We start from the raw sequence: 144,179 nt of genomic DNA, 5'->3' as shown, positions 1-144,179 counted from the left end.
TAGGTCTAGAAGGATGAGAGCAGAGGAGAGAGAGTTAGCTTTAGCAGTGCGGAGCGCCTCCGTGATACAGAGAAGAGCAGTCTCAGTTGAATGACTAGTCTTGAAACCTGACTGATTTGGATCAAGAAGGTCATTCTGAGAGAGATAGCGGGAGAGCTGGCCAAGGACGGCACGTTCAAGAGTTTTGGAGAGAAAAGAAAGAAGGGATACTGGTCTGTAGTTGTTGACATCGGAGGGATCGAGTGTAGGTTTTTTCAGAAGGGGTGCAACTCTCGCTCTCTTGAAGACGGGAGGGACGTAGCCAGCGGTCAGGGATGAGTTGATGAGCGAGGTGAGGTAGGGGAGGTCACCGGAGATGGTCTGGAGAAGAGAGGAGGGGATAGGGTCAAGCGGGCAGGTTGTTGGGCGGCCGGCCGTCACAAGACGCGAGATGTCATCTGGAGAGAGAGGGAGAAAGAGGTCAGAGCACAGGGTAGGGCAGTGTGAGCAGAATCAGCGGTGTCGTTTGACTTAGCAAACGAGGATCGGATGTCGTCGACCTTCTTTTCAAAATGGTTGACGAAGTCATCTGCAGAGAGGGAGGAGGGGGAGGGGGAGGAGGATTCAAGAGGGAGGAGAAGGTGGCAAAGAGCTTCCTAGGGTTAGAGGCAGATGCTTGGAATTTAGAGTGGTAGAAAGTGGCTTTAGCAGCAGAGACAGAGGAGGAAAATGTAGAGAGGAGGGAGTGAAAGGATGCCAGGTCCGCAGGGAGGCGAGTTTTCCTCCATTTCCGTTCGGCTGCCCGGAGCCCTGTTCTGTGAGCTCGCAATGAGTCGTCGAGCCACGGAGCGGGAGGGGAGGACCGAGCCGGCCTGGAGGATAGGGGACATAGAGAGTCAAAGGATGCAGAAAGGGAGGAGAGGAGGGTTGAGGAGGCAGAATCAGGAGATAGGTTGGAGAAGGTTTGAGCAGAGGGAAGAGATGATAGGATGGAAGAGGAGAGAGTAGCGGGGGAGAGAGAGCGAAGGTTGGGACGGCGCGATACCATCCGAGTAGGGGCAGTGTGGGAAGTGTTGGATGAGAGCGAGAGAGAAAAGGATACAAGGTAGTGGTCGGAGACTTGGAGGGGAGTTGCAATGAGGTTAGTGGAGGAACAGCATCTAGTAAAGATGAGGTCGAGCGTATTGCCTGCCTTGTGAGTAGGGGGGGAAGGTGAGAGGGTGAGGTCAAAAGAGGAGAGGAGTGGAAAGAAGGAGGCAGAGAGGAATGAGTCAAAGGTAGACGTGGGGAGGTTAAAGTCGCCCAGAACTGTGAGAGGTGAGCCGTCCTCAGGAAAGGAGCTTATCAAGGCGTCAAGCTCATTGATGAACTCTCCGAGGGAACCTGGAGGGCGATAAATGATAAGGATGTTAAGCTTGAAAGGGCTGGTAACTGTGACAGCATGGAATTCAAAGGAGGCGATAGACAGATGGGTAAGGGGAGAAAGAGAGAATGACCACTTGGGAGAGATGAGGATCCCGGTGCCACCACCCCGCTGACCAGAAGCTCTCGGGGTGTGCGAGAGCACGTGGGCGGACGAAGAGAGAGCAGTAGGAGTAGCGGTGCTGTCTGTGGTGATCCATGTTTCCGTCAGTGCCAAGAAGTCGAGGGACTGGAGGGAGGCATAGGCTGAGATGAACTCTGCCTTGTTGGCCGCAGATCGGCAGTTCCAGAGGCTACCGGAGACCTGGAACTCCACGTGGGTCGTGCGCGCTGGGACCACCAGATTAGGGTGGCCGCGGCCATGCGGTGTGGAGCGTTTGTATGGTCTGTGCAGAGAGGAGAGAACAGGGATAGACAGACACATAGTTGACAGGCTAGAGAAGAGGCTATGCTAATGCAGAGGAGATTGGAATGACAAGTGGACTACACGTCTCGAATGTTCAGAAAATTAAGCTTACGTAGCAAGAATCTAATTGACTAAAATGATTAAAATGATACAGTACTGCTGAGGTAGGCTAGCTGCGTTGTTGACACTACCCTAATCAAGTCGTTCCGTGGATGCTAGTCATGTGGGGGCAGGTGCAGTTTTGCTGCAAGCAGATGTGTCTGGGATAGAGAGGCCTGTTAGTTTTTTTTCCAAAAAGTTTAACGATTATCAGTTGAACGATGTGTCCAAACCGGAGGATAATGCGATGGTGTTTATTTTTACAATCATTCCATCTCGATGTGAGGCACATCCGGGGGACTGAAAACGTGATTGCTGATGCGCTCTCTCGTGCGCCCTGTTCCTAATGTTTACGTGACTGACCATTGTTTCGTATTGTCATGTTCTCTCTGTCCTGTCTGCTCCCTCCTGGTCTTGTTTTCTTCTTTCCTCTTAAATGTTGCTTCCTGTGCGAAGGTCGCTGAGGTCTGGGGAGGAGGTTGGCTGGGGCAAATTGTAAGTGTGAACACGTAAACCCTCATCAATTTGTGGCGCAGAAGCTGTGTCAATTTGGAACTTAGAGGCTGGTATTTTGTTCCGGGGTCCTTGTTGGTCCCCGGTTTTATGGGGGGGTATGTGACGACCCTCCCACTCTGTCTGCCGTATTCTCTCTGTTATTTCCTTATTAGGATGCTGGTGGGCGGAGTTGGGAGGGTCGTCAGCTACATGGGAAACACCTGGGCCCGGTGTCTCCCAGGATAAATACACCACTTCCCCATTCATGGAGGAGACTCTCTCCATGCAGACACCCTCTGTAGATTGTGTTGTGGTTCTTGGTGGCCGTTTGTTTGTTTGTTTGCTTTGGCACCTTTCATCACCCTGCATTATCACATTCATGCATGCAAAACACTCACTTACACTACTGATTACTGATTACACACACCATTGTCTATTATACTTAGTTGCTTTAGGTAATAAATACATATTTTGCTACTCATTATCTCCACGTTGTCTCCCTTTGTTACGGGCTTTGAGCCGGTTCGTGACACTAGTTTGAGAAACAGATGCCTCACAAGTCCTCAAATGTCAGCTTCATTAAATAGTACCCGCAAAACAACAGTCTCAACGTCAAAAATGAAGAGGCAACTCCGGGATGCTGGCCTTCTAGACAGAGTTCCTCTGCCCAGTGTCTGTGTTCTTTTGCCCATCTTAATCTTTTCTTTTTATTGGCAAGTAAAAAAATTGCTTTTTCTTTGCAACTCTGCCTAGAGAGAGCTTTTTATTATCTATTTTGGTTAGGTCGAGGTGTGACTAGGGTGGGTAATCTAGGTTGTTTATTTCTATGTTGGCCTGGTATGGTTCCCAATCAGAGGCAGCTGTTCATCGTTGTCTCTGATTGGGGATCATATTTAGGCAGCCATTTCCCCACTGTGTTTCGTGGGATCTTGTTTTGGTGTAGTTGCCTGTGAGCACTCCATAGCTTCAAGTGTTGTTTGCTCTTTATTGTTTTTTGTGTGTTTCAAGAATTAAAAGATGTGGAACCCATATCATGCTGCGCCTTGGTCTGTCTCTCCTCAAGAACGTGACACTACATCATGATCAAATAGCCAACGTATAAGACCAAAGACCAAATAGACCACTGTTAAAACTGTAAGCGGGTACAGGCTCATTGTTCCCAGTAAATGTGCGCTGGAAGTTGTGCAGAATTTTCACAAAGTTCAAGTTTGTGCTCAGCACACCTGAAATTTGCTGAGTGCGCACATTTTTTCTCATTCATGGTTGAGCTACGCAATTACTGGTACCCTAGAGGAGCATCATACTGCATGTTGGTTGGGTTTGAGTAATGCATGTTCAATTATTATCGGTAAACTTGTCTGATTACTTAGGTTAGATTTAGGTTGTTTGTCTACTATTTGTAAGTCTCAAAACTAAAACATTGTTTGAAAATATTTTTTCTTCTGAAAAGCATAAACATTTTAAAAATAAGATAATAATAAAATATTTTTATTAATTATTCATGTCTATGTTTATATATTTGTGTAAATATTTATATACACATTTATAGTACTTTTTTCATCAGCAGTTGTCTTTAAAGTACTTCTTCACATTAAACTCTCTGTGTGTGTCAGATCCAGAATGCAGGTGTTCCAGGTGCTAGTTGTGACCCTGCTCTCCCTCCAGACGGCCCAGGCTCAGAGTCTCCATATAGGCCCCTGCTCCATGTCGCCCATTCAACAGGAATTTGTTGTCCCCAGGTCAATAACAGTCTGTCGAGTCATTGGGATCAGGGCTTGCTATGAAAATAATGTTCTTTCTCGCTTGATCAAAAACTAGGCCTAGGTCCTATTACTGCAACATTTAAATCTGAAATGCAGCCATACACATCAACAATCATTGTTTTTTATAGCTTAATAACACAATATAGATATTGGGCTCCACTAGACTACAACATACAAGTGTCTAGTGTATCCTAAGGTTATAAATGAACTGTACAAATGAGTTCAATCGTGGTCTAGCGGTTAGGGCATTCAGCGTGCACATACAGTGCTTTCAGAAAGTATGCATAACCCTTAACTTATTGCACATTTTTGTTGTGTTACAGTCTGAATTGAAAATGGATTACATTTTTTTCTCTCACCCATATACACACAATACCACATAATGATAAAGTGAAAATATCTTTGGAGACATTTTTGCTAATTTATTGAAAATGAAATACAGAAATGTCTGATTTACATCATTATTCATACCCCCGAGTCAATATATGTTAGAATCATCTTTGGCAGCAATTACAGCTGGGAGTCTTTCTGGGTGAGTTTCTAAGAGCTTTGTACAATGTTTGCACATTCAGATTATTTTTCTATTTTTCAAGCTCTGTCAAGTCGAACAGCCATAGATTTTCAAGACGATTTAAGTCAAAACTGTGACTTGGGCCACTCTGGAACATTCAATCTCGTTTTGGTAAGCAACAGTGTATATTTGGCCTTGTTGTTTCAGGTTATTTTCCTGCTGAAGGGTGTATTTGTCTCCCAGTGTCTTTTGGAAAGCAGACTGAACCAGGTTTTCCGCTAGTATTTTGCCTGTGCTTAGCTCTATTCCATCTCTTTTTATTCTAAAAACAAGCATACCCATAACATGAAGCAGCCATAATTTCAAGGCAATTTGTATTTTAGGACATATAACGTTAATTTCTTTGACAATTCTTTTGCAGTTTTACTTTCGTGCCTCGTTGGAAACAGGATGCAAGTTTCGGATTATTTATATTCTCTACAGGCTTCATTCCTTTCACTCTGTCATTTAGATTTGTATTGTGGAGAAACTACTATGTTGTTGGTCCATCTTCAGATTTCTCCTATCACAGCCATTCAATTCTGTAACTGTTTGAAAGTCACCATTGGCCTCATGGTGAAGTCCCTAAACGGTTTCCTTCCTCTCTGTCAACAGAGTTAGGAAGGGCGCCTGTATCGCTGTATCGTATTGATACACCATCCAACGTGTAATTAATAACTTCACAATGCTCAAAGTTATATTCCGTGTCTGCTTTTTACATGTTTTATATTATTGTACACAGAATGAGTCCATGCATCTTATTACGTGATTTGTTAAGCACCAATAGGTGCCCTTCTTTGCGAGGCATTGGAAAACTCCCTGGTCTTTTGGGTTGAATCTGTGTGTGAAATTCACTGCTCGACTGAGGGACCTTACAGATAATTGTATGTGTGGGGTACAGAGATAAGGTGGTCATTCAAAAATCATGTCAAACAATATTATTGTACACAGAATGAGTCCATGCATTTTATTACGTGATTGGTTAAGCACATTTTTACTCCTGAAATGATTTAGGCTTGCCATAACAAAGGGATTGAATACTTATAATCAATTTCAGCTTTTAATTTTGTATTAATTTGTAAACATGTTTGTATGTGAAAACTACTTCCAAGGAGCATACATTCAGTTGTTCCAAACTCACTTCACTCGCACTAAAGAGGGAGGCTCGCTCGGCTGGTGCTAGCACCTGCGCAGATCAAATCCACAGCTGAAACGCAGATGAAGGTGCTCACATGTCCTAATAATTTGGACTCTATGTGCATGCCATGTGATGAATGTAAAACATATGCATTTTCTAGACTGAATCAGGTAGTCTCTTAGGCCCACAGAGGCATGTCAACGCACAGCTCTTGGCTCTGGTCGGTGACGGTCATCACGTCGATGTTGATGCCGTTGGAGGTGAACACGTTGTACAGCTCCCCAAGTTTCTCCTTAGAGAGGGTTGGCTCTCTGCTCAGGATCCAGGCAAAGTCCACGTGGAAGGCGTCCAGGTATTCAGTGCAGCTGTAGACCACAGAGTGGCCCTCGTAGTCAGTGGACAACACCCAGTAGGGGCCAGGGGAAGAGTCTGCAGGAGAGGAAAACACATATTCAAAAACATACAGTATACATAGACATATACGCCTCAATGTCAAATGGACTTATATAGGTCAACCTCACAAGAATGTTGAGACAAATATATTAGAGGTATGTATGTTTACCCTCGAAGAAGGTGACTTCCAGCTTGGCGGGCTCAGAGGGGTCCTTGACCTTAGCATAGCCAGTAATAGCATTGACAGTGTTGTTAGACCTGAGAGAAAAAGGGAGAGAGAGAGGTTAAACACATTTAACAATGGCGTTTTGTGAGGCCTACTTACTCATGGGCCCCTATTCAATCAATAGTAGATAAAGGAAAGCAGCACTTGCACGTTCACTCTGAAAGTTCATGCTGTATCTGAGGTGATAACCTTGTTAACCGAGTCACCCCCATGCAAGCTGTGAACATTTTCATTGGATATTGACATCCCACCTTTTTTAAGTTACCATTCTGAGTAAACCCACAGTGCGTTTTTTTCTTTAACTGTAGTTGATTGAATAGGAGCCTCGGGCGTGGGTTATTAAAGGACAGTCTGCTTTCATGTAAAATTAGTTACATTTTGCTAAACTATTCCTTTAAAGTTAGAGTCAGCGCTTCATGAAGTAAACAGCAATGTCGGATCGATTTCCACAACAACTAACAGCATTGAAGCGCAATAATAAACTTCTCTTGCTGTTTCAGATTCAGAAACTGTCACATTGTAGCTATTGAAGCGAACCTGTGCACAGGCGCAGATACTCTGAGATTCTCTGGGTGCATCATCTTGCGTTGTGCTCATCTGGTTCTATGGTGCTGCTCGTGGCAACGTCATATCTCTGATTCTCAGTTTAATGTACAAACGTTTTATTTTGTTGAACAATCTCTTAAGTGTACATACAGCAGCTCCCTGTTGAGCACACCAACTACTCCAGGGCTCTTCAAGGAGTAGGTGGCAGTGCTGCACTCGCCCTTCTGGAAGATGGCAGGGAGCTTCTGGATCTCATACCACTTGCCCAGATACTGTACCAAAGACAAAGATAAAAGTTTACATGACAATTTTATGACATGGAATGGCTTAGTGCTCTGGGGTTAGGTTCCCCCCCAGGAATATATCTAAGTTAGGGTTAGGATAAGGGTTAAGGTTAGGGTTGGAGCTAGGGTTCGTAAGATAGATAGTTGAAATGTTACTGATAGCCTGTAGATAGTCTAGAGCATCTACAGATGAACTATCCAAATTACTTACAAATGCATAGAAGCAACCTCAGGGACACTTTGTTTGGATAGTCCATCTGTAGATGGTCTACAGATATTTAGTAACAGTTCAACTATCTACTAACCCTAGCTCCAACCCTAATCTTAACCCTTACCCTAGCACTTACCTTAACCCTTATTCTAATACGAATCCTAACTGTAACCTTAGTAAGCAGTTGCTTATCAACAGATTTGTTGATAGTATAACCATCTGTAGAGCATCTACAGATGGAAAATCCAGACTATCCAAGTAAAGTGTGTCCGCAACTTAATATACGGTAATAAGTGTTTGGTATAGTCACCCTGGCGGTGTCAAAGTCTGCCTGGACGGGGGGTTGGGGGCATTTTCCAGGGCGGAAGGTCTGGGCGTTAGCTGCCAGAACGGACAGCAGAGTCAGAGACAAAACCTGTAGAGCCTGCATCTTGGGGTCTGTAGAGCAAAAGAAAGAAGAGTAGAGACAATGTCAGCAACTCCACTGGAGGACAATGAAAATTGACTTCAAATATTCAGTACTTCATTCAAAATCGAAACATTTTGAATCAAATCACATTTTATTGGTCGCGTACACATATTTGGCAGATGTAATCACGGGTGTAGTGTAATGCTTATGTTCCTAGCTCCAACGGTGCAGTAATACCTAACAATACAAAACAATACACACAAAAATGAAAAGAAAGGAATTAGGAAATATATGAAAAGGTAGGAAACAGAAACGCATACTGTACAAGAAATTCTCATAGACTGACCAAGCAATGTACATTTTATGTCAGAATGGTGTTACAAATAACAACTTGCACATCATCATTCATCAGGCAAAGTGAATTCGCAGAGCTTAGAGCATCATACAGAGAAAGAGTGGAAGGAATGGGTACAAGTCCCACTTACCTTGTTCAGATGCTCAACCTGGTTATAAAAATGTTCAGTGGGTTACAGATACCTATTTAAATGTATTAGAGTGGGGGTGGCATGGTGGTGGGGTGCGTGAGAGCTTGGCACCTGTTCAAATGGCTGTTATAGAAACAAACTCCTTGCTGACTCTGCTAATGACTGACATGTTTGTGCTTTTGGTTGTTACACGAGTGGAATAATATGCCATTTAGAAGATGCTTTAATCCAAACCGATTTACAGTAGTGAGTGCATGCATTTTCTTGTGTGTGACTGACAATGGGAATCAAACCCAAAATGCTGCCATTGAAAGCGCAATGCTCTAGCAAAGTATTAAGTAATAACAGTAATAATAGTACAATGTTGTTAATAGTGTGATTACGGTGTTTCTACACAAGTATAAGAATATCTTAACTTCCTACTACTTTCTTAGATATTGTACCATTGCACGACATTGCCAGCATTCAAGCTAAGACTTGAGTAAATGGGCAGTAAAATGTCTAATTTGAGCACCTCATCCATTTGAACACCATTATTGTATTTTTTTTTTTACTGGGGTTACAAATGAACTTAGAGTATATTGTGGTTCATTTTGTCTACTGTGAGGACCATTTTAGGGGAAATAGAAGCACAAGCTCTCCCTCGCCCTCCATTTGGCAAATCTGACCATAATTCTATCCTCCTCATTCCGGCTTACAAGCAAAAATTTAAGCAGGAAGCACCAGTGACTCGGGTCAATAAAAAAGTGGTCAGATGAAGCAGATGCTAAGCTACAGGACTGTTTTGCTAGCACAGACTGGAACATGATCCGGGATTCTTCCGATGGCATTGAGGAGTACACCACATCAGTCACTGGCTTCATCAATAAGTGCGTAGATGACGTCGTCCCTAAAGTGACTGTAAGTACATACCCCAACCAGAAGCTATGGATTACAGGCAACATCCGCACTGAGCTAAAGGGTAGAGCTGTCGGTTTCAAGGAGCGGGACTCTAACCCGGACGCTTATCAGAAATCCCGCTATACCCTCTGACGAACCATCAAACAGTAAAGCGTCAATACAGGACTAAGATGGAATCGTACTACACCAGCTCCGGCGCTCGTTGGGGGGCTTGCAAACTATTACAGACGACAAAGGGAAGCACAGCCGAGAGCTGCCCAGTGACACGAGCCTACCAGAAGAGCTTCTATGCTTCTATGCTTCTACTTCTATGCTTTCTACGAGGGAAATAACACTGAAACATGCATGAGAGCATCGGCAGTTCCGGACAGGTGTGCGATCACGCTCTCCGAAGCCAATGTGAGTAAGACCTTTAAACAGGTCAACATTCACAAGGCCGCAAGGCCAGACGGATTACCAGGACGTGTACTCCGAGCATGCGCTGACCAACTGGCAAGTGTCTTCACTGACATTTTCAACCTCCCTATCTGAGTCTGTAATACCAACATGTTTCAAGCAGACCCCCATAGTCCCTGTGCCCAAGAACACTAAGGTAACCTGCCTAAATGACTACTGACCCATAGCACTCACATCTGTAGCCATGAAGTGTTTTGAAAGGCTGGTCATGGCTCACATCAACGCCATTATCCCAGAAACCCTAAACCCATTCCAATTTGCATACCGCCCCTACAGATCCACAGATGATGCAATCTCTATTGCGCTCCACACTGCCCTTTCCCACCTGGACAAAAGGAACACCTATGTGAGAAAGCTATTCATTGACTACAGCTCAGCGTTCAACACCATAGTGCCCTCAAAGCTCATCACTAAGCTAAGGACCCTGGGACTGAACACCTCCCTTTGCAACTGGATCCTGGACTTCCTGACGGGCCGGCCCCAGGTGGTAGGAGTAGGTAGCAACACATCTGCCACGCTGATCCTCAGCACCCCCGGTCCCCTCAGGGGTGCGTGCTCAGTCCTCTCCTGTACTCCCTGTTCACTTATGACTGCACGGCCAGGCACGACTCCAACACCATCATTAAGTTTGCAGATGACACAACAGTGGTAGGCCTGATCACCAACAACGACGAGACAGCCTATAGGGAGGAGGTCAGAGACCTGGCCGTGTGGTGCAAGGACAACAACCTCTCCCTCAACGTGATCAAGACAAAGGAGATGATTGTGGAGTATAGGAAAAGGAGGACAGAGCATGCCCCCATTCTCATCGACAGGGCTGTAGTGGAGCAGGCTGAGAGCTTCAAGTTCCTTGGCATCCTCATCAACAACAAACTAACATGGTCCAAGCACACCAAGACAGTCGTTAAGATGGCACAACAAAACCTATTCCCCCTCAGGAGATTGAAAAGATTTGACATGGGTCCTCAGATCCTCAAAAGGTTCAACAACTGCACCATCGAGAGCATCCTGACTGGTTGCATCACTGCCTGGTATGGCAACTGCTCAGCCTCCGACGACAAGGCACTACAGATGATAGGGCGTACGGCCCAGTACATCACTGGGGCCAAGCTTCCTGCAGTGAATGGCTGGAATGGAGTGAATGGAATGCTATCAAACATGTTTTTTTCTTCATGTGTTTGATACCATGTCATTCACTCCATTCCAGCCATTCACTCCATTCCAGCCATTCCACTCCATTCCAGCCATTCACTCCATTCCAGCCATTCCACTCCATTCCAGCCATTCCACTCCATTCCAGCCATTCCACTCCATTCCAGCCATTCCACTCCATTCCAGCCATTCCACTCCATTCCAGCCATTCACTCCATTCCAGCCATTCCACTCCATTCCAGCCACTTGTTTGAGCCGTCCTGCCTTCAGCAACCTCCACAGACATACAGGTACTGTAAGGTCGACTAGGGCCGTGTTATATTGGTTTCTCTTGATCGATATCTTTTATCAGAAATCTGAAAGATCTCAGTTTGGATCATTCCAAGATATTGAGTTGTTACAAATCCTCAGATATCTTGTCAGTATTTGCAGCAGCAAAAGACGCAATCATCTACTTGTGTACTCCAGGCCTCCTCGAAGAGCTTGTCAATTCCCTGTGTCCCTGTGTCTGTTCATAATGAATCCTCGGGGAAGGTTTTGCTTATCATGACATGGAGGTTGGTGGCTAAGGAAAATCATATTCTTCTGATGTGACCACCTTTACAAACCCAACGGATCGTATTTATCATAACTCAACCCAATTGGTTACTACCTGCCTGGTACCAAATGGTGCCATGTGGACCTTGTTCGAATGATCCGCAGGTTATTGTGTGATTACCATTTTATCATGTAATATCACATTGCTTTTATGTCATGACAGGATGAATAAAAAACTAATCGCAGTAAATAACATCTTAGGTGTTTAGAAATTGCATGGTTATATGGTAAATACACTATTATAACCCATGCATGACTTTATTTCTTGAGTACTGTAAAAGAGAATGTGTTCTCATTGACTTACCCGCTTAAGTAAACGCAAATACAAAAGCAGTGAAAGTCATTGGATTATCGACTATTTACGTAAAAGGTAAGGACGGGACAGCCAGAGCCACTCAACAGGAGGTAGAGTCCCAGGAGAGGGGTACTTTCCCCCCTTCATCAAACACGTTCACATAGCAGACCCCCTGAGTGTGTACACAGGTGCCTTATACACAGGGTTTTGGCACACTAGGGTAACACGTCAATCATAATTATGCAAGTTCTACATCCATGTAACTACTGACACCTGTTTCAAATACAGTACATGTAACACTCTCATTCAATGTTCCCTCTAAGCTGCGTGCAGTATCTGAGACTGCCGTGCAGAAGAAATATCAGAGATTTTGTTGAAGGCAGAACGCATTGACACACATGACTCAGCCCATACTCGCTACACAGACCAGTGGGGCATAACCAATCAGAGCTGCAATAGGCCTATATGCAAATAGACCATTGCCATATATGGATCTGTGCCATTTACCTTTAACTAAACTGTGTTTACAGAATGAGTGGTCCTGAGTAGATGAGCTTGTTTTGTGATCAAAGCAAGAGCTGCATGTAGCCACACGTGCACGTTTTGCTCATCTCCTTTGCTAGGTAGTGAGTTATTAACCCAGTTACAGATCATTTGTAGACAGCAATAGGGGAGTGATTGCTTCCAGCAAGACGTGTACATTTCTAGACATCTTTGAAAAGCAAGTCAGATATACAGCTTTTTTTGTCTTAAAGGGGCAGTGTTGTATTTTGAGGCAGGCCTGAATAAGCTAAGTAGCCAATAGGCAGAGGGTAGCACAACAACATTTTCAGTCACCTTCTTGTCTGAGTGGATAAAGGTTAATGTCTGTAATAATGGTACGGGAATAATAATGCATTTTATTTTACAAAGTGGTGTCTTACATCAAACAGCACAACAACATTTTCAGTCACCTCCTTGTCTGAGTGGATAAAGGTTAATGTCAAGCCCTGCATGTTTTTTTTCAAAAGTCTCATCGAATGTAGGCCTACATTGAACACCACACATTGGCTGCTACTAATTACTGATGAGACAGCCTATAGGGAGAAAGTCAGAGACCTGGCCGTGTGGTGCCAGGAATACAACTTCTCCCTCATTGTTATCAAGACAAAGGAGATGATTGTGGACTACAGGAAAAGGAGGCCCGAGCATGCCTCCATTCTCGTCGACGGGGCTGTAGTGGAACAGGTTGAGAGCTTCAAGTTCCTTGGTGTCCCATCACCAACAAACTATCATGGTCCACACATACTAAGACAGTCGTGAAGAGGGCACGACCAAGCCTATTCCTCCTCGGGAGACTGAAAAGATTTTGCATGGGTCCTCAGATCCTTAAAAGCTTCTACAGCTGCACCATCAAGAGCATAGTTGCATCATTGCGTTGTATGGCGACTGCTCGGCCTCCAACTGCAAGGCACTACAGAGGGTAGTGTGTACGGCCTAGTACATCACTGGGGCCAAGCTTTCTGCCATCCAGGACCTCTATACCAGGCGGTGTCAGAGGAAGGCCCTAAAAATTATCAAAGACTCCAGCAACCCTAGTCATAGTCATAGACTGTTCTTAACAGCTAATCTATAGGCTACCCAGACCCCTCTTTTACGCCGCTGCAACGCTCTGTTTATAATCTATGCATAGTCACTTTAACTCTACCTACATGTACATATTACCTCAACTTCCTCGACTAACTGGTGCCCCCACACATTGACTTTGTACCGGTACCCCCTGTATATAGTCTCCACATTGACTTTGTAAGTCAAGACTTTGTCCAAATAGTCTCCACATTGACTTTGTACCGGTTGTATATAGTCAGACTTTGTACTACCCCCATAGCCACAAGACTCCCCTTAATAGTCTCCAATTGACTCTAGGCTACCCAGACCTGTACCGGTCTGTTATAGTCTCCACATTGACTTTGTACCGGTAACTCCACATTGACTCTGTTTATAATCTCCACATGACTTTGTATAGTCACTTTAACTCTGTACCTCCACATGACTCTGTACATATATAGCCTCAACTCTGTACCTCGACTAACTGGTGCCCCATTGACTTTGTACACCCCTGTATATGACTTTTTGTACCGGTACCCCCTGTATATAGCCTCACTTGTTATTTTACTGCTTCTGTTTAAATATTTGTTACTTTTTATTTTCTATTTTCTATTTTTTACTTAACACTTTTTTCTCTTAAAACTTCTTAAAGTATTGTTGGTTAAAGGCTTGTAAAGTAAGCATTTCACTGTAAGGTTGTATTCGGTGCATTTGATTTGATTTGATTTACTGTAGGCTGAATGGTGGAACAGCTATTTCCACGTTAAAATGTTATGGGATGCATTTTCTCCATTGTTTTTGAAGGTAGCACTCTGGTAGGTCGACATTATGATCAAATAGCCACAGTAGCCTACTTGACTACTGTTAAAACTGTCACTTAAAGCGAGTACAGGCTCAGTGTTCACAGTAAATGTGCGCTGGAAGTTGTACCGAACCTTCAAGTTTGCACTCAGCAGACCTGAAATTTGCTCAGAGGGAACATTGCTCTCATTCATGGTTGAGCTGCGCAATTACTGGTACCATATAGGAGCGTCATACTGCATGCTGGTTGTTCAATTATTATCGGTCAAATAGTCTGATTACTTGGGTTAGATTTAGGTTGTTCTTATGTCTCAACTAATACTTCATATTAAAATGTTTGTTTTTTTCTTCTGAAAAAAAATAAATAAAATAAGAGACAATCATAACATAATTTCATTAGGAACAGACATAGAACAAGACAGAAACAGCATCAGCACACGGGTAACAGAGCTGGGGAACTGACAAATATAGGGGAGGTACTAAACAGGTGATTGAGTGAGTTCAATATCGCTGATGCGCGTGACAAGGGAAGACAGGTGTGCGTAATGATGGTGGCAGGAGTGCGTAATGATGGTGGCAGGAGTGCGTAATGCAGGGCAGCCTGGCGCCCTCGAGCGCCAGGTGGGAAGAGCGGGAGCAGGCGTGACAACAATAAAATAAACTATAACACGTGACTAATTATAATTGTCCAATCTGATATGAATCAACAGACGTTTTTACTTGTTAGTTATGGGCAGATTCAATTCAGTTCACCATTGATTGCCCCCCATCTAGCTTCAGAGTTTGTTCTGTTAGGTGACCTAAACTGGGATATGCTTAACACCCCGGCAGTCCTACAATCTAAGCTAGATGCCCTCAATCTCACACAAATCATCAAGGAACCCACCAGGTACAACCCTAACTCTGTAAGCAAGGGCACCCTCATAGACGTCATCCTGACCAACTGGCCCTCCAAATACACCTCCGCTGTCTTCAACCAGGATCTCAGCGACCACTGCCTCATTGCCTGTATCCGCTACGGTGCCGCAGTCAAACGACCACCCCTCATCACTGTCAAACGCTCCCTTAAACACTTCTGTGGGCAGGCCTTTCTAATCGACCTGGCCCGGGTATCCTGGAAGGATATTGACCTCATCCCGTCAGTTGAGGATGCCTGGTCATTCTTTAAGAGTAACTTCCTCACCATTTTAGATAAGCATGCTCCGTTCAAAAAATGCAGAACTAAGAACAGATACAGCCCTTGGTTCACCCCAGACCTGACTGCCCTTGACCAGCACAAAAACATCCTGTGGCGGACTGCAATAGCATCGAACAGTCCCCGCGATATGCAACTGTTCGGGGAAGTCAGGAACCAATACACGCAGTCAGTCAGGAAAGCTAAGGCCAGCTTCTTCAGGCAGAAGTTTGCATCCTGTAGCTCCAACTCCAAAAAAGTTCTGGGACACTGTGAAGTCCATGGAGAACAAGAGCACCTCCTCCCAGCTGCCCACTGCACTGAGGCTAGGGAACACGGTCACCACCGACAAATCCATGATTATCGAAAACTTCAACAAGCATTTCTCAACGGCTGGCCATGCCTTCCGCCTGGCTACTCCTACCTCGGCCAACAGCTCCGGCCCCCCCGCAGCTCCTCGCCCAAGCCTCTCCAGGTTCTCCTTTACCCAAATCCAGATAGCAGATGTTCTGAAAGAGCTGCAAAACCTGGACCCGTATAAATCAGCTGGGCTTGACAATCTGGACCCTCTATTTCTGAAACTATCCGCCGCCATTGTGGCAACCCCTATTACCAGCCTGTTCAACCTCTCTTTCATATCGTCTGAGATCCCCAATGATTGGAAAGCTGCCGCAGTCATCCCCCTCTTCAAAGGGGGAGACACCCTGGACCCAAACTGTTACAGACCTATATCCATTCTGCCCTGCCTATCTAAGGTCTTCGAAAGCCAAGTCAACAAACAGGTCACTGACCATCTCGAATCCCACCGTACCTTCTCCGCTATGCAATCTGGTTTCCGAGCCGGTCACGGGTGCACCTCAGCCACACTCAAGGTACTAAACGACATCATAACCGCCATCGATAAAAGACAGTACTGTGCAGCCGTCTTCATCGACCTTGCCAAGGCTTTCGACTCTGTCAATCACCATATTCTTATCGGCAGACTCAGTAGCCTCGGTTTTTCGGATGACTGCCTTGCCTGGTTCACCAATTACTTTGCAGACAGAGTTCAGTGTGTCAAATCGGAGGGCATGTTGTCCGGTCCTCTGGCAGTCTCTATGGGGGGTGCCACAGGGTTCAATTCTCGGGCCGACTCTTTTCTCTGTATATATCAATGATGTTGCTCTTGCTGCGGGCGATTCCCTGATCCACCTCCACATCATTCTATACACTTTCGGCCCGTCATTGGACACTGTGTTATCTAACCTCCAATCGAGCTTCAATGCCATACAACACTCCTTCCGTGGCCTCCAACTGTTCTTAAACGCTAGTAAAACCAAATGCATGCTTTTCAACCGATCGCTGCCTTACACTCGCATGCCCGACTAGCATCACCACACTGGATGGTTCCGACCTTGAATATGTGGACACCTATAAGTACCTAGGTGTCTGGCTAGACTGCAAACTCTCCTTCCAGACCCATATCAAACATCTCCAATCGAAAATCAAATCAAGAGTCGGCTTTCTATTCCGCAACAAAGCCTCCTTCACTCACGCTGCCAAGCTTACCCTAGTAAAACTGACTATCCTACCGATCCTCGACTTCGGCGATGTCATCTACAAAATTGCTTCCAACACTCTTCTCAGCAAACTGGATGCAGTTTATCACAGTGCCATCCGTTTTGTCACTAAAGCACCTTATACTACCCACCACTGCGACTTGTATGCTCTAGTCGGCTGGCCCTCGCTACATATTCGTCGCCAGACCCACTGGCTCCAGGTCATCTACAAGGCCATGCTAGGCAAAGCTCCGCCTTATCTCAGCTCACTGGTCACGATGGCAACACCCACCCGTAGCACGCGCTCCAGCAGGTGTATCTCATTGATCATCCCTAAAGCCAACACCTCATTCGGCCGCCTTTCGTTCCAGTACTCTGCTGCCTGTGACTGGAACGAATTGCAAAAATCGCTGAAGTTGGAGAATTTTATCTCCCTCACCAACTTTAAGCATCAGCTATCTGAGCAGCTAACCGATCGCTGCAGCTGTACATAATCTATTGGTAAATAGCCCACCCATTTTCACCTACCTCATCCCCACAGTTTTTATTTATTTACTTTTCTGCTCTTTTGCACACCAATATCTCTACCTGTACATGATCATCTGATCATTTACCACTCCAGTGTTAATCTGCAATATTGTAATTATTCGCCTAGCTCCTCATGCCTTTTGCACACATTGTATATAGGCTCCCCTTTTTTTCTCTACTGTGTTATTGACTTGTTAATTGTTTACTCCATGTGTAACTCTGTGTTGTCTGTTCACACTGCTATGCTTTATCTTGGCCAGGTCGCAGTTGCAAATGAGAACCTGTTCTCAACTAGCCTACCTGGTTAAATAAAGGTGAAATAAAATTTAAAAAATCAATAACCCAAAATGTAATTTTCATGACTGCATTATAACGCATTATTCATGTCTATGTTTATATATTTATGTTTAAATATTTATATACACATTTATAGCCCGTTTTACATCAACAGTTGTCTTTAAAGTATACTGCTTAAGATTAAACTCATTAAACACAAGATAGATATTGGTCTTCACTTGGCTAACGTCTAGGCTATGTCTAGTGTATCGTAAGGTTATGAATGAACGGTCAAAATTGAGTTATGCATACCCCTTGAGTTATTCCACATTTTGTTGTGTTACAGCCTGAATTCAAAATGAATTAAATCACCCATCTTCACACATTACCCCATAAAGATAAAGTGAAAACATGTTTTTAGAGATTTTTGCAAATGTTTTGAAAATTAAATAAAGAAATTGTTTTAGTGAGGAGAGAGTGGGATTAAGGGAGAGAGAAATGCTTGGAGATGTACTGTGTGACTTTCACCACTGATTCCTAGCCTTAATGATTCCCAGTCTATACTCAGGGAGTAAACAAGCAACAGAAAAAAATATGTCTGGAGCTTTTGGATTTGGCTTTTGATGTTTCTTATGTCTATATAGAGATGTTACATATCTTCTTGGCCGGCTCAGTTTCAAGTTTTATTGTCACATGCACAAAGTACAGTGAAATGTTTTTCTTGCAAGCTCTTTCCCAACAATGCAGTAACTAATATCAGTAGTAAAAATATAATGCTATATAGTAAAGTAGAACAAAAACACAAATGAAATAGAAATAGGAAAAACACGAGAAAGTAAGTAAGCGAAGTACAGGGTCAAATCAAATTTTATTTGTCACATGCTTTTTAAACAACAAGTGTAGACTAACAGTGTAATGGTAACCCAATCTTATTTACATAAAAATTCTAAACCCTGAGTCAATACATGTTAAAATCACCTTTGGCAGCAATTACAGCTGTGAGTCTTTCTGGGTAAGTCTCTAAGAGCTTTGCACACCTGGATTATACAATATTTGCACATTCAGATTCTTTTAAAATTCCTCAAGCTAAGTCAAAACTGTAACTAAGCCACTCGGGAACCTTCTAATATCATCTTGGTATGCAACTCCAGTGTATATTTGGCCTTGTATTTTAGGTTATTGTCCTGCTGAATTTGTCTCCCAGTGTCTGTTGGAAAGCACACTGAACCAGGTTTTCCTCTAGGATTTGTCCTGTGCCATTCCATTTCTTTTTATCGTAACAAACTCCCTTGCCATCCAGAAAATCACATTGTAGGATTTTTTATGAATTTATTTGCAAATTATGGTGGAAAATAAGTATTTGGTCGCCTACAAACAAGCAAGATTTCTGGCTCTCACAGACCTGTAACTTCTTCTTTAAGAGGCTCCTCTGTCCTCCACTCGTTACCTGTATTAATGTCACCTGTTTGAACTTGTTATCAGTATAAAAGACACCTGTCCACAACCTCAAACAGTCACACTCCAAACTCCACTATGGCCAAGACCAAAGAGCTGTCTTATCAATCACTCAACATATTTAACAATGATCTCTTACCTAGCTTGATGACTGGGGGCCTTTTTGCTTACTTTTTGTAGTTCTAAATAGAGACGGCTAGAAGGCCCATGGGCCATATTGGATTGTCTACAAATGCAGGAAATTAGCTTTAGATGCCCCCAAAAATCGTGGGGAGGACCCCCAGGCCCTCCGCTGGGTTATGTCCCCCGCACTTCTAAAACCAAAGTTGCACACCTGGTAGGGGTTGTCATTCATAATATTGATGGAGGGGAGTTGGAATGATACTTTAAGTTATGGAATCTCTGTTATTAAATGTCTGCATGCAAAGTGTGTGTTTATTATTGTCTTGACATTTTGACCTGAATATCATAGCTTACTTCTTATATTTGAGTTTGACATCATCCAAAGTGTTGGTTATATTACACATATAACTGTGGAATGGCCATGTTGTAACAAATTGCTTAGTAAACACCTAGTAATGTCTGCACTGCTAAATAAACTGCTATTCAAAAATGTCCCAGTAAACTATATAAAAAAAAGAGCAGGACTATCGAGGCCGGTTGAGAGCCTTTAAAGCCCTGGATAATATCCTTTCACATGTCACATGACAGAGAGGGCTATCCATGCCCTCCTGTCCCATCCTACCATATTGTTTTAGAACATTTATCCTGTTATGTCCCCCATAACTCCAATTTGCTAATCATTTACATTATGACAGATATAAGCACCGGAATGCTACAAAGACATTCATTCAAGACACAGAGACTTCAGTGTGGCGTGACCCAGGAGAGAGAACATCCTTGTGAGACCAGATATCCTGACCAGAGAGACAACAGAGGTAAGAGGTGCTTTTCACTGTTCTATGGGATTTTATATAAAGATAAATTAACTTTACCAATGTTTAAATGAGAACTAGTTTGGGGGGGTCAAATTAATGGTTGAATTTGGTTGGTGTGATAACAAGGTAATATTTCTGTAATAAGTTATCTGAATACCTTCGTCATTTGAGGCAAAGAGAGCAATACCAACAAAGCTGATCTCTACATAGTCATAAATAGTGATAAATAGCAGTTAACTTAAAATAACCCAATGATTTATTTATGTTACATAGGTAATGGTGAAACACATTTAAATTGATTTCGTTTTTTTTTTTTATGAAGCTTTTTTGTCCTGAACATGTAACCATTTTGTGTGACCATGTTTTTCATTTATGACAGATATTACAGTTATTGAATGTTTATATTTGACATTTGATGAGGTAATGGCCGATGAGTCATCCGTCCTCCTGTTCTTCTCTCACCATGTTTATATATATATATATATTTTCTTTGACTATGAAAAGAATTGTCACAATGTGATTTCCTAGGGCCAGTTCCCAGACCCTAATTATGCCTAATCCTGGACTTACTTATTGTGCCTCTGAAAGGGAAACAATTTCTCTTTTTGAAGCTTTGTTTTTTGACTTGAACTCTCCGCTGATTGATTGTAATTATTTTCAGGTGATGGCTGCCTCTGTGACCATGAAGCCATCATTTGCCCTCGTCTTGCCTCTCCTCCTCATACCCCTCATCAGTGCCCAGGTACCCCACTGGGGGCCTTGTCCGGAACCAGCCGTCCAGCCTGCCTTCAGCATGAAAAAGGTATCACTCCCCTGCCTGACCTGTCGGCACAGACAATGTACCTATACAGATATAGGATCTTAATTTGACCAGTATTGTCGCAGCAAAATAATCCTGCAGCAACAGTATTTGAACATTTAGTCTATAATCAGGCCTGGCGCCAGGAAAAGTGACTAAGAGGGCATTTGAAATCGGCGATGTGGGATTTGTTACATATTTATTTGGACAGTGAAGCTAAAACTTTTAATTTGGCTCTATACTCAGCATTTTGGATTTGAGATGACTATGACTACACAATGACTACGTCAAGCTTGAGATGAGAAACTTGTTGGATGCATTTGCAGTTTGTTTTGATTGTGTTTTGGATGATGCTGTGCCTAATAGAAACTAATGGAAAATATTGTGTATGGTGTCATTATATGTATTATGTCATTTTGGAGTCACCTTTATTGTAAATAAGAATATAATATGTTTCTGAACACTTCTACATTAATGTGGATGCCATGCTACCATGATTACAGAAAACCTTGAATGAATGGTATTATCTTTGTGCATCTGTTCTCCTAAAACTGAGGGTGCACAATGCCCCCTTTAGCCTACTTCTGGCACTGGCCCGTCCATAATGCTGCTTGATCTGTAGTTAGACTATTAGCTGGCTAAAATTAGACTACATTAGCAGTGAAATACTGTTAATATGATGGTGTGTTAGTGTGGGTTTTCAGTGAATTCATGTAAATCGCAAAGCTCATCTGCATTTGCTGCGGTGCAGGAAAATTCTCCGCAAAAAAAAGAGTGATCAAATTAAGATCCAACATCTCTACCTGCCAATTACTGCATTTCTATACAATTTAAACACTCAAAAATGCTATTTGGAAAACAGCAGAAGCACGCAAAGATTACCCCTTATCACATTGGTTGCTGAATCTTCATTCACCTCAGTCGATCTACCAGCACATATAGCCTAGTAGCTACATAATTAACCGCTACACACTAGATTTAGATTTTATGTCTAGAGTTTAATAGTCACATGTACAGGGTTACAGATGTAATTACAGGATAAAATGAAATTCTTGAGCTCCGAGCCCGAACCCAGCCTGGTTCCTCCGGAAGTCCACAATCAGCCAATTTGTTTTGCTGATGTTGAGGGGAGGTTGTTTACCTGGTACCATGCAGTCAGAGTGCCTACCTCCTTCCTATAGGCTGTCTCATCGATGTTGGTAATCATGGCCTACTACTCTGTCATGTCGGCAGCGAACTTCATGATGGAGTTGGAACTGTGTGAGGCCATGCAGTCGTGGGTATACAGGGAGTACAGGTGGGGACTGAGGAGTCACCCTTGTTGAGAATCAGTGTGGGGTGAGGTAACGTTGCCTACCTTCACCACCTGGGGGCGGCCCGTCAGGAAGTCCAGGACCCAGTTGCATAGGAGGAGTTCAGTCCCAGGGCCATGAGCTTTGTGGTGAATTTGGAATTGAAAGCAGAGCTGTAGTCAATAAACAGCATTCTCACATATGCATTTTCGCATTGCACTGCACACTGCCCTCGTGCACTCCAGGTGGGTGAGGGCAGTGTGTAGTGCAATGGTGATTGTGTATTCCGTGGATCTGTTAGGGCGTTAAAGCATTTGAAAGGGTCTAGTGACTTACATGCCATGGTAATATAATATCTGAGTGAGACTGACAAACAAAATCAATAGGGGCCCTCTGGAGGTCAGGGTCCCTGAGCATTTGCCCTGCGTGCCCAGTCGGTAATTTGGCCATGATGATTACTACAAGTTTAGATATCTGGCTAGACTAATTTAACAATGTCATTTATTTTTACTGAGATGGGCTTATTGAGTGACTGTCAGTGAGTGGCATAACAAGAGGAAAACTGCTGATGCACAACCAAGTTTCGAAATTGCACCTTGTGCATTCTACTTTTCTAATTTCCAACATTAAGTTGACACCAGATTGTTTAATTTCTGTATTTATTTGATTTATATTATTACTGAGGTCTAGACCTTGGTGTCCTCATATGTAGCTACGGGCCTGGTAGTATGTGACATTTGCTGTGATATTTTCATGATAATAATCATTTATTTAACTTCATTACAGAAAGAAACTTAAAGTGCACAAAAGCAAAACAAACTAAAGGTAAAGATGGAGATTTAAAGAATTTTGAGTGTGTATGTTTATTTACCCAATGTTCTAGTTCATGGGAAGATGGTTTGAAATCAGCAAACTGCCAGCCCAGTTTGAGAAGGGGAGATGAATCGAAACCAACTTCTCAATGAAGGCTGATCAGACTATTCGAGTGGTCAGCTCTGAAATATTGTGAGTTTCTTAAATACACCACTTGCTTACATACACTTTTATCCATCAGACAAGTGATTGTGTCACAGACAACCTGAACAATGTGGTTTGCACTTTCATACTAGTCGGCCTACGAATGCAATTCATTTCAATTGACATGCAGTTAATTTCAGTTGACATCCTCTGACGTTAATCTGATCCTTTTTATCTTTGACATGTGACAGAAAGGAAGAGCTAAGGATTATTGAGGGGAGTCACCAAGGACTTGAAGAACCCAGCCAAGTTGGGCATCAGCTACTCTTACGGTGAGGTCCTACACCACAGCATTTTCACAATATTGTACCAACCTTAACCTAAAGCTCTTTTCAGCATGGTTCCAGCAACTATGGTCAATGTGTATGTAGCACATGTGAATGTGTGAAACGTCTTCCTCAGCCTGAAGTGTCCCCATTTGCTGCAGTGAATAGTTATCTTTTCGCGTGGCACAGACAGGTAAGACATTTCTGGAGGGCAGTCACGTGCTAGCAAGGCCGAGGTCCTGGATTATAGCTTCTGTGTGTGCCAAATATGGAGGAAGTGGTACTCAGTAAGCAAGCAGTGTGAGGTCCTTTACAGGGGTGCCTACCCAGCTAACAACAAACGTTCCCACAACTTTAGATAATGTTCCTTTGGGAGTCTCATTAGGTCATTAACTAGCCTTGTTGAAAACCAGGCCCTGGAGAAAAATAGCTACATAAGGGTGGGAACCAGAATTGGCAATTAAAACCTCATCAAAATATGTTGCCGATGTTGTGCATAGAGCACACTTCTGGCAAAACAGAATTCAGCTTTCCACCAGGTTTTCTTCCAAAATGGCATACGGAAGGAACAAGTCTCTGCAAAATTTGTCCTACCCAGTCTGAAAACAGTGACGAACAAAACACGTAACACCAGTGGGCATGTGTGGGAGGGTTCTTGAAATGTAACATCCAATAACTGTTTTGGTAATACAAAGTTATCTAGACCACCAAGGGAGGCATGACAACAATGTGATCTTGGAGGTATGGCTACCTGAGACTAGGTCATTAAATAACGTTTTCATAGGAATGTTCCAGTGAAATGTGAGGACTGTGTCCAAGAGACCAGAACTTCCCAGAACATGGTTACCTTGTTCTCAGAATATTCAACATTAACGTTCTAGACACGTTTCATGGGAACGTTGCAACAACATTCATGTGTCCAGTTTCTGAGGGTTAGGAGAATATTCTATCAACGTCCCAACAGAATTGGAGTACAGAGCCAAAACAACAACAACAATTGTCACCGTCTCAATACTTTTGGAGCTCACTGTATCGCAGTGCTTCTCAATTATTTTCTGTTACACCCGCCCTTAGGAAGAAGTAAACATTTTGCACCTCCCAACTCTCTGCCGCGACTGTAAATAGTATCATTTGTCTTATAAAATTGTTATAAGTACACCTCTGCATAACATTTTATCCTTATTAACATTAAAGAAAACAAAAAAAGAAAATAGAAAGAAATATAGATCAACTTACAACAAAAAACAACTTTATTAACATTGTTTTTTAGTCTGTAACAGAAAATACTTAAAGTGCATCAATTTGCCTGAAATTTAAATTTAAAAAATGTAATCCTTATTTAAACTGTAATTTTTTGGACCATTTGATACTGAAAAATAAAAATAATTATAATCAATAAATAATAATAAAATTCAAATTGATCAGCAACATTAACTCAGGAGCACAATATATGAAACACTTTGACATATAAAACAAAAATGAATAAAACAAGTACTGCTGGTCTGTTCTGACAGATAATGAATTGCTCCCACTTCGTGTCCTACATCTAAATCAGTCCTAGATCTGAGGAGAATAATTAAAACCAGCAGTGGAACCGGCTTCGAGGTCCACGTTTTAGTGAGGTTGTTTGATACCCCGGAGCTCCTGAGCATGCGTCGAAATCGATAAGCAGTTTACTTCGAAACAGTGTGCGGATGCCTGTATCACTTTATCAGAAGCATGTGATCAATGACGTTTGAAGCTTCGTTTCTTCAAACAACCACCTGATTGGTTTGGTATTGGTTTCGGTAGAAGACAAAAAGGCTACTCTGTGCACGCTGCGCAGTGTGTGGGACGCCATCTACAATAATTTGGCTGCTCTAAATTCTTTTGACCAGCAGGTGCCACTAGTCTACACCGTGTTGATCAAAGCCTCATAATGAACCTATTTTCGACATAATTGGCTGGAAAGCCTCAATGCTTCAGGTAATTCCTGTCAGATTAGAATTTTACTGATCTATATATCCTACTACCAGAGAAAGTGATGCTGCTGCATCCTTGTTTTTTTTACTTTTTTGTTCAACTGTCTGCTTATTGGTCAAGTATTGGATCAGGGCCATAGTCGCCTTTCACCTGATAGGGTTTCCACTCCGAAGAAAATTTGCATGATTCATAAATGTACACTACATAGCCTTCATCCCAGCGAGCAAAACTGTTTGCAATGATGTCTTTTGTGTGTGACGTCATGGACAAGTTGTGTACTGACTATAAAAGTATGCTTTCCATATGTATTTTTAGTGATCAGAAAAAGGTATTTAATTGACCAGTTAAGAACCAAAATAAGACATCTGAGAAAGGTACGTATGTATATACTGTATTCTAGTGAAGACCTATCCTATTTAACTATTGCTGTACATATACACATTGTGTATATTCTTCAAATACTACATATTCTATTTTTATTTCATTTCATTTAATAACAAATTCTTATTTTCAATGACAGCCTAGGAACAGTGGGTTAACTGGCTTGTTCAGGGGCAGAATGACAGATTGGTAACTTGACAGGTCAGGGATTTGATCTTGCAAACTTTTGGTTAATAGTCCAATGCTCTAACCACAAGGCTACGCTCCTGTCCCATTCTATCCATATACTGTCCATATTGTCTACACATCCCATCACACATATACCCCGGACGCCGACATTGCTTGTCCTAATATTTCTTAATTCCATTATTTTACTTTTTGGATTTGTGTGTATTGTTAGATATTAATGCACTGTTGGAGATAGGAACACAAGCATTTCACTAAACCTGCAATAACATTGCTAAATATGTGTAAACGACAAAATAACGATTTGAGTGACGTGTCACATTTTCTGACCAATCTAGACAAATAATTGATTTCCTCTCACTCTGAGCTGAGGAGAAGGCATATTTAAAAGGGACAGTCTAGCAATTTCAATTTTAGAATTGAAGCACGACTACTTTCTCTTGACACAGAGGGACGAAATCACGTTGTGCTGGAAAGTAAAGTTGTAACGAGTCTGCAGTAGGGCTGGGCGGCAAAGTACCCTCAAAACTGTGCGCGGTCGCCAGAAATATCAGCTCACAGAGAGAAAGAAGCATGAGATTGAATTTCACTCAACTTTCTAGAGCGGTGGTCACCAACCGGTTGATTGGGATCGATCCCCAACGCATTTCTAGTGGATTGTATTGATCCGAGATACCTGCCAAAAGGTTGATCGTACGTATCATTAGGATGGTAAGAAAATTAATATGTAAATTGTTATGATTGTAAGAAAAGCCATGTGTGAAACATGAAACGTAAACGTGAAATTTAATCTGTGAACATACAAACACCATGTTATGATTACAGACCAGGATTTTAGGCTTGAACAAATCTGGTGTTGCAATTCTGATGTGCAATAATACCTTTTTGGAGTTTTGGCAGTTTTATCTCACCAACAAACAAAAAGTACACCAAATGGCCTGTGAGGAGTGCTACACGAAAAAGTATAACACAGTATAAAAAAACGTAAATCAGGGAAAACAGAAATAGGTATCCTGCGCATTAGCTCACGGGCCTCTATTTATAGCCTCAAATACATTTTTCCCATAATAGTTGAAGAAGCCTGTGCAGTGGCTGATAGAGAAAATGATTGTACAATGGAAATAACAAGCCTGCATACAGAATGGATTTCACTAATGCAACTGTCAAAATCCCTAATGTAAGGCTTACAGTCATGCTCCCAAATACTGGAAAAAGTGTGATAATTTACGTTACATAATCACCACAGTAGCCCCACGCAGTTATAAAAATTAATTCTGCAATTATATCTCCATTAAATAACACACAACAGCATGGCATATTCTGTGAGATTTCAAAACGTTTAAAACCATGACTAGAGAGAGACTGTCAACGAATACAGCAAAGGGATTGTGTTTTTACGAGTGAGTTCATGTTTCTTACTCAGCCCTGTCAACACCTTGTATTCAACACTTGTATAAGCTATAAAAATCACTTTCTTCCTATTTCCACTCTACAACAAGCACTGCAGCAGTAATGAATGAGTAGGAACGTGTATCTATAGGCTTGTGCTGTTATTATCAGCAGATTGGGTCGTTTTCAATATTGAGGAATATTTCACTTTCTCTGTTCATAGGAGTAACAACATGTTTTGTGCATGAGGCAGAAATAATGCGGTGCGACTCGAGTTTCGCCAGCTGGAAGACGTATCCCTTTTTGGTCAATGTCAGCGGAGGAAAGGGCGAGCGGAGGGATGTTGAGAGGCGGACCCTCAGTCTGCTGCTCTCTCCCTCCACTGACACAGGCCATCAGATGCAGGCACCATTAACACAGTCAAATAAAAAATAAAAATGTATGTTCACTCAGCTGTGCTTCACAAGTAATGCAACAATGGATCTATTACTGGTGTGATGATATAGCCTATCTCAACCTTTGAAATATAATATTTTTTTAAATGGCCCGAACAACAGTGAATTGGCAGGGCAATTCAGGCAAAGACAATATGCGTTGATAATGTATTGGGTCTATAGCTTACTACACAAACCTCATTGCTACAGTACTGTTTTTAATTGGTTCATGTTGCTTAGGCTTATATTTTTTTTAAGTCACGTTAAACCAAATCTGAGTGGTAGATCTCGGGTTGCATTTTGACTCAAAGGGATCTTCAAAAGGTTAGTGACCACCGTTCTAGAGTTTTCCCTGTTAAAACTATCAACGTTTCCCTTTACTGTGGCAATTGTCTATAGTGGATAAACAGGTTCATGTCAAGTCCGGTATGTTTTTTCTCTCCAAAGGTCTCACGGAATGTAGGCCTACATTGAACACCACACACTGGCTGCTACTGTAGGCTGAATGATAGAACAGCTATTTCCATGTTAAAATGTTATGTGATGCATTTTCTCTATTGTTTTTGATGGTATGCCACTCTGCTAGGCCTACATTATGATCAAATAGCCACAGTAGCCTACATGGCCACTGTTAAAACTGTAACTTAAAGCAGGCACTTACAGTGTTCAGAGTAAACGCATGCTGGAAGTTGCACACAATTTTCACAAGGTTCTAGTTTGCTTTCAGCAGACCTGAAATTTGCTCAGTCCTGAATGTTTTTTGAGAGAACATTGCTGGGCGGTATACCGTATTTGACTATATACCAGTATTGATGCATGGACTGGTTTGAGTTTTTACTTGACCTTGCAGGGTTTAGATGGTGGGTCTGGCAATAAGCACAGTCGTCCCGTCAGGCCCCCATCTTGGCAGTGTAGAAAAGTGTTAGCATTTAAGCCAATTTGCGAATTCTACAACTTTCTCCATGCAGCTAATAGTTTGCGTTTGAGTAAAATATAAATTTTGTTATTATGTTTGAGTAAAAGAACAGAGCATAAGCCATGGCAAAATGCATAGAATTGCAGGATATCAGCTTAAAAACCACAAAGTTCTCTCAGCGCCATGGCAGAAAATGTAGAATAGCAGGAAATTTGCTTTAAAACTAACATTTTGTTAGCTGAGAGAACTTTGTGGTTTTTAAGCTGATATCCTGCAATTCTATGCATTTTGCCATGGCTTATGCTCTGTTCTTTTACGCAAACATAATAACAAAATTAATACTGCTAAATTGGTTGTTTTTCAAATTTTCTATTCTCCCTGACCGTCTAGCTTTTATTTTGATGATTGAGAACTAACAATGATTATATTATTTAAAAAATATATAGGTCCATTATATATTTTCTACATACTTTACATCTGGTTTAAGTTTACACTGAAAGAGTTTTTCCATCTCGAAAATGTATTATAAAAACACTGGACATTGGCGACCCGAAAAAAATGCGTAGGCGGACGAGTAACAGCCCAGTGCACTACTTTTGTGAAAGCATATTTTCATGCTCGAAAACACACAAATGTTGCTGAGTTAAAGCAGTTTTGCATGGAAGAGTGCGCCAAAATTCCTCCACAGCCATGTAAGAGACTGATCAACAACTACAGGAAGCGTTTGCTTGCAGTCATTGCAACTGAAAGTGGCATAACCAATTATTGAGTTAAAGGAAAGGTTCACCCATTTTTGATCTGGTATTGTTTTTGTGCACCTCTAAGGTGCTAATCCAGGCATTTGTCATCTCCCGTCTGGATTACTGCAACTCACTGTTGGCTGGGCTCCCTGCCTGTGCCATTAAACCCCTACAACTCATCCAGAACGCCGCAGCCCGTCTGGTGTTCAACCTTCCCAAGTTCTCTCACGTCACCCCGCTCCTCCGCTCTCTCCACTGGCTTCCAGTTGAAGCTCGCATCCGCTACAAGACCATGGTGCTTGCCTACGGAGCTGTGAGGGGAACGGCACCTCAGTACCTCCAGGCTCTGATCAGGCCCTACACCCAAACAAGGGCACTGCGTTCATCCACCTCTGGCCTGCTCGCCTCCCTACCACTGAGGAAGTACAGTTCCCGCTCAGCCCAGTCAAAACTGTTCGCTGCTCTGGCCCCCCAATGGTGGAACAAACTCCCTCACGACGCCAGGACAGCGGAGTCAATCACCACCTTCCGGAGACACCTGAAACCCCACCTCTTTAAGGAATACCTAGGATAGGATAAAGTAATCCTTCTCCCCCCTTAAAAGACCTAGATGCACTATTGTAAAGTGGCTGTTCCACTGGATGTCATAAGGTGAAAGCACCAATTTGTAAGTCGCTCTGGATAAGAGCGTCTGCTAAATGACTTAAATGTAAATGTAAGTGATGTCTATTGATCTATTGATTCCCTGGGTCATTTCATGTTTTCATGTCTATCTGAGTTATTGGCGTTCAAGCAGGCAGAAATCCGGCCGGTATAACGCAGCACTGTGATAAAGTCGCTCTCACTACACTGGAAGTACAATTATGACTTTTAGATCACGAAAACGTTATCATACATGTCAGATTTCAATACTGTCCGATGCCATAACTCAGGAGGATGTCTTCTCTCAAATGAGCCATTGATAATATCTTTGTGATAGTCCTACCTTGAGAAATGTGTCATTTAATGAAGGGTCTAGCACGTTTCTTATTTGTCTGCATCTTTAGTCCAAGGCAGTGTTGCCAACTCCTCAGTAAGGAAAGTAGCTATTGGCTGTCCTAAAAGTCGCTCGAAGTCGCTAAATGACGTCATCGCCTAATTTGCATACCTGGCCATGTGCATGTAATTGTGATGGACGCTGTAGGAGAGAGGAATAACGTCGTGGGAGAGACAAAACGTGAGTAAAAAACACCCTAAATATGTTTAGAACTACAAATGAGCAAGCTGCAGAGAGTGGCATCACACACAGCGAATAAGAACCAGATGTTTGAGGCCATACTCCTCCTTCAGCACTTTATGGACCCCATTGTTAATCCCCATCATAACAGAGGCATTGTCCGTCCCTATCCCCAGGAGTTTCTCTTTGGTAAGACAACACTTAGAGGAAAGCCACAACAGCACGGGCTATAGATTTGACATCTCCTCCCTCCAACTCAACAAGCCCCAGAAATGTTGATACAATTGTCTGCTTGGTGTCACTAAAGTACCTTATCACAACCCCCAGGTACTTAGAAACACTTACATCCGTGGACTCATTGAGGAGGAGGCTGAAACGCTGGTCACCCACATCTGTGACCAATTTTTCAGAAGGTAGGGTGCTAGCACGTGGGCTTGTGTTTGCGCGATTATGCGACCTGTGTTAATTTTCTATATCTGCTACAAGAAGTTAGTTATTATTAGTGAATGTGCGTTATGCATGGTTCTTGTTAAAGTTGTAACAAAATTTGCGTTTTCATAGACAGACTTGAAAGCCATATCAGTGATTATTGCAAAAAAATAAGGTTAAACTGTTTTGATAAAATAATGTAATTTATTATTGGTTCTTATGGTTGCAGAAGGCTTCAGAACAGGCTCAGTTCGTTGGGGCATGGACTCCATAAGGATACTTGCCCATGTTGACTCCAATGCCTCCCAGAGTTGTTTCAAGTTGGCTGGATGTCCTTGGGGTGGTGGACCATTCTTGATAGGGCTCCCGAGTGGCGCAGCGGTCTACGACACTGCATCTCAGTGCAAGAGGTGTCACTACAGTCCCTGGTTTGAATCCAGGCTGTATCACATCTGGCTGTTATTGGGAGTCCCATAGGGCAGTGCACAATTGGCCCAGTGTCGTCTGGGGTTTGGCCAAGGTAGGCCGTCATTGTAAATATGAATTTGTTCTTAACTGACTTGCCTAGTTAAATAAAGGTTAAATAAAAATGTACAAGGGAAATGGTTGAGCATGAAAAACCCAGCAGTGTTGCAGTTCTTGACATGCTCAAACCGGTGTGCCTGTCACCAACTACCATACCCCACTCAAAGGCACTTAAATCTTTTGTCTTTCCCATTCACCCTCTGAATGGCACCCATACACAAACCATGTCGGATAATGTTTGTATGGATTGAGCCTATGCATGTTTGTACAGAGCTATACGATCAACCTCTGACCTCACAAACCGTACACAGACGCACAGGAAGGGCACGCAAACATCCCAGAATGTCCTTCACTTTTTACCAGGGTGCATTTCTCTGACCCACTCCTCTCTGAGAAAATGTCTGTTAGAACTGATCATTTGTGTCAATTAAATATAAACTGGATTCTTCTAAATGTTTTTTTTTTCTTCCACAGATTTTGAAGACCTTTTTGATGACGATGATATCCAGTGAGGAAGATTATGGATGTATTTATTTTCGTAGAATTTGTGAATAAGTTGATTGAATGAACAAGTGGATGAGCAAATATACTGTACTGGACATGTAAATCTTTTTTTCCCTTCATTTTTCCGGACTATCTGGCAAACTAGCTATTTCAGCTCTAATGACATATAATTTCCATTCAGCCAAATAGAGGTGCTAGTTCTAGTTTTTTTTCCCGTTGCTACTGCTGGCACCAGATGTTGCAAGATTCGTAAAAAATTCCAGGCATTCTACTATATGTTGGAATGTTAAAATAATGAGTTGCTGTCATGCTCATGTAGCTTCAATGGACTTCCATGCTGGATTGTAAATGACTGTCTGTCTCAGAACACCTGTTCGTCGGGCATTCAGAGCTTAATTATATACGAGATGATCCCCGAGACTTGGATGCAGTCGCCCCCTAAAACATACTGCAGATGATGAATGGGGCTTAGCAAAGAATCACTTAAATTATTTGTAATGACACAAATAAGTCTGTTAATAATAGCTTATACTGTATAGGGGCACAGTGGGGCTTGATGGTATAGTAGATTTAGGATGGATATCCTGTGTGATTTTGGTCTCCGGAGTTTACATAAATGTTAAGAAGAAAAATGTGTATATACACTATATATACAAGAGTATGTGGACACCCCTTCAAATTAGTGGATTCGACTACTTCAGCCACACCCATTGCTGACAGGTGTATAAAATCAAGCACACAGCCATGCAATCTCCATAGACAAACATTGGCAGTAGAATGGCCTTACTGAAGAGCTCAGTGACTTTCATCATGGCACCGTCATAGGATGCCACCTTTCCATGTCAGTTCATCCAATTTCTTCTCTGCTGGAGCTGCTCCGGTCAACTGTAAGTGTTGCTATTGTGAAGTGGAAACATCTAGGAGCAACAACGGCTCAGCCGTTGTGGTAGGCCACACAAGCTCACAGAACGGGACAGCCGAGTGCTGAAGTGCGTCAAAATAGTCTGTCGGTTACAACACTCACTACCGAGTTTCAAACTGCCGCTGGAAGTAACGTCAGTACAATAACTGTTTGTCGGGACCTGAAATGGATTTGCATGGCCGAGCAGCCACACGCAAACCTAAGATCACCATGCGCAATGCCAAGCGTCGACGGGAATGGTGTAAAGTTAGCCGCAATTGGACTGGAGCAGTGGAAACGCACTCTCTGGAGTGATGAATCACACTTCAACATCTGGCAGTCTGACGGACAAATCTGGGTTTGGCGGATGCCAGGAGAACGCTACCTGCCCGTATGCGTAGTGCCAACTGTAAAGTTTGGTTTATGCGGAATAATGATCTTGTTCAGGCTCCTTAGTTCCTTCCAGTGAAGGGAAATCTTAACGCTACAACATTCTAGACAATTCTGTGTTGGGGGAGTCCTTTCCTGTTTCAGCATAACAATGCCCCCTTGCACAAAGCGAGGTCCATACAGAAATGGTTTGTCGAGATTGGTGAGGAAGAACTTGACTGGCCTACACAGAGCCCTGACCTCAAACCCAACAAACACCTTTGGGATGAATTGGAATGCTGACTGCGAGCCAGGCCTAATCACCCGACCTCACTAATGCTCTTGTGGCTGAATGGAAGCAAGTTCCCGCAGCAATGTTCCGTTGTCTAGTGGAAAGCCTTCCCAGAAGAGTGGAGGCTGTTATAGCACCAACTTAATATTAATGCCCATGATTTTGGAATGAGATGTTCGACGAGCAGATGTTCACATACTTTTGGTCATATAGTGTGTATATATACTGTTGTCAGGTCCATTATTATTGGCAACCTTGATAGAGATGAACAAAAAAGATGATACTGAACTATAAAAATGGGGAAAGTATAACATGTTATACAAATACATTAGAGGAAAAAGATTTTGTTCAACAAGTAATAAAAATACATCTAAACAACAGGGGTCAAAATAATTGGCACCCCTGTTTTCAATATATTTGACTCACTTAGCACAGTAGTGAGTGCATACATTTTTGTACTGGTCCCTGTTGGTAACTGAACCCACAATCATGGCACTGCAAGCGACAAGATCTACCAGCTGAGCCACACACCGTGCGAAGATAACAGCACTGAGCCTTATTGAAAATCATTTTATGAGATTGGAGTACATTATGGGGATGGTTCTTGGCCCATTCCTCCATACAGGAGGAATACAGAATCTCTCCAGATCCTTCTTTGTGGATTTTGATGTATGCTTGGGTTTATTGTCTTGACGGAAGATCCACTTCCGGCCAAGTTTCCACCTCCTGGCAGAAGGCAACCAGGTTCTTGGCTAAAATGTCCTGATACTGGGTAAAGTTTATGATGCTGTTGACCTTAACAAGGGCCCCAGAAGCAGTGGAAGCAAAATATCCCATGAGCTTCAAAGATCCACCACCATAGTTTAGAATAGGTATAGGGTTCTTTTCTGCATATGACCCCTATCTTTTTGAGAGAAAAAAAGTATTACTTGTTAAACAAAATCTAGATTACATTTTTTTTGTATTAGTATAAAATAATATAGTTAACTTTTTTTAGCATGCACTATAGCTCAGTGTTTGTATTTATTGTATATTATTTTTTGCTCATCTTTTTCAAGGGTGCCAATCCTTTTTGACCTGACTGTATGTATTATATATATATATATATATATATATATATATATATATATATATACAGTACGAGTCAAAAGTTTGGACACACCTACTCAATTCAAGATTTTTTTCTTAAAAATCAAACATTTTCTACATTGTAGAATAATAGTGAAGACATCAAACCTATAAAATAACACATATGGAATCATGTAGTTAACAAGAAAAGTGTTTATTTTATTATTATTATTTATTATATTTTATATTTGAGATTCTTCAAAGTAGCCACCCTTTGCCTTGATGACAGCTTTGCACACACTTGGCATTATCTCAACCAGCATCATGAGGTAATCACCTGGAATGCATTTCAATTAACAGGTGTGCCTTGTTAAAAGTTAATTTGGGGAATTTGTGTCCTTCTTAATGCGTTTCAGCCAATCAGTTGTATTGTGACAAGGTAGGGGTGACATACAGAAGATAGCCCTATATGGTAAAAGACCAAGTCCATATCATGGCAAGAACAGCTCAATAAGCAAAGAGAAACTACAGTCCATCATTACTTTAAGACAAGAAGGTCAGTCAATGCGGAAAATGTCAAGAACTTCAAAAGTTTATTCAAGTGCAGTCGCAACAACCATCAAGTGCTATGATGAAACTGGCTCTCATGAGGACTGCCACAGGAAAGGAAGACCCAGAGTTACCTCTGCTGCAGAGGACAAGTTTATTAGAGTTACCACCCTCAGAAATTGCAGCCCAGATAAATGCTTCACAGTGTTTAAGTAACAGAAACATCTCAACATCAACTGTTCAGAGACTGCATGAATCAGGCATTCATGGTCAAATTGCTGCAAAGAAACCATTGCTAAAGGACACCAATAAAAAGAAGAGACTGGCTTGGGCCAGGAAACACGAGCAATGGACATAAGACCGTTGGAAATCTGTGCTTGGTCTGATGAGTCCAAATGTGAGATTTTTGATTCCAACCTCTGTATCTTTGTGAGACGCAGAGTAGGTGAACGGATGATCTCTGCATGTGTGGTTCCCACCGTGAAGCATGGAGGAGGAGGTGCTTTGCTGGTGACACTGTCAGTGATTTATTTAGAATCCAAGGCACACTTAACCAGCATGGCTACCACAGCATTCTGCAGCAATACGCCATCCCATCTGGTTTGCACTTAGTCCCACTATCATTTGTTTTTCAACAGGACAATGACCCAACACACCTCCAGGCTGTGTAAGGGCTATTTGACCAATAAGGTGTGATGGAGTGATCCTACTGTACTGTGATTTATTGCATAGGACACATTTAGATGTTCCAGATCCAGGAATGGAATCTTTCCTGACCTTAGAATGAACTGTTTTCCTGTCCACAAATATACTTTTTTTTAATCAAGTGTGGATTACGATGGGTCTGTTCAGGAGGGTGCAGAACACAGAACATTATAGAACATTCAATGTATTGGGTAGAACAGATGATTGTCTGCCATGTAATTCTAGATAATCATGACGCCTCTATTCATTACATTTCTAGCTGCACATTTCAGAATGTTTCACCTCATTGATTAGACCCCAATGTATGTATGACTCTCCTGTTGGTGGTATGTAGTTCAACATACCAACATGCAAGAGAACACAGATGAAAAACTGCTTACTGTACATGAAAGTGGAGGTAGGGCCTCATCATTTTTACAGCAAGGGTCTGGTTTTTTATGATTTGTTTTTCTCCACAAGTGGTATGAAACCGCTTTATGGGCTTTGCACACACATCACTTGCCATGAATTTTCCAAGAATATAAAGTGTTGACATATTTATATTATGGTACTATTAACTTATAGTTATTTTCAAGGCAACGGGTTCATTGACCTATGCAAAATGCACCCTTTATGGGGAATATTGAGCATGTAATGTTTTCACTTAGCTGATTATCCATATTCTATACTATATACTATGCAAATGTAGATTTGCCCTTTTTAGGCACTCTTATGTAGAAAAACATTTGCTTATGAATGGAGCGTCTATGAAGGCCTTCTGTAGGGTCATTATAGGCTTCATAAAGCCTTTCAAGTTGATTCCAATGAGACCAGCGGAACTGACCTGGTTCTACGTGGCCTTTTTCCAGGCACCAGTCAGAGCTGAGTTGGCAGTGTGCTAATAAAGGCCTCTACTTCATTAGTGTTTCCAGGAAATACAGTGTAAGAGGAAAGATGGTGCAGTGGGATATATAGGACTGGCTAATGACTAGGGCTGTCTTTACAAACCTGCTGGAGACACAGAACATAGAGATATATACTAGTAGAAAGTATGCTAGATGTAAGGCTGAGTGAGGGACCTTTTCGTTTGTTTTATTCCAGACTCAACACAGAGATAAGTTGACTGGTTTTAGGGTTTTCTGAGAGAATCATGCTGCCCGAATCAGCTGCAAGATCCATAATAATGGCCATTCTATCCAAAGACATTGTTGGTTGATTGTTATTGGGAGCAATTCAGATGCCCCACATCTTAACCCTAAATTCCAAATCGGTGTCAATAAATAAGCTATACATCAAAACTTACACCTCGTTTATCCGTTGTTTTTTTTTTTTAATCCAGGGGTCTTGCTGTTCAGTGCGGTTAATTACAGGCCCCCTATTGGTCAGTCAGCCAGCGGTGAAAGAGCCAATCCTGGAGTGCGTAACAGCATGCTCGAGCCGTACAACATGCCTTTTGTTTTTAATGATCAAGAGGCTCTTTAAAAATGTTACCCTGCGCTCCTCTCCCATACAGGGGAGCAGTGAGGTAGGGTGTACACACAGCTCGGTTAGCAACACCCACTAAACCAATCAACCCAGAGAGCCACTGGCTCCTTGAGGCCGTCCCAGGAGGGCAGAACTTCAGTTGAACAACAGGTAAGTCATGGATTACAACGCTTGATGATGTGATGATTGCAACACAATGATGTGCTTATAAATGTATACTTTATTTAAAAAAAAGTTCATCTAAATGGTTTACATCACCATGGTTAAAGCTAGGCTTATTTTGTACCAAGTTATTTGTGTGATATGTTAGTGTCAGTCAGTAACAACATGCAAAGTTTACTTTTGAGAATCTTCAATGATTCAGTTGTTGGTTTGGGAGGGAAGCTGAAGATGTATTTTCATGATAACAGATAAATAAGTAAAGTTATATTCTGTCAAGTCAATCCCTCCATCAGTGGTAAAGCCAATAGCTGGAATACATACATAGGATATAGGATATCAGTACATTTACATGTTCTAAGTTTCAAATCCGTTGAAGACTTTAAAAATAAGAGAAACTATGGTCTAGTCTGACCTCGCTGAGAAGTTACTGGCCATTGGTGCTCTATGATTAGTGCAATGCTCCAAGTTCAGCTGTCGTCAACGTTCAACCTTGATAGAACAACCAAATTAAAATGATACTTCTAATTATTGACCCTTGACAGGACCACTACTTGGGCCTGAATAAACAAGTTTATGAATTTACATGACCGTACACAAGCAGACATTTGGTGCGGTAGGGGAGGCGTTCGGTACTTGCAAATCATTGTTAAATGGTGCAGGACGTGCTGAAAGGAGAACACCATTGTTACATTTGATAATAACTTTTGAATAAGCCATTATAAATGCTTATAAATCGTTGTACAAATGTTTAATATAAATTGCATATATGGCGTTCTAAATGAATTGTAACGCTTACATGCTTATACATGTTTATAAATGTTCACAAATGAGGAAATATTCATTTATTATCATTATTATCATGAAAATGTGTATAAAGCTTCACCCATTTTTAGCATGGTCAGGAATAACTTCCACCCTCCCAATTGTTCCTTATAAAGATGGAATATTCCCAACTTTGCCCTCAGGAAACAGATAAAGCAGAATATGGCGCGGACAGGAAGGCTAATGTTTTCCCTCATATCCACTGGAATTATTCTAGTGTTATTGCCAGGTGAGTGAGACTTCTGCGCTCTTGCACTTTCTGTTTGTATTTGATTTTATTAGGATCCGGATTAGCCAACGCCCATGGCAACAGCTAGTCTTACTGGGGGTCCGACATAATGAAAGATATGACAATTTACACACATTTAATAAACATGAACGTGCGGGTGTGCGAGGGTGTGCATCTATCAGCTACACGTACGTGTCAGTAAATGCACACAACAAGTAGGTCAACTTGGGGGAGAGGCGTTGTACTATGAGGTATTGCTTTATACATGGGAGATGAGAGTTCCACGCAGTCATGGCTCTGTACATTATTGAACTGTTTCTGAAAGACATGCTTGACTGATTGTCTGACCGAAAGAAAAAATAAATCACTTTATATCAGTCACTTTACTGTTGACCAAAGGCATTGTACAAGTAGATTGTAATTCATACCACACATGGATGTTAGTACACAATCATTTATTTTCAATGTCACTAAAATGACGGGCTGTTCCTACACACTAGATACAACCAATGCATGTACTGTAGATGACAACTTGCCAGCCATAGGGGCATAACATACAACTTCTTATGTATATCAGAACCTTTTCACAACCCCACCATAAAAATGCATACAGTACACCTCTGATGCCTCGGAGCGGCACTTTAGCATCATTAGTAAAGGTGAGGCCCGGCAGACGTCTCACCACACCTGAACTAGCTGACGGGGCGTTTTTCCCAATCTGCCAGTAAACATCTGAAAGGAAACCCCTGGTGCTTTTAATGTATGGAGACACGGTGTACAGAACCTCGGAACATGTTCCACTCCTAAACATCTTAGTTTACAGTTGAGGTTTAATTGGGTGGGATGGAGTGAGGGGGGGGGGGGGCTTTTGGGCATGCTGCCCAATGCTCTTTGTAGTTTTACCGTTTCCACTGACTTCCAGTGGAACCCCGTGCAGTAGCACACAAACTCAAGCCCTTCAATCCTGTTCAAAGTGACTGGAGTGTGGGTGTGTGTGTGTGTGGGGGGGTGTGTCTAGGTGTGTGTACGTGTGAATATGTATGTATGTTGTGATGTGTCTGTGCGCTTGCATGCATTAGCGTGTGTGCGTATGTGTGCCTGCCGCCGTGTGTTTTTAGGTTAATCGGAAAAATGCGGCCTGGGCTGTACCTCTAAGGGTCGTCTCCTGCCGTGCACTCCCAGGGGTCGAGCAGAGCCAGCATTTTACCTCATCTGGGGGACACAACATCTGGTTCCTGTCGACTCATCTCCCTACTGTTGTTTTACAGAGTTTCTGGGGGCCGGCCCGGTGAGGCAGAATGCGAAGAAGGAGGGTGAGTGAGGGGGACTGGTTTGTAGGGGACAACAAGGGGAACATGGATATTAGCATGCATACTACTGGACAGTATGTCATATCAAAATATTTTCAGACATTACCAGCAAACTCACTTACTGTGATAATTATATGCATGTACTCACACATACACATGTATGCATGCATCCTTACAGTACATACACAAATACTAAGTCATGTACTCACACATACTTGTGTACTGGTGTACTGGTGTTTCTTTACTCTAATATGGCACTTTTTGAGTCCACATTCTCTTAATATGTGCTGTCTTTCTCTCTCTTGTTCCAGCATCTGCAGTATCCAGTGATGTCCGCAGCAAGAGGAGTCTTACCGTTCCCATTCCTGTCCTCAAGCGTCTTCCTGACTTCTGGGGATGGTACAAGTTCTTCATGGATACTGGTAACCAGGAAGGAGTGAGTGGCAAACATTCCACAATCATTTTTGTTTTTAGTGAATGTACTTTTGGTTTGACACTTACCTTTTGTATTCATCCTGCACATACACTTCACTTCGTTCACTTGTAGATAAAGCGGCACTTTGTACGGCACCTGCCTCCCGTACCATCTTCATTGGCCTGTATTAACAGTCTTGATTGAGCTTTTCTTGCACAATGTAATAGTCATAAAAGTGAACTTCAACCATCTGGCATTCCAGGCAGGCTCAATCAAACATACCATTTGAACCAAGGTCTGGATCTGATGGGAATCTTGTCTTTCCCCTGTCTTCACCTTATAGTTAGAGCACCTGGACAAGATGTACCTGACCTACCTGCAGAACAAGCACCGTTCCGAGGAGGGTCCCACCTTCACCCATTACCTCACCCACCTCAGTGCTATCTACAAGACTTGCGCCGACTCCGACGACCCAGAGTGCATCGCCGAGTCCACCAGCAAGCCCAAGGCCAAGGTGGTGATGCCCGTGCCTGTCAAGACCCCCACAGTCAAAGTATGTAACCCTTATATCGACCCCTACTGCCCCTTCCCCATGATCCCTAAGATTGCCGCCCCAGCCACAGTCAAGGCCGCCACAGTGCCTGTCCTGACACCCCTCCCGCCGCACCCTCAGAAGACCCCCACAGGGTTCTACTACTATGCCCCAGTCCTGGAGCCCTTCCTCACCGCAGAGCAGAAGATGGAGCTGCTGCGCATCTGCAACCCCGACGACACCGAGTGTCTGCAGTACCACTTGCGTGCCACCTATGGCTATAGGCCCGCTCCTGGACCCGCCCCGTCCCTGGGCTGCGATCCCACCGAGGACCCCTACTGCCGGCCAAAGCTAGTGAAAAAAGCCCCCTCCAGCTTCTACCACATGTACCCCACCTGCGACCCGGCCACCGATCCCCTGTGCATGGCTAGCATGGCGGCCCCATCTCCCGCTGCCAAGGAAGCCCCCAAGGAGCAGCAATGCAACCCCCTCTTCGACAAGGGCTGCAACCCCCTCACTGCCACCAAGTTTGCCGGCCTCGCCAAGCCCGTCCTGGAGAACACACCCAAAGACAAGCCGGCGCCCGGTCCTCTGGCGTGTGACCCGCGCTATGACCCATTCTGCCTGCTAGGTGCCGCCGCTGCCCTCCGTAAGGCTCCCCCCATGCTGCCCCAGTACCGGATCCACTCCCGCCTGGGCGTCCTTGGAAAGACCAAGGAGGGCCATGACTGCTACGTGCACTACGATAAGGGCTGCACGCCCTTGGAGGCCAGTGATGAACCCAACGCCCCCGTCGCACCCCAATGCCACCCCTATGACTTTACCTGCAATGGAATGTCTGCCCCTTCTCCCTTCACCGCTGAGGCCGACAAGCCCAAGAGTGGCGTGATCCTGCCCGATCCTGACTGTGACCCCGAGTACGACTACAGCTGCCGCCTGCGTCGTGCTGAGGATGACTCCGCCACAGCAGAACCAGCGGCCAAGGAGCCCAAGGATGAGCCAGTGCAGCAGGATGCTGCCCCCGAGTATGCCGTCCCACAGTTTGAAGACTTCCTCAGAAGCTACATGGCCATGGATCAGTACAGGAAGAAGTAAACACAAACACAAATCTCAACTAGATGCTATATCTAAATAGCTAGAACCGGAGGAAAGTGATACAAGTTCATATGTTATACATACACACACTCGGTCCTCCCAAGGTGCTAACACATCTCTAATGGTCAAATACTGCTAAAGCAGGACGACTAGGGTCTTATCATCAGAAAAATCCATACCTGCAATAGTGAATCAGATTCGCTCAGTTACAGTGCCTGAAGGTGTATTATTTTACCGTCTGTGATATATGTGGGGAACCCAACATGAGTCCCTCTAAGTTGTATGGTCCCATAGAAGACTATGTGAAAGGTGTGCATTAAATACTATGCTTGTCTCTAGAAAATGTATGTGTTTGCAGAATAGGGGAAGCTAGCATACTTGAAGACTGTCTTAGGCAAATCTGTGCCTATGTATGTTTTCTATGGTTGTACATTGTCTATTTCTAGTGTATTGTGAACATAGTGTCTCTTGAGTGTATTTAATGTTGTTTTCATAGCTTTTCTAAAAACCTATTAACCTCAAACCCTTCCTCTGGTTAGATTTTTTTTTAAAGTTCCAAATAAAAAGTTTTAAAACAAGCTCCCATTTTTCTATGGAAACAGTTAATACCCCCAGTACACAATGATATATCACAGTGGTATCTGAGAGCGTGTGACAACCCACATGAAAACAGAAAAGGTCATTGCTGGCTGAAATGTTGTACTAGCAAACATGTTCAGCATTTTAGCGATAAGAACAATCACTGTTGGTCATCCCCTGAATTCAAATCAAATCAAATCAAATGTATTTATATAGCCCTTCGTACATCAGCTGATATCTCAAAGTGCTGTACAGAAACCCAGCCTAAAACCCCAAACAGCAAGCAATGCAGATGTAGAAGCACGGTGGCTAGGAAAAACTCCCGAGAAAGGCCAAAACCTAGGAAGAAACCTAGAGAGGAACCAGGCTATGTGGGGTGGCCAGTCCTCTTCTGGCTGTGCCGGGTGGAGATTCAACAGTGGTGTTAGAAGTGGGATCCAGCGGCGTGGTAAGGTCATTGTTGGCGTGCCCAGGTAGTTAGAATACATTTCAATATCATGACAAGGCTTCTTTCTATGTGATGACTGAAACAGAGCCATATAAAGATTCAGATCTTTATCAACGCAACATGCAACAATTTAAAATATTTTACTGAGCTAAAGTTCATATTAGGAAATCAGTCAATTGAAATAAATTAATTAGGCCCTAATCTATGGATTTGACATCACTGGGAATACAGATCTGTTGGTCACAGATACCTTTTAAGTAAACGGTAGGGGCGTGGATCAGAAATCCAGACACCTCCTTCGCATAGAGCTGATCAGGCTGTTGATTGTGGCCTGTGGAATGGTGTCCCAATCGTCTACAATGGCTGTTCAATGTTGCTGGATATTGGTGGGACCTGGAATTCGACGTCGATCTAGAGCTTCCCAAACATGCTCAATGGGTGACGTCTGGTGAGTATGCAGGCCTTAGAAGAACTGGGACAGGGTCAGCTTCCAGAAATTATGTACAGATCCTTGCAACATGGGGCCGTGCATTACCATAGTGAAACATGAGGTAATGGCAGCGGATGAATGGCACGACAGGATCTTGTCACAGTATCTCTGCATTCAAATTGCCATCGATACAAGGCAATAGTGTTAGTTGTCCGTAGCTTATGCCTGCCCATACCATAACGCCACTGCCACCAAATTTGAGATAAATACACATGTTGTGCTTATGGAACATGTCTGGGATCTTTTATTTCATCTTATGAAACATGGAACCAATGCTTTACATGTTGCGTTTATATTTTTGTTCAGTGTAGAACACATAACATTTATTTACACTCAGACATGAACTCTGCACATATGGGTTTTCTTATTCCTTGCACTGGAAGGACTGACATATTACAAACCTATGCTTCTGACTGAGAAGCATAGAAGGAAATGCTACAACTGTATGCGTTTTACAGGTATCAATTTGCTTTACCCGCAGCTGTCGGCAATGGGAGGCTACCCCAGGTTTTTCAACTGTCACCAGATGTAGCAAACATTCTGGCCTCAAGGTGTATGCTGCTGCTGACATTTTAAAACCAGGACGCAGTGGAAGACTGTAATAACTACCTGAATCCAAATTGTGCTCCTGGAGGTCTGTGGAAATATGCCCTAAATTGCAGGTGTGGTCTTGTAAATGTTTTGTTTCTGGTGTGTTTCTGCTGGTTGAAGGGAGTTAGCAAGGAACATCTCCGCCAGGGGATGCTATACTGAGGCTACCTTCGATTTCCTGCCAACTAAGTGTCTATTTTCTCAGAAGGTTTGAAAACCACAGCTCATTAGTGAAAGTATAATATCTGTCACACCCTGATCTGTTTCACCTGCTGTATTGTCCAATTGGAATTCATATTATCAAATCAAATCAAATTTTATTTGTCACATACACATGGTTAGCAGATGTTAATGCGAGTGTAGCGAAATGCTTGTGCTTCTAGCTTGTGCTTCTAGTTCCGACAATGCAGTATTATACTAGTGGTATACTATTATATGAAATGATATGAATATACTAACGTTATATAATTAATATTATACTAACATTATGCTATTATATTAGCGTTATACTTTTTGTTTCATGTTATACTCATATATTCATTTAGAATAATTACTCATCCAGGTTGAGGATAGTGCATCTGCAGTGGACAGATGTAGATTGAGCCAGAGCCAGGTTGAGCCAGAGCCCAATTTTTAATAATTTTAAGAGGCCGAAGTCAGGGGACCTAGATATGTTTTTTAGTTGCCACCTCCAACAAAAGTGAAACGTCTGTGGTGCAGAAGGTTTTCTTTTGTAAAGATGGGACCAACAGGAAGTAGCTGTCATACAGTGAAGAGAACCATGCTTTATTCTGCTTCGTTTGTGTGGCATTTGCAAGGCCCACAGAGAACAGCCCTTTCATGAACGGAATGGCAGACTGGAAGCGTATCCATCAGAGAGTGGAAGAGCATGAGAAGAGCATTATGCTTTGAGGTCATGCTGAGGCCTGCTTTCTAAGGTCCTCCAAAGGTAACATTGAGAGCCTGCTCATCGGCAGTCAGATGTCTGCTCATAGAGAGCAAGTGTGCAGAAGAAGGCAAGTGCTAGAGCGCATTATAGATGTTGTTAAAGTCATAGGCAAGAGGGGTCTGAGCCACAGAGGCATGCAGTCTGAAGCAGCTTATACGCTAGAAGGCAGCAGCATTGACCATGGCAACTTTTTAGAGATGATCATTCTGCTGGGAAAGTATGACATGTGTATGAAAGAGCATCTCACTGCCTGCATGAGTCTGGGTCAAGAGGGGGCAGAGGCTCTCTAATCACTCTATTATCAAAGACTGCCATGGATAACGTCATTACCTCCATCATACACACAATGCAGGCCACCATAGCAAATGAAATCCAGGAAGCTGGTATGTTTTCAGTTCAGGTTGACGGGACATTACAACACAAGATCAATGCACACTCACAGCTCAGGTATTCCTCCGGATATTTCAGGTCACCTCGTCACAGTCTCAAGATATCTTCAAACAAGTGGAATGGACATTCTGTCTGCACATCGTAAGGTTGTGTCCACAGAGGAGCAGCTGAAAGGAATGGCAAGAGATATTGAAAAAGTCAAGTATGCTGTAGACATTTGTTCAGTGGAGCTCGAGACCACTCTGCCTACGAAAAGGTCTCGAAAGAAGAAAAACCATGCCTGGAGAGATGGCACAAGATGAGACTTTTACTGGGGCAGAGAGTGCACACCGGATTGGTGTCCTTAATCAAATTCTGGATACAGTTATAGATGGCATCCATCTGCGATTTCTGAGTAATGGCACTTTGTATGCCGACATGGCTCTTCTGGACCCTAAACACTTTAGTCAGCTAACATCCAGTGCCAGTGGCCTTCCACAGACAGCACTTCAACAACTAAGCAAATGTTTCATCAAATTTGACAGCAGAGCAACGGTGGACAATTTACAGAGTGAAGCTCATGAGACTTGGCAGAACAGTGGACTAGGTTAAAAACAATCGGGATTTGAAGAATACACAACCAGGACTACGGAGGATCATGTACCTGAAGGAAATGAAAACGAGGTGGAGATGGTGAACAAGAGCTTTTCATCTTGCAAGGACTGTCCAGTATGTTGCAACAGTATTCTTAGTCAGTACAACCTATTTATTGACTGACGCGTACCACATCCCGGGTCTTATTTACAAGTTCCTACTTACCTTGTCAGTAAGCCATTTAGCTTCCGAGCGGAGCTTCTCTACTCTGAAATTCCTCAAGAGTAGGCTCTATCTCAACAGCACCTGGAGGCTTTTATGCTCATGGCTACTGAGCGAGATGTTTTAATGGCCCTGGACAGTGACCTGGTTATAGATGGCATTGCTGAGAGAAGTGAACTGCTGCAGAAATGGCTAATTTAAGGAGGTAGGAAATATTTGTATTTGTATTTTATTCCATGACTTGCCTGCTGCTCACCAATCTTTTCACCAACACATTTCTTCCTGTATTATTCACTTTTCTGCTCAGATGGTTCCAGAGATTCTTGCCGCCTTGCTGACACATTGTGCCAATATGTGTTCCTTCTAGCCAGCCTCCTCCTAAGAGCAACACGTTGCCCTTGTTTTATTTTACATCTATTTTACTAAAGTTATTGCCATTCCGTCCCTGTCTAACACCGCCTGATATAGAGGTTCTGGATGGCAGGGAGCTCAGCCCCAGTGATGTACTGGGCGCACTAGTTGTGGAGAATTTTCCGAAAACGATTACGCAAGTTTTTTGGGGTAAATATCATCCATCAGGAAAAGGTCATTTCCAGCAGCCAGCACACATAACTGTGTGCTCTAAACAACTATTGGCTATAGTTCTTCTGTCTGTAAAGAAACAGGCGGGGGGAATAGGTTGAGCCTGCTGCAATGATTAGATTATAACAAGCCGCTCTCATTTCCCCATCTTCCAGTCGCAAGTCTCCCCTTCTCCAAACATTATGTATGAATCAGAACCTGTAGCTAGTCATTTGTTGTTAAATCGAGTTATTTCCTGTCGACTTCACTGATGCCACAGTTGTTTTTGTTTGTCTACGTGGCATTGTTTAGTAGGCCTGCTTTGTCCGTCCGTATAATTACTCCATTGCTGGCGACATTTGTCTTTATGTCGTAATCCAAGCCAATGTTTGCCTGCTATTACAATTTATTCTCGCCCAGGCAAGTTTACAGAGCAACAGATCATCATAAATTAAAATGACAAATGTAGATAGTTTATTTTGATTGTACAAATGTTGCATCAGTATCAGGAGAGAGACATTTTGCACCTCTCAAAAATGAAACAATATATGGGGCAAGCGAATTAGCCTGCTTTCATCTAAATCTGCCTGGAATAAATGCAGACAGTGGTAGTCAGCCATGCATTAGCCTATTTATTAGCCTATTCCGTTGATATTTTAATAGGACTAAGTAAGTAACTCATGTGCATTTTCATCTGTCGGGATCGTTTACCTTTGAACAATGTGTGTGAATGAGTGAAGGAAAATAACGATACGCTCTGAGTGATAGTACAGTAATGCATACTTGAAGTATAGGCTTTACCTACATTTAAAGTGCACTTCCGGGTAAATCCGATTACGAGTATGATGAGATCGGCACACCCCTAGTCCGCACCATCCTCTGTGGCGATTTGCGGTCGAGTGTGGTGCGTTTGCCATACCAAATGGTGATGCTGCCAGTGAAGATGCTCTCGATGGTGCAGCTGTAGGACTTTTTGAGGATCCTCTTCACGACTGTTCAGGTGTGGGGAACGTGTTAAGTCCTTAGTGATGCGGAGGCCAAGGAACTTGGAGCTTTCAACCCGCTCAACTACAGCACCGTTGATGTGGATGGGGGCGTGCTCTCCCCCTTTTCCCTCTATTCCACAGTAAGCTCCTTGGTCTTACTGATGTTGAGGAAGAGGCTGTTGTCCTGGCACCACACTGCCAAATCTTTGACTTCCTCCCTGTAGGCTGTCACATTGCCTTTCGTGATTAGACCTAACACCGTCATGTCGTCAGCAAACTTGTGTTGCTGTTGGAGTCATGTGTAGCCATGCAGCCGTGAGTGAACAGGGAGTACACGAGGGGACAATGCCACCAATGGGACTTATAAAACTGTAATATCTTACGTTTCACCGAGTCGTGGCTGAATTACGACACGGATAATATACAGTTGGCGAGGGGTGGGGGTGTGTGTCTATCTGTCAATAACAGCTGGTGCGCGATGTTTAATATTAAAGAGGTCTCGAGGTATTACTTGCCTGAAGTAGGGCTTGCAAACTATTACGGACTACAAAGGGAAACCCAGACACGAGCTGCCCATTGACACGAGCCTACCAGATGAGCTAAATATCTGTTATACTCGTTAGAGGCAAGCAACACTGACACATGCATGAGAGCACCAGCTGTTCCGGATGACTGTGTGATCACGCTCTCCGTAGCCAATGTGAGCAAGACCTTTAAACTGGTATACATTCACAAGGCCGTGGGGCCAGACGGATTACCAGGACGTGTACTCAGAGCATGCACGGACCAACTGGAAAGTGTCTTCACTGACATTTTCAACCTCTCCCTGACCAAGTCTGTAATACCTACATGTTTCAAGCAGACCACCATTGTCCCTGTGCCCAAGGAAGCGAAGGTAACCTGCCTAAGTGACTGCTGCCCCGTAGCACTCACGTCAGTAGCCATGAAATCCTTTTAAAGGCTGTCCATGGCTCACATCAACACTATCACCCCTGAAAACCCTACACCCCACTAATTTGCATACCGCCCCAACAGATCCACAGATGACGCAATCTCAATATGAAGTTTTTAGAATTATTACATTTTTATTTAACTTTTAATCTACTTTCTCTTTTGTTATTTAAATTATTTGCACATCAAACTAGCTAATTAAAAAAGATATATAAATATATTGGAAAATTCCTCCTCCCCAATTCCTTTGCCCCTGTGTGGGCGCACACTGCACATCGCCCTGCAGCCGAACGGTAATGTAGTAGTCCCTAGTGGCTCCCTTTTAAGTTGCATATGTCTTCTCACGGTCAGGTACAGGTTAAAGGCTTCAATTCAACCTTTTGTTATTAGGCCTAAGAGATAAAGACTAGTTTGATTGCTTCAACAGCATGGTGAATGAGCTGATTTACATCTTCTACATTCACTGTCATCAGCTGATAGCCCACCCCTCCTCTCTTTGAGCAGTAGACTTGCTTAGAATGGGATGAGTGATTTTGCAGAAAATAAAGCCTATGCTAATTAATATATGATGACTTTATTTCCAAAATGCTTTATCCACCAATTGTTTTATATTTTGTTTACAATAACTGATTGATTATGGGTACCTCCATGTGTGTGTACAATATTACTGTTCTCAGATGTTTTCTTTGTGCATTTGAGATGTGTATTAAATGTATTTTATTTATTTCAAATTCTTAAAATAAAGTGGTGATCCTAACTGACCTAAAACAGGGATTTTTTTTGCTAGGATTAAATGTCAGGAATTGTGAAAAACTGAGTTTGTAAACTTCCGACTTCAACTGTCTATACAGGCCTGTGTTTAGTTTATGGTTGTGTTCTCAACCCTTGTTCTCTTATTCCTCTACACACTACACTGAAGTTTTAAATAGTCCTTTAGGTGCTTGTGAGCCTGAGGACATCTGTCACCTGAACTTCCTTCTGCCCCCCTGAACTACATCATCTGCTGGACATGGGTCTATGCTCATGGTCCCCTGTTCTTTCGTACCTCTGTGTTAGTTATACTTATAATGTTATACTGCCACCTAGTGGGATATATATGTTTTAACAACTGTGCAACATCTGGCTGAGGTCCTAAGGGATGTGAGAATAAGGAAGTTGGAAGAGGGAGGGGAAAGGTATAGGCTTTATTCATAGGACCACCAAGAGAGGAGTGTTGACTCTACTGGGACCAGAGACGAGGTAGGGAGAGAAGTGGTATAGGGGAAGAGAAACGACAGAAAGAGGGGAGAAGCCTAGATAGAAAGGGGAAGGAGAACAGAACAGAGGGGAGGAGGCATAAATATTTGAGGCCCCCAGAAGTAGACTTATGTTATAGCTGTTGGTGGTCTAGGTTTGGCTGTTTATTGGCATACATGGGTACATTAGTGTACCGCACAAGTCTGCTCAACGCTACGGGGTCTTTCTATAAACTAGGGTACCAGTGAAGATTTCCTAGACTGGACAACTTGTTACAGCTGTTGATAAGTCATTGATAATAATTGGCAATGTTTTTTTTATGTCAATACATGAAGATAAACAGGGGGGATCATAGCTATATCTAATCAAATTAACGAGTTGATTTAACCCTTTATCGCGGTTGGTGTCTTGATGGATTTGTCCAAAGTAGTGTGACATAAAACCTTTATTTTCTCTCCATGTATTTATGGAAGTGTAAGTTGTCATATCATATATTAAGCATTAATCAGTTCAATTAGACATTGTACTGTAAGAATCCTGGATCTAGATTTTGGGACAGTTTTTTTGTATAACTACGTAGCATTTTGTGTCTCCTTATGTTACGGCGTGAAAATAGTTTTCATGTATGCAAGATCGAATGCTTCAAACCGAAAGAGTCACCTTACCTTGATACTTAAAACCTAAATTGATACTGTTATCAAGACGGTTCTTCAAAATTAGGCATACTACTTGTTGGATGCGCATTTGGTGTTGAGCTGTTTAATTACAGCGTAATATTTTCACACGTCATCTGATCCAATAAGGAATTTTCTGAATGACAGTCAAGTGATGAACAGCTACTGTGATAGCTCATGCGATGCCACAACAGCCCAACTGCTGGGGGAAAAAAAGGTGTTCACGAGTAATGTCCAGAATATTTTGATGTTTCATTCGATACACCGGTGAAGACAGTTGTGCTTGGATCCACATTGGATCTAATATCTCTAGCGAATTGATGTTGATCATCTGTTGTCTGCTTAATTTACAACAGGGTCTCGTTAGATTTAACAGAGACATTATTAAGGTAATGAGTTCATGCTTTCATATGTTTTTGCGCCTCGGATTAGACACAGTCTTCTGTGCGCTATTGTGTAGGATATACTTTTGCGCAACAGCCAAAACTATTCCTATGAATTATTCTGGATATGGTGGGTTTCATCACAATATGACCTGGTAATGAAATAACATGACAAATACATTTTGGTTTCCATGTTACACCTGCAATGTTAAACAATTCAAGGATCTTGATGTCGACTACCTGAACTTGAATTTGAAGCTCAGAAATGAAATGACTGAAATAGACCTACCTTGAAAATCAGACATACCCTTACTTTGGTGGTTAAAAAGTCCTTGTAATTATTGTAGGCAATTTATATGTTCTCCTGCTCACTTAAAATGATATGTGATTACATTTTGTATCCGTTTTGTGAGAAATTTGGCCACTTTTGTTTGTTTCCCGCCTTATTTAAGCAACTCTGTTGAGGTAAAACCATGTGCGGTTATTATAAGCACGACACATTTGATGGCTTCAACTTGGCTTTCCATACAAATCCTTCGATTAAAAGGAACCTGGTTTTTGGTCACTTTCTCATAAAAATAGCAATAGTGAGATTCAAATGGTAAGATTAATGCTACCCCTATTCACGATTTATATCCAATCTATTTAGTCAGGCAATGTCCACATTATTTCTCACATATTTTAGAATGTAATAATCATTTGAATATTAATGCATTGGCAAGGCCTAAAAAAATGTGACAATGGCTTACTTTTTTGACACTTATTGCATGCTTTGTCTTGGGGGGGGGGGGGGGGTTATGTACAATTATACTTGTATAACATTGAGGCCCTTGAAAATTAAAATTAAGTGTTTGAAAAAGTCCTTGAATTTGACATGCCAATGTATTTATGAACCCTGCTTAAATGATGTATAGTCCTAGGCCTATGCTGTTGTATAGGTGGAGTTACAGTATTGGACAATTTGCATGTGTTAACTTTTTTTCCTCTGTGCATGTGGAACTGCATGACAAATGTTTCAAACCATTTTACATTTTTTATCCCAATGTCACACAATGGCCCCATTATTTATAGAAATAACCTAAAGCACTGCAACAGTAAAACACACAGACACGCATGCACACAAATACCATGTGCACACACACATTCTTTCTGTCTCCATCTCTCCCCCCTGTAGAGGACTTTGGGTTCCTCCCTGATCGATACAGTGCATTTTTCACAACAGTGGTCTGGTGTCTTCTTTCAGGTCCTCTCATCGATCTGCCATGAACAGACGCCAGCCAGGGTCCTCTTCTGTCTGCAAAAGGGTGGCAATGGCATCAGTCATGTGACATGGTGTGTTGGTGTGGACGGGTACAAACTGTCACCCATTCGTTCTCTGTCTTCTTTCTCTCCCAATAACTAACCCCCCACAATGGTAGACAGCCCCAAGTGTGCTCTAACAAACCCCTAGTGTAACTAGATGGCCAATTGGAGGGAAAGGGAGGTGGTATGACTCCCTTCTTTTTCTGACTGACAGACTGATCCCAGCCCCTCCCACCACCAGCTGGTGGCAGAGTTCCATATAAGGCTTTGTGTCCCGTGAGGCCAGTCTGTTTGGCGTAAGAATGATGATAACAGTTGCCAAGACAGCACAAACAGATCTGGAACTGGGCAACTATCCCCTACACTGTTATTTTTTTTATTGTGAGGCAACCAGAGTTTGCTCAACGTTTGGGTATGTAGCTGAACCAACATACAGTGGGGCAAAAAAGTATTTAGTCAGCCACCAATTGTGCAAGTTCTCCCACTTAAAAAGATGAGAGTGGCCTGTAATTCTCATCATAGGTACACTTCAACTATGACAGACAAAATGAGAAAAAAATACAGAAAATCACATTGTAGGATTTTTAATGAATTTATTTGCAAATTATGGTGGAAAATAAGTATTTGGTCACCTACAAACAAGCAAGATTTCTGGCTCTCACAGACCTGTAACTTCTTCTTTAGGAGGCTCCTCTGTCCTCCACTCGTTACCTGTATTAATGGCACCTGTTTGAACTTGTTATCAGTATAAAAGACACCTGTCCACAACCTCAAACAGTCACACTCCAAACTCCAGGAAATGGAAGACATACAAGACCACTGATAATCTCCCTCGATCTGGGGCTCCACGCAAGATCTCATCCCGTTGGGTCAAAATGATCACAAGAACGGTGAGCAAAAATCCCAGAACCACACGGGGGGACCTAGTGAATGACCTGCAGAGAGCTGGGACCAAAGTAACAAAGCCTACCATCAGTAACACACTACGCCGCCAGGGACTCAAATCCTGCAGTGCCAGACGTGTCCCCCTGCTTAAGCCAGTACATGTCCAGGCCCGTCTGAAGTTTGCTAGAGAGCATTTGGATGATCCAGAAGAAGATTGGGAGAATGTCATATGGTCAGATGAAACCAAAATATAACTTTTTGGTAAAAACTCAACTCGTCGTGTTTGGAGGACAAAGAATGCTGAGTTGCATCCAAAGAACACCATACCTACTGAAGCATGGGGGTGGAAACATCATGCTTTGGGGCTGTTTTTCTGCAAAGGGATCAGGACGACTGATCCGTGTAAAGGAAAGAATGAATGGGGCCATGTATCGTGAGATTTTCAGTGAAAACCTCCTTCCATCAGCAAGGGCATTGAAGATTTTTTTATTTTATTTTTTATTTCACCTTTATTTAACCAGGTAGGCTAGTTGAGAACAAGTTCTCATTTACAACTGCGACCTGGCCAAGATAAAGCATAGCAGTGTGAACAGACAACAACACAAAGTTACACATGGAGTAAACAATAAACAAGTCAATAACACAGTAGAAAAAATAAAAAAAACAGTCTATATACATTGTGTGCAAAAGGCATGAGGAGGTAGGCGAATAATTACAATTTAGCAGATTAACACTGGAGTGATAAATGATCAAATGGTCATGTGCAGGTAGAGATACTGGTGTGCAAAAGAGCAGAAAAGTAAATAAATAAAAACAGTATGGGGATGAGGTAGGTAAATTGGGTGGGCTATTTACCGATGGACTATGTACAGCTGCAGCGATCGGTTAGCTGCTCAGATAGATGAAACGTGAGTGGGTCTTTCAGCATGACAATGATCCCAAACACACTCTTATGCGGCAACGAAGGAGTAAGAAGCATTTCAAGGTCCTGGAGTGGCCTAGCCAGTCTCCAGATCTCAACCCCATAGAAAATCTTTGGAGGGAGTTGAAAGTCTGTGTTGCCCAGCAACAGCCCCAAAACATCACTGCTCTAGAGGAGATCTGCATGGAGGAATGGGCCAAAATACCAGCAACAATTCAACTTGAGAATATATTCTACCTTATTTGTGTATTTCTCAGTGTAAATGTAACTCTTTATGACAATACATTGCATACTGTGTATCATAAGGCCTTTGTTTGAGGGCCTAGTTACACCCTGACGCAGTGGTCTGAAACCCCTGGTTTACAAGCCAAATCAAGCCTGTAAGTCACGTTATGCTGGCTTGCGAAGTGATGTGTATATTCCTATTGAAATCCAGCCAGAGTGAGGATATCCAACAATTGGAACTTTTAATCACTGCAACCTGCATTGAGAATGACTGCCAGGATAGGGAAGATGGATCATTGAGACTAGGGAAAATAATTTAAACTAGAACAGCCATCTCAGTAATGGGTGCAAAAAGTCCAACTACTAAGAGATTGGTTTAGTTTAGAAAAAGGTAGCTAACACTTTACTTGACACCCAGTGTCATAACATATTATCAGCTGACATAACTTGTCATAACCTGTCATAATATGGTCATAACACTGTCATGACTTATATATTTACGCCTGTTGTGACATATATTGCGTTATTTTGCAGCTGGTTGTGACACCTCCATAGGAGTGTTAAACGCACATTTATTCAAATGACTTTTTTCCAGCCAAGAAGTTTCCTTTCCTTTTGAAAGCTTGTTTCTTCAATCTTTTGTTGTTGTAATAAATTCTTTACAGTCATGTTTTTTTTCCATCACATTTTAAATCACTTGTAGAAAATACACTTCACGATCCTGTCATTGAAGCATTATGGCCATCCTGTGTCACTTTACTTGGACTAAGAAAATACACTTCACGATTCTGTCATTGAAGCATTATGGCCATCCTGTGTCACTTTACTTGGACTAAGAAAATACACTTTATGACACTCTCTTGAGGCATTATGACCATCATCATCATATAAGCCAGATAGGCCTACCACGTACATGCCCTTATGTCAGTCATCAGTCAAAAAGAGGGTGTCTTGTCCTGCTCCTGAAATCTGCTCCTGTATTCATCCCAGTCATCAGAAACAGAGCATTTGGGGTAGGTGCACAGTCTGATATCAATGCGTGCGCAATTATAAATATAATTAAATATGGTCAATTTTTAAAAAGCAAGTATATATCATAAACATACTGCTGACATGTGGCCTATGGTCTAATTGAATGTTTTGCATTGTGTGGTAGGTTTTGACACTCTTATGTAGGTGCCATAACCAGCCATAAAATAACTACCATAGTAGGTTTTGTGGGTTTTTACACTCTTATGTAGGTGCCATAACCAGCCATAAAATAACTACCATGGTAGGTTTTGTGGGTTTTTACACTCTTATGTAGTTGTCATAACCAGCCATAAAATAACTACCATGGTAGGTTTTGTGGGTTTTTACACTCTTATGCATAACCAGCCATAATGCATATAATATAATGCAATATATGTCACAACAGTTCTAAATATATGTGTCATGACAGCTATTATGACACGATTATGTCCGTGCCATAACGTGTTATAACGCTAGGTGTCAAGTAAAATGTTACTGTTATTTTTGTTTGTGTAGCATAAAATGAATTAACCAATCAATGTACATGCAAAAACACAGGTATTGAAACAAACAATTCTGAAAATCAACCTGCAATAGAGCATGCTGGGAAATATGATAATGATGGGTGTGGTTTTGAGCAAACATATATTTGTAATTCTACTCAACAAGCTTGTTTAAATTCAGCTCACTTTGAGCAGAGTTTGTTGATTCAAAGTACAACTGTAAGGCAACCAGCTGCCATAGGATTGTGTCAACATTTGGGCATATAGTTGAACCGACATACAGTGTTGCCTTAAGGCAAACAGGAATTTTTTGTTTTTATTACATTCAGCTAGCTCACTGTGAACAAAGTGTGTAGAGTGAACAAATGCTTACACATTAGCTAAATGTTTTGACTTTCTGAAGTCCACCCAACTCACCGAATAACGTTGAATAAACAATTGGGTAAGTTGTCTTTTTTTTGTGTGGAGTTTGTCATTAGAAGTGATGATGACCAGGAACACATTGTTGGTGTTAGTCATTTGTGGGCTTTGGTAACTCCTCTGCACCAACCTGGACCTATTTACACCATACAACATTATTCATCCATATCCTCCTGAACCTTTCTGCTTCGGATCAGGCTCTTTAGCATTATCCTGGACCAATTTACGAACTAAACCAATAGCTTTCATGCAAATAATATGTATATTTTATATAAATGAGGGACTATAGCCAAAGGCAGATGCCCTGTGAGTTTGATTTGGCCATGGGGATCTATTTCAGCAGAGTCTGGAAACAAACATATTTTTTTATACCATCAGGAAACACAATCTGTTATCATAGTGTCCTAACAGAGTGCTGACTAGAAACCAAATAGTATACCGAAATGTATTTTCAAAAAAAAACTTGGGTTAAATGCATGGGAGTGAATTTGAGTTCAGTGTATTTGAGTATTTTAATATACGTCAAAATATTCAAATAAAATATATCTGAATACTTACTTTGAATGTATATGAAAGTAAGTTAGATATTTGAAATTGTATTTGAATCCAGGTCTGCAATGCACACACATTACGCTTGTTCTTTCAGGGTGAAAGTGGCGTCAAGGGCTGAGTTAAAGTTGAAACATTTAAACTGAAGTTCGTTGATAAAATGTGTGGTACCTTTTATCTGCTAATAGTATTTCATTTCAATGCTATATTAGATACAGTTAAGTAATGGGGCCCATTTACTTGAGACAATATCATTGATCCTCATTCATCAAATATTGATATCATTCTGCAAAACATCCTCTTTCGCTAGACTATTAATGGACTTACTGTACATTGTCATACACACGTCATCTGCACGCGTCATAACTAAAGACTGCCTGTCACAAATGATCCTGACAGATGACTATACCGAGTCAGCGTTCTGACAGGATAGGGAAAGGGTCAAGGCCAAATGAGGTGCAGATTAACAGAGGAATTGGTTTAGGTGATGACTGAATACACTGTAGGTAAATAAATCACCTTACACCTTGGCCAAACCGTCCCCACTCGTACGCCATGCTGCGCATGTTGATTTGGTCTATCCCCACCAGACATTCATGACACCCAGGTTAAAATACCAAAACTAATACTTAACTAACTATATTAATATGGGGACAGGTCGAAACACACATTCAAAATCAACGGACATTTAGCAGACGCTGTTAGGTTTTATTAGGTTTTAGTGCCTTGCTCAAGGGCACATTGACAGAAGGTAATGTTCACCAAGCCTTTTTTAAATCTGGATCTTCGTAGAAATGTTACCCATTTGAATCATACTCAATCACACTCATACTCAATCATACTCATACTCAATCATAATCATATACGAAAATTAATCCACAGATTAAAGGAGAAACCTAGTTAGTTTTTAGGTAGTTTTCTTTGATGAATCTCTCCTCGTTCATCTTTCAATCTCCCACGTGGGTTAGTATACTCATGAAAACCAATGAGTAGATGGGAGAGGTGGGACTTGTAGGGCATCAAGCGTCTCAAATAAAACCAAGTTCTATTTTAGTGCCTGGCTACGGAGACGACCGTGAGCAGTTTGAATAAAATGATTGAATAACGTGTGTGTACATTTATTTTTGCAACACTTGCACACGCAGCGTGGCCGGTCTAGTCAGTTTGTTTGTAAGGGGTGTTTAACTGGTGGCAGAGAAGTCAGACGCAGGAGAGAAATAACTGTGTTTCCAACGGCGCAGTTTATTACAAAAAAACCACCGGATAAACATAATAATAAAAATCAATGGGTAAACATAACCCGACGCTCAGCAGTACAGACGTAAACAAACACTTACCATAAACAATCTCCGACAAGGACATGACGGGAAGCATAGGGTTAAATACACAACATGTAATTGATGGGATTGGAACCAGGTGTGAAGGAAGACAAGATAAAACCAATGGAAAATGAAAAATGGAAAAGTGATGGCTAGAAGGTCAGTGAGGTCGACCGCCGAACACCGCCCGAAAAAGGAGAGGAACCGACTTCGGCGGAAGTCGTGATACTGTTAGGCTATTTTAGGCTTACTGTAATTATTTGGGATTTATAGTATTATTTATTCCATTTTCCATGTAGCAATATTCTTGCAATGTGAAAAATGTAATTCCTTCTACTGATATAAAGTCATATTCGGCAACAAAATCAGGCAGGAATATTTATTACATTGTTTGTTGTAAATTTTAGACCATCTGAACGAAGAAAAGTGCCACTGCATGAGTACATTTACATGCACACTAATAATTAGGTTATAAACTGTTTATGGTAGTAGGCTGAGTGTGGCAATAGTCATGAAAAAAACGTTACTCTGCTTATCGTAATCGGCATAAGGTCAAAATCAAAGTATGCATACGCAGATTAAAACACCTGGTTTTCCGAGCAATCTTTTGACATGTAAACAGCTTAATTGGCGTTTCAGCTAAGTTTTCATAACTGTGACCTTAATTGCCTATCGTTTGTAAGCTGTTAGTGTCTTAACGACTGTTCCACAGGTGCATGTTCATTCATTGTTTATGGTTAATTGAACAAGCATGGGAAACAGTGTTTAAACCCGTTACAATGAAGGTTTGGATTTTTACGAATTATCTTTGAAAGACAGGGTCCTGAAAAAGGGATGTTATTATGGGCTCCCGAGTGGCGCAGTGGTCTAAAGCACTGTATCTCAGTGCAAGAGGTGTCAATGTAGTCCCTGGTTTGAATCCAGGCTGCATCACATCCGGCTGTGTTTGGGAGTCCCATGGGGCAGCACACAATTGGCCCAGCGTCGTCCAGGTTTGGACAGGGTAGGCTGTCATTGTAATTAAGAATTTGTTCTTACCTGACTGGCCTAGTTAAATAAAAAAAGTATTTTAAATGGTCGAAAGATCAGCCATGTTGGTCAGGGAGATGGTCACCCATGGTTTTCCAGTGCTGTGATAAGATTTAAAACAATGAATGTGAACAATTTATCTACACTATAGGCCTACAGTATATGTGTTAGCTAACTAGCCTGACAGTTTTAGAGGAATGATTCCATGAATTTTCCAAATTAACTGCCAATAGTCATCCATCCAAGATGGCGTAAGAGGTAGATGTCTTTGTTTTTGGCTTGTCTTGTCCCATGTATATATATTTTTATATATTTTCTTCGCATTCTTTTTTTTGTTGTGAATTCTTACCCCCTTTTCTCCCCAATTTCGTAGTATCCAATTGTTAGTAGTTACTATCTTGTCTCATCGCTACAACTCCCGTACGGGCTCAGGAGAGATGAAGGTCGAAAGCCATGCGTCCTAAAAAAAACAACCCAACCAAGCTGCACTGCTTCTTAACACAGCGTGCATCCAACCCGGAAGCCACGGCCAAACCCTCCCTAACCTGGACGACGCTAGGCCAATTGTGCGTCGCCCCATGGACCTCTCGGTCGCGGCCGGCTGCAACAGAGCCTGGGCGCGAACCCAGAGACTCTGGTGGCACAGCTAGTAATTCGTATTCTTTTCATATTTTTCCTATACCGCAACTTCAAAATACTCTCCTAAAACCCGCCTCACCCAATGTAGTGTGGATCTGTTTATTTTCTAAAGTATTTCTATTTACCTGGAATACCTCAACTGAAGCTAGCTAACTAGCTACCAGCTATAAGTTATCAGTCAGCTAACCCCTGCTAGCGGTCATCAGCTAACCTTTAGCTCAGAAAGCTCTCGCCAGTTCGTACAACGTGTTTCAAACCAGAGCATACTGGACCTATTTCTCTCTCCATATCCCCACCTTCCTACTGCAAAATCTGAACCTTTTCATCTGGATCATCGCAGCTAGCTAACCGCAACCCGGGTTGACTACTCCTGGCTAATATTTCTGTCCCGGAGCTAGCACCAACTAGCCTGGAGCTAGCCCATGCTAGACCCATCTCCCGGCTAGGGCTCCTGGGCTACTCCTGAAGCCCATTCCTCGGCTACAATATCCGGACCCCTTCTACTGCCGGTACGGTGCACGGAACTCTGCCGATCCTTCACGACTGGAATACCGACATAATCTGCCCGAGGATCCCCTGAAGGCCCATTCTGCTAACCGCGGCCTGCTAGCTATCTAGAGCATATTGGACTGTTAGCTGATCCATCGGACAGTTTCTTGGAACACTATACCCACTTTGCCAATTGGACTTGGACCCCTCTGCTACTTGGAACCCTACTAATTCCACGACTGGTCTATCAACGTCACCGCACGAGAAGGCAAAAACAAACTTTCCCCCATTGCGACATCCATCTAAGGCTCTTATGCTTGCTTGCTAGCCCCGGCCTGCTAACTGCTAGCTTGCTAGCCCCAGCCTGCTAACTTTCTGAATCGCCGTGTCCCCAGCCAACCCAACCACTCACTGGGCCCATATGATCACTTGGCTACGCATGCCTCTCCCTAATATCAATATGCCTTGTCCATTACTGTCCTGGTTAGTGATTACTGTCTTATTTCACCGTAGAGCCTCCTAGCCCTGCTCAATATGCCTTAACCAACCATGTTGTTCCACCTCCCACATATGCGATGACATCACCTGGTTTAAAAGTCTCTAGAGACTATATCTCTCTCATCATTACTCAATGCCTAGGTTTACCTCCAATGTACTCTCTTACTACCATACCTTTGTCTATACATTATGCCTTGAATCTATGCTATCGTGCCCAGAAACCTGCTCCATTTACTCTCTGTTCTGAACGTGCTTGATGGCCAGTTCTTATAGCCTTTAGCAGTACCCTTATCCTACTTCTCCTCTGTTCCTCTGGTGATGTAGAGATTAATCCAGGACCTGCAGTGCCTAGCTCCACTCCTAGTCCCCAGGTGGTCTCATTTGTTGACTTCTGTAACCGTAAAAGCCTTGGTTTCACACATATTAACATTAGAAGCCTACTCCCTAAATTTGCTTTATTCACTGCTTTAGCACATTCTGCCATCCCGGATGTCTTAGCCGTGTCTGAATCCTGGCTTAGGAACCACCAAAAACCCTGAAATTTCCATCCCTAACTATAACATTTTCCGCCAAGATAGAACTGCCAAAGGGGGCGGTGTTGCAATCTACTGCAGAGAGCCTGCAGAGTTCTATTTTACTGTCCAGGTCTGCACCAAAACAATTCGAGCTTCTACTTCTAAAAATTCACCATTCCAGAAACAAGTCTCTCACCGTTGCCGCTTGCTATAGACCACCGTCTGCCCCCAGCTGTGCCCTGGACACCATATGTGAATTGATTGCTCCCCATATATCTTCTGAGCTAGTGCTGCTAGGTGACCTAAACTGGGACATGCGTAACACCCCGGCCATCCTACAATCTAAGCTTGATGCCCTCAATCTCACACAAATTGTCTATGAACCTACCAGGTACAACCCCAAATCCGTAAACACGGGCATCCTCATAGATATCATCCTAACTAACTCGCCCTCCAAATACACCTCTGCTGTTTTCAAAATTCTCCAGACCAGCATAAAAATATCCTGTGGCATTCTGCATTAGCATCGAATAGCCTCCGTGATGTGCAGCTTTTCAGGGAAGTTAGGAACCAATAAACACAGGCAGTTAGGAAAGCAAAGGCTAGCTTTTTCAAACAGACATTTGCATCCTGTAGTACAAACTCAAAAAAGTTCTGGGACACTGTAAAGTCCATGGAGAATAAGAGCACCTCCTCCCAGCTGCCCACTGCACTGAGTCTAGGAAACACTGTCACTACCGATTAATCCACAATAATTGAGAATTTCAACAAGCATTTTTCTACGGCTGGCCATGCTTTCCACCTGGCTACCCCTACCCCGGTCAACAGCCCTGCGCTCCTCACAGCAACTTACCCAAACCTCCCCCACTTCTACTTCACCCAAATCCAGATAGCTGATGTTCTGAAAGAGCTGCAAAATCTGGAGCCCTACAAATCAGCCAGGCTAGACAATCTGGACCCTCTCTTTCTAAAATGATCTGCCGAAATTGCTGCAACCCCTATTACTAGCCTGTTCAACCTCTCTTTCGTATCATCTGAGATTCCCATAGATTGGAAAGCTGCTGCGGTCATCCCCCTCTGCAAAGGGGGAGACACTCTAGACCCAAACTGCTAAATACCTATATAAATTCTATCCTGCTTTTCTAAGGTCTTTGAAAGCCAAGTTAACAAACAGATTACCGACCATTTAGAATCTCACCATACCTTCTCTGCTATGCAATCTGGTTTCAGAGCTGGTCATGTCAGATTTTCAAAATATGCTTTTCAACCATAGCTACACAAGCATTTGTGTAAGAGTATTGATAGCTAGCATAGCATTAAGCCTAGCATTCAGCAGGCAACATTTTCACAAAAACAAGAAAAGCATTCAAATAAAATCATTTACCTTTGAAGAACTTTGGATGTTTTCAATGAGGAGACTCTCAGTTAGATAGCAAATGTTCAGTTTTTCCAAAAATATTATTTATGTAGGAGAAATCGCTCCGTTTTGTTCATCACGTTTGGCTAAGAAAACCCCCCGAAAATTCAGTCATTACAACGCCAAACTTTTTTTCCAAATTAACTCCATAATATCGACAGAAACATGGCAAACGTTGTTTAGAATCAATCCTCAAGGTGTTTTTCACATATCGATTCGATGATAAGTCATTCGTGGCAGTTTGGTGTCTCCTCTGAAGCAAATGGTAAAATACACGCAGCTGGAGATTACGCAATAATTGCAATGGAGGACACCAACCAGAGCACCTGGTAAATGTAGTCTCTTATGGTCAATCTTCCAATGATATGCCTACAAATACGTCACAATGCTGCAGACACCTTGGGGAAACGACAGAAAGTGTAGGCTCATTCCTTGCGCATTCACAGCCATATAAGGAGACATTGGAACAAAGCGCATTCAAAATCTGGGGCATTTCCTGTTTGAAATTTCATCTTGGTTTCGCCTGTAGCATCAGTTCTGTGGCACTCACAGATAATATCTTTGCAGATTTGGAAACGTCAGAGTGTTTTCTTTCCAAAGCTGTCAATTATATGCATAGTCAAGCATCTTTTTGTGAGAAAATATCTTGTTTAAAACGGGAACGTTTTTTTAATCCATAAATTAAAAGAGCGCCCCCTATATCCAAGAAGTTAACTAACCTCCAGATGAGCTTCAATACCATACAACTCTCCTTACGTGGCCTGCAACTGCTCTTAAATGCAAGTAAAACTAAATGCATGCTCTTCAACCGATCGCTGCCCGCACCTGCCCGTCCGTCCGTCCAGCATCACTACTCTGGACGGTTCTGACGTAGAATATGTGGACAACTACAAATACCTAGGTGTCTGGTTAGACTGTAAACTCTCCTTCCAGACTCACATTAAACATCTCCATTCCAAAATGTAATCTAGAATCAGCTCCCTATTTCACAACAAAGCATCCTTCGCTCATGCTGCCAAACATACCCTCGTAAAACTGACCATCCTACCGATCCTCGACTTCGGCGATGTCATTTACAAAATATCCTCCAACACTCTACTCAACAAATTGGATGCAGTCTATCATAGTGCCATCTGTTTTGTCACCAAAGCCCCATATACTACCCACCACTGCGACCTGTATGCTCTTGTTGGCTGGCCCTCACTTCATACTCGTTGCCAAACCCACTGGCTCCAGGTCATCTACAAGTCTCTGCTAGGTAACGCCCCGCCTTATCTCAGCTCACTGGTCACCATAGCAGCACCCACCTGTAGCACACGCTCCAGCAGGTATATCTCACTGGTCACCCCCAAAGCTAATTCTTCCTTTGGCCACATTTCCTTCCAGTTCTTTGGTGCCAATGACTGGAACGAACTTCAAAAATCTCTGAAGCTGGAGACTCTTACCTCCCTCACTAGCTTTAAGCACCAGCTGTGAGAGCAGCTCACAGATCACTGTACCTGTACATAGCTCATCTGTAAATAGCCCACCCAATCTACCTCATCCCCATATTGTATTTATTTATCTTGCTCCTTTGCACCCCAGTATCAGAACTTGCAAATTCATCCTCTGCACATCCTACCATTCCAGTGTTTAATTGCTATATTGTAATTACTTTGCCACCATGGCCTATTTATTGCCTTTACCTCTCTTATCCTACCTCATTTGCACATGCTGTATATAGACTTTCCTACTGTATTATTGATTGTATGCTTGTTTATTCCATGTGTAACTCTGTGTTGTTGTATGTGTCAAACTGCTTTGCTTTATCTTGGCCAGGTCGCGGTTGCAAATGAGAACTTGTTCTTAACTGGCCTACCTGGTTAAATAAAGGTGAAATATGTTTTTATTTTAAATATGCCAACATTCCATTCAAACGATGAGGTCAAACCACAGCCGTACACTGGCTCAAATAAGTTGATGAAAGGACTTAGACAAGTTATACATTCAAAAAGTACTGATATTGAGTCATATAATGGTGTAACAGCATTCCAAGAAAACCAAATCTGAGACATTTATGTTCTCTTTACATATATTTTAGAGGCTATTTATGCAGAAAATAAGAATAAAACGTGTATAGACTGTATCTGTAATAATATGACAATATCTTAGGTTGACTATAATTCCATGACACCATTTCTGATTCATCACATGCCTTACCTTTATTTTCCTGCATAAGTGAAAGCAGGAAATGCATCACCTAGGTCTCTACTCCCGTTCATAGTTTAAGTTTAGTTTAGTTTTCTGTGAGAAGCAAGTTCATTTAAATTATATGGGATTTTGTTTATGTAGATACATTTCAATTTTGTTAAAGTAACCAAAACCCTGATCTAATTTGCATATTCATAGTGAGGTGGCAGCAAAAATGCAGCAAACAGTAGAATGTTCGCCACAAGTTTTCCAGAAATGTTTGCCAGAATTTGACGCAACAGTTTGCCACATCTCTCTCTCTCTCTCACACACACACATCTGAACCCCCGCCCATTTCATAAAACTCAAGCACAACACAGACAGACACGCCAAAATAGCTGCCGCGTTTCTGTCGGATCTCGTCTGTTTATCGATCTCACTTCAGCTCAGAATCCCATTCCGCTACTGCTGTCCCATATGAAGAGGGGGAAAGAAAGCACTCCCCGACCCCGCACATTCACACCGAAGCCTTCTTCAACTTACTCGCTGACCAGCTTTTTCGCAGAACATGAGCGATAAGGATAAAAACGCCGGTAAGAAACGTTTATGTCCTTTTTTTATTTGATTTGTATCGGTCTATCTGCGAAGGTGCCGTGGGTGCAGGCTATTGCAGCGTGCGTCAATCAGTGTGTGAGTGGGTTGCACATCACACCAGCATGCGTCCATTGCCGTAGGGGCCAGGGAAGTTGCATTTCACGTTACTGTTGTGCAGAAGATACATGCGCTTCGTCATGTCAGGAGGTGAGGAAAAGTGCTTACTGATCACTTTTTTCCCCGCGAGATAAATGTTCTCTTACGCCTGTCTTGAGCTCCCTGATCACACCAGCATGCGCCAAAGTGGAGGGGTCGTTGTTGGAGGAACAAGTGCCAAGTCTGCCAACATTTCCGACAGCGGTTAGGGCACCGAGCACCCGAGGTTGCTAGTTGTTAAAATCGAGTATTTAAGACCCTATGACTTTAACTACCTCATTTTGTTTTAATATCAGCTCATAATGGGTTGCATATTGCCAAGATAGTGATTTATGAATAGTAATTCGTGAAATTCTGTATACAAGTGGATTATTGTTTGCATCTATTGTGTGTAGGCTAGTGTACTAGTTGGCTCAATGTTTTCTAGTGCACGTGTTGTCTTTGTACTTCAGGTATTATGTAATAGCCTACATTAGCTGCAAAAAGTCATATCAGAAGCATGTTCACTGAAAGGGGACTTTCAAAGTGCTGAGTGCAGGTACATGTACTCTAATAATAAATACATGTACAGTGCCTTCGGAAAGTATTCAGACGCCTTTACTTTTACCACATTTTATGCTACAGCCTTATTCTAAAATTGATGAAATTGTTTTTTCCCCACGTCTATCTACACACAATACACCAAAATGACAAAGCAGAAACAGTTTTTTAGAAATTAAATATTACATTTACATAAGTATTCAGACCCTTTACTCTGTACTTTGTTGAAACATATTTGTTAGCGATGACAGAATCTAGTCTTCTTGGGTATGATGCTACAAGCTTGGCACACCTGTTTTTTGTGGAGTTTCTCCCATTCTTCTCTGCAGATTCTCAAGCTCTGTCAGGTTGGATGGGGAATGTTGCTTACACAGCTGTTTTCAGGTCTCTCCAGAGATGTTTGATCGGGTTCGAGTCCGGGCTCTGGCTGCTGGGCCACTCAAGGGCATTCAGAGACTTGTCCCGAAGCCACTCCTGCGTGGTCTTGGCTGTGTACCTTCACCCCAGTCTAAGGATCTGAATGCTCTGGAGCAGGTTTTCATCAAGAATCTCTCTGTACTTTGGTCTGTTCATCGTTGTCTCGATCCTGACTAGTCTCCCAGTCCCTGCCGCTGAAAAACATCCCCACAGCATGATGCTGCCACCACCATGCTTCACTATAGGGATAGTGCCAGGTTTCCTCCAGACGTGACGCTTGGCATTCAGGCCAAAGAGTTCAATCTTGGTTTCATCAGACCAGAGAATCTTGTTTTTCAGGGTCTGAGAGTCTTTAGGTGCCTTTTGGCAAACCCAGAGCGAGCTTTCATGTGTCTTTTACTGAGGAGTGGCTTCTGTTTGGCCACTCTACCATAAATGCCTGATTGGTGGAGAGCTCCAGAGATGGTTGTCCTTCTGGAAGGTTCTCCCATCTCCACCATTGCCACTCTGACCAAGGCCCTTCTCCCCCAATTGCTCAGTTTGGCTGGGCGGCCAGCTCTAGGAAGAGTCTTGGTAGTTCCAAACTTCTTCCGCTTAAGAATGATGAAGGCCAATGTGTTTTGGGGGACCTTCAATGCTGAAGAAAAAAATTTGTACTCTTCCCCAGATCTGTGCCCCAGATCTGTGCTGACATGTACTGTCAACTGTGGGACTTTATATAGACAGGTGTGTGCCTTTCCAAATCATGTCCAATCAATTGAATTTACCACAAGTTGTAGAAACATCTCAAGGATGATCAATGGAAACAGGATGCACCTGAGCTCAATTTCGAGTCTCATAGCAAAGGGTCTGAATACTTAATTACATAAGGTATTTCAGTTCTTTATTTGTAATAAATTTGCAAAAAATTCTAAAAACCTGTTTTTGCTTTGTTATTATGAGGTATTGAGTGTAGATTGCTGAGGAATGAAAAAAAAACATTTTAGAATAAGGCTGTAACGTAACAAAATTTGGAAAAAATGAAGGGGTCTGAATACATTCCGAAGTATGCATGTTGAGAACATGTACACAATTATCATTCATACAGCCTTCCGAGTGGTGCAGTGGTCTAAGGCACTGCATCGCAAGGGTAGCTGTGCCACTAGAGATTCTGGGTTCGAGTTCAGGCTCTGTCGCAGCCGGCCGCGACCGTGAGACCCATGGGGTGTGCACAATTGGCCCAGCGTTGTCCAGGTTAGGGGAAGGTTTGGCCGGCAGGGATGTCCTTGTCCCGTCGCTCACTAGCGATGACACGGTCACCAGGTGTACGGTGTTTCCTCCGACACATTGGTGCAGCTGACTTCCAGGTTAAGTGGGCATTGTGTCAAGAAGCAGTGCGGCTTGGTTAGGTTGTGTTTCCGAGGACGCACGGATCTCGATCTTCGCCTCTCCCGAGTCCGTACGTGAGTTGCAGCGATGAGACAAGACTGTAACTACCAATTGTATCCCACAAAATTGGGGGAAAAAAGGTGTAAAAAAACCCAAGGGCATTAAATATGACCATAAACATTATACCCTATTCATTGCATTCTCAAATGCATAGAAACAAATATAGAACAATGGAATCAACCCATGAATATGCTTATACCAGATATGTTGGTGTGTATCATGCACTTAAACAGACTTACTTGCATATTCCATATCATAATCCCTACCTATACTTACTAAAACATCAGGTACTAACCTTGTTTTTCACATATTTGACATGAATGGCACATACCATTCACTCTCATATCACAGCCGTACAATAACACACAAACTATTCCCAACAGTTTTACCCTTGTAACTAGAGGTCGACTGATTGTGATTTTTCAACGCCGATACTGATACCGATTATTGGAGGAACAAAAAAAATCAGATACCTATTAATCAGACGATTTTTAAAATATATATATTTGTAATAATGACAATTACAACAATACTGAATGAACACATTTATTTTAACTTAATTTAATACATCAATAAAATCTATTTAGTCTCAAAAACAATAATGAAACATGTTCAATTTGGTTTAAATCATGCAAAAACAAAGTGTTGGAGAAGAGAGTAAAAGTGCTATATTTACCATGTAAAAAAGCTAACGTTTAAGTTCCTTGCTCAGAACATGAGAACATATGACACCTGGTGGTTTCTTTTAACATGAGTTTTCAATATTCCCAGGTAAGAAGTTTTAGGTTGCAGTTATTATAGGAATTATAGGACTATTTCTCTCTATACCATTTGTATTTCATATACCTTTGACTATTGGATGTTCTTATAGGCACTTTAGTATTGCCAGCCTAATCTCTGGAGTTGATAGGCTTGAAGTCATAAACAGCGCAATGCTTGAAGCACTTTCCTGCTGGCAAATGCAGGAAAGTGCAGTTTGAATGAATACTTACGAGCCTGCTGCTGCCTACCACCACTCAGTCAGACTGCTCTATCAAATCATAGACTTAACTATAATATAATAACACACAGAAATACGAGCCTTAGGTCATTAGCATGGTCAAATCTGGAAACTACCATTTCGAAAACAAGACGTTTATTCTTTCAGTGAAATACAGAACCGTTCCTGATTTTATTGAACGGGTGGCATCCCTAAGTCTAAATATTGCTGTTACATTGCACAACCTTCAATGTTATGTCATAATTATGTAAAATTATGGCAAATTAATTACGGTCTTTGTTAGGAAGAAATTGTCTTAACACAGTTCGCAACGGGCCAGGCGGCCCAAACTGCTGCATTTACCCTGACTCTGCTTGCACAGAACGCAAGAGAAGTGACAATTACCCTAGTTAAAAGAAATTCATGTTAGCAGGCAATATTAACTAAATATGCAGGTTTAAAAATATATACTTGTGTGTTGATTTTAATAAAGGAATTGATGTTTATGATGTTTATGGTTAGATACAGTGCTTTTTTCGCGAATGCTCTTGTTAAATCATCACCCGTTTGGCGAAGTAAGCTGTGATTCAATGATAAATTAACAGGCACTGCATCGATTATATGCAACGCAGGACAAGCTAGTTAAACTATTAATATCATCAACCATGTGTAGTTAACTAGTGATAATGTTAAGAATGATTGTTTTTTATAAGATAAGTTTAATGGTAGCTAGCAACTTAACTTGGCTCCTTGCTGCACTCGCATTACAGGTAGTCAGCCTGCCACGCAGTCTCCTTGTGGAGTGCAATGTAATCGGCCATAATCGGTGTCCAAAAATGCCATTTACCGATTGTTAGGAACACTTGAAATCGGCCCTAATTAATCGGCCATTCCGATTAATCGGTCGACCTCTACTTGTAACACCGCTAAGTGAATCCAATTACGCTCACATAAACAGTGCCAATAGAACCACTTCTAAACTCCCAAAACTCTCTCTTGTCTAGTCATTGTTCAGTTTGTGGCCCAGGAGTAATGAAAAATGTACAGACGTGTCAGAATTACTTTTCTTGGCGCAGGGATACAGAGTTTGTTTTGTGGTTGGATGGATACAGAATGTCAGTAGCTTTATCCTTCTCAACCACAAGGACTCATACAGAAGCACAGGCAGGCATGCGTGAATAAAAACACTCACGCATAGATATTTGCATGCAAACCAAAAATCTTTCAAACACTTATGGGGTCTGGAGCTCCAGACATGGTTTTGTGACTATTCTGTTGGTGCTATTGGGCCAGGTAAGCACAATCAAGCCCAGTTAACGTACATGAAATGATTAAAAATAGTATTTGAACCTGTCTGGTGCAAGCACACACCTACACACACACACACCTACACACACACACACACACACACACACACACACACACACACTCAGCCAAATGTCAATATTAGGAGGCTCTGTTCTGTCAGTGTTCTGTGTTTCATTAGCGAAGCTAGCCTACCTTTTACTGACCTAGGCCTCTTTTCTGTTTACCCCTGGTTCTTCTTATTAAGGACTGTGAGATCCTTAAAGACAGTCATGCTTACCTCTTCATATTTTACATCCTGCCTCCCTACCTCACTGTCCTCATCTTTCAAAATCCCATCTTTCTGTGTCATGCCTATCGCAGCTGTCATCACCTTTTAATTGCTTCTCCTCTCTCTCACACACTTGCAGAGTTTGACAATCGTATTACGCTCTCGCTGATACACACACACACACACACACACTTTCAACCCCTTCTCTCCATAATGCAAATCTTGAAGTATTCTTGAAGTTTTATCTTTTATATTGAGTTGGACTAGGAGTCCCAAATCAGTTTATTGGTCGCGTACACAGATTTACGGATGTTATCGCAGGGGCTGTGAAATGCTTGTGGGATGGGATGAAAGCCCTTCTCATGGTATTTTATGCTTGGGGTGAAGTTTCCCCTAGGTACAGATCTAGGCTCCGCTTCCCCTCCCCCAATCCTAACCTTAACCATTAGTGGGGGAAATGAAAAACTGACCCAAGATCAGCGTCTTGGGGCAAATTCACCTTATTACCGTAACACTCCCCAAAGAGACTTAATTTTCAACTCATGGGACTACATACACAACATAATACATTATGCATGTGTCACAATTGATTGAGTAATAGTACAGTACATGTGTAGAAGTCATGATATGCAGATACACTATACAGATATAACAACAACACAGTAAAACAACTTTATTTATGGGAATTTCATATGTGGTTGGCTCATTCTAGAAATGTGGTTTGCAACCATGGAAAACACTTTAAAATGCCAAATAGTTATATCTGTGAAATGTGATATCTGTCATATCTGTACAGTTCATTTCTGCAGAGACGGATAACATTTTTGTAGTTGCTGCAGACTCATGCACGTTCAATCTCAAACTTCATGATTGTACATATGTTTTCCTCAGACAGACGATTGGCACTCTTGTGGCACCTTAAATAGATTTGCAGTCATGCTTTTGTGATTTGTAGCTCCAGATGCCTTGCCTAGCAGGTTGAAGAGACATTGCTCACTCGTTGACATTTCAGCCAACTGGGAGCTTCCTTTTCCCCGTCCTTTTGTTTCAGTTTATAGATCTCTTGCTATTCCCCTTCCCCTAGCTCTGATCCAAGGTGTTACGCTCGGCTTGCTGATACTCAGCCAGTTTATAGATCTCTTGCTATTCCCCTTCCCCTAGCTCTGATCCAGGGTGTTACGCTCGGCTTGATGACGTGGATAAATTAAGTTGTAATAATGGGAAATTAGGTTGACTCAACCAATGTTAGCTCTGGCCAAGGAGGGCATTGGGGGCTGCTGATGGATCTATCAGCAAAAGAGTGGCATGCTAACTCATTCAGGTTTATTAGGGCCCCTGATTATTAACTTAGTGGCACACTAACTCCTGATCATCACGATCATCATCATCATCATTGCATTCCCACAAACAAGTTTATTACAGGCAAACACTTCATGAAATCCCAGAGTTCCAGGCTACGAGTATGGGCGGATCGTATAGACCTACAAGGAGTTCTAGGGAAAGTCAGTAGGACAGATGTGGTTGGGGAGCCATGTTCGGCATTGACCAAGTTGGCTGTACAGCACAAACCGACATGGGACCAGGCTAATGCTGGGCCTCCAAGTTGGGGATAGCGGTAGAGAGAGATGGTGGAAATTTAGTTTCAAAGCATTACTGGAGATGTCTAGTTGAATTATTTGCAGATTTATTGCACTTTTTTAAAAACCAAAACGTTAAGTAAAAATGGCTGAACAGTAGATAGTTTGAGGTAACTGGAACCCATTTAGAAAGCAACGAAGAAGAGTATGGGTTGTTTACAATCTAGCATAGTGTTTGTGTGGGAGTCTTTCCCCTGCAGGTGTCTTGCTTCTTTATTCCTGTGTAGGCCTCTTCTCTTCTCACCTGAGACAGCTGCCGGGCACTGTCATGTTGGACTCCGATTTCACTGCCGCTGCTGGTATTCAAATATCTGACCGCTGCTATTTGCTTGTTAAGCACGATCATAACCCTTTACCCTTGTGACAAAGTCACCGCAATCGTGTAGCAGTCTAATGCTTGTGGCTAGCTGATGAAGTGGAGCTGCTGCATGGTCTTAGACATGGCTGTTTCTGTAATCTGTGAGGTACGTTCTACAACTGTACAAATCCCCAAATGACCACTACGAATGTCATTTGTATGCAAGAGGAGTAGAAAAGCAGTATGAGGGTCTGCGGTCAGTCTTGAATGAATGGTGGCCGGGTGCGTGAGAGAAAGAATCAGCAGGAATTCAGCAGGTACTCCCACTCTAACCATACAAATGAAGAAAAAAAAATCAAGGAGGCTGAGATGCAAAAATGTACTTCATTTTATTCCATGCTCAAAATAATACAAAAAATGCCAGTGTAAAGTGCTAAACAAAAAAGAGCATACCTTTTGTTGCAATGGCATCATTGTGCTGTATATTTTTGTATCTATTCCTCCTTGCCTTTTCCCCTTTTATGGTTTGAATGCATGTGCCTGCTAAATTCTATGTAAGATGAGTGCCAAAAGTCTGTGAGGGGACTACAGTTCTGCACACTTAAAGAAAGAATCATGCAAGTGAAAGTTGAATGTGAATTTTTTTAAAAATATATATATACTTGGGTTTACACTGATAATAAAGTGTATTCGTTTCTTAAATCGTTAACAACTAACTTTTTGTTGTTACAGAGGATAGATTTTTACATTAAAAAAAAGTAACATTCATAAAAGCTACCATTCACAGACTTTTGCCACTAAATTCACTCCATTATGTGGAGTGCGTTTTTAGTGCCTAAATACATAAAACATGTATTTGAATAACAGGTTATCAAGTCATTTCACATGTTAGAACATGTTAGAATTGCAAAAGGAATGTGTTAATTTTGTATCGAACTTCTGTTATCTGTAATTGAATGGTTTGGATCGTAAACAACTTGCCATTAAAAAAGATTATGCATGCGGCAGTGTGTAATCGAACAATAGCAGAGACGGACTGTCCATTTTTAGCCTAATGGGCTTGTATAAATTGGGGTTTTTAGTGGATCATTATTTGGCTAATCATTGGGTCCTCAAATCAAAAAGTGGGCCGGTGTGGGGGGGGGGTCTCGAATAAAAAAATGGCCTGGTGTGTTAGATAGAAAATTCCCAGGACGATTTCTGTTCCCAGTCCCTCGCTGAACAATAGTGACCTTGCTGTTGTTAAGAAGCTGCAGCACTATGACATGGAATGTTCCAGAAATTGTTATCGTTTATTCTACATCCACGTAAACGCATATTGAAACATTTGATTATTGTTATGAGGGATCTCAACTGATGTTTAGGATCACTGTATATTATTTACTGATAAATATTATGGAGTATAATAAGATTTCACTTTTAACTTTGAGCGTTCAGCTTTACAGTTCTTGTTACTGTCTTGTTTTAAGCTCCTATCACCTTACAAGGTGAACATTTTAACCTCTCTTCTGTTGACATAATTACGTGAAACGAGAGAGGGGTCGGGCCAAGCTTCTGGCAACACCAGTATCGCAGCCAATAATGAGTTGACTCAAATAGAATATATACTGATACTTATCAATGCATAGGCCTATACATCAAAGGGTCAACATTGCGATATTTTCCCTTTTAAATGTATTCTTAATTGCATAATTTGGTAGGAAATGGAAAGAGGCAAGCAGCAAGCATTGGTATATTCCCATATTGAAAATAATCTATATGAATCATATAAGGATTCTTATATGGGTGCTCCTGAAACATTTTAAGTAACATACAGTTGCCGGAAGTTTACATACACTTAGGTTGGAGTCTTAAAACTTGTTTTTCAACCACTCTACTGTCACGTTCTGACCTTTATTTCCTTTGTTTTGTCTTTATTTAGTATGGTCAGGGCGTGAGTTGGGGTGGGCAGTCTATGTTTGTGTTTCTATGATTTTTCTATTTCTGTGTTTGGCCTGATATGGTTCTCAATCAGAGGCAGCTGTTTATCGTTGTCCCTGATTGAAAACCATATTTAGGTAGCCTGAGTTTCACTGTTGGTTTGTGGGTGTTTGTTTCCGTGTGAGTGTTCTTCGCCGCACAGTACTGTTTCGGTTTGGTTATTTCACATATTCGTTTATTGTTTTTTGTATTTCATAGGGTTCAGTGCTTTTCTTATTAAAATCGTCATGAACACTTACCACGCCGCATCTTGGTCCGATCCTAACTCCTCTTCAGACGAAGAGGAGGAAATCTGCCGGTACATCTACAAATTTATTGTTAATAACAAACTATAGTTTTGGAAAGACTGTTAGGACATCTACTTTGTGCATGACACAAGTCATTTTTCCAACAATTGTTTACAGACAGATTATTTCACCTATAATTCACTGTATCACAATTCCAGTGGGTCAGAAGTTTACATACACTAAGTTCACTGTGCCTTTAAACAGCTTGGAAGATTCCTGAAAATTATGACATGGCTTTAGAAGCCATCACTTGAGTCAAATGGAGGTGTACCTGTGGATGTATTTCAAGGCGTACCTTCAAACTCAGTGCCTCTTTGATTTCTTTGCTTGGGAAAATCAAAAGAAATCAGCCAAGACCTCAGAAAAAAAATTGTAGGTCTGATTCATCCTTGGGAGCAATTTCCAAACGCCTGAAGGTACCACGTTCATCTGTACAAACAATAGTACGCAAGTATAAACACTAGGGGCCACACAGCCGTCATACCACTCAGGAAGGAGACGCGTTCTTTCTCCTGGAGATGAATGTACTTTGGTGCTAAAAGTGCAAATCAATCCCAGAACAACAGCAAAGGACCTTGTGAAGATGCTGGAGGAAACAGGTACAAAAGTATCTATATCTACATTAAAACGAGTCCTATATTGACATAACCTGAAAGGCCGCTCAGCAAGGAAGAAGTCACTGCTCCAAAACTGCCATAAAAAAGCCAGACTACGGTTTGCAACTGCACATGGGGATAAAGATCGTACTTTTTGGAGAAATATCCTCTGGTCTGATGAAACAAAAATATAACTGTTTGGCCATAATAACCATCATTATGTTTGGAGGAAAAAGGGGGAGGCTTGCAAGCCGAAGAACACCATCCCAACCGTGAAGCACGGGGGTGGCAGCATGATGTTGTGGGGGTGCTTTGCTGCAGGAGGGACTGGTGCACTTCACAGAATAGATTGCATCATGATGAGGGAAAATGATGTGGATATATTGAAGCAACATCTCAAGACATCAGTTATCAGTTATAGCAAATGGGTCTTCCAAATGGACAATGACCCCAAGAATATTTCCAAAGTTGTGGCAAAATGGCTTAAGGACAACAAAGTCAAGGTATTGGGGTGGCCATCACAAAGCACTGACCTCAATCCCATAGAACATTTGTGGGCAGAACTGAAAAAGCTTGTGCGAGCAAGGATGCCTACAAACCGGACTCAGTTACACCAGCTCTGTCAGGAGGAATGGGCCAAAATTCACCCAACATATTGTGGAAGGCTACTAGAAACAGTTGACCCAAGTTAAACAATTTAAATGCAATGCTACCAAATACTAATTGAGTGTATGTAAACTTCTGATCCACTGGAAATGTGATGAAAGAAATAAAAGCCAAAATAAATAAATAAATAAATAATAAAGTGGTGATCCTAACTGTCCTAAGACAGGGAATTTTTACTATGATTAAATGTCAGGAATTGTGAAAAACAGAGATTAAATGTCTTTGGCTGAGGTGTATGTAAACTTCCGACTTCAACTGTCTTATAAGACGTAGGCCACAATTATACACAGCCACAATTGTACAATATTCATTTCTTTAATTTTTTACTTATACGTTGTATATACCTACTGTAAATGTGATAAACAAGAATTGTATAAGAATTAGACATGTTTTGTGTGTTTTCTTATATGAAGTAGGCCATAATAATCATATAAGATTGACAAATATGAAGACTGACATAAATAAAAATGTGTATGAATCCTTCCCATATGGATTAGCAGAGAATAGTCTTGTACAGTTTATACTGTAAAGACACGTCATTGGTGTACAGCCCTTCTATCTGCACACTGTTTAGGATCTATGTTATCTTTTTGTCACCTGCCTTTGCCATTTCCATCTAAGGGCAAAATCTGTGAGACTTCCTTATGTTCAATGTTCAGATAATGATATTGATATTTGAAGAATTATAACTTATTAATAATTACCTTATTCATTAGTACAAGTGTTTTACTGTATCTTAACTCAACATCTAAGGTTGTATTGCTCCATTGTTTATGTATTTTTTTTTTTTAATTTAATTGAACCTTTATTTAAATAGGCAAGTCAGTTAAGAACAAATTCTTATTTACAATGACAGCCTACCCCGGCCAAACCCGGACGACGCTGTTTCTCCACCGACTATTGGATAAAGGGAACCATGAGGTGTTAACAACACTCGGTGGAGACTAAAGATTCTGACTGCCAATGTGTCCAGCCTGAGACATGCCCTTAACACTCGAACCGCTGGGCCTCGAGGGACGCCACTTCAGAAGCGCTGGGCCTCGGGGGACGCCCTTTCAAGTTAAAGAGCAGTCATTCTGATTGCTACATTTTTCCAGTGTAATTAATAAATGTCATGTATGCTATTGCAAAAATAATAATTTGGTTGTGTTTATGAAGGACTTGGGTAATATTAAAATAATGTTTCTTTTATTTCAAATAACACAATAGCCTTTTCATTAGTTTTTCATTAGTTCATTAGTAGGCTATATGTAAAAACAAAAAACACCAAAATTCAAGTGTCAATTTTATTCATGAGTGCCTTTGTTACAACTATGAAACAGAAAGCATATGTCTTGGAACACGGTAACAGTTTATTTTTATAATGACAAAATGTCGATGTTTATGACAAAAACGTTATGTTGTGTAATGGTCTGGGTGTAGCTGGTGCAGAGGAGTCAGGCGCAGGACAGCAGAGATGAGTAACACAAGTAACTTTACTCAAATAAGGTGTGTAAAACAAAGACAAAACAAATGGAAAATGAAAAGTGGATTGGCGATGGCTAGAAGGCCGGTGACGTCGACCGCCGAACGCCACCCGAACAAGGAGAGGGACCGGACCGACTTCGGCAGAGGTCGTGACATGTTGTTAATGTTGTAATATCTGTATGCCATGGCAGAGCCAGGGGGTGTGTGTGTGTTTTGGTCAGTAAACATTTTTTTTTAAAGACTTTTCAATGCAGACAAAAATGCTAAACTTCCCCCGAAAGAACTGTTGCTGTCTAGGTTCTTGAAACATATTACTTCTTAAAATGGGAAACTTCATTAAAACGAGCACCTGTGCACGTCATTTGGCATGTAATCAATTGTGTTTCATCATTCAATGTGTCAAATCACTTGAAGTAAGTACGTAAAATTATCTATTGCTACAGTACCACACACTTTCATTATGAAGTGAATTCCAGAAATAGGACTATAAAATAAACCGGATCGACCCCATCCCGCATAATCAGTGTACATCATCTTGTCTCTTTCTCTCTACCTTCCACCCTGCTCTCTCTTTCCCTCCATCATTGTCTGCTGCTCTCTTTCCCTCTTCCTTTTGCCTTAACCCACTCCTCCCTTCGATGACACCTTCCCACTCTCCCTCCTTCTGCTCTCTTTTTCTCTCTATTGTCTCTCTATCCCCCAGCCAAGACCCCACTCATCTCTAAACCCCCTTATACAACGTCCTAAATCAATCAAAGCCCGTGTTTGGTTTGTGTCTGCTTCAGGGCAATCCAAACAGCAAATTCACACCAAACTCATAAGCATGACTACAGTTCTACCAGTCCCTGTTCTCAATGTGTCTCTGAGCTTGGATACCAGTACACATGTTCTTGATTCAGCTTGTTAGTGTAACAGTTTAGCTTCCGTCCCTCTCCTTAGTCCAACCCGGGGCTCGAACCAGGGACCCTCTGAACACATCGACCACAACCACTCACAAAAGAATATTGACTTTCCGCACCGACCAATGAATGATGGCGTATATCTTGGCAGGGAACCTTGATTGAATTTGGTGGATGTCTTGAACTGTGTTGCTTTCTCTACCTCTCCCTTTCCCCTCATCCTTGTCTACCTCCCCCTCCCTGTTCAAATCTCATATTCTCTTCTCAGCTCACTCTCCATGGAAATGTAATCATACAGCGCCCTCTACTGTAAAATGGGATGTATTGTGATTATATCGTGTTAAGCAACGCTGAGCAATAATAGACACTACAGAGTCCTTATATTGCTTTATCATGACTTTTTAATGTGAACACTGTGTAGAGAAATGTAAATAATCAAATGAATTCATGTTTGGAAACATTTGCCTGTTAACAAAATGATGTGTAAGCACTGTTTTGCTTTGGCTATGTGTGATAGGGTCATAATCCAATCACAACTGGTTTTGGGTCATTTTTAGTTACCTCATTCTTTTGGCTGTTAGTTTCCAGGGTTAAAGGAAACAAAACTCTTCCCATGTTGTGAGAAAGTACTCTATGGTTTTACCAGAAACGAAAAGGCTCTGTGCTGAAACGGTGACAGTACAGTTTTTCTCAATCGCGTACAAGCATTTTTCTGGAATAATGTTGTCGATTTTGAAACCGAGTCCAAAAGACACAGAACTCTGGACTTTTTCAAAACAGTAGTTGCCTTCTCAAAACATAAATAAATTAGTCAAAGCTATATTATACTATGAAAATTGGAAATACATTAATCAAAAGAACATAACTGTAGGCAAAAAGATTAATGCAAGCAGGTAGTCTTTCCTTTAAAAATCACAGTAGATCAATACATTTTCTTTGCATTCACTAAATTATGAAAATCAAAACTGGAAGTACAACTATCCAAAGTTGCAGAATTATGGGAAATGACTCTCCTTTTATGCATATTCCACCATACAATTTCATACACTTCAAATAAAATATGATTAAAATAAGCACATTGTGTGAAGGATTCATTCATCGGTATCATCACAATCCAATTCCATGTATTGAATACAAAGGTTGGTTTGCTCATAGTTTAGTTGACGTTCCATTGGCGCACAGAAACACAATACACAATAGCAATAAGGAAAGGTAAATGCAATGGAAGAACACAACTGATATGAATGTATAGGCATAAATCCACACCAAAGAACCTCTATAATGGAAGGTCACAATGTTGGAGATGATGATTTAGGACTTAACAGTAAATTTGTAATTTGTATTACTGATGACATTTGTATTTCAATTTTACCAAAAGATGGTCTGACCAAAAGATCTGCAAGTCAGGTACTAAGACAAGAAAATGATCAGAAGTTCTGTAAATGTATTTGAGCATTTGATCATTGCTGTCCTGCTATAGATACAGTACATTTCAACACATATCTAAAAATGTACACAATTGATCAAAATGGTTAACGCTCTCATCTATATCCCCACTTCTCGTTTTTCAATGGTATGTAGCCTAAGGGGATGAGCATTGACTGTGTAATGCTGATCTTCTTCATTATTCATTACCGGAAACTCAGTCACAAGTTTTAGCATATCAGGGGGTCCCCTGTGCAAAGCACCAAAAGCAATGGTGTAATTCAACATCATTATTGCCTAGTTAAATAAAGGTTTTTTTTTTAAAAATGCCTCATCATAATAGATTTTTTAAAAACACCATCATCCCAATAATTAGAATTACAGGTTGACCGATTTAATCGGTATCGGCTTTTTTTGGGGTCCTCCAATAATCGGTATCGGCGTTGAAAAATCATAGTCGGTCGACCTCTAGTTAGAATGGTCCATTGACAATGGAAAATGCCACTTGTTTCTGAGAGCGCTATGTACAACTGACCATAATGGCACAGGTACAAAGATGAGGCCTCTTTATATCTCTATGGTGTCAATTGTTTAGATTGTGACAGTTTCGGATTGGACTAATTATACTTATGTTTTACTGTAATTAATCCCCATAGCTAACATATGGCTGGGTAGATTTCATTTGGACAAATGTATACTACATACCAGCAAACATATATTTTAGTCCAAAAAGCATTACTTTACATATTTCTTGAAATATTAGATGTTCGGTATTGACACTTCTTAAAAATACTTGAAGATTTACCAACTTGCTTATTCACTTTCTCAAATGTTTGCAGAGGGACTACTCACCATGTGGCCATGCTGGAGAGGGGTGGAATCTCTTTGCCTCATTATATTTGTAGGGGTGTGGCTTAAGGCACACACATTCTAGTCTTTTAATGTGTGGTTTTTTTGAGAAAGATGTTTAAAAATAAACTAAATGACTAATTATATCATTATCTTTCAATGTAATAATAGAACAACTCAAGATGCTCTATAGAAATAATAGTGTTGTAGAAAATTACAATAATCATTCCTCTTTATTTTCAAAAACTTCAATTATGCGTCAAGAGACAATGATATTTGATATGAATCAAATCATATTATTATATCACTTATCATTAAGATATTCACAAGTCACAGGAACGTTCGTGTCTGTTTTATTTCACCTAAGATTGGGGAGCTCAACAGAATTGGTACTGGTACCTATTGGTACTGCAAGAAATGATTTAAAAAATATGTCCTGGCCAAATATAGTCATACTACTCAGATGTCTAGGTTGCCTACGTCATCACCAGACAGTGACCACTGATATGTCTATGCACAGTAGGCTAATAGTTGATGTGGAACTCAGAGTGAGTCAACCTCAGTAATAGACTTGACATCTGCATGGTAGGCTATTGGCTAAAAGTTTCTTTACGCTACTCTTTCATCATGACCGTGCATTTGCTCATCTTTTGTCTTTAAACTGTCGGCTGCATCTGACGTAGGCTATACGTTGTCCTCCGGTTTCCTGTGGATCGCGGAACATTGGCGTTTTAATCCCAACAGCTGTGCAGCGTCTCTCGCATTGTCTCGGCTGGACAAAAAGCACGGTACCGCATTACCTCATTCATGGCCGTCCCGCCACATACCCCTGCAGTTTAACTTTTGCGTGCACACTGCTTGCACTAGGACTCTCTCTCTTTCTCTCTCTCTCTCCCCCTCCCTGATATTACGTCCGCCAGTGAAGACGCGGAGACGAGCTGTACAAATTAGGAGAACATTCTAACGTCCTTGCGTATCCTAGCCTTGGAAGACAGAGTGTTCTGAATGACCGTCTGTGGACGAGAATAGAAGAGGGGGAAAAAATACTCATGATGCCTCATTTTTGCGTAATTTGTCCCGGAGACTGTGCCCTTCCGGCGTTTTGAAGCTTGTGAACCGAGAGAGCGGCTACTCTAAGTCGAGGTGGCTATACGCTATGCTACCTCGCCCAGTGTTGTGATAGTGTGTCCGGATTGCTTGGATTGAGGAAGGCTCCCACCAACCCAAATCAATGAGGATTCTGAGGCCATTCCTTCAGAAAGGAGCGCATATGCTGCAGTGTTTCTGTGGAGAACGATCGAAGTCGACCACAATTACCGCCGGTGAGACATAGCCTCTACCCTTGCATGCTTTCTCTCTTGGGCGATGATGACAAAGAGGGGGGAAACGATTTCATTGGCCACCCGAGTGTGTGAGTAACATCTTCCGAGTCTGCGGTATAACAGGCTCCCCTTGCACTTGCCTCTGTCCCGAGTTTTGCCTCTCGCCCGCCGATGCGCGGTGCAGTGACGGCAGTGCGCGAGACTCGTCATCCCAACACTACTGTAGAAAGACCCAAGTATTTGTGTTCCAAGTCCTCATACAAACTGACACACCTCAGACATGTAGTCTTGTTCATCGGCTTTATGTAATTTATAGAGCTATTAGGAAATGCTATTTTAGGAATGAGTCATTTACAGCACTGCATATTAAGCAGGCCATCAGGACAGCCAATAGGTGACAGACAAAACTGGTTCATGTCTTAAACTTACACGGCCTGGAATGTCATTTCATAACCCTAGACTGCAACCCAGAGCTTTCAATAGTTTAGGTTTAAGCACCATAGACAACGAGTCATATCTTTCTATGTATGCTTGAGTTTCAACACCATGGACAGCATACATAGTGGCAGTCTTGAACTCAGTTATGCTGGGAGTAGATTCCCCTGCTTTGACCATTTCACTCAATATTTATGTTTCAGCACCATGGACAGCATACATATTCATAGTCTTTGTTAGTGAAAGATGCCAGCATCAGTTCACCCAGTTAGGCTTGAAGACCCCTGGCAAGTCCTGCAGTCCCCTCGTCCCACAACACACTGCAACGCTGCTCTCTGCAACGATCCAACTCACTTCCTTCATCAATGACACTAAACACTATTAATATTCCTCATCCTGATCTGATCAAATTCAGTTTCTGTTAAATTGAAACAAAGGCAACACCATTCCATCACACTTTCATCTCATCTCATCACATAGGACCTCAAGTCGTTTCAGGTCTAGCGCTTCTCAGATTCAGGGCAGAGACAATTAGAAACTCCATTAAGCACAGTTGATTCCTGGGGGGGTAGTTGGACCAAAAGCAGCATCCACACTGGGATCTCCTGGATAGAGAAGCACAGTCACTGATTATCCTATACAGCAATTTTGAAGAAGTTCAAGTGAACTGATTAGACTTGTAATTGTACTTCTACAACAAGAGTCAAATCATGGCTAAAACAGCATATGATTATGACTTTTGTTATAGTATTCTAGTGTCAATTTAAGACATCACAGATGAGTGGTAAAAGGACTTAACGGCTTAAATAGTGAAGATACCCTTTAAGAAGTGGAAGTGAAGGGAACTACAACAATCTCCTTCAAAGCTAATTCAGCATTTCATTTTGATTGTAATATAATTGATTTGAGACAGATATGCCCCTATAGATATCAGTATAGGTACTAAAGTCATCCCTGTTATACTAAAGCTTATTGGTGAAACGGTGCCTTATACAGATGTCTTGAAGTTACACTTCCATATTCTTACTTTGTTTTAAGTTTCACAATGAGCATTTTCCATTCTTCCACATGACAGGAAATGGTATCTGCAGCAACTTGTAAATCTTACCGAAGAAACTTAGAAAAACAAATAAACTAAACTCAGCAAAAAAAGAAACGTCCTCTCACTGTCAACTGCGTTTATTTTCAGCAAACTTAACATGTGTAAATATTTGTATGAATATAACAAGATTCAACAACAGATATAAACTGAACAAGTTCCACAGACATGGGACTAACAGAAATTGAATAATGTGTCCCTGAACAAAGGGGGAGGAGGGGGTCAAAATCAAAGTAACAGTCAGTATCTGGTGTGGCCACCAGCTGCATTAAGTACTGCAGTGCACCAGATTTGCAGTTCTTGCTGCGAGATCTTACCCCACTCTTCCACCAAGGCACCTGCAAGTTCCCGGACATTTCTGGGGGGAATGGCCCTAGCCCTCACCCTCCGATCCAACAGGTCCCAGACGTGCTCAATGGGATTGAGACCCGAGCTCTTCGCTGGCCATGGCAGAACACTGACATTCCTGTCTTGCAGGAAATCATGCACAGAACGAGTAGTATGGCTGTTAGCATTGTCATGCTGGTGGGTCATGTCAGGATGAGCCTGCAGGAAGGGTACCAGATGAGGGAGGAGGATGTCTTCCCTGTAACACACAGCGTTGAGATTGACGGCAATGACAATAAGCTCAGTCCGATGATGCTGTGACACACCGCCCCAGACCATGACAGACCCTCCACCTCCAAATCGATCCCGCTCCAGAGTACAGGCCTCAGTGTAACGCTCATGCATGTTCACTAATTGTTTATGGTTCATTGAACAAACATGGGAAACAGTGTTTCAACCCTTTACAATGAAGATCTGTGAAGTTATTTGGATTTTTACGAATTATCTTTGAAAGACAGGGTCCTGAAAAAGGACATTTCTTTTTTTGCTGAGTTTAGCTAAGTCGATTTTTATTAAACAATAGTGGATGACTGAGATTTTGCAGACTAAACTAGATTTTCTAAAACAAGCCTACTATTGCAGGTTTCTGACTATGCAATGCAGATTATTCTTGGGGTTAGCTTTGTTCCCACTTATGAGAACATTGTTCTGTCATTTGTTTCACGACTTCTGTTTGAGAATGTTAGGCGGGGGTTCATTCCTAGCCTCGGCACAACTCCGTTTGTGCGGTCATGCCACTCCTTTCCACTCATTGTCATTTGGCAATGACAAGGAGTCGACATGATAGCACAGACAGATCTGGGACCAGGCTAGTTCATTCAATAGATACAAGGTACAATCTGTATGATGCTTATAATGCAAATAACCATTTATTAACCAGTGTCCAATGAAATATCTATAGTAGCCCCAGGAACCATCATTTCAATTTACAATGAGGTAGAGGTACAATGAAGCCGTTAAAACCAAGTGCCTGTCTTGCTAAGTGGTTTCACCTGTGCAACGTTTGCACCTGTTTTTCTTTCCATGTTCGTTATCATGTGCAGCCAATTGGTGTAAAAGATGGAGACTCATGATCAATCAGAAAAACAACAGGTACCGAAGAGAAGAGTTTTTCAGTTTTGTTTTTGGTGAAGAAATTCTCGAGTTTACTAGCAATTATAAATATTTGGGTCTTTGGATGAATATATTACCTTTCTTATCGGCAGGTCAGCAGGTAGAGCTCTTGAGGGGGAAAAAAAGAAACCCTCAAAGACATTGGTTATGCAAAACTGTATCAGACATGCATGTGTCCTGTCGATAACAGAGCAGTGCATTATTATTTTAGGTCCACAAGCTTGTGCCTATATTGGCAATAACTGGGGACATGGACTGGGAACCATGTGAGGTGAGATAGAAGGTGTGCATGTTGATAGACTGTTGGCTATGCCAATTGCCAGAATAGCCAGCAAAGTTTTTCAATGGGATCTATACATAGGGGGAGCCTCAGCAATCAAAATGTCTGACCTTTTCCAACAGTCTGACTGTGAGCATTTGTACGAAAACCATATTTAGGGTCCCTTACAAAAAAAAACATTAAAAAAATCACGTGTTTTTATTTTATTTTCATGAGTCAGATAAACGATTTCACCATGTAATAACACTATTACTCCCCGCCACAGTTTAAGTTAAAAGCTGGGGGATGAGGCTGGAGAAATGAAACCACTCTCAAATCTATTGACTACGGCATCGATGCAAGGACTGACCATCCATGATGTCAAAATGATAGTTTTAGGGCTGGATTCAATCCGTACCACTGAAATATTGCGGATCTTCAGCTCTACGGATTGAATAGAGCCCGTAACCATGTTTTTAGGCTAAGCAATGGTTGTTTACATTTACTTTGTTTACAAACAATTTTTGGTTTTGATTGGGTACAACAGTTTAAATAAGCTCATGAGGCATTTAACGTTATATTCTTCAAGAATCAGTATCATTCATTTATCAATCCAAAAATTTATGTAGCAACTAAGGATTACCCGTTTAACAGGAAGTGACCTTCATACAGCAGAACTATGTTACCATTTGAGATTGATCCATTAACCTGCCCCCCCCAAAAAATATATTCTGTTCTGTGAACATCCCGCAAAATTGTTCCCGTCCCACATTTGGGCTTTTTAGATGTGGTCACCCTAATTCCACCGGTGGAGACATTGCTTCTGTAATATGTTAACACCATCTTTTCACGGAGAATAACAGTATTTCAACCCCACAAAGTGAGATTTTTATAGTTGGAGGTTTCCAACTGCAAATTAGATTTAGAAACTGCAAATTAGATTTTCACATGATTGTTTTTCATATATGAACTTGCAATTCCACATGTGAATGTGAGATTTTCACATGTTCATGTTTTTTTCACATGCAAAACAGCATATCCAATTTTCATGTGAAATTATATATATATTATAAATTATATATATATATTTTCCTTTGGTACTTTTTACCTCTTTTTGTGATATCCAATTGGTAGTTACAGTCTTGTCCCATCACTGAAACTCCCGTACGGACTCAGGAGAGAGCCATGTGTCCTCTGAAACACGACCCCGCCAAGCCGCACTGCTTCTTGACACACTGCTCGCTTAACCAGCTGCACCAATGCGCCCAGCCTGCCACAAGGAGTCGCTAGAGCGCAATGGGACAACACCCGGGTCTGTAGTGACACCTCTACTTAGACTCCTGTGCCACTCAGGAGGCCCCTTACATGTGAACGTTTTTAAAATGTGAAACAGCAAATTTCACATGTGAACCTACAATTCACGTGAGGTGAAAACATGTTATTCTCCTGCGCGCGCGCACACACACACACACACACACCCACCCTTTAAACACCCTCCTTATGCTCCTTTGAGACCCTCTCTTTCAAAGTCACTGAGATCTATTTTTCTAGCGATGTTAGACAAAATAATGGCCAACTGGGCATTTTTATACACGACCCTGAGTATGATGAGAAGTTAATTGCTTACTTTGTATCCCTCATTTACTCAAGTATGCCCTTTATTTTGGCAGTTACCTGTATCTACTCTGACCTTGCACATAATAGGTGGCAGGTAGCCTAGCGGTTAGAGCATTGGACTAGTAACCGAAAGGTTGCAAGATCGAATCAAAATAAAACAAATCTGTGGTTCTGCCCTAGGTCATCATTGAACATTTCAATTTCTCCTTAACTGACTTACTTAGTTAAATAAAGTTAAAAAAATTGAGATCTGGCCATGAAATGTATACTTTATTTCCCGAGGGCACTAAAACTGACATTCCATCATGCTGCATTCTGTTTATGGAATGGGGGAGAAGATTGCAACTATGTATTCCAATAGTTTACAAGAGTGCCAATAGAGTACACAACGTAACACAATCTAAGATGCACTTCTTATTATATCATGAAAAAGTTCAGTATCACACTTCCCTTTGTGTCACATGGTCACATTTCCAGTACAGTAAATAGTTTTATGTACAAGAAAAAACAAATGCAGTATGCTCTAATGACAAGACAACTGAAATTGAGCACTAAAATACTTGACGCATGACAAAGACGCAATGTCCACAAGATGGCGGTAGATATAAGGAAATCTGTAGTGCTCTTCTTGGAACGCCGTGGCCTGCTGTGGCACTGTTCCGCGGGGTTGACAGCTCACAGCTGGTGAACAAGATCACTTTGGCCACGTTGTTGTAAATGTTTCAATATTTTCAGAATTGGAAGGAATCTATTAAAATTCTAATTTTGTTAGTGATATTATGAGTTTCCTGTCTAGTGAAACGAGAATCACTCTACAACAGACTGAATGCTGATTAAAGGCCCAGTGCAGTCAAAAACGTGAAATCCTATGTTTTATATGTATATTTCCACACTAGGAGGTTGGAATAATACTGTGTAATTGTAAAAAATTATGATAATGCCTTTTTAGTGTAAACGCTGTTTGAAAATATGGCCTGAAATCTCAAACTGTTTTGATGTGATAGAGTTTTGGCCTGCCTGGTGACATCACCATACTTAATTGTTACCCAGAAATTATTTGATATTGAGGTAAAAACAGCTGCATTGGACCTTTAAGCTTTGTTGAGACACAAATGACTTCATTTTGTTGATTAACAAATAATGGAGCATTTGTATCCCACTGGGCAAAAACTGGTTGAATCAACATTGTTTCCACATCATTTCAACCCTAAATAATAAATGTGGAAAACTAATCGTCATCAACGTAAGAGCATTTCTTTTTTTTTTCTCACCCAACTTTGAACCTAAATCCAATGATATGGTGATACATTTATTTAATTTCATGTTGAATTCATGTTAGTTGACAACTCAACCAAATGATAAATCAAAACTAGACATTGGAACTGACGTCTGTGCCCAGTGGGATTTGAACAGTGACAACTACACAGAAAGCATTTACTAACATTTACATACACATACACATGCTGTGATATATGTTGATTATTGTCTACAATATGACAAGTGATGAAGTAGAAAAACATAAAACCTTAAAAAAAAAATGTTTGAAAGGAATGAAAAAAAAACATCACTCACTTGACTCTGATGGGAGACATTTCAGGGCATTTATTGATAGTAGAAAATAATGAAGGTCAATGCTACACCGTAAATATATTACCTATAGGGGTATATACTATAGAGAAAACAAGAATAGGTCATGTAATAGAGACTGTTTAATGTTGACATTTCAGCACAATAATATAGATTGAAGAGCGTTATACAATGATAACATCCACAATATGAAAACCGATGATGTGTTACTTGTGTTACAGTAAATCACACCACACACAAGAAGACATTCTGTGTGGACAGATGGAATGAAGCAGTAGGCATCTTGAGGAGAGAGAACTTGTAATGTACAATTCACTTTGCGTAAAGTAGTTACCCATTAGGGAAAAGCTTATTTTTTAATATATATTTTTAAAATCTTATTGTGACAATGACATACGTCCCATTTTGGGCCTGGTCTTTATTCGGCACCACAGTGGAGCCACCATAGAGAGCTATTCTATTTGTATTCTGTAAGAGATGATATATAATTTAATTATGTGGGAGCCATTTCCCCTTTCCAAGAATTCTCCATAATACCCATGAACCCCTTCTCCGCGGAACGGTATATCAGAGAATTATGTGGGGCGACAGACCGTGAATACATCCTACAGTAAATGGCATCCTAATCCCTACATAGTGAACAACTTTTGACCAAAGCTCTATAGGCCCTGGTTCAAAGTAGTGTACTATTAGGGAAATAGGGTGCCATTCAGGGCGACAAACAGTAAAAATGATAAAGATGTCATTTGGGATTTGCTATTGATTATATTTTCTGGTAGTAATTAAATATCAGTTTTGACATATATGCGCTTGCACCCCCCCACCTAACAATATGCATGAACACTTTGGCACTAACTCACAAGGCGAACACACACACACACACACACTCAAACCCCTTTCACCGCCCCAGACTTATAAGCTATGGATCCCAAATGGCCCCTTGATTGACAATTTTGTCTCTTACTCTGAAACTTACTTGAGAAGACAGGGGGTAGAGTCGAGACAAGGAGCGAGACAGTAGCTTCCTCAATCATTGATTCCGTTTTCAGAGAAGAGATGTCAAACCCAGACAAAGTTTACCCCTGAATGTTTCATGCCAACTCTCTGTGGCAGGGAGGCAAGAGGTTTTCCATGTACTGTGTGACTCACGTCATTCTCCCTCCCACCCTCTAAGCCGCTGTCGCGTGGGTGCTCCTACATGTGGACACACACGTGATATAGGACACAGCACCAGAAAAAAAACACACACACCGCCATTCATCAGTTAATGCAACAGAGGTCAGGAGTTGCCACTTTCATTGAGAGGGCCTGCCACTGCCAGAACACTAACACTGGCCGACTTGATATAACACTTGTTATAACGTGTCATGACACCCTTGTAATGTAATGACACTGTAATAACGCATGGAACAGAATATTACTTTCACCAAATTAGAATTCACATAAAGTCACTGTATTTCATGTGATTCACGTGTGTGTGTATATGTCTGTAATTTAGTCCTGTTGTGCTGTCGCTGCCTTATCAATATGTGCTTTATTTCTACCAGTATATGTGCATTGTGCGCCGGGATTCGTGTAGGGTGATGTTGCATAAACTCTTTAGCCATCACGTGTCCATAGACACTTCGAACTAATGTGAGACCCAATTAAATAGGGATGTACTTGAATGCTGCAGTGTATAAAACAATATAATATAAAACTGATGTTTGCGAAAAGGACTCATAAACCAATGGAATTTGAACGGTATAGTCTGAATACCATTGGGCTAAGTTGTCCCTGTAGCACCAGATGATATAACATTCTTCATTGCTCCATTTCAAACTGAAGAAAGACTCTTGTCCCATGAAAAAAAATGTGGCACCGACGTGCTTCTCAAATCCGTGGACAGTTTGGGGTTGACCGCGTGTAGGGACCACAGCACACCGTTATTTTGGAGATCCGCGCTCTCCGTCTCTCTCTTACGCATACACGTACACTCTCTCTCTCTCTCTTACATGCACGTGTACAGACACACACTCTCTCCCTTACTCCGCTGCCCCTCCTGCCTCTCGCTCTCTCCGTGCCCCTCTCATTTATTCTGTGCCCTGGAGAATTCCTCATCCAAACCGCAATCACGTATGATTGCATAGAGTGAGAGAGATCGAAAGGTGAGCCCATTCACGCTTGCCTGGTCGGCGATAGCACACGCCACACATCCATACGGAACGCATTGGAAATACTCCTTTAGGCTACACCAATGGTTTGTGGGCAATAAGGAAAAAAAAGGCGTTTGGGGTAATCTTTATAGCCTACCTACGGACAATAATAACAACAAAACGCATATTTGTTTTCTCTCATCGTAAAAGCCCAAATCACCATGTTGCTGCTGCATTCTCCCAGACAATTGTCTTTCCCCGAGAGTGCTCGCGGTGTCTGCTACTGGTAGAGGTGCTGGTGCGCTGGCACAAATGCCCGTAGTCCTCGAGAGCGAGTGGGGCAGCCAAACAGACAGTCGCCTAGCTCTCGTCGCCTCTCGATTCGGCGTTGTATTTGGCTTAATACGTTGAAAAGTTACGAGGCGTTGCATTAACGCAGCTGTTGATGAAATTGTTTACAGTGGAGTTTAAGGTGTAATGCATTACGGTGCTGGATATTTTGCCACTTACCGACTTTCCGTGCACATGAGGATTGCACAGAGTCGATCTGGTCAGACTTGGCGCCATTCAACTGGAATACCTGAGACTCAATTGTGTGCACGCACGCACGCTCCGACAACACACAAACTTATTTACCACTGTTGTGACTTTTTTTGAATAGCCTACATTTTGTAGCCATGCTTTTATCCGTGCGTAAATTTGCGGCATATGTTTTATGAGTCAATGGCATTTGACGCTTTCCCTGCAAGGAATTTGTGACTGTAGGCTGGTATCGTTCCCCATGATGCAGTATGGATGCCCGATGATGCGCGGGACTTAGTGGATTTTCTAAAGGGGATCGGAATGACATTTGAGTAAACCCCCGTGGACCGTAAATTCGATTTTCACCACCCGGTTCCTTTTGCACCAAACAGCCGCACACAACTCGACATCTATCCAACGATTCTGGGGTCGGTTTCGGTTCGGCTCGCCCGCGAGGGAGATGGCCGCAATCGCCAGCTCCTTGATCCGACAGAAACGCCAGGCGAGGGAGTCAAACAGTGACCGGGTCTCCACTACTAAAAGGCGCCCCAGCCCCAGCAAAGACCCACGTTCCATATGCGAGCGGCATTTCTTGGGGGTCTTCAGCAAAGTCCGTTTCTGCAGTGGCAAGAAAAGACCAGCCGCTCGGCGGCGACCAGGTCAGTGCTGTAGTTTTGTGTGCAACGGTTCCCCCTGCCCCTCGACCGAGCCGAGCTAAGGCATTACCGCAGTCGAAGGCTCTAGCTAGCCCATCTAAAAGGCTGCAGGTAGATTTATCCGCGGTGCCTGAGAATGCGATGCGAAAATTCCACCTGTTCCATAGCTCTGTCGAGAACCACCGCAAGACACAACAGTTTACCCGTATCAGCCTCAATCTAAAACGATGTATATGTTGTGACGTTACCAATATGTATGTTATATTGCTGTGGTCAGAATGATCGTTTATCTTGGCACCGTTATTGCCATCCTATCATATAGTCAAATGCTGTGCATTTCTATTAGAAGGCAAGGCAAATATTGGCTTACATATATTAACATATATTTTTAATCCAGATTTCTTTTTTACATCCCCCTTGCCAAGTAGAATAATGCTACCTTAAATAATTCAATAATGAATGCAAATTGAGACTTAGTGAAGATGAGTTGCACCGCAGTGCACCAAGGCTCTTTTGAGATGAAATGTTTAATGGTAAATGTTTATTGCAGTGGGGATGTTTATTGCAGTTTAGTGAGGTAGCTATAGTGATTAAGAGGCTACCCCGGCGTATTGATGGACACAGGCTCCGTTCCTACTATGCTAAGGTATCATTCTTCCCATCCTCCTGGTGCACAGATAAAGAGGAACGGGCAAATCATTCCTCTCCTTATCGAACCAAAGGCTGTCATGTGATGAACAGCAGGTGCACCATCCCCACAGACAGACAGGGAGACAGACAGACAGGCCAAAACCACAGACAGACAGGCAGGCAGACCAGAACCAAATACAGACAGACAGAACAGAACCACAGACAGACAGAAGAGAAACACATGCAGACAGACCAGAATCACAGACAAACCAAAACCACAGACAAGAGAGACCAGAACCATAGACAAACCGACAGACCAAAACCACAGACAAACAGACCGGAACCATAGACAAACTGACAGACCAAAACCACAGACAGACCAAAACCACAGACAAACAGACCGGAACCATAGACAAACTGACAGACCAAAACCACAGACAGACCAAAACCACAGACAAACAGACCGGAACCATAGACAAACTGACAGACCAGAACCACAGACAGACCAAAACCACAGACAAACAGACCGGAACCATAGACAAACTGACAGACCAGAACCACAGACAGACCAAAACCACAGACAAGAGAGACCAGAACCATAGACAAACTGACAGACCAGAACCACAGACAGACTGACCAGAATCACAGACAGAACAGGACCGTAGACAGACAGACAGAACAGGACCATAGACCGATAGACAGACAGAACAGGACCATAGGCCGACAGACAGACATAGCAGGACCATAGACAGACAGACCGAACTGGACCATAGACAGACAGACAGCACATGTCCTTTAACTCATATCCCTATACTGCTATAATGATTTTAGCATTTTGACAAACAGCCAGTGCTGGAGGAATTTGTCTGTTAAAAGAATCTTGTTTTTCCTTTTATCCCCTGTAAGATGCACCGTCCAAACCTCCACAGGTGTCCCGTAAGGGCGGCAGGCTAGGTTAGTAGCTCAGCCTCCATCCGTGTGTGCTGTGTTTTTTTCCGTCTCCACCCCCCGCCCCATCTCGCGCCCATGTCGATACCCCTGTTGCGAGGGAGGGGAGGTGGGTGGGTGATGGCTTATAGCACCTGTCTGGTGCCGGTGACCCCTCTGCTGATTATTATTTTTTCTTTTTTTCTTTACTCCTTGTAACGCTCTCTTCCAGTAGTCTCTTTGTCCTTGGCTACTCTCTCCCTCTCGTTTTTTGTCTCAGTCTTTCAGTTCGTATGTGTCAGATCAGTTTTTATTCTCTCTCTTCGTTTTCCTCCTCCAGTGTGTCTTTGTTTGTGTTTAACATGTATGTCACATGTGGAGTATTGCTGTGTGACTGGGTGGCGGTCTGTTTATTTGTGTGCATCGACCTGCTGTGTTTTCCCTGTCTAACTTGTCGACGGTAGCAGTTGAGGTGATCATTCACCATTTCATGGTCATAACGCCATTTGTTAACATACCCAAATGTCCCCGTGTATGTCTCTGCATCGGTACACGTAAAGTTGTGCCATTTTGAATGACTCCAGTCAGCATTCATACACACAGGCACATTTTCCCATACTAGGCATATCCCAAGCGCAAAAACAGGTAATTTGCTCCTTCAATGTCCACCCGTCTCTCTCAAACTCATACTTCAACACTCCCTCGCCCTCTATTTCTTTCTCCTCTCACACATACCAGCATACTTCACTTGCACGTAAACGCACGTCCATTCTGTTTCCCGCCCCTCTGAATGGAGCTGACGTGCTCTGCTGTCAGTGATTACTTAGCCCTTTATTTACAGAAGTGCAGTTATCACATGTGATTTAGTGAGACCCCCCCCCCCAGCTAGCCCCCACTCTCTCTGCCCTACCCATGATGGATGATGGCGGGCCTGTCCCAGAGATTGATGGCTCCACCCCCGAAAGGAAGTGAGTTGTGGGTTGATGGACAGAATAGTGTACAGCTGAGGAGACATGAACCTCCACTGCTGCGAGGTCAGCTTGCAGGCCAACCCTGGGCTCAACTACAGTATGGATCAAATGCCACTAATCTGCTCCAGGACCAGCTCTGGAGGCCTACAGATCCACTGTGGACACTAGCCCCGATTCTGATGCTACACCATCAGCCCTATCTGAACCCGTCCACATATTCACACTACACCTCTAAAGATCTGATCTTGATCAATGAATGGTTTGTTTAATTTAAAGACCAAGAAAATTCAATTGAATAATGAACTTGCATCCAAACACAATTTTGTTTGTTTAGCTCAGGCAAAGTGAAGGATTCATTATTTCCAGATTGCGACTTTCCATTCACTCTCAGTTTGATGATGAACGTTATTTTACACTTTCACAGATTATACGATGGTTGATCCAGTTGGATCACAACTGCCTTAACTTCAACCGTGCTTCAAATTAACCTTTGCATGACTCCATAAGCAGCATCACTTCCATAATATACAGTGCCTTTGGAAAGTATTCAGCCCCCTCCACATTTAGTAGGTCACAGCCTTATTCTAAAATGTATTAAATCTTTTTTTCCCCTCATCAATCTACACACAATAGCCAATCATGACAAAGCAATAACAGGCTTTTAGAAATGTATGCTAATTTATAATAACATTTAAAAAAGGAAATAAAAATGAAATAGCACATTTACATAAGTATTCAGACTCAGTACTTTGTTGAATCACCTTTGGCAGCGATTACAACCTTGAGTCTTCTTGGGTATGAATGACACTACAAGCTTGGCACACCTGTATATAGAGAGTTTCTCCCATTCTTCTCTGCAGATCCTCTCAAGCCCTGTCAGGTTTGATGGACAGCTATTTTCAGGTCTCTCCAGAGATGTTCGATCGGGTTCAAGTCCGGGCTCTGGCTGGCCCACTCAAGGATTTTCAGAGACATGTCCCGAAACCACTCCTGCATTGTCTTGGCTTTGTGTTTAGGGTTGTTGTCCCGTTGGAAGATGAACCTTCACCCCAGTCTGAGGTCCTGAGTGCTCTGGAGCAGGTTTTCATCAAGGATCTCTGTATTTTGTTCCGTACATCTTTGCCTTGATCCTGACTAGTCTCCCAGTCCCTGCCACTGAAAAACATCCCCACAGCATGATGCTGCCACCACCATGCTTCACCGTAGGGATGGTTCCAGGTTTCCTCAAGATGTAACGATTAGCATTCAGGTCAAAGAGTTGAATCTTGATTTCATTAGACCAGAGAACATTGTTTCTCATGGTCTTAGAGTCTTTAGGTGCCTTTTGGCAAACTCCAAGCGGGCTGTCATGTGCCTTTTACTGAGGAGTGGCTTCCGTCTGGTCACTCTACCATAAAGGCCTAATTGGTGGAGTGCTGCAGAGATGGTTGTCCTTCTGGAAGGTTCCCCCATTTCCACAGAGGGGTTCTCGGTCACCTCCCTGACCAAGGCCCTTCTCCCCCGATTTCTCAGTTTGGCCAGGGGCAGCTCTAGAAAGAGTTTGGTGGTTCCAAACTTCTTCCATTTAAGAACGATGGAGGCCACTGTGTTCTTGGGGACCTTCGATGCTGCAGACATTTTTTTGGTACCCTTCCCCAGGGACAATTCCTTCAGCCTCATGGCTTGGTTTTTGCACGGACATGCACTGTCAACTGTGAGACCTTATATAGACAGGTGTGTGTGCCTTTCCAAATCATGTCCAATTAATTGAATTTGACACAGGTGGACTCCAATCAAGTTGTAGAATCATTTCAAGGATGAACAATGGAAACAGGATGCACCTGAGCTCAATTTTGTGTCTCATAGCAATGGGTCTGAATACTTATGTAAAACATTTTTTTTTTTAAATAAATGAACAAACATTTTTCAAAATCTGTTTTATCTTTGTCATTATGGGGTATGGTGTGTAGATTGCTGAAGATTTGTATTTATTTAATACATTTTAGACTAAGGCTGTAACGTAACAAAATGTGGAAAAAGTCAACGGGTCTCAGTACTTACCGAAGGCACTGTAGGTGCTCCTTTCATGCCTCTGCTGTTCAATCCAAATCTAACACGTGCTTTCATAAAGGCCAAATATTGAACGACCAAAAATCCCAAATGCAAGATCGTTTACTCAAAATCTATTTTCACTGTAAGTGCTACTGGTGATGAGGTCCATCGAAGTGAAACTATCCACACAATCAAAATAACTGCATGTGAATCATTCCTGAGAGTTCACAGATTATTGTTTCTCACAACGTGATCTTCTAGCACCCCCACCCTTTCCCAAACGATAAACAGTCTCATTCACACATACATTTTTTTCTTGCCTTGGGAGAGAAGACTCCCATAGCCTTGGGCTAAAACTCCGTATCCACCTGCTCCCTCACAAGTGTTGATTGCTGCAACCTGAGCCCAGTGCTAGCTCGGCTCTCCTCCAAATATCATCAGCACCACCAAGTTGGAAGGTAAACTCAGAGTTATTTATAGATGGTATGACATTTTGGGTTGACTCTCCTCAGGATATAACCATAGCCTTTGATTGGGGATCAGTTGTGGTGTTGAAAGCCCTAAACGGCACAATCAACATACAGTTGTGGATTTTTGTTACTCAAACCCACATTATGAAGTCCCGGCTCACCAACGTTACCAGGCCCATCTAGGAGCAAACAGTTACATAGGGCAGAATACCAGTTTGAGATGATTGTGCACAACTGTTGTTTTTGCACAAATATCCCAACGACATCCCTTCATTATTTACGCAAAAGTTCAAGTTAAGCACATAAAAGTGAACAGTGACAATGTGAATATTCCCACAAGGCAATCATCTCATAAAAATTGTGAAGAACAGGTCAATCTCAACCCTCAAAACCCCCAAAACTTAGGCCAGTTGCTGTTGCACCATAATATACTGTATTACATTTCAGATTACATCATTACCTTCAAGAACCACTCATTAACATCACCAGACTACAAGAGTGCAGTAGATATACATCATTTTTACAGATGCATCCGTATTCGAGGGTCAGTTTGTCTTATAAATGTTAGGAGATACCTTAGCTAGCAAGTTGGCAGTACAACAAGGTAACAGTTCAGATGCATAGGTTACTGTCGTGACTACGAGCCCACCCATTGATTCTCTTGAATTTTCTTATTCTACGCCAAGTCAATTCTCACCCCTGACCCCAATCTGGTACCCAGGCTTTTTACCGTTAACCACATCCCCAACATCTGTTTTACTAGTTTGTCAATGTGAGCAGCAGTGGCGAGGTGTGAAGTGATAGGGGTGTGGTCTGACATGCCCCTGGGGGGTGGGGCGTGGTGGGGGTCTGTCCTTTGTTTCAGAGCCGCAGCTGAAAGGCATCGTGACACGATTGTTCAGCCAGCAGGGCTTCTACCTGCAGATGCAGCCGGACGGCTCTATCGATGGCAGCAAGGACGAGAACAGCGACTACAGTGAGTAATTGGGTTAGGCACTACGACTCCCAGCATGCCGCATGGTTACCACTAGTCACTGGCCCAATTCCAGTTTCTTAAAAGTGTGTCCTTCCTTTCTTGACAGAATAGTGGTTAGACATGATTTGACAGGTGAACGCAAGGGCTCTGCCACATAGCTTTCACCTGTCTAGTCATTTCTAATCAGTGATTACTAAAAGGAAGGAAGGAAGGATGCACTTTTAAAGACTCTGAACTGGGATACTCACGTTACCCCATTTAGTATGACTTCCTTTATGGTATTGTATGATCAAAGCATGACAGACTTGCTAAGCTAACCAATTTGGCCTGCTATTTAGTATTTACTGTGAAACAAAATGTGTGTGCAAATGTGTGTGCAGTTTTGTTATAGCTAAGTGCCAACATCTACTGCCAAGATATATAACTATGTAAAATACACCAGCTGCGAATAATCAATTGGGTCGAACTTTTAAACAAAGTCTTGCAGATTAGCAATTTGCATATATCATTTTTTTGCCTCGCGTGACAGTTTTAGACAATATTACACATCAGTGTAATATTGAGAAATAAACAGCCTAGAGTTTGTCAAATCCATGATAATTTTGATAGAAAAGAAAAACAATTTGGATTAAAATTTGCATGTTCAACTGAGAACACTAAAATATGTTTTTTTTATATCAAATGGAAGCTCCTCCCGGCATCTAGCAAAACATCCCTTGTGTGCCACTGTGTGGATGTAAGTGCCACATTAACCAGGTTTCCATTCAACCCTTTTATGCAAGTCAAGCACTTTGTATAAAGAATGTCAAAACGCCTGATGGAAACAATAAACGTTCCAATTGTCGACAAAACAAAATATGCTAGACAAGGTTTGGATCTTTTTGTCGGTAACATGAATTATGCGAGAAATGTCGGTAGAAATGCTTTTATGGACAAATATTTATATAATAACCATATATATCGAAGTAAACTTGGATTCATGCGGTGACATGTGGTCCTCCCACTACAACTTGTCCAGAAAGCATGCAGTTTATTAGGCTACAGATTAAATAAGTTATAATGAACTTCACAGGGTGGTGAAAGTGCAAGGTGATGAGCTTGATGCTCCTTTCCAATAAATATCGAGGGTCTTATTCTGGTGACATAATCATCGATGTTTAGCTGCCGTTTGACAAATTCAAATAATTTAGCTATTTTGTCCATAATTATCTCATAATGTAGGCTATACCCACGCTGTTGGCTAGAGCACAAGTGCCAATACCAGAGTGGGCACACGCTATATAACTCAACATTTATGGTGAGAAAACCCATCAGTAGAGTTGAAAATGCGATGAAAACCCATTTAACATGTATTTTTTATTCAATGCATGGTAAACCCATCTGGTGGGAAATTGCGCATATTGTTTTAATGCAAATTTTTGAATATTCGCATGAAAATCTGTCACCAATTGGATGGAAACGTAGTTAGTGTTTTGATTTATTCAGGTCTAAAGCCTGTAATTATCACAACTGCACTTTCGCTGTGGATGTTCATGGCGGGGAATAAATCCAATCGAAGGAACTTCATTCTCAGGAGAAATCTGGTCCAAAGGATCATTCCACGAGTCATTTCCCTCCACTTTTACAGTGGTCGCTCTCTCCAAGTCGGTTTGCCATGCACCGAAGCAGTAATCTTTACAGTGTCTCCCTATGAACCTTGTCACAGTGAAGAAACAGCTTTCCCTAAAGGACTCACCCTGGAGGAATGTGTCTCGGGGGTAACAGTCTCTGCATTGTGAACAATCCCTCAGGAATAGGTTAAGCCCCAGGATCAGTATTTATGTCGGACAGACAACAGTTTCCTAGGGGCCAGTGGCGCTACTCAAGGATTGCTTTGCCCTCTAGGAACCATAGTTGAGAGAATGTCAAGAGTGTGCAAAGCTGTCATAAAGGCAAAGGGTGGCTACTTTGAAGAATATATATTTGTTTAACAGTTTTTTGGTTACTACATGATTCCATATGTGTTATTTCATTTTTTTATTTTTTTATTTATTTCACCTTTATTTAACCAGGTAGGCTAGTTGAGAACAAGTTCTCATTTGCAACTGCGACCTGGCCAAGATAAAGCATAGCAGTGTGAACAGACAACACAGAGTTAGTCAATAACACAGTAGAAAAAAATGGGCAGTCTATATACAATGTGTGCAAAAGGCATGAGGAGGTAGGCGAATAATACAATTTTGCAGATTAACACTGGAGTGATAAATGATCAGATGGTCATGTACAGGTAGAGATATTGGTGTGCAAAAGAGCAGAAAAGTAAATAAATAAAAAACAGTATAAAAACAGTATGGGAATGAGGTAGGTGAAAATGGGTGGGCTATTTACCAATAGACTATGTACAGCTGCAGCGATCGGTTAGCTGCTCGGATAGCTGATGTTTGAAGTTGGTGAGGGAGATAAAAGTCTCCAACTTCAGCGATTTTTGCAGTTCGTTCCAGTCACAGGCAGCAGAGTACTGGAACGAAAGGCGGCCAAATGAGGTGTTGGCTTTAGGGATGATCAGTGAGATACACCTGCTGGAGCGCGTGCTACGGATGGGTGTTGCCATCGTGACCAGTGAACTGAGATAAGGCGGAGCTTTACCTAGCATAGTTATCCTACAATGTAGAAAATAGTAAAAATAAAGAAAAACCCCTGAATTAGTAGGTGTGTCCAAACTTTTGACTGGTACTCTATAGTATATGTATATGTGTATATATATATATATATATATATATATATATATATATATATATATATACTACCGTTCAAAAGTTTGGGGTCACTTAAAAATGTCCATGTTTTTGAAAGAAAAACATGTTTTTTTTGTCCATTAAAATACATTAAAATTTGATCAGAATTACAGTGTAGACATTGTTAATGTTGTAAATGACTATTGTAGCTGGAAACGGATGATTTTTAATGGAATATCTACATAGGCGTACAGAGGTCTATTATCAGCAACCATCACTCCTGTGTTCCAATGGCACGTTGTGTTAGCTAATCCAAGTTTATAATTTTAAAAGGCTAATTGATCATTAGAAAACCCTTTTGCAATTATGTTAGCACAGCTGAAAACTGTTGTTCTGATTAAAGAAGCAATAAAACTGGCCTTATTCAGACTAGTTGTGTATCTGGAGCATCAGCATTTGTGGGTTCGATTACAGCTCAAAATGGCCAGAAATAAATAACTTTCTTCTGAAACTCATCAGTCTATTCTTGTTCTGAGAAATGAAGGATATTCCATGCAAGAAATTGGCAAGAAACTGAAGATCTCATACAATGCTGTGTACTACTCTATTCACAGAACAGGATCTAACCAGAATAGAAAGAGGAGTTAGATGCCCCGGTACACAACTGAGCAAGAGGACAAGTACATTAGAGTGTCTAGTTTGAGAAACAGACACCTCACAAGTCCTCAAGTGGCAGTTTCATTAAATAGTACCTGCAAAACACCAGTCCCAATGTCAAGTGAAGAGGCAACTCCGGGATGCTGGCATCAATTTGATGTTATTTTAATGGACAAAAAATTTGCTTATGTTTCGAAAACGAACATTTCTAAGTGATCCCAAACTTTAGAACGGTAGTGTATATGACAATTTTATCAATTGTGTAATTGCATGAGATGATAGCATTTTGCAAACCATCTCCCCACATCGCCCCAAGATGAATGGTTCTGACCACAAAAGTTTTTCTTCACTACACGCTCCACTGCTTTGATTGGTGTAACGTTAGCTAGAAAAAAAGTGTCTATCCAGATATTGAAAAGGCACATGCAAAAAAAAAATCAAGGAACTTCTAGGACAAGAACTGTGACTTTCCTTCCTCTCTGGAGCAGGGCTCTGCTGAAAGGAGTGATAACTGGAGTGGTGTTAAGTGTTGAGGAGGATCAACTGAAGTTCGCCGTGTCTGTGACACCCGCCGTTTGGTGCGACGCAGACCCAGTGGAGAGTGTGGTGAAACAGAGAATACACTATCTGTACTACTGAGTTCAGATAAAGTTAAGTTAGGATGCGTCAGTTATCCCGTGAGAGCTTTTGTCTCGAATCCATTACGTTGTTTTAGGTGTCAAGCTTATAGTCATGTGGCAGCAGTATGTATGAGGGAGTTTCCTAGATGTGTGAAAAGTTCTGTGTGTAAACTGTAGGGGTTCCCATGGTGCTGGAGATCAGAGGTGTCTGGTGAGAGAAAGGCAGGTTGAGGATTCCAGGATCAGAGTAGTACAGAAGGTGTCGTATGATGAGGCAGTGAGGAGAGTAGTAGAGAACGATGGGTCCAGGGTGAGGGATCTTAAGAGGCTACCTGTGAGTAGACCGAGGCCAATAGAGAGTGATAGGAATAACATGCTTCAGTAAGGTTGTTTTTTTGGCATTCATGGCCATGGTTGTCAATTGTACCGCAGGACTGGAATGTAAATCACAGAGGATAGATGTTGTGGTGGAAGCTGCAGAGAAGTACTTGGGTGTACGCAGTGGCGATTTTAGCAGATAAATCTTGATGGGGCAAAAAAATTATGTGGGATGCATGCCAGCATAGCCACTACACAACACAACACTAAACAATACATTAATTGCACTATAATGGTGACAAACGGTTAGGACCTACATAAAGCTGTCCCAACAGCAGAGTCCCAACAGCTGTCCCAACACCTTACCACTGCTACACCTAGCGGAGCCTTGTCTGGCAGCGAAACAGTTCATTCATCCTCATTTACTGCCTTTAAAAAAAACATAGCTGATATGGCTGACTTGCTTAAACAAATGTGGGTTCTACTGACAATTGAGATGTACAAACTATGGCATAAGGGGACGACAAGCGGATAAGAGGCAATCCGTAATTTCGATTAAAACATTAATGAGCGAGCGATGACGGACGTAGTCAATATAACTATTTGTTAAGCACTTTTGAAATGTACAGGGACATAATTCAGAACATGGGCCGTTCTTCCAGTGTACTTCCTGTACACCAAGTCAAAACCGTAGGATAAATAAAGGGGGCATATAAGCAGACAACGAAAGCTCATTTTCGATGATTACATTTATCTAAAACAGGTTATAGGCTACATGTGCACCACCAAGTTAGAACAGTAGGCGAAATTAAGAGGTGAAAAATGACCAAATGATTAGGGTGAACGCCATTTGGGTCTTTGCATGTCAAATACGATACACTTCAAATAACACGGATTCCTTCGAAACCACTCATTGTTGAATTTGCAAATTTCCAATTTGTTGTGTAATGTTTATGTCCGATGGCCGATGAGCAGCATACATTTTATCTATTATTTCTCGTCTTTATTTCTCTTCATATGATAAGGATTAAAAAGGATTTGCCAGTAGATTGTCGACTTGATTCATGATGATGACTGCTAGCTAAGATTTTGAAAGTAAGATGTTGACATGATCAGCTACTGTAAATACAACGTGATTTGATTTGATTTTTATCTGTGGCCAATGAACTTGAGCCTTCTTGGCTCTTGGCTCAAGGGCTCTTCTAATGTAACTTGCAGGACCCAAAGGGTATACATGTTCGATGTCTACCCTTACTAAGGACTTAGACTTGAGAGCCAGTTTCTCATGAGAGACAGTTTCATCATAGTGCTTGATGGTTTTTGTGACTGCACTTGAAGAAACTTTCAAAGTTCTTGAAACTTTCCGTATTGACTGACCTTTATGTCTTAAAGTAATGATAATAACTATTTGCTTATTTGAGCTGTTCTTGCCATAATATAGACTTGATCTTTTACCAAATAGAGCTATCTTCTGTTTTCCACCACTACCATGTCACAACACAATTGATTGGCTCAAACGCATTAAGGAAAGAAATTCCACAAATGAACTTTTAACAAGGCACACCTGTTAATTGAAATGCATTCCAGGTGACTACCTCATGAATCTGGTTGAGAGAATGCCAAGAGTGTGCAAAGCTGTCATCAAGGCAAAGGGTGGCTATTTGAAGAATCTCAAATATAAAATATGTTTTGATTTGTTTAACACTTTTTTGGTTACTACATGATTCCATATGTGTTATTTCGTAGTTTTGATGTCTTCACTATTATTCTATAGTAAAAATAAAGAAAAACACTTGCATCAAGAGTGGCACTGTGGTCTAAGGCACCGCATCACAGTGCTATCTGTGCCACTAGAGATCCTGGTTCGAATCCAGGCTCTGTCGCAGCCGGCCGTGACCGGTAGACCCATGGGGCAGTGTACAATCGGCCCAACGTCATCTGGGTTACAGGCTGACTACACCGTGCGCTCGCGTTGCAAAATACATTTAGAAATCTATATTATTCAATTATTGCACCCACACTGCTCGCGCGCACCAACAAGCGTCTGAGTTGCCACGGGCTAAAATAGAAGTCAGTTCTATTTGTAATGCAAGTCCTGCCTCTCCCATCTCCTCATTGGTTTATAGAAGCAGGTACCCACGTGCCATCTCCTCATTGGTTATACCCACGTGGGTGACTGAAAAACGAACAAGATCGTTGGCGGTAATGCACCTAATTTATGAAAGTTGCCAATCGCAATATAAAGTCCAGAGAAGAAAAGGCTGGTAGGAGTAGAGATGACTAGAAACGATTCGGTTGACCATTTTATGTGTGGATTAATTGTCAGAGTAGAGGACCTTGTGCATTTCAGGTAAAATAACAAGTCAATATTTATATTCCAGGACAAATTAGCTAGCAACAGCAAGCTAGCTAAATAGGACAAATTAGCTAGCAAGTGCAAGCTAGCTAGCTAAATTGCCATAAATGTTTAATGCTTTTCGACCTGTCTCCAAATTAATGTAATTGTTTCAGAGTTTGTTTTGATATTTTAACCTGCGTGTCGTGATCGCGTTTGGTAAGGGGGGACAAAGTACATTTATGCACGATGGTGCACGATGGTACATGCCCGCAGCCGGTTTGGGTTCCGTGTTAGGGGAGGGTTTGGCCGGCAGGGATGTTCTTGTCCCATCGAGCACTAGCGACTCCTGTGGCTGGCCAGGAGCAATGCACGTTGACAAGGTCGCCAGGTGTACGGTGTTTCCTCCGACACATTGGTACGGCTGGCTTCCGGGTTAAGTGGGCATTGTGTCAAGAAGCAGTGCGGCTTGGCTGGTTGTGTTTTGGAGGACGCACGGCTCTCGACCTTCGCCTCTCCCAAGTCTGTACGGGACTTGCAGCGATGGGACAAGACTGTAACTACCAATTGGATACCACGAAATTATGGAGAAAAAGGGGGTACATTTTTTAAATAATAATAGGAAGAAATAGAAAAACCCTTGAATGAGTAGGTGTTCTAAAACTTTTGACTGGTAGTGTATATATTTTATTTTTTATTTTATTTGCCCCACCAACCCTGAATGATGGGCCTGGAGTAGGATCAGATAGGGCCAAAGTAGTGGAATAGTGGTGAGGTTTCAATGGGTGCAGGGTTAGTTGGTAATTTTGCACAAAGTATAATGAATTCATACTTAAGCAATTAAGGCCTGAGGATGTGTGGTATATTGCCAATATAGCACGGCTAAGTGCTGTTCTTAGGCACGACGCAACGCGGAGGTGTACACAGCCCTTAGCCATGGTATATTGGCCATACAGTATATCACAACCCCCCGATGTGTCTTATTGCTATTATAAACTGGTTACCAACGTAATTAGAGCAGTAAACGTAAATGTTTTATCATACCCGTTGTATACGGTCTGATATACCACAGCCAATCAACATTCAGTGCTCAAACCAACCAGTTTATAATACAGAATAGTAGGCTGATACACAGCCAATATAGTAGGTGGCAGCCTGCACCTATAACATTTGTTTGCGGATTGCCATAATACCAAAGAAGAAGAAGGAATTTACAGTTAGTTACGTGTCATTTGTGGCGTGCATGATCATGAGCAAAGTCATTGTAGCCTATCATTTGTGAGAACCATGAGTCATGAGCATGGGCTGACTTTGCTTTGCTGTACCGCGGTCCATTACAATGTAGAAAAACGCATATCAGCCAGCTTTCCATATTACCAGCGCTTCATTTGATTATTTCTAACTATTTCTGTGTTGGATTTGTGGCCGTAATTTATGGAAGATGACAAAACTTTGGAGAAAACAATAGATGGCGAAGTCAAAGATAGGACAGTGGTTGCCATCTGTGGCAATATTTTCCCTAAATCAATGCTTATGACAAATCCAGCTCCAGAACCATCCATAAAGCCAGCTGGCTAATCTTTTGAATACGGTGTAGTACTTTTTAAAAATATCCAACAACAGATAACATTAGCTAGCTAGATAAGGTTAGCAAAATAGCTAGTTAGCTATCTAGATAAGGTTAGCATGCTAGCTAGCCCTATTAGTTGATGTTCATCAACTCCACTGGGAAATTACCACACCCAATTCTTGAATGTGTATAAGTAGCCTTCGTCATTCTTCGGAGGTGGAACCTAAACATGCATTTCATCGCTAGGACAGGAAATTATATTGAAATATTGGCGACAACTTCCTCTGGGTGGGGGGGGGGGGGTCCTTTAAATGAGTTATTGGGAACGGAACAGTTGCAGTGTTCTAGGAGTGATGCTGCACTGTAAAGGGTTTTCCGTGAATTAGACAGCATGTTATAGGCAGCTCAGTGGCTTGTAAAATTATGTTTCATATTACAGTACACCTACTGTAATATAAATACAGTATCAAAGCAAGTACTGTGTAATGACACACAGTACAATACCATAGAATTGTCTGTATTTTATGGTAAAAATAATCAGAATGACTTAATTAATGAATTAATTAAATTCATTGAGAGGAGGGGTTTGCATTTCACTGTAGTTTACTGTAATTACGGGATGGGTGTAATCAGGTTAGCTGCTACACTGTAAAACAGTAACTTGTTTTTACAGTAACTTACTGGCAGACAGTTACCTGTAAGCTACTGTAAAAAAAATTGTTACTGTAAATTCCAAATAAACTTTGGTTAAACAATACATTCTTTGGAATTTATGGTAATATACTGTAATTTGTTTTGTATTAACCAACAGGTTATTGGCTGCCAGTAAGATACCGTGAAAACAACAGGATTTTTTTTACAGTGTAGTTAAAATCTTTACACATTCCAGCATAGTGCGGCAGGTAGCCTTACGGTTAGAGGTGAGCCAGCAGCCGGAGGGTTGCCAGTTCGAATCCCTACAATCAGGATCAGATAAGTAGATCAGCATCAAACTACTTCAGTTTGGAAAGTTTGCCCCAAAAATCATTTGGGAAGTGAGTTGTATCAAATCCTAGATTCCGTTGCGTCCTTGAGCAAGGCACCTAACCCCCCACAACAACAGCTCCCTGTATGGCCACACCTCTTTAAAACATATGCATGTCTATTGTTAAGCAGAAGTTACATTTTAGTTGGACCTTGTGTGCAATTGACCAATAAAGTGATCTTAATTCACATTTTGTGTTTTATATCACTTACACTTCTAGAGGCCTTAACAAAAGCTTCCAGACTGGCAGCAACTACAGGGCAAAACAGACAAAAAGGCCATGACAAAATGCTCAACCATTTGAGACTTGCTGCCACTCCAATGTGTCCCCTATATATTTTACAATTGATGGGGCTCTATAACCACAGGAATCAATACCTCTTACAAGGCACGCCTCAAAATATGTTAATGAGCTAGAAACAACAGTACCATATACTCACTAGTGGTCAAAGGTTTGTTGGTGCTCGTAAATTGCGGTATGGTACTGTATTATGAGAGGTGGATAAACCGAAGTTTATTTGGAATTTAGTAACATATTGAACCTTTTTTTTTTTTTACAGTAACTTACAGGTCACTTGCTTCCAGTATTTTTTTGTGTGTACCATTCGAAATACAGCAATTATTTCCCCACCCACAGCATTATCCCACAATGCACCATCATTTACAGTATGCTGCAGTAAAAACATTTCTTGAGTATTTTACTGTTGATAATACCCCAAATGACCGTATAAATGACTGTTTTCCATTACAGTGTGGTTTGGGTCAGTGGTATCTGGGAAATCTTCTCAATACCCAGTAATGCTGGCCCAGGGATGGAGGAGTGCAGTAAACTGCAGTAAATAATTCAGTAAATAGAACTAAAAATACCTCCTTCTCTATTTGTACCAAATGAATAATTCCCTCTGCAAGAAGCTTCATGCTCAGAGACAGACTGAAGACGACACAGAGAGGAAAGGAGAGAAGAACCTGGCCTAGCTGGCTCATGATGTCTTAATGCTTTAATTTCTGTTTAAGAAATGATTGTATAACCAGATTGCAACCAACTGCACTGTTGTTCATCTGAAGTGCTTTTACTGATTGGAATGATTGAAAATTGGTTCATTCAACCTTCTATTCAATTTTTTCTGAAATCAAATTATGATTTTGTCAGATCAATGTGATTTTTAAAAATTAATGAACACTTCTAAGTTGCTTTCAACACCTTGCGCATGTGCGTTGAATTGCGGTGGGGGCAATATAGCGGCAGCAGCCTATCAGAGGAGTTGGAGGCATGGCTAATTTGGGGTGTTGCTTTCAGGTTGTAATTTTAAGAGCCTGATTTTTTTTAAGAGCGTGATAAGGTTTCTGTGTTAAGGTAGCCTTTGCTTGGTTATGATATTGTGCTTGCTAAATGTGAAGGTCTTCTGTAAATAATATTATTTTTTATTATTACAATTTTTCAAGTTGTTGAATAAACTTAGTTTACAGGGAATTTATTTATTGGGGCGGCAGGGTAACCTAGTGGTTAGAGCGTTGGACTAGTAACCGGAAGGTTGTGAGTTCAAACCCCCGAGCTGACAAGGTACAAATCTGTCGTTCTGCCCCTGAACAGGCAGTTAACCCACTGTTCCTAGGCTGTCATTGAAAATAAGAATTTGTTCTTTAACTGACTTGCCTGGTTAAATAAAGATAAAATGAATAAAATTGAATTCCAAAGTCAAAACAAGATGTTTTGTATTTACATGAAATATTAGTCTGTATTTGTTATTTATTAGGTTTAACCAAAGGGGAAAAGTTAAACTTGAAATATAGGTTTGTTAATAATCAAATATAATAGTTGACATTAAATCATATAGTTGGTTTCAACAAATGTAGTTTATTTCAATTGGGAAAAACAAACTCATTCACTTAGTAACCAATTGAGGTATTTTTGGATGGGTCATTTTTTACATTGTGGTCTCTTTCAAAACCAGGTAAAGATGCATTTTTGCCATGATGAAATCAAATTATTCAAATTGTCATGGTAAAGACGTCATATTTTCAAATCAAATCAAATTTTATTTGTCACATACACATGGTTAGCAGATGTTAATGCGAGTGTAGCGAAATGCTTGTGCTTCTAGTTCCGACAATGCAGTAATAACCAACGAGTAATCTAGCTAACAATTTCAAAACTACTACCTTATACACACAAGTGTAAAGGGATAAAGAATATGTACATAAAGATATATGAATGAGTGATGGTACAGAGCGGCATAGGTAAGATGCAGTAGATGGTATCGAGTACAGTATATACATATGAGATGAGTATGTAAACAAAGTGGCATAGTTTAAAGTGGCTAGTGATACATGTATTACATAAAGATGCAGTAGATGATATAGAGTACAGTATATACGTATACATATGAGATAAATAATGTAGGGTATGTAAACATTATATTAAGTAGCATTGTTTAAAGTGTCTAGTGATATATTTTACATCAATTCCCATCATTAAAGTGGCTGGAGTTGAGTCAGTGTCAGTGTGTTGGCAGCAGCCACTCAATGTTAGTGGTGGCTGTTTAACAGTCTGATGGCTTTGAGATAGAAGCTGTTTTTCAGTCTCTCGGCCCCAGCTTTGATGCACCTGTACTGACCTCGCCTTCTGGATGATAGCGGGGTGAACAGGCAGTGGCTCGGGTGGTTGTTGTCCTTGATGATCTTTATGGCCTTCCTGTGACATCGGGTGGTGTAGGTGTCCTGGAGGGCAGGTAGTTTGCCCCCGGTGATGCGTTGTGCAGACCTCACTACCCTCTGGAGAGCCTTACGGTTGTGGGCGGAGCAGTTGCCGTACCAGGCGGTGATACAGCCCGACAGGATGCTCTCGATTGTGCATCTGTAGAAGTTTGTGGGTGCTTTTGGTGACAAGCCAAATTTCTTCAGCCTCCTGAGGTTGAAGAGGCGCTGCTGCACCTTCTTTACGATGCTGTCTGTGTGGGTGGACCAATTCAGTTTGTCTGTGATGTGTACGCCGAGGAACTTAAAACTTACTAACCTCTCCACTACTGTTCCATCGATGTGGATAGGGGGGTGTTCCCTCTGCTGTTTTCTGAAGTCCACAATCATCTTTTGTTGACGTTGAGTGTGAGGTTATTTTCCTGACACCACACTCCGAGGGCCCTCGCCTCCTCCCTGTAGGCCGTCTCGTCGTTGTTGGTTGTTATCTGGTTAGATATCCAGATTACAACCAGATAAAAACTGCTTGCTAAAAACCTTTCTCTAGACAACCACCATACAACGTGACCATGATGTCTGTTTTTCCCATTGGGGGAAAGATAGAACATTTTGGAATACAGTAAGAGAGAGCTGGAGAACTGTTGAGCAATAGTTACTAATAGGTATGTAGGGAGGGAGGGTTGAGAGATCGAGAGGGAGAGAAATGCAAAGTGAAAGCTTGGGATTCAGGACCTATTGATCTGTGTGATGGATTATTAGAATAATAGATTACCTCCACCCTTGAACTGCTCGACCTCCTGACCTCTGCTACATTATGTGATGCCGAGATGGCAGGAATAATTTACTTTCAGGAGGCGGTTTTTGGTTGTACTTTTGGGCTCAGAGGAAAAAACTCTAACTGCATACTAGGTGTGACCAGCTATGGTGAAACCAGACATTTCAGTTACATTTATTTGGCCTCTATTTTTCCTCCAATAAAGAATGGTCCATGCTTATTCTTTAGGCAGCAAGCTGAAAAAAAATCTGACAAGGATAAACTGTTGATTTCAGAGAACAGGAGGATTTCATGCACAAATACAAAACATTCTGTTTAATTGTCCAAAATTATGAATTTGGTTTCTAAATGTCATGATATTTGTTGGTGGGCTGATAAAGCTGGTTTTAGGGTGCAGGCGGCTGCATTTACAGTACTGAGTGGGCGTCTTATTGGTAATATGATTGACTGGTAGGTTAGTACACAATTGCAAGAGAGTGCTTGGAAACCACCATTAAATTCATTAACAACCGTGTTCAATTTTGAGTCAGCAACCCGACACTAATTTCATCGGTTGATCGCTCCTCTATAAGTACCTGCACAAATTGAGGCTTATGAAACCATCGCTGGTTGTGGAAGACCAACTCTATATACAGTGCTAGTTCTTCGCCTGCTCCATCATCTCCATGGCTAATGCTCTTGTTTAGCATTAGCTGTTAGTGCAGCTGAGAGAGCCTTCTCTATCTGTCACAGTAAGCCCCCCCACTTTCTCCCACCAAATTTCACCCAAAGGATGTCCCTCAGGATTATAGGAACTGCCCTTCCCATTTGCACGGCCCAGCACTTTCTAAACTGTCCCGGGGTTGTATTATCTACCGAGCCCATATTAGCGCATCAAACAGGCTTACCTTCCCTTTTGGATTCGCCTTGGCCGATTACAGCTTCTTCAGAGGGCTGACATTCCTAGGAGTTGGCGTTCTTTAGTCACTTTGACACGTTTGTCTGCCCTTTTGAAGAATGAATATTTCTGGAAATCTTTTTACACTCTCATATGGCAGGTTAGGCCAGCTTTAGCTGGTGTCTGTCAGATATTATAGACGCGTGAGTAACAGGCTCGTCGTTAACGCTTGCCTAGTTAAATAAAGGTTAAATAAATCAAATGAAATAAAAACTCAATGTTTGCCAATGTCTTTGCATGCTTAAAGGACATGATTGTTGAATCATTCGATAAAGTAGACAAAAGCAGGGTTTTCTCTTACGGATTCGAATGTAGGACAGCTCCTGTCTCATTAGTTAAGTCACAGTTGTTGAACAAGTCAAATGAGAGCTCTGGCAGCTATTAATCATTTCATGATTTCTACTCCACACGTCCTACCACTTCTCTGATCTCAGGCAATGGAAATGTAGGTCTGTCTGAGGGGACTGCATCTGGTCTGATTGAACCCTACAATATGTCTAGGTCTGTCTGAGGGCACTGCATCTGATCTGATTGAACCCTACAATATGTCTGTGCGGTTGATGGCTGATGTAGCGGCAGCTCTCGTCCAGAACATTCTGTCTCACGCTCATGAAGTCATGCACGAATCCTCGGAGAGACAAGTTTTGGTCATCAAAGCAACAGAGGCCTCCGTCAGAAAGGGCAACCGAGCGACGGCTGAATGAAAGAGAGAGCGAGAAAATGGAAAAGAAAGGAAACTATGAAGTGCTGGACAACCCCGCCACATTGGGCCCAGAGTACAGTAGCTGAAAGATCCAACAAAGCCTTTTCAGTGTAAGTATATCTCCTGCCTGGAGATCCTCAGAGGACAATTTATACTATAGCTAGGCGAAAGCGGCATGTCGATTTTTATTGAGTGAAATTGAATCTGCTGGGCGGACAGACGTGTGTTGGCACCTCTCCTCTAATCCCTGTGAGCTTTATCTGATTCCGTCACCACTTACAATCTTCTTAGTGCTCGTGCTGTATCCCTAACCACTCAACATGGAAATTCACCACTAGAGGAAGACCACTTTAGGAAAGAGTCCACCTGAGAGAGGGATGTCCACGTTTTGTCAAATATTTGCTCTCAGGGAAGACCACTTCAAAAGGAGTGTTCACTTCAGAGGGAATTCTGCCTCAGAAGGAAAATGCATGTGGTATAACTGCAATGTCAGCCACTGTTCAAAAACCCCACTTTAAGAGGTGCCATACAGGAACATCAGTCAGGTCACACTGGTGTCAGAAGTGGGATCCATCTCCCGGGTAATTCAGTTATAATTGCACACAGCAGGCCTTTCACAGGTAAAAGTTAAATACTAAAGGTGCGAGGTCAAAAGGTCTCCGGTGAGTAATACCTGTCTTTTCTCTCTCTCTCTCTCTCTCTGTCTCTGTCTCTCTCTCTCTCTCTGTCTCTGTCTCTCTCTCTCTCTCTCTCTGTCTCTGTCTCTGTCTCTGTCTCTCTCTCTCTCACTCTCTCTCTCTCTCTCTCAATCTCTCTCTCAGCACTGTTTAATCTAATTCCTGTGGGTCTGAGGGTGGTGGCCATCCAAGGGGTGAAGGCCGGCCTCTACATTGGAATGAACGGAGAAGGATTCCTCTACAGCTCAGTAAGAGCCACCGCCTCTCACAGGCGTGTGTGTATGTGTGTTTGTGCCTGTTTGTTTATGAGTCCATGCGTGTCTTTTTGTGTGTGTATGAATACATGCTAATGTTGTGCAGTGTGCATGCATATGTTTTTGTATTTGTTGTTTTTGTTTTGTTTCGTAAAATGTTTTCCTTCATTGTACATTACCACATTCATTCTACATTGATACATATCAATTTCTGTATTTTTGTGTGGAGCTGTGTAAAACACTTGTTTTATTGTGCAATAATTTCTACCTTGTTCCTTATTTCTTTCTAGTACCTTGCATGCACTTAATGCAAACTTTAGAGAAAAAGACTTACTGCCCCTAAAATCAAACTTCTCCTTTGACAACTGCCTATGTGGCATCAATATGTGTCAGAAACATTTATTCTTGTGTGAAATGGTATTTATTTTTTCATTTTGAATATTATTCATATTTTTTTCTCCCCAATTTCGTGATATTCAAATTGGTACAGTCTTGTCCCATCCCTGCAACTCCCGTACGGACTCGGGAGAGGCGAAGGTTGAGAGCCATGCGTCCTCTGAAACACGACCCTGCCAAGCTGCACTGCTTCTTGACACACTGCTCGCTTAACCCGGAAGCCAGCCGCACCAATGTGTCGGAGGAAACACCGTCCAACCTGCGACCGTGTCAGCGTGCATGCGCCCGGCCCGCCACAGGAGTCGCTAGAGTGCGATGGGACAAGGGAAACCTGGCCGGCCAAACCCCCTAACCCAGACAGCGCTGGGCCAGATCTGTAGTGACGCCTGCGATGCAGTGCCTTAGACCTCTGCGCTACTCGGGAAGCCCTCTTGTCTCAAAATTTACTACAACGTGTAAATAGGATAGTTTTGGTCATGAAGTCAGTCTCGTCCAACACAGAGTTTGTAAGTGAGTTCGTCACGACTTACTGGAGGGTTGGGTATGGGCTACTTACAGTTGAAGTTGGAAGTTTACATACACCTTTAGCCAAATACTTTTAAACTCAGTTTTTCACAATTCCTGACATTTAATCTGAGTAAAAAAATCCCTGTCTTAGGTTAGTTAGGATCAACACTTTATTTTAAGAATGTGAAATATCAGAATAATAGTAGAGAATGATTTATTTCAGATTGTATTTCTTATATCACATTCCCAGTGGGCCAGAAGTTTGCATACACTCAATTAGTAATTTTCTTTAAATTGTTTAACTTGGGTCAAATGTTTTGGGTAGCCTTCCACAAGCTTCCCACAATAAGTTGGGTGAATTTTGGCCCATTCCTCCTGACAGAGCTGGTGTCACTGAGTCAGGTTTGTAGGCATCCTTGCTCGGACATGCTTTTTCAGTTCTTCCCACAGATTTTCTATGGGATTGAGGTCAGGACTTTGTGATGGCCACTCCCATACCTTGACTTTGTTGTCCTTAAGCCATTTTGCCACAACTTTGGAAGTATGCTTGGGGTCATTGTCCATTTGGAAGACCCATTTTCGACCAAGCTTTAACTTCCTGACTGATGTCTTGAGATGTTGCTTCAATATATTGTGGCAAAGAAGGGGGTCGAGTGATAAGTGGCAGATATGTGAGAGCAGAACTAATAAACGGGCTCTGCCCGATCACTAAAATGGCCACCCCTGTCAGAACTACAGATCACAAAATGGCCGACCGCCAAAACTACAAGTCCCAGAAGCAAGGGGAACCCTCAGAAGGTGGAGCCGACTCACAGATAAAGGGTCAAGAAAAACCAGGAAGAGGGAGAGAGAGTGCTGGAAGGAGCTATGAACAATAGAGAAAGAGACTATAGAGATTGGCTGGATTTACCGTGTATGAGCTGGATTGTTTTGGACTTACCTGTTGGCGTTTGGACCTGGACCTACCGAGAACCCGATTCGTGTACCGAACCCTGCTATCCTTGACCTCGCCTACGGCCTGGGTGGACCAGGACAAACACACAGGTACTGTCCTGTTCGAAAGAACTCTCATTCTTGGGTGATTTGGTGACAGTTTACCACTTAGTTTGTGACAAACGCTCCTAACCTTGAAGAGGTTTGCCACACGTGGAGGAGGATGCGGGCATGGACTAACATACCACTGGTTAGGTAGAAAAAAAAAAAAGAAAAAAAATGTTCAGTTAGCACTCCAAAGGGGAGTCAGGTTTTTTTTTGTTTTGGCTTTGTTTGGTTAGGACAGTTTTTCAGGAAAATGAGTATGGAGGGAGCCATACAGGCCCTGTTACAAGCGGCGGCCGCCCAACAAGAGGCAACTAGAGCTCAACAAATAGTTCATCAGGATGCAATGCGAATGTATCAGGACACGTTACAGATCCAGCACCGCACCAACCAGCTGCTCACAGAAGAGCAAGAGAGAAACACCCGGGAGTTAAGAGAAGGCCTAAAGGGGCTAGCGGACCAAATTGGGGCTCAATTACCAGCTGCAAATACCCAAAGGAGGGCCAATCATTTTCTTCAAAAAATGACAGCGCAGGATGATGTGGAAGCATATCTTACCACCTTCGAAAGGACGGCAGAGAGGGAGAAGTGGCCGAAAGAAGAATGGGCAGGGCTTCTGGCACCATACCTGGCAGGGGACGCTCAAAAGCGTATTTCGACCTGGAGTTGAAAGATGCACAGGATTACGATAAACTAAAGGGAGAGATCCTGACTAGACTGGGAGTGACTGATACCGTGAGGGCACACCGCTTCCACCAGTGGTCTTACCGACCGGGACAACCCCCACGAACACAGATGTTCGACTTGATTCACCTGGCACGGAAATGGTTGCGACCAGAGACCCGGTCATCCGCCGAGATTGTCGAGACCATCGTACTCAACCAGTTTCATCGAGGTCTACCCCAAGAAGTGAGACGATGGGTTGGCCAGAACGAGGTACTTTCCGCCGACCACCTCGTGGGCCTGGTTGAACGGTATTGTACGGCAAGAACAGCTGAGCAGGCACAGGAGGAAAGATTCCCGTTCCCCAGGCATGGGCGAACCAGCGAACGGGGTAAGGCTGTCCCAACATTTAGAGGGGGAAGAGAGCAGCGTGGGGCCATGAGGAAAGAATCAGAATCAGGCCAAGACACTAAGGGAAAAAACGGAAACCGGGACTGGGGGTCGAGGGGTCTCCCCGAACCCCTATTATCTGTTACAATTGTAATCAACCAGGACATATTGCAGCCTAATGCCCTATTAAAGAAGAGCCAATGCAATGTAACCTTGGTGAAAATGAAGATGATATACGGTATGCATGTCCTGTTGTAACCACTGTACTTGAAAGATCAAGAAACAAACATATGTGCAGGGTGAAGGTTGAAGGGAAAGAGGTTGAAGCACTGCTGGATTCCGGCAGTATGCTAACCCTGGTCGTTGCAGGCCTAGTGCCGAATCATAAACTGGATACAAGACAGGATATCAGTGTTACATGCATTCATGGGGATACCCGTCTGTACCCCACGGCCTTAGTGAGCATACAAACAGAGGACGGTCTGCTGGATTATGAGGTCGGCGTGGTCCCAAAGATGCCATATGATGTAATATTGGGTCGAGACTTTCCTAACTTTGCGGTTAGGCCACAAGAATGGCATATTTGAGAAGCCAACAACCCTGACCAAGCAGGAAGAAGCATGGGGCCTTCAACCAAAGCCAAGAAAAGAGGTCTCCCAGGGGACAACATCACAGGTGCTAGTAGGGGAGGAGGAGGATGAAGTGGCAAACCTCGCTGATAACGAACAGCCCAGTACTAGTGGGGCTGGGGTCGATCTGAATCCAGAGGACGACGATCTAGAACCAGCAGACCTGGCAGGGTCCTTGACTAATTTTGGGACGGCCCAAAACCAGGATCCAACGCTGCAGCAAGCCAGAGCAGATGTGCAGGTCGTAGATGGTACTCCCATAAATGTTGGGATGATGCCTAATAGTTTTCCCCACTTCATCATGAAAAAGGGTTTGGTGTACAGAGTCTCGAAAATAGGGGTTGATGTGGTGGAACAGTTGTTGGTTCCCACTGGTACCGGAGGACAGTACTGGATCTAGCTCATGGGCACATTCTGGGTGGACACCTTGGTATCGATAAAACCCGAGACCGGATTGTAAGGAGGTTTTACTGGCCAGGAATTCAAGCTGAAGTGGCTCGGCATTGTGGAGAGTGCCCGGAGTGCCAGTTAACAGCTCCCCGACCAGCTTTTAGAAGCCCGTTAGTGCCACTCCCCATAATCGAAACGCCATTTGAGAGGATAGCGATGGATTTAGTGGGCCCACTACCCAAATCCGCCAGAGGGCACCAATACATTCTGGTCATTCTAGATTATGCCACTCGCTACCCAGAAGCCATTCCCCTTCGGACAATGACTTCCAAAAATATCGCAAAGGAATTAGTGCTCTTGTTCACCAGGGTAGGGGTTCCAAAGGAGATCCTTACCGACCAGGGGACCCCCTTATGTCCCGCCTTATGGCGGACCTTTGTAAACTGTGGCAGGTGAAACAGTTGAGGACATCGGTTTACCATCCTCAGACGGACGGGCTGGTTGAGAGATTCAACCGAACCCTGAAGTCAATGCTCAGGAAGGTAATCGATAAGGATGGGAAAAACTGGGATTGCATGTTGCCGTATCTGATGTTTGCCATTAGAGAGGTTCCTCAAGCCTCGCTGGGGTTTTCTCCCTTTGAGCTGGTATATGGGAGGCATCCCCGGGGAATCTTAGACATCGCCCGGGAAACCTGGGAGCACCAATCCACCCCGTATACTAGTGTCATAGAGCACGTCACGGAAATGCAAGATAGGATAGCCACAGTCATGCCCATCGTCAGAGAGCACATGAGACAAACACAGGAACACCAGCGGCACACTTATAACCGGCAGGCTACCCTGAGGGAATTTCAACCGGGAGATAAGGTGTTAGTGCTGATCCCCACGGTAGAGTGTAAACTACTAGCCACATGGAAAGGACCATATGAAGTACTGGAGAGAATAGGAGAGGTCAATTATCGGATCCGACAGCCAGGTCGACGGCCCCAGGAACAGATTTATCACATAAACCTGTTAAAAGCATGGAGAGAGAGAGAAACACTAATGGTCACATACCCCACACATTCAGGAGACAGCCGAAGTAAATATTTCACCCACTCTGTCCCCAGCGCAAGTACAGGAAGTAAAGACCCTGATCCAGAAAAACAGAGATGTGTTTTCAGAGGTACCTGGCCGAACTGAGGTTACGGCTCATGATATCGTTTCCCTACCAGGGAGAAAAGTGAGTATGAGGCCATATCGGGTACCCGAGGCTCGACGGGCCGCAATTAGAGCAGAGACTGAGAAAATGTTGACAGCTGGAGTGGTCGAAGAGTCACATAGTGAGTGGTCTAGCCCAATTGTGATGGTCTCCAAGCCCGATGGGTCTTTGCGGTTCTGTAACGACTTTCGGAAGGTAAATGAAATCTCGAAGTTTGATGCCTACCCCATGCCCCGAGTAGATGAACTACTGGAGAAAATCGGTCATGCTCGGTACATTACGACCCTTGATCTGACAAAAGGGTACTGGCAAATTCCTCTGACCCCCAGGGCCAAAGAAAAGACAGCCTTTGCAACACCTGACGGTTTGTTTCAATACACCGTCATGCCATTCGGCTTACACGGGGCCCCAGCCACCTTTCAACGGCTCATGGACAAAGTCCTAAAACCGCACAAAGCATACGCCGCAGCTTATTTAGATGACGTGGGGATCTACAGCCCAGATTGGGAATCCCACTTACCCCGGGTACAGGCAGTGTTAGACGCCCTTAGAAAGGCAGGGCTCACAGCAAACCCTGCCAAGTGTTATGTGGGGTTAGAGGAAACAGAGTACCTGGGATACACTGTGGGAAGAGGGTTAATCAAACCCCAACATAAGAAGGTGAAGGCAATTAGAGAATGGCCGAAACCAGTAAATAAGAAGCAGGTTCGAGCCTTCCTAGGGCTGACCGGTTACTACCGGAAGTTCATCCCAAGTTATGCCACAGTGGCCGCCCCACTTACCGACATGACTAGAGCCAGAGGGCCAAACATGGTCAAATGGGATGAAAGGGCCACCAAAGCATTTAGGACATTACAGGAGGCTCTCTGCTGTAATCCAGTGCTGGTGGTACCAGACTTTGAGAAAGAGTTTGTGGTTCAGACGGATGCCTCAGAGGTCGGCTTGGGAGCAGTGCTATCCCAAGAGGTAGAAGGGGTGGAACACCCCATCCTGTTTTTAAGCAGGAAGCTGGAACCACGGGAAACCAACTACTCAGTCGTTGAGAAAGAGGCGCTGGCAGTAAAGTGGGCTCTAGAAAGCCTGAAGTACTACCTGCTGGGGCGCCACTTCACCCTCATCAGTGACCATGCCCCACTCACCTGGATGCATAGGGCTAAAGAGAAGAACGCTCGGGTGATGCGGTGGTTTTTGAGTCTCCAACCGTTTCATTTAGACTTGAAACACAGAGCAGGGAAGGAAATGGGAAACGCGGATGGGTTATCCCGCATGCATGCATATTTTTTGCTGCGGTAGCCCGACCTAGGTCGGATCTAGGGGAGAGATATGTGGCAAAGAAGGGGTCGAGTGATAAGTGGCAGATATGTGAGAGCAGAACTAATAAACGGGCTCTGCCCGATCACTAAAATGGCCACCCCTGTCAGAACTACAGATCACAAAATGGCCGACCGCCAAAACTACAAGTCCCAGAAGCAAGGGGAACCCTCAGAAGGTGGAGCCGACTCACAGATAAAGGGTCAAGAAAAACCAGGAAGAGGGAGAGAGAGTGCTGGAAGGAGCTATGAACAATAGAGAAAGAGATTGGCTGGATTTACCGTGTATGAGCTGGATTGTTTTGGACTTACCTGTTGGCGTTTGGACCTGGACCTACCGAGAACCCGATTCGTGTACCGAACCCTGCTATCCTTGACCTCGCCTACGGCCTGGGTGGACCAGGACAAACACACAGGTACTGTCCTGTTCGAAAGAACTCTCATTCTTGGGTGATTTGGTGACAGTTTACCACTTAGTTTGTGACAAACGCTCCTAACCTTGAAGAGGTTTGCCACAATATCCACATAATTTCCCCCCCTCATGATGCCATCTATTTTGTGAAGTGCACCAGTCCCTCCTGCAGCAAAGCACCCCCACAACATGATGCTGCCACCCCGTGCTTCACGGTTGGGATGGTGTTCTTCGGCTTGCAAGCGTCCCCCTTTTTCCTCCAAACATAACAATGGTCATTATGGCCAAACAGTTCTATTTTTGTTTCATCAGACCACAGGACATTTCTCCAAAAAGTATGATCTTTGTCACCGTGTGCAGTTGCAAACTGTAGTCTGGCTTTTTTTTAAATGGTGGTTTTGGAGTAGTGGCTTCTTCCTTGCTGAGCGGCCTTTCAGGTTATGTCGATGTATGACTCATTTTACTGTGGATATAGATACTTTTGTACCTGTTTCCTCCAGCATCTTCAAAAGGTCCTTTGCCGTTGTTCTGGGATTGATTTGCACTTTTCGCACCAAAGTGCGTTCATCTCTAGGAGACAGAACGCGTCTCGTTCCTGAGCGGTATGACGGCTGCATGGTCCCATGGTGTTTATACTTGCGTACTATTGTTTGTACAGATGAACGTGGTACCTTCAGGCATTTTGAAATTGCTCCCAATGATGAACCAGACTTGTGGAGGTCTACAATTTCTTGGCTGAGGTCTTGGCTGATTTCTTTTGATTTTCCCATGATGTCAAGAAAAGAGGCACTGAGTTTGAAGGTAGGTCTTGAAATACATCCACAGGTACACCTCCAATTGACTCAAATTATGTCAATTAGCCTTTCAGAAGCATCTAAACCATGACATAATTTTCTGGAATTTACCAAAATGTTTAAAGGCACGGTCAATTTAGTGTATGTAAACTTCTAACCCACTGGAATTGTGATACAGTGAATTATAAGTGAAATAATCTGTCTGTAAACAATTGCTGGAAAAATTACTTGTGTCATGCACAAAGTAGATGTCCTAACCGACTTGCCAAAACTATAGTTTCTGTGGAGTGGTTGAAAAACGAGTTTTAATGACTCCAACCTAAGTGTATGTAAACTTCCGAATTCAACTGTACATGCCCACTTTTGCCGATGATACCCAATTGCCCAGAGACAACACATTGTGGTCTTTCCCCAGCTGCCATGTGGACATTTGTTGTCAAGTTTGCATTTGGGTGCCACGCACGCACATTTCACTCGGCAAATTGGAGGGACAATTGGCTTCCATAAAGTTGATACAAACCTCCAATGCATTTCAACAATATTGCCAAATGGCCAGGAATGGATTACCTCCGACACGGTCACTTCTGCCGCATGTCAACCGTATAACCGCTGGTGTTGGTGAGTACTTTAGCAAAGTAAATAGCTGGTACTAGCTAGTAGCGACGTTTGGTTATACAACATTTTTTGATAACGCTAGCGAGCCAGGATAGCTATGATACCACATATGAAAGAGGAATGATACTGTACTGTAGCTAGCTAAATGCATGAAGCTAACGTGTAATGTGATGTAGCTTGTCCGAGGAAGATATGCAGCTCATGTTAGCTAGCTACCTTGCTGACTGTAGCCCATTGGCATTTAGGGTCAATACAGGGCAGGCACTTGGGCACTAGCTTGCTAGCTAATCAGAGGATGTAGCAAGCTTGCTTTCAATAATGTTTCAACTCGAACTGGCTAGTTAACGTTAGCTGGCTGGCCAACTCATTTCAACTCATGCAAAGATTTATAACTTACCCTGATTTGCAAGAGTTAGCTAGCATTTGGGGTCTCCGTCTGCTAACCCAAAACAACATGCCTGTTCTCATAAAAGTTGATTGTGTGTTTTCTAGGGCAAAAATAAATATAGCAATGGCTCTTGTCAGCAAGCATTCAGCAAAGTACACAGTTGGTTGCATATTAACCGTGTCAGCATCACCGGCCTTAATCTATTTTGTCGTGACAGCCCCTCTATTAGCATATAAATTACTTCCAAACTAAAGTAAGTTATTTTTCTCGCTAAATGTTTATTGATGATATTTTTATTTCATTCACAGGCTAAGTACAAAACCTACCATATCAGGAGCTGTTACAGAAGGCTGAGGCAGTGGCCAGACACCAGTCCTGCTTAAGAGTAATGGAGGAAACTTGAATAAGGTTGGTCACATTTGATTTGGTTAAAAGTCCTGGAATTCACCTAACCACCATTGATAATGTAACCAGTGCTGTATGATGGAGGAAGCCCCAAAAAAATCAGAGGAAGGCCCGAAACATTTCAGACTCCAGCCACTCAAGTCATAGACTGTTCTCTCTGCTACCGCACGGTAAGCTGTATCAGAGCGCCAAGTCTAGGACCAAAAGGCTCCTGAACAGCTTCTACGCCCAAGCCTTAAGACTGCTGAACAATGAATAAAATGGCCACCTGGACTATTTACATTGACAACCCCCCCCCCCCCTTTACATTTTACACTGCTGCTACTCACTGTTTATTATCTATGCATAGTCACTTTACAAATTACCCTGACTAACCTGTAGCCCTGTACATTGACTCGGTACCGGTACCCCCTGTATATAGCCTCGTTATTGTTATTATTATTATTTTTCTTCACTTTAGTTTATTTTGTAAATATTTACTTAACTCTATTTAATCAACTGCATTGTTGGATAAGGGCTTGTAAGTAAGCATGCCACGGTAAGGTCTACACATGTTTTATTCACTGCATGTGACAAATACAATTGGTTTTGATTTGTGTACAGTATGTGTGTCTTGTATGTTGTAAGGAGGTGCCCCCTTCCACTGTGCCAATGGACTACTCCTGGGCCTGAGTGAGTAATGTCAACCAGTCAGTGCCATGCTGGCACGTGTCCCTTGTGAATTAGCTGTGAAGCCAATCAGAGATTATGATATGTTCAACAAGTGTATTTACTGTTGGCTTCCATGACTGTATGGTGACTGACTTTCTCTCTCCCTCCCTCTGTGAAATTTGAGCTGGGTCAGATATAGGAGCCTAAGTCAGGCTCCTTTATGACCAGTATCTGTGACAAGAGGGACCTGGAGCCGATCTACGCTGCCATAGACATCAGGTATTGGCAAACACCTCAGAAGGGGCAAAAGTTGATAAGTAATAAGATATTACTAAATACTTGTGATGCACTATCACTCTTTCAATACATGTCACTCATCAACTCATCCTTGTTTTACTACAGATGGAGGACAGAAAGAGATGCTTTTGAAATGGAGTCCTCAGGTTGATACTGATGTCTGAACCGGGACAGAGATCTTGCATTCAAATTATACAACATATCTATTACTTGTTGTGGTCTTTTGTTATTATTGAATCGGACTGTACTATCCATGTGGGATACACACACACACACACCATACAGAAAGGTATAATATTTGCACATTGTTATATTAGCAGAACACTGCTTCTATAGTGTTATGTGAAGTAGGGTTTATTCTACATGGAACTGTTACACTTGAACGTTATCTACCTAAGTGGCTCTGGATAAGAGCGTCTGCTAAATGACTAAAATATCAAATGTAAATGTAACAAGTTCAGCAATTGCACTCCTCTAATATTACTGATTAGGCTACTAACCTTCTGGAGGAAGCTTTGAATTGGTCAGTAGCCTACAGAGTGGTATGAGAAGTGCGCAATCCTCCAGTAGTTATTGAACTCTGCCTACTGGACCCATGGGTTGAAGCAAACTCTGTCACATCCGGGATGGAGTGTCATGCACTCCACTTCTCCTGTCCCCTGACTGCACCTGTCTAAAACATTACATAGATGGAAGGGACTTCAAGTCTCCAGTGGGTGATGAAGACAGAACCTCACCCAGAGAGCTGTACATCTCAGATTTGGACAAATAGAATGCCATTCTAGTTCTGGTTAGACAGCTGAAGTTGTACAATACATACAACATATTTTTTTAGTTGCTAGGCAAATGTAGGCATACTGTCTTAATCAGCACATCAATATGATATTTACAGCATAAAATGTTTTGTCTTTATAACATGAACACACAATTTTGTTGTTGATAAATGTATCTACACTCAAGCTTGGCGATGTTTGTGCGAAGTTGACATGTAGCCTACACCTGTTGGGATATTAGTAGATCTAACAGCAGGCATAAGGAGAGACGAGACGAGAAATTGTGCCAGTTAAAGAACTAGTGTTGTAGGAGAGCTGAGCTGACTCAAGACCGGGCATTGAACTCACAGTTGACACCATTTCCACAGTAACATGTCTTTACATGAAGTGATGAAACATTGAAACTAAGTTGCAAGCTATTTTGGTAGCAAGGTGTTCTAGAACAAGTGTCTTGTGAAACGCATACCAGACACTGGCTCTTGCTATCTTGCCTTAAACTGATTTCACAGAGAAATATCAGCTCGATAGGCTAGACGGCTACAGCTATCCCCAAGCTATACTAGCTAGCTGCTGTCAGCTTGGCTAAACATAAGGTCAGCCCAGGCTTTAGCCTACACATAGAACTGAATTAGCTGACCACCTTGAGATAACAAGTCAGTCAGGGGAGAAGTCCTTCACTTCAACATTTCGTTCTCTCCATAACAAAGATAGCTTACCTTACTGTACTCACTACTGCCTTGTTTGTTGTGATTGAATGGATGGCAAAGACACACCCAAGAAACACCCACATCAAACCACACCCCCAAGACAACTCTCGTTTGGCTTCAGTCATGGCCGCTAACATTTTATTAATGACCAAACTTCAAAACGAGGCCAAATCAGGAAGGTCAGTCGTTCTTTAAATTTAGGATGATACAATGTTTCTGTGGGGCTCAATTGTAGGTGGGTGGGGTGTGTGTGTGTGATAGCTATGGGGAGGGCGTCATAGCTGTTCCCATTGGTGACGAATGCATGCCTCTGCACTGACAGGAGAGGCTTGAGCACGTTTGTGGGAATGTGGTGCAGCAGAGAGGAGGGTCTCAGATTGGTTACGTAACGGAGAGCAGCACAACTTTCTAATCCCGTTAGACTATGTACGGGGAGAAGGGGGGTATGTGGTCCCCCAGGAGTGTCTGACTGCTGAGGGACTTGTGGTGCGGCTGTAATGGCCATCTGATCACTGCTCAGCCGTGATGAGTCTGTCAGATAGGGTAGCTCGGCTTTCGACGTCTCTGGTGGCAACAAGTTAAACAGAAATACACAAACGTATGCCTGCACGCACACACACATATCCACAAAAATGTATATAAATCCATAAATAGAGATAAGAATGCTAAAATATTCATAATCACATGATGCTAGTACGCTCACATACAGATACATAAATTCACCAATACATTTGCAAATATACTCACACAATCACAGATGCACAATATATATATACAGAGACAAATAAATGACCATATACACACTTAAACTTAAAATATACAAATCACACATTATTGTGTATGTTACATTACAGTTGAATTAAACAGTAATTTAACAAACATTAACTCAATGCAAAGCTAATTTAAAGAGTTTGTGACAGTGGAACCGCATTTCTCCGACTTCTCCCCTATAGTCAGTCAGGTTAAAACACTCAATTACCATCATCTTGGGAGCCAGACGGACTTTAACCCCAGTGTCAAACAGCAGCTTTTTTAAGGCTCTGCTACACAATCCTTCATCATCACTCTTATGGGCCGGAGCACAAATCTTTCCCCTTACACAAAGAGGATAAGGAATCTGTCAGAAGCCATGAAGGCTTTTACAGTAGTGGCTGAAAGACCCATTGTAATTAAACAGAGAGCAGCCGTATACGGTGGCCCATCTCTCCAGACATGCATCATGGGAAATTATCATGACCTGGCAGATCACAGAGGCCTTGGCAAACAGCCGAACCGGATAGTTAACCCGTGCTGCCCTCAAACCAAGACCGCTAATTATTTACAGGCTGTGTTTCAGCATGTCAATTTCAAATTCAAAACCGTTTGAATTGAGGTGTGTTCCGCCTCCTCATGAATTCACGTAGAAGGCTTTGAGGCTTTACTAAGCCGGACAAACTCTTTTCGAGGAGAGCCCAAACACTTTCACAGTGTTTCCGCAGATCAAGTATGCAGACATTTGCGCAGTCTAGCACAAACTTTTTCCCCCTAGCGTGTTTTATGGCTGCCGCTCACATTGCCTTCAAATGCTGTTTCCCTTATAAATAATAACTTTGGACATGTATGTGTTCCTAAGTGCCTTATTTTCTGTTGTGTTGTCGTTTCTAGTGGAGCATACTGTATGTATGTATGGAGCATAATGTATTTACAGTTTTATTCACGTTTTCAAGTATTGGGTGACAAATCATGCATTCCGATTCTTGCATAGATTTTAATGGACACATACAATGTGTGTAAAATACTTTTTGGCAAGTTGTACTGATTATGATGAGCTAATGCTAAGCCACACTACATGACCGAAAGTATGTGGACACCTGCCCGTCGAACATCTCATTCCAAAATCATAGGCATTAATATGGAGTTTGTCCCCTCTTTGCTGCTATAACAGCCTCCACTCTTCTGGGAAGGCTTTCTACCAGATGTTGGAACATTGCTGCAGGGACTTGCTTCCATTCAGCCACAAAAGCATCAGTGAGGTCGGGCACTGATTAGGCCTGGCTCACAGTCAGCATTCCAATTCATACCCAGGTGTTCGATGGGGTTGAGGTCAGGGCTTTGTGCAGGCTAGTCAAGTTATTTCACACAAATCTCGACAAACCATTTCTGTATGGACCTTGCTTTGTGCATGGGGCATTGTCATGCTTGAAACAAGAAAGGGCCTTCCCCAAACTGTTGCCACAAAGTTGGAAGCACAGAATCGTCTAGAATGTTATTGTATGCTGTAGCGTTAAGATTTCCCTTCACTGAAACTAAGGGCCCTAGCCCAAACCATGAAAAACAGCCCCAGACCATTATTCCTCCTTCACCAAACTTTAGAGTTGACACTATGCATTGGGGCAGGTAGCGTTCTCCTGTCATCTGCCAAACCCAGATTCGTCCATCGGACTGCCAGATGGTGAAGCGTGATTCATCACTCCAGAGAGTGCGTTCCACTACTCCAGAGTCCAATGTCGGCGAGCCTTACACCACTCTAGCCGAAGCTTGGCTTTGCACATGGTGATCTTTGGCTTGCGTGCAGCTGCTCGGCCATGGAAACCCATTTCATGAAACTCCCGACGAACAGTTCTTGTGCCGACGTGTCTTCCAGAGGCAGTTTGGAACTCTGTAGTGAGTGCTACAGGGCGATTATCATTTAGTTCAGTTACCTTCGCTTTCTTGAGTACAGGAACAATGGTGGACATCTTTAAGCAAGTGGGGACAGCAGACTGGGACAGGGAGAGATTGAATATGTCCGTAAACAATCCAGCCAACTGGTCGGCGCATGCTCTGGGGATGTGGCTAGGGATGTCGTCTGGGCCGGCAGACTTGCAAGGGTTAACACGCTTAAATGCCTTACTCATGTCGGCCATGGAGAACGAGAGCTCACTGTCCTCGGGAGATGTGCTGGCCCACATCGGCAGCACTGTGTTTTCCATGAAGTGGGAGGAAAAGGTGTTTAGCTTGTCCGGTAGAAAGATATTGGTGTCCACGACGTGGTTCGATTTCCCTTTATAATCCGTGATTGTCTAGAGTCCCAACCACAATCTCATGTCTGAGCCTTTGAATTGTGACTCCACTTTGTCGCTGTACTGAAGTTTTGCCTGTTTGATTGCCTTACGAGGGTATAACTGGACTGTTCCTACTCAACCATATTCCCAGTCACCTTTCCGTGGTTAAATGCAGTGGTTTGCGCTTTCAGTTTTGTGTGAATGTTGGCATAAATCCATGTTTTTTTGGTTTGGATAGGTTTTAATCGTCACGGTGGGAAAAACATCCCCTATACACTTCCTGCTGAACTCAGTTACCGTGTCAGTATATGCGTTAGTGTTATTCTCGAAGGCAACCTGGAACATATCCCAGTCCGGAATTATCAAAACAATCTTGAAGCATGGATTCCGATTGGTGAGACCAGCGTTGGACAGTCCTTACCATGGGTACATCTTGTTTGAGTTTCTGCCTATAGGAAAGGAGGAGCAGAATGGAGGCGTGATCTGATTTGCCAAAGCGAGGGTTGGGGAGGGCCTTGTAGCCGTCCCGGGAGGGCCTTGTAGCCGTCCCAGAAGGGATAGTAGCAATGTTTTTCATGTGCGAATAACACAGGCAATATGTTGGTAAAACTGCGGTAGCATTTTCCTCAAATTTGCTTTGTTAAACTCTCCAGCTACAATAAATGCGGTCTCAGGATATGTGGTTTCCAGTTTGCATAAAGTTCAGTGAAGTTCTTTGAGGGCTGTCGTAGTATCCAAAAGTTATTTCCAGCTGTATGTAATAATGCCTAAACCTTCTGATGTAATAATATGAGAAGTAACACAAAACATATATATTTAATGCAAAGTTGTTTAGGAGCCAGGAACGAGGCGATCATGTCTATCGGCGCAATCTTGTTCGGGTGAATAAAAATTCCAAGTGTTGGATATCTCTAACTCCGGCTGGATTCCAATAGGAATTACACAAATACTTTGCAAGCCAGCATAATATGACATGCAAGTAGGGTTTCAAAATTCCGGTTGGAGGTTGCGAGGCCTCAAAATAAGGCCTTATGAGACACATAATGTATTTTCATAAAGAGTTTAATTATAATGAAAACGTTTTTTCACGGTGACTATTATAATTTTGAGTAATGACGACAAAATCACTTTAAGTAACAGTACTCGGGTATATTAAGTGCAAAGTGGTTTCCTCAAGGTTTGTCTAACGACACCACATTGGGGTTTACAATGGAGTCAACTTGACCTCTGATTGGCATTAGGCATGCTGCTCATGCTACCACGAATGAGATAGTTCACATGTAGTGGATGGGGAGACGTTATTCACCACAATGGAAGGAGTATAAGGAGAGGGAATGGTAAAACATTCTAACTTCTTTCACTCTTTAAAAACAAAATGTATGGTCTCTTCAAGTGTTGCCTGTCTGCGTGGCTTTTCTAATGCTCTTCTTTTCTGATGTATCAGACCAGAGCTGCAGTGTTGTGTTCCCCTTGGGAAGTAATTACAGAGGGGTATCCTCCTACCTCTCTAACCCCCCCCCCCCCCCGGAGCACGGACCAGAGGGTCCAGTGGGAAGAAGTTTCAGTGGTTCTTTGACCTGAGAACTTGGAGAAGGGCTGGGTGTGAGTGTGAGTTAAAGAATTGTGGATGAAAGTTGGAGTTGGTGATCTCACTGATCTGTGGGAAAGTGTGTTGAGTGATCGGTGTGATGTTGCTTGATGGTGTTAAGGTCAGTGTTGAAGAGGGTATCTTGGAAAGTTAAGTGTTTTCAGTTGAGTAATTATATTCTAAAGTTGGTTATCGTCCTGGAGATCATTTCTGGACCCCAAATGTATTGTTAAGTGTAACAAAATAACTTTTGTGAGCTTACATGTTACTTTTTCAGAGCTTGGCTAAAAAGAAAGTGACATCTGTGGTTTTATACAAGCTTAAGTTGGTAATTGGTAACACCTCATGGAAGGCAATTAAGTTAACCCCCTGGGCAGAGGCTTGCATTTTTCAGAGCAAATAAAATAGACTGAGTGTACAAAACATTATGAACACATGCTCTTTCCATGACATAGACTGATCAGGTGAATCCAGGTGAAAGCTATGATCCCTTATTAATGTCACTTGTTAAATCCACTTCAGTCAGTGTAGCTGAAGGGGAGGAGACAGGTTAAAGAATGATTTTTAAGTCTTGAAACATTTGAGACATAGATTGTGTATGCGTACCATTCAGAGGGTGAATGGGCAAGACAAAATATTTAAGTGCCTTTGAACGGGGCATGGTAGGAGGTGCTGTGTTTTTTCGTCAAGAATGGTTCACCACCCAAAGGACATCCAGCCAACTTGACAGAGCTGTGAAAAGCATTGGAGTCAACATGAGCCAGCATCCCTTTCAACACCTTGTAGAGTCCATGCTCCGACGAATTGAGGCTGTTCTGAGGGCAACGGGGGGGGGGGGGCCTAACTCACTACCGGGTGAGTGGGATGTTATCCAGATTTTTTTTAAATATAGCAATTTTCTCACTGGGGAGTGTTTTATGGAAAAGTTTGGGGAATAGTGGTACTTACTGCAATGTTCAAGAAAACCAGTTCCACCTAAGAACATAAATGACATCATGTCAGCTGTTCAACAAAGATAAATGGTGGCAGAATTTTGGGTTCGAGTCTTTGCATTCACCCCAGGTAACATCACCACGTTTCGGTTTCGTTTAGATTATTAAACAATAATCACCGTTTTCCATTTTTGTGTTTTTTATTGCAACTTTTTCATTTAATGCGTTATGTGGGTTGAATGCTGTAACAACACAGAATAAAACAATACAAGGACAAAAAATGAATGGTAGTGACTGCCTAGTACTGCTAGTTTATTGGATTACTTAATTATTTAAGTCCAAGACATCTCGTCTCTATAGAGATGCTGCCTATACTGATGTCTGACAATATACTGTCCGATCTAAGTAAATAAGGCATAATTGAGCGCTGAATATCAACTATCAATCACTTAGATCCTGTATTTTCAGGTAGAGATACCTCGCGAAGCAAATGCTTTCTATCCCTCTCAATCGCTCGTTCTCTCTTTGTTTGCTCTGTCTGCTACACACTGCTCTTAGAATTTTCTCTACTTTTGCATATTTTTGATACTGAATGTTATCAGATCTTCAACCAAAACCTAACATTAGATAAAGGGAACACAAGCGAACAAATAACACAACCATTACATACTTATTTAATTTATTTCATAAACAATGCAACACCCAATACCCCTGTGTGTAAAAGTAATTGCACCCTTACACTCAATAACTAGTTGTGCCACCTTTCAGCTGCAATGACTCCAACCAAACACTTCCTGTAGTTGTTGATCAGTCTCTCACGTCGCTGTGGAGTAATTTTGGCCCACCCTTCCATGCAGAACTGCTGTAACTCAGCGACATTTGTGAGTTTTCAAGCATGAACTGCTTGTTTCAAATCCTGCCGCAACATCTCAATTAGTTGTTTAAAAAACGGTTTATCACTCAGCACTATAAAACGGCCACCATATTTAAACATTTTTTAACAGAAATCAGCAAACTTAGGACTTTTTGTGTGTTATTTTGAGTACTGTATATGTTGAAGTATTGAGTGTATTGACTATCAGTAAGTGCAGTGTGGATGTGAGATTACATAGTTCAGATGTTTAGTACTGGAGCTGTTGAGTACTGGAGCTGTTGAGTACTGGAGCTGTTGAGTACTGGAGCTGTTGAGTACTGTAGATGTTGAGTACTGGAGCTGTTGAGTACTGGAGCTGTTGAGTACTGTAGATGTTGAGTACTGGAGCTGTTGAGTACTGGAGCTGTTGAGTACTGTAGATGTTGAGTACTGGAGCTGTTGAGTACTGGAGCTGTTGAGTACTGTAGATGTTGAGTACTGGAGCTGTTGAGTACTAGAGCTGTTGAGTACTGTAGATGTTGAGTACTGGAGCTGTTGAGTACTGGAGCTGTTGAGTACTGTAGATGTTGAGTACTGTAGATGTTGAGTACTGTAGATGTTGAGTACTGGAGCTGTTGAGTACTGGAGCTGTTGAGTACTGGAGCTGTTGAGTACTGGAGCTGTTGAGTACTGGAGCTGTTGAGTACTGGAGCTGTTGAGTACTGGAGCTGTTGAGTACTGGAGCTGTTGAGTACTGGAGCTGTTGAGTACTAGAGCTGTTGAGTACTGTAGATGTTGAGTACTGGAGCTGTTGAGTACTGGAGCTGTTGAGTACTGTAGATGTTGAGTACTGTAGATGTTGAGTACTGTAGCTAGCCTTGGTGTCCTACAGTCTATGGACTTGGAATCCAGAACGATGATCAACAATGCTGATGTTGGTTTGAAGGGTGATGTTGAGTGTTGAGAGCTGGGAGGTGTGGGGGTTCATCTCCAGTGAGGAGATCTCCATTATTTATAACACTCACTGTGACCTACTTTGCAGCACAGCAGTAACCACTCGCCCGCTGTATTTCAAAAAGCATCTATCTTTAACTAAGGGACAGGGGGCGCGTACACACTTACACTCTCAAGCAACATACATGTGCACATGAAAGTGAAGCCTTATAAACGCAAAGCCTTACATAAAGCATACCGTTTGTGTGCAACCTATCACTCGAGCACATACATACCATTAGGCACGCACGAGCGTGCAGACTCACACACACACACACACACACACACTGCATCTGCCCTCTCTCCTGTTGTACCTGGCCTTCTAAATGGTGTCTAAATTGTTCCCATTGTTTCTCTCAATCACCCACTGACTTTATTGCTTCTTATTTATGCCTGTGCCGCCGGAGACCAAAAATTGTGCCGCAGTAAAACCGTAGAGGAGAGGAGGGGAAGGCAAGACTCCAGTTTTTCTTTTTAGGGATGGGGCCTCCACATCGCAAATGAGAAAATATCATTTTTTGCGAGAGAGTGCTGTGCAGTGTCTCTGTTCTCCAACCAAAGACTGATGTGAGTATGTGGAATGGAGAGGATTACTGTGAAGGTGCAAGCTCTGCAGTCTGATAAAGCGATAAGACTGTGTTGCGGCTACTAATGAGATGTAGCCTGGTGGCCTTCTGTTAGAGAGAGAGAACACTGGAACAGAACTATTCATTTCATTCTCTCTCAGAGGGAGCCCCATAAAAATAGTTCTTGCTGTAAATTCTCTGTGTGTGTGTGTCTGCGTGCGTGTGTGTGTGTGTGTGTGTGTCTGCGTGCGTGTGTGTCTGTGTCTGTTTTCATGTGTGTCTGTGTCCGTTTGTGGGTGTGTGTGTTTGGTCATTAACTGTGTAATATATGTCCTCTTTGTGGGTTCTGTGTCGTTCCCACACTCCCAATGTCACTGAGGTAGCTGTCTAGACTAGAGTGGTACAGCTCCAAGCTGGAATAGTAATGATACCGAGTAGAGGGGATTCAGACCCACAGAACAACAAATCTCGATTCAGATTAAATTGAAGGGCCTTTATATTCTGATGTTGTTTCAATTGCTGTATGGTTTCAACATGAGAAGGGGAATTCTAAAGCCTGAGGAAAGGTATGGGCTAGGCAGGCAACATAGGATTTTATATTGGTGAGTCAACTGGGAATCAGTTAGGCTGGGAATCAATCTGTTTGTGCGTTGATTGAGCCGAGATATACAGCGTTTCCTGGGAATGCTATCTCTGTGAACACAGGAACATTGCTGTTAAAAGGCACATTGACAACAACGTGCTGTTGGATCGTATCCCGGCCTTAATCTATTTACACTGAACTGCATTCACTCTCAGTCTTTCCACAAACGACTTTACATTTACACCCTTACTGTGTGCTTGGTCTACCATGTTTACACCACATGCTGTGCATATATCTACGCATCCGTCTGACTATTGTTGTACATACAGTATACATTGAAGCTCCGCATGTACAGACCACTCGGTCTTGTTTGTATACTCGTGTCCATTCTGTCCATCTACTCTATTTCTATCTCTCGTCTGTCTGTCCTGTATAGACAGAGTGCTCTACACTCTTAGAAGTAAAGGAGCCTGGAAGAACCATTTGGGGTTCTAAACATTGCCACACTGGAGGAACCTTTCCAGTTCAAAAAGGTTCCTCGAGGAGCCCCCATGTAAAGGTTCAAACCGGAACCTTTTTTTATGATGGAAGGGTTGAATTTTGAACCTTTTAAATAATATATTGTAGAGGTGGCAGCCTATCAGAAGATTGGAGTCATGGCTTATTGGAGGCGTGGCTTTTCAGCTAGTTCTTTTTGGCCACCCGTTACAGTAAATGTAATTCCTGTTCCGCATGTTAAGTTTGTACACTGCAGCTTTCAATTTCCTTGAATATTTACACATATTACATGTTTGAACATAATGTTAAAATTGCTGATTACATATGGTAATAAAGTGGTAACTATTTACATTTTGGGATTTGAAGCTACAAAACTGTCAGTGTTCAACTTTAACATGTGATGACAATACAACAGAATAGGAAGGGCATTTACTCCCACCGGTGGCCTGAAAAGATCTAGCTGAAAGCCACGCACCTACTAAGCCATGCCTCCAGTCCAGGGTTTCTTCTGGAATGGTTCCTTGAATAACTCCAGGGTTCCTTGAGGATCTCTAGGGTTCATCGAATCACAACTAATTCTTAGAGTGTATATCTGCTCCTCCTGCATTTACCAGTTGTTTTCTCTCCACTGTTTCTCCACTGGGCTCCGGGCTAGTTGTTTATCCTGCCCCATGCCCCGTAATGGAGGCGCGTGAGAGTCCCCTCATGTGCCTAGTTTCACTGACAAGTTCTTTCCTTCTCCTTCAGAATTGGGGCTGAATATAAACAAGCGTCCTTTTAATCAGTTTAAACTCTCCAAGCACAGCTTGTTATTCAGAAAAATGTTGGGGTGTTTTTTTTTTACCCTCCTCGGTGAGCTAGTAACAGCTTCTCTTCATTATGCATTCCTGGCAGAGGAGCCAACTTTTAGCACGGCACAAGACCTGTGTACGTGTGTGTTAATGCAAATGTGGGTTCTTATCTCTTTGTTTATACCTGTTTTTTCCCCCACAAACTTGTGCACAATGTACGCTCATGTCCTTACAATCTCACACCTCTATCACCATCCCATTCACTATCCATTCAACAACATACAAGATAACAAATACCATACACACCTCTATCATTCCCCCATCGAAGCCTCCTACGCACCGTATAACCTTCCCTGCTATGCTACAGGAATACTAGACATTAATAGAGCGATGTCCTTGTGGCCAAGTTTGGAGGGGATTTCAGAATATGTCCGTGTGGTTGACAAAGGGAGGGGTGGTTCGGGGGTGTGGGAGCAAGGTGTGAGGGGACCTTGGCATAGATGGGGGAAAAAGGGAGATGGAGGTGGAGGAACCCTGGCTGAGTTGCCCACCGTGGGACAGGAAGGATGTGACCCCGCGACCTCTCACATAGAGAGGCGTCTGTTTTCTGACAGAGTGTCATCAGGTCCAGATAAAACCGACCACTCCAACTCCCCACTGTGGCCCGTCCACAGTCACACGCCTGCTGACCGGCTTACACGCCCGACACGTACCGAGAGTCCTTCAGACTGCCGCCGCGTGTCGAACACCGCCAGGTGTTATAAACGAGCACTCACACAAACAGTGTGCGATAGTGCCATGCAGTGTCATGCACGCACCTATTCACATATTAAGTATTCATATTCAGGCTTGAATGCACAAACATGCATCTCTCTCTGACTCTAACACACACACACACACATACTCTCTCACTCACACACAAGTTTGCCTGTGGAACATCTCCTGCAGTGAGCAGAATTGGGCTGTCAGTCAAAGGGACATCCTTAAAAGGGCACATAACCCTGAAGGAGACAGAGATGAATGAAATATCACCACACACACTGCTGAATCACTTAGCCCAGCAGTTCCAAACAAACTCATTCACCTGGACCATACACAGTCTGATACACCAATCCAAGAGAACCCAACCAACACACACACACAGTAGCTAGTTCCATCTCCATTTGGCAATGGAGTTTTGTTGGATTTGAATGACGGCAGTGCCTTCTACCCAATATCATCCTCAAAACAATATAATCCAAAGATGATTTCTCAAAGGCTTGTGTATTCCGCCCATCTCTCCATCATCTGTTGACCTGTGTCCGTTTGTCTGTCGAATGCCTTGTGGATCACCAACGTCTCGTAACTCAAACCATCTCGTTACCGCAATAACAACCCTCACTTGCCTCGTCATGTTCAGTGGGGAGAAAACAGTTTGAAACGTGAGAGTGAAATCTGACTTTGTCTAATAAGAACACAGATTTCCAATTTCGTTGGCAAAACATTTTGGGTGATGTTCCCTACTGAACATGATCCGACTTCCTGAACTTTGACCCGGACTTCATGAACATTACTCTAACAACAAACTCTCTTTGTTGTTTGGCACCAAAACAGGAAATGTTCACGCCGGAGTGCAAGTTTAAGGAGTCGGTGTTTGAGAATTACTACGTGATCTACTCGTCCACTGTGTACCGGCAGCAGGAGTCCGGTCGGGCCTGGTTTCTAGGCCTTACCAAGGAAGGCCAGGTCATGAAGGGGAACAGGGTCAAGAAAACCAAGCCCTCCTCACACTTTGTCCCCAGGCCCATTGAAGGTAAGGCATCTGAATGAATCTGCTGTCTCATCTGTGTATTGTCTTTTGCAGGTTTTGATCGCCTGGAGTAAGTTGGTTGAAGCCCTTATATGGTCAAATCAGGGCCCTCTTTAAAAAAAAAAAAACATTTTCACGCACAGATTTGATCGTACATTGTGCGTACGATCAAATCCACAGCAACATTGTGATTTATAAATCTTGAACTTGACGAACGGAAATAAGTGATTTACTTGGATTTGCATGACATTTCTTGATTTATAAACGAAACGCTTTTATGTGATATACACAACATTATTAGAGTGTATACCGGTACTCATTTTACAAATTGCATTTCTTCACACTGCCGCTACAGTTTTCCTCATTCTAATATTAAGTACAAAAGGTTTTATAAACATGGCCCCTGGGGGATAATGTTTGACCTATGTGGTCAAATACTTTAGCTGTATTTATTTACTTTGCACAATGGAACCAATTAAATACTCACACAAGTGGGTAACACTTTATAATTATGTCCAGTGATAAATAATGTATATGTTTTTTAGAAATAGTCTGCCCACCATTTTAGTATTCATTATTCCTACACTTTTCTTTTTATGTCAGTAAGCTAGTTATTCATGCATTTTTAAACAATGTATTGCTGCTTTATAAGGCCATGTAAAAGGTGTTTAATATAAATACTTATTTATATTAGATGTTTGCAGTAGGCTACCTGACCTAAAGAAAGCACTATCTATACTTTATAAACAACCTGTTTATAAAGGACCTGAGTTATTACTCCCAAAAAGCTGGACATGCCATTAGTAGACATTCCAGCAGTACCTGAGGTCTCAAAATTACCTAAAACATAACCATGGTGAAAGAGTAACCACCCAACACAGGAAGTTACATTTTTAAGGACAGATATTTAATATTTTATTCCAAAACAGGTCCCAAGAGTAACTTCCTACACTCTGTGGGAGTCCCTGAGCTCGATCTGACTTTGTCTCTCTGTTTGCCCATCCATCTCCTCATTATTTGTCCTCCATGTTCTCCTCTATCCCCCACTGCTTCCTGCTTCGTACTCTACTACATACACCCTGTGCAGTGTGTATGTACAGGGAGCCGTCGCTGCATGAGATCGAGGAGAAACAGCGCTCCAGGAAGAGCTCAGGGACTCCCACCATGAACGGAGGGAAAGCTGTCAACCAGAACTCCTAGCAGCAGGGCCCCAAGGGTGGGGGGCCCGGGACCCCCCTCTCTTAAATAGAGGGGAGAGAGGCTACAGACCCCCTCAACAACATGCCCTCTGAAGGGATGGGCCGCCACGAGGGGGAGGAGCTACACCCAAGATGACAAAAAACTGAACTCTCGCCTGTGAAAATCTTTTAGACGAATATCAAGATAAACCCAGAGGAAAAACAAAAAAAAACAACGACAAACATTTTCAATCAGGAGTTGACCTAGGTTTTATGCAAAAAAAAGAAAAAAAAAGCTGTGAGAAAGGAATGGTGGTCTCTTCACAATACAAATATCTATCGTTTCCAATTTAAGCTGTGAAAAATTAGCTTTAAAGACATGTTTAATTTCCCATGCATTGATTTTATGAATGCTATGGCACCCTCACATGCTTAATTGTGTTACTGTTGTCCAATAATAACAATATTACTTATGTGTTGATAACTCTTCATCCCAATTTAGTATCATGGGTGTTCTGTTTTTCGTTTGAGACTGTAGACATGAAAAATTGTTGTTATTTTTTTATTGCTTGACATTGATTGCACTTTCACACTGCATACACTGGTGTGAGGGTAAAGAACGAATATATATGAGAAGTCGCTGGTGGGCTCGGTAGGAACAGGAATGGGTGAGTGGGATGGCTTTTGCTCAAGTGATGTACTGTCGGTGTGGAATATCTCCTATGTCCACATACTCTTTGATATGACAGGACTAGACAACTGAAATCAATATGGTGGCTACTCCACCAAGCCTCATAGTAGTCCTCTAGCATATTATGGTGCGTTCGAGTGCGGATGGAAATGTGGAAATACAAGTTCCCGACCCAGAAATAATGATTGAACGACCCTCAAAGTCTGAGTTCCAAGTGGGAAACACGGTCCAGAATGAAGATACTGAAGTTTACGAGGTGTGACCTTTCACCTTTTCGACCACTAGACGATAAAAGAAAGCCATTTACAACCGTAACCATCTGATTAATGTAGCTCGGTGGATCCATACAGTATATAGTTTGACATATTGTCAACATAAGCAATGTTAGCTAGATTAGCCATCTAGCAAGAATGTCAGTGGTTGAAGAGTTATTCTGACTTCAAAAGCACTTGAAAGCACTCATGTTGTATATACAACTTCACCAACTGGGAAATATTAGATTCGGAGGACCGTTCGAATGCACCATTACTCTCAATGATCCAGTCCTGTGAACTTAATGGTCAAGAGGGAAAGGATAGCCTTGTAATATTATCAATACTCTGGCAAAGTGGATATAGCCAGGAGGAAAAAAAGATTGATAGAGCTTCTGGTTGTTTTTGTTTGGTGTGCCAGTACTAATAAGGGCATTTCTTTCTAATAAGGTCTGGGTTGGCCAATCCTGGGGGGAAATGCAATATTCTCTCCAGAAAAGGAAACTTGGCTAGCATCCGCCAATCAAGGATTCTTTCATGAACAGGTCTACTTCACCTCTTTATGAGCTTTGACAAGACTTTCTTCGAAGTGCGTCAGAGAATGCTTTTAGTCGGTACAAATAAATCATGAAAATGTCCTTGGGAAGGCACGTTGTTGTGGCTTGTGTAAGGGCCCAGCAGACAGGCTGCTTGGGGCTGAGGTGATTGTGAAAGCTATCCAAGTCCCAATACTCTTAAGAAGCTTCCTCTCCTTGTGTCTTTATCTTTGTTATCAGTACACTGAGCAGACTAGAAATGTCACAATAATCGGTTGATGGGGTGTAGCGCATTCATTTTATGTAATTAGTCTCTTTATATCTGTGGCCAATGAGGGAAAAGAAACAAAGGAAGTGTTTTAAGATACTTTTCGACAAAGCCCCTGTGAGCTCCTCCTCTTCCATCAATACCCTTTCTCCTAATAATAACCTAGCACAATGCAACGGGAAGGAGCCCAGTCATCCAAAACTAACAAAAACAAAATGTGGATGCCGGAAGGTTCTTTTGCCCTGAGAGTCTGTAAATATTTCACTTTTTTGTACTTACAGGCTGGCATCCCAATGGCTTCCATCTCAGTAGGTTTTGTGAGCCATGAAATGAGCCGATTGCTGCATTGTGGAAACGAGCCCCCGCCATTTCATAAATCAAATGTAGGAGAATGGCTGTATATATGAAGAGTAAAAAGGCTGGTTAAACCAGCAGGGAAGGCAGGGAGGAATCACCCCCATCACCAAGATGGAGAAGTCACCATGTCCACTGATCCTATTGTTCGCCTAACTCAGGAAGTCCCACTCCAGTCTAATGAACGGAGTCTGACAACAAGGCGGGCCACCCTTGCCCAGCACCTAATGCACAAAGCCTGGCCAAAGGTGTGGTCTTGGGGGGGTTGGGTCAGGGGTGTTGGTGGCAGAGTGGGGGGGTCTGGAAGTCTTGGGATCTGGCCAGGGCATGAGATAGGGGATGTCAGGGTGTCATGTCAGACACTTCCTCATTTAACTGCGGCAGGTCATGGCAGAAGACCAGCACAAGACTTCCACTGGGATCAGGAGAGAGCTGGGCTCAGTTCTGCAGTAGTTGCTCCAGTTTAAATAGCCCAAAGGCACAGATCTAGTAATCGGCTTACTCTTCCTCAGTTCTAACCTTAACCATTAGGGGATAGGGACGCAAAACTGACCTTGGATCAGCATCAACTTCATTCTACTCGGAAGGATGTACTTTACATAACCTGCTGGCAGAGAAAAGAAGGGAAGATAGAAATGAGGGTTTAAGAATAGGGAGTGAGAGTAAAATAGGGGATATGCGAGTGAACTAAGAGAGCACTTTTGGGGGACAAAATGAAAATGCCAGCGCGACAGCGCAGGGGCTCAATACTGTGTGAAGAGATATTATATTTATGTTTAAGTTTGCAAATGATTTCACCGTAAATGGAACACAGGCATATATGCATTATGAATTGTGAGATGAAAAAAAAAATGCATTGATATTTAAAAATCAGAATGAAGTTAGTGATTGTTTAAGAATAAAAAATACATTATCAAAAGCTTTCACTAATTTATTGTACCACTGTGTTCTTGTTGATAGCCTTGTGCACTGTATTCTTCCCTCTGGTGACAATATCCCCAAAAAGACTTGATTTCATGTAGAGTATAACTTCTTCTACCCTCTCTCCCAGATTTCGTGTAGTATCCTTTATGTACGAGAGAGCGCCCAGTATCAAATCAGTGAAGGTGATTTATCATATCATTTAGGCTCGAGTCCAATGTGTCATTTTGGGATTGCGCTCCTGCGCCCCTTAATTCCACTGTTGTCATGGAAACAGACTTTCCCTACCGTCTGCAAGGAGAATGAGGAGGATGAAGGCCCCATATGACTTTCAGGGCTGTCTTCTCAGCCTGATGACTGCTGCACAGAGAACGGTTTCTTTTTTTTGGGGGGAGTTTGAGTTTTCTCTTTTTATATTTGGATTTTCTCCCTTGTTTTAGGTTAGCACCTGAAAGAAATGTGGCACTTCAACAAGGGATGATGTGTACACCCACACACTCACACAGAGAGAGGGGAAGATAGACTCAATTATCGCTCTAATCTCTCTTGCTCCCATGTACACAGGCACACAATTCACTCACAAAACCCTCACACACATGGACACCTCTCACAAAAGGCCTGCACCCTTCTCTCTCTCTTAATTCAATTCAAGGGGCTTTATTGGCACGAGAAACATGTTTATATTGCCAAAGCAAGTGAAATGGATAAACAAAAGTGAAATAAACAATAAAAAGTGAACAGTAAATATTACACTTACACAAGTTCCAAAAGAATAAAGACATTTCAAATGGCATATGTATATATACAGTCTCTCTCTCTCTCTCTCTCTCTCTCTCTCTCACACACTGTCTAACTCATTCATTAGATTTGAAAAAAAATTGAAAAATATATATATTTTGACTTCAAAGAAAGCTCTTTTATCCCTGGCTCTCCCTGATGAAATAATTTTCAAGCTGTGCTAATTTCTATGCTAGACTGGAGTAGTATTGCGCCACAATGTTTTAGTCTATAGAGCTGGATAGATTTGTACTTTTGATTGAATTAATGTATTTTGATTGAATGAATGTCCAACTCTGACATGGAACAAATTAATCAGTTATTACTATGTTTAAGTGATAGTTTGTTTAAAACAAAATGTATGAACCTTTATAAGTCCAGTATGTAGCTCTGTGTTCGACCCATCCAAATACACATAGAAATGGGAGTTATACTGTAGATCTGTCATTCTTATTGAAAGCAAGCGGTAGATCCTTTCAAAGGGTGCTATTTCTATGCTTTTCTTCTTAAGATTTGTTTTTGTGTCTTTTTACTTTTGGTTTTGTACACCAGTTTCCAACAGCTAAAAATACAATATTTGAGGTTATTGAAACGATATTTCACAGCAATTTCTGTCTACATTATATAATGCATGTTTTGTCACATAAAGGGAAAGTAGTTGAACATGCCAATTGTTCCATGCTATCTGTTGTTTAGATCCAGCTTTTGTTATTACTGTATAATATGTGTCAATCACAAATTAATGGGAAATATATATCTAAAGCAGGGGTTTAACGAGCCCATTTTGATATCGGAACATACTCGCCACCTCAATCATGTGAAAAACATTATGTAATTAACAGACCATTTTTACTTTATTTGGGGCTATGGCAGTCAATTGAAAAACAGTATTTCTGATTGTCTTCTCAACTCAGACATATACACACTTTTAATGTGGGGCTATGACAGTCAATTGCAAATTAATCTGACATAATGTCTCTTTATCTCTTTATCTCACCACCACTAATGAGATGGGTGTGCTTGAGTTTCTCAAAGTCAGGGGGCGTGTTCGACAGTGCACACCTCATCTTTGCGGTCTCATCCAACCTGGATCGATATTTAGGTTTTAATGCAGACGAGAGTACTGAATCCAGCTCCACACATGAGCTGGCGAAGGGTAGACTACCATGAGTTTTGTGGTACTTTTAAGGGAACTGGGAAATCGGAGCTCTAGAAAGAGGCCTGAGTTCCCAAGTTGGAATTCCGAGTTGGATGACCTTTCAAAACTATTTTTCCCAGTCTGAGCTTTTATCTTTCCGAGTTCCCAGTTGTCTTGAACGCACTTAAGTCGGAAGTCTGAGATTTCTGAGTTCCCAGTTCCGTGTTCCCAGTTGTTTTGAACGTGGTCTTAATGCTCAGAGGGATGCGGCAGGATACTATTCCCTGGATATTATAGTCGGGAACCAAAACTCCTCCGTAGTAACCTGTGGATGCGTTGTTTGCAGCAGACAGGTCGATCAGCTGTTGGATTTGACCTCCCGGCATGTCAAATGAGCCAGGATCACAGTCAAACGGATTGGAAAGTAGGTCCCAAAGTGCTCTTCCAAGCGTTGGAGGTGAGCATTTTATTTTTAGGGATAGATCAGCTTTAGTATTGCAGATAGATTGTAGCTTCCATCAATGTATTTTTCTGCACCATTTCCAATCCCCCATATATATTTTTTAAAATATATTTTCCTTTATTATTTTCCCCTAACCCTCCACCCCTCACCAAATCGGAGTAAACTAATGGACAACATTTAGACTTCTACTTCCAGCTTATACACACAATATACTGTACATTTGACACACACCGATTATGTAACGGCTTTCTACTGGTGAAGGAGAGTCGGACCAAACTGCAGCGTGTAGATTTCGATCCATGTTTAATAAAACAACTTAACACGAATCAACACACAAACTCAACAAAACAATAAACGAAACGAAAACAGCCTATACATGTGTCTACAAACCTCTAACAAGGACATCACCCCACTCAAACACTGTCTTAGTCCCTCTTCCTCGCGTCCCTGGATAGTCCACCCTCGCCGCCGACCATGGCCTAGTAGTCCTCACCCAGAACCCCTCTGGACTGAGGAGCAGATCGGGACTGAAGGACAGCTCGGGACGGAGGCAGCTCGGGACTGAGGGGAAGCTCGGGAGTGAGAGAAAGCTCGAGAGTGAGAGAAAGCTCGAGAGTGAGAGAAAGCTCGAGAGTGAGAGAAAGCTCGAGAGTGAGAGAAAGCTCGAGAGTGAGAGAAAGCTCGAGAGTGAGAGGAAGCTCGAGAGTGAGAGGAAGCTCGAGAGTGAGAGAAAGCTCGAGAGTGAGAGAAAGCTCGAGAGTGAGAGGAAGCTCAGGAGTGAGAGGAAGCTCAGGAGTGAGAGGAAGCTCAGGAGTGAGAGGAAGCTCAGGCAGGTTGATGGATCTACCAGATCCTGGCTGGCTGGTGGTTCCGGCAGATCCTGGCTGACTGGCAGATCCTGGCTGACTGGCGGATCCTGGCTGACTGGCGGATCCTGGCTGACTGGCGGATCCTGGCTGACTAGCGGTTCTGGCAGATCCTGGCTGACTGGCGGATCCTGGCTGACTGGCGGATCCTGGCTGACTAGCGGTTCTGGCAGATCCTGGCTGACTGGCGGATCCTGGCTGACTGGCGGATCCTGGCTGACTAGCGGTTCTGGCAGATCCTGGCTGACTGGCGGATCCTGGCTGACTGGCGGATCCTGGCTGACTGGCACTTCTGGCGGATCCTGGCAGACTGGCGGATCCTTGCTGACTGGCGGATCCTGGCACA

The 144,179-nt window shown here is 42.3% G+C and overlaps 3 protein-coding genes across 6 annotated transcripts; 2 read left to right on the top strand and 1 right to left on the bottom strand.

Moving 5' to 3' along the window:
- Positions 1 to 5,667: 5,667 nt before the first annotated feature.
- Positions 5,668 to 8,491, bottom strand: LOC115114855 (apolipoprotein D-like). Of its 3 annotated transcripts, none has more exons than XM_029643347.2 (6): positions 8,407 to 8,435; positions 8,088 to 8,158; positions 7,823 to 7,950; positions 7,168 to 7,289; positions 6,415 to 6,503; positions 5,668 to 6,281 (listed from the first exon to the last, which is right to left on the bottom strand). In XM_029643347.2, exons 2-6 carry the CDS (start codon positions 8,089 to 8,091, stop codon positions 6,031 to 6,033), a joined length of 594 nt encoding a protein of 197 aa, XP_029499207.2. In that variant the 5' UTR covers positions 8,092 to 8,158; positions 8,407 to 8,435; the 3' UTR covers positions 5,668 to 6,030. The 3 variants fall into 3 exon arrangements, with proteins under 3 accessions (XP_029499207.2, XP_029499206.2, XP_029499208.2); XM_029643346.2 differs by having other exon boundaries at positions 8,070 to 8,158; positions 8,407 to 8,424; XM_029643348.2 differs by lacking the exon at positions 8,088 to 8,158 and having other exon boundaries at positions 8,407 to 8,491.
- Positions 8,492 to 38,641: 30,150 nt separating this feature from the next.
- Positions 38,642 to 42,633, top strand: LOC115114853 (uncharacterized). The gene is made up of 4 exons (XM_029643345.2): positions 38,642 to 38,720; positions 39,989 to 40,033; positions 40,342 to 40,466; positions 40,789 to 42,633. The coding sequence occupies exons 1-4, from the start codon at positions 38,654 to 38,656 to the stop codon at positions 42,070 to 42,072; spliced, it is 1,521 nt and encodes a 506-aa protein (XP_029499205.2). The 5' UTR covers positions 38,642 to 38,653; the 3' UTR covers positions 42,073 to 42,633.
- A 22,723-nt stretch (positions 42,634 to 65,356) lies between these two features.
- On the top strand, positions 65,357 to 139,156 carry LOC115114109 (fibroblast growth factor 12). Of its 2 annotated transcripts, XM_029642099.2 has the most exons (6): positions 90,740 to 91,926; positions 93,460 to 93,507; positions 97,818 to 97,928; positions 113,097 to 113,200; positions 136,195 to 136,393; positions 137,478 to 139,156. In XM_029642099.2, the coding sequence occupies exons 1-6, from the start codon at positions 91,728 to 91,730 to the stop codon at positions 137,588 to 137,590; spliced, it is 774 nt and encodes a 257-aa protein (XP_029497959.1). In that variant the 5' UTR covers positions 90,740 to 91,727; the 3' UTR covers positions 137,591 to 139,156. The 2 variants fall into 2 exon arrangements, with proteins under 2 accessions (XP_029497962.1, XP_029497959.1); XM_029642102.2 differs by lacking the exons at positions 90,740 to 91,926; positions 93,460 to 93,507 and adding an exon at positions 65,357 to 65,590.
- The last annotated feature ends 5,023 nt before the right edge of the window (positions 139,157 to 144,179 follow it).

Source organism: Oncorhynchus nerka, linkage group LG9b (assembly GCF_034236695.1).
Source record: "Oncorhynchus nerka isolate Pitt River linkage group LG9b, Oner_Uvic_2.0, whole genome shotgun sequence".
In the NCBI taxonomy this organism is placed as follows: domain Eukaryota; kingdom Metazoa; phylum Chordata; class Actinopteri; order Salmoniformes; family Salmonidae; genus Oncorhynchus; species Oncorhynchus nerka.
The sequence above is the reverse complement of the archived record's forward strand: the minus strand, read 5'-3'. Positions and strand labels throughout refer to the sequence as shown.

Coding starts and splice junctions, on each gene's coding strand:
- LOC115114855 (XM_029643346.2), bottom strand. CDS start 8,091: ATGTGTACGCGACCAATAAAAT. Junction 6,504..7,167: donor GTGCTCAACAGGGAGCTGCT/GTATGTACACTT, acceptor TTTTTCTCTCAG/GTCTAACAACACTGTCAATG. Junction 6,282..6,414: donor GGAAGTCACCTTCTTCGAGG/GTAAACATACAT, acceptor CCTCTCCTGCAG/ACTCTTCCCCTGGCCCCTAC.
- LOC115114853 (XM_029643345.2), top strand. CDS start 38,654: ATGGCGCGGACAGGAAGGCTAATGTTTTCCCTCATATCCACTGGAATT. Junction 38,721..39,988: donor TATTCTAGTGTTATTGCCAG/GTGAGTGAGACT, acceptor GTTGTTTTACAG/AGTTTCTGGGGGCCGGCCCG. Junction 40,034..40,341: donor GCAGAATGCGAAGAAGGAGG/GTGAGTGAGGGG, acceptor CTCTTGTTCCAG/CATCTGCAGTATCCAGTGAT.
- LOC115114109 (XM_029642099.2), top strand. CDS start 91,728: ATGGCCGCAATCGCCAGCTCCTTGATCCGACAGAAACGCCAGGCGAGG. Junction 97,929..113,096: donor GGACGAGAACAGCGACTACA/GTGAGTAATTGG, acceptor TCTCTCTCTCAG/CACTGTTTAATCTAATTCCT. Junction 113,201..136,194: donor AAGGATTCCTCTACAGCTCA/GTAAGAGCCACC, acceptor GCACCAAAACAG/GAAATGTTCACGCCGGAGTG.